General features: G+C 42.5%; 3 protein-coding genes across 4 annotated transcripts in view; 2 read left to right on the top strand and 1 right to left on the bottom strand.

Moving 5' to 3' along the window:
• Positions 1-18,887: 18,887 nt before the first annotated feature.
• LOC129708298 (tetraspanin-10) lies at positions 18,888-33,242 on the bottom strand. The gene is made up of 3 exons (XM_055653971.1): positions 32,746-33,242; positions 24,344-24,951; positions 18,888-19,834 (listed from the first exon to the last, which is right to left on the bottom strand). The coding sequence occupies exons 1-3, from the start codon at positions 32,818-32,820 to the stop codon at positions 19,474-19,476; spliced, it is 1,044 nt and encodes a 347-aa protein (XP_055509946.1). The 5' UTR covers positions 32,821-33,242; the 3' UTR covers positions 18,888-19,473.
• Positions 33,243-51,962: 18,720 nt separating this feature from the next.
• Positions 51,963-97,452, top strand: nploc4 (NPL4 homolog, ubiquitin recognition factor). Of its 2 annotated transcripts, none has more exons than XM_055653973.1 (17): positions 51,963-52,163; positions 60,923-61,003; positions 62,262-62,374; positions 64,201-64,392; positions 65,778-65,826; positions 70,693-70,787; positions 74,255-74,378; positions 78,268-78,447; positions 81,313-81,399; positions 83,255-83,326; positions 85,672-85,798; positions 86,238-86,398; positions 88,630-88,701; positions 91,949-92,044; positions 92,144-92,260; positions 96,218-96,320; positions 97,113-97,452. In XM_055653973.1, exons 1-17 carry the CDS (start codon positions 52,149-52,151, stop codon positions 97,268-97,270), a joined length of 1,842 nt encoding a protein of 613 aa, XP_055509948.1. In that variant the 5' UTR covers positions 51,963-52,148; the 3' UTR covers positions 97,271-97,452. The 2 variants fall into 2 exon arrangements, with proteins under 2 accessions (XP_055509948.1, XP_055509949.1); XM_055653974.1 differs by lacking the exon at positions 51,963-52,163 and adding an exon at positions 52,782-52,802.
• Positions 97,453-132,880: 35,428 nt separating this feature from the next.
• Positions 132,881-144,179, top strand: part of faap100 (FA core complex associated protein 100) — a 21,748-nt gene continuing 10,449 nt past the window's right edge. The window contains exons 1-5 of the mRNA XM_055653972.1: positions 132,881-133,383; positions 134,931-135,049; positions 139,693-140,654; positions 141,051-141,207; positions 142,043-142,836. Of these exons, the coding sequence (XP_055509947.1) occupies positions 133,210-133,383; positions 134,931-135,049; positions 139,693-140,654; positions 141,051-141,207; positions 142,043-142,836 (2,206 nt within the window). The 5' untranslated portion in view covers positions 132,881-133,209. The remainder of the gene's footprint in view (positions 133,384-134,930; positions 135,050-139,692; positions 140,655-141,050; positions 141,208-142,042; positions 142,837-144,179) is intronic.

Here is a 144,179-nt window from a genome sequence, read left to right on the forward strand (position 1 = left end):
AGCCTTACCCACAAATTGCAAGACCATGGAATGTGTTGGTTCAGGCGGTGTCTTTATTAAACTCATTTTATTAGACGTAAGAAACACGGGGAGACGTGTTCTATAACAATAATATTTCATTTCCGCTGGAGCTCTTCAGTGTAACTTAAATGTCATTTTGAAAGGACATATTAAAATAAATTAGGTCACTCAGGTTTCAGTTGGACAACTGAAAATGAGTTGTTTAACCTTGATTTTTGGCCATTATTAGCTGCACTGTTAAACTGGACACAGTGAGCTATAATAGAGCAATTATTTAATTACAATAGAGAATCAGGAGTGCCTAACAGCACCAGAGACCCAGTTTCAATCCTGATTATGGGTGCTGTCGGTACGCAGTTCGTACATCCTCCCGTGACCGCATAGGTTTTTTCTAGGTGCTCCGGTTTCCTCCCACAATGCAAAGTACAGGTTTGTAGTTAATTGAAATCAGTAGAGATTGTAAATTGTCCCTAGTGTGTAGGATAGTGCTAGTGTACGGGGTGATCACTGTGAACACTGTGAAAGTGTGTGGACTCGGTGGGCAGAAGGGCCTGTTTCCGTGCTGTATCTCTAACACTAAATTAAACTAGACTAAAGTGAAAAGAAAAGTCATTTACGATACTTGCAGAGGCCCATGGAAGATTTTGCTTTCGTCATCTTGTGAGTTTCAAATTCCAAGGGCATTTCAGCCTCATTTTCCCAGCTATACAAATAACAGATGGTCCAGGAGTTCATCTCAGGAAGTGAGCATAAAAATACATCAATTCTGCTTGCAAAGAATGAATAAGGCGGCACAGTGGCACAGCTGGTCTCTGCTGCTGCCTCATGGTACCAGTGATCCATGTTTGATTCTAACCTTGAGTGCTGCCTGTGAGGAGTTTGCATGTTCTCCCTGTGACCACATAGATTTCCTCCGGGTACTCCAGTTTTCTTCCACGTCCCAAAGATATGCGGGTTTTTAGGTTAATTGGCCTCTGAACATTGGGAGTGGATGAGCAAGTGGGATAATATAGAACTAGTGTGATCAGGTGATGGATAATTAGTGTGGACTCGTCAGGCCAAAGGGCCTGTTTCCATGCTGGATTTCTAAACTAAACCGAAACAGAAAGTGTCAGCAGAGAGGACAGTATCTGGGGAGAGAGAAACTAAATCAACCTATTGGATGAATGACTCTTTGTCAAGATGGAAACATAATTAACTGCAGATGCTGGAATCTTCATCAAAACTCAATGGGTCAGGCAGCACCTGTGGAGGGAAATGGGCAGATGATGTTTTGGATCGGACAATTTTTTTTCAGACAGAGTCCCGAACCAAAATATTGTCTGCCTATTACACTCCACAGAATTAGCTGCCTTGCCTGCTGAGTTTCTCCAGCTGCTTGTTTTGTTTTCAACATTTGTCAAAACCTTTCCTCACTACTGAGTATCGTCAGCAGCTTGGGTTTCTGTTTTGCAGTTCCAGTATCTGTAGTTTTACTTTACTCCACTTTTGTGCCTTCTTTTATGCAGCAATGATTAATGTATAAATAGACTGAGGAAGTGTCTTGACCCAAAACGTCACCTCTTCTGCCTGACCAGCTGTTACTCCAGCGCTTTGTGTCTTTCCCCACGCCCGTGACGCAGCCCAAAAGCTTCATAGAGCATTTACTTTGACTACAAATGCATTGGATTGCATCCGATGCCCAGCATCACTGTTCGAGATACTTGCATTGTCCTTGGATTGGTGTGTCTAGGTTTATTTTAGTCACGTGTACGGTGATTCAGTGAAACTCTTTGATTTCCAAAGCAATGAGATAATACTATACATAAATACAATTAAGCCAAGATCAAATATAATAAGTAGAGCAAAGAAAACAATAGAGTGCAGGATATAGTTCTCAGCATTATAGCACAACAGTTCTAGACACAGAGTACAATGTCCACAATGAGATAGAGGAGAATCGGGCTATACTCCAGCTTATGAAAAGCCATTCAGAAGCCTTGTAATGGAATTAAAGAAGCTGTTTCCAAGTCTGGTGGTGCGTGCTTTCACTGTCTTCTGCCTGGCAGTGAGAAGAAGGAATGAGCAGTGGGAAATATCTCTGAATCAAAACAATTCCTTATTTCATCCTAATCTGCAGACCTGGAATCCACTGAAATGACTGGGGTTTTGGATACTGCATGAAATGTGACTGGTATGAAACTTTTATAGCCTTCTATAAAACTGGGCCCTGCCTTTAGACTTAGACTTTAGGGATAAAACACAGAAATAGGGCCTTCGGCTCACCGAGTCCAGTGATCATCTTGTATACTAACACTATCCCACACACTCGGGACAATTTACAATCTTACCAAAACTAATCAACCTACAAACCGGCACGTCTTTGGAATGTGGGAAGAAATCAGAGCACCCGGAGAAAACCTTCGCGGTCACAGGGAGAATGTACAAATTCCGTTCAGAAAGCACCTGTAATCAGGATCAAATCAGGAGTTATCAGAATCATTGGCGCCCCATTACCGCTTTGCCATAATGCCACCCACTTCCAGCCTCATGATTTGTCCGTGGGTTGCAGACTTTCAGCGCTTGTGTATAAATTCAGGACTTGCTTCAGTTTAAATGGCTGAATGCTAGCATTGCCTTTTGGAATTATAAGCCACCAGCAGCAAGATTTGGCTTAGTTTAGTGATACTGCATGGTAACTGAATCTGTGCCAACCAACCAATACATTAGTTCTATCAAGCCCATTAGGGGCAATTTACAAAAGCCAATTAACCTACAAACCTGCACATCTATAGAATGAGGGAAACACCCATAGTAAAGATTGAATCTGGGTCTCTGGTGTTGTAAGGCAGCAACTCTACCATGGCACAGCCCCTATTTCCTATGTCTGGCCATGAGTCTTCAGATTCATCATTCCTTGTTACTGTGAGGTTTCATCTCTGGCTATATCATGGCAATTTGGGCCATAATCTTGTCTTGCTCAATAGGTGGTCATTACACACTGTAGCCTGGTTGAACTGCAGTCTGAAGAAGGGTCTTGACCCGAAATGTCACCTATTCCATTTCTCTTGGACTACACTCGAGTCCAAGTTCACCCCGTTGAGCTTGGGGTATCTCGGATTTACCTTAGCTTAAGGATAGAAACCAAAATAGTCACAACTAAAGATGTTGACAGCTGCAGATGTGCTGAACATTCACTTTTAGCCTCGGTTCTGAATTTTCCTCCACAATTAATAGGTTTCTGTGATTAAGCCATACTTGAATAAATATATGCTGATTAGAAGTGTGTTAATTAGTTTCACATCTAGATGCTTAGTAGGTTAACATGTGACTCAGAAGTCTGTTCACAACCAAGCATTTGGCAGATTATATGGCAGCTGTTTCTGAAGGTTAGGTGCTGGTTATTTTACAAGATTTTACAAGATTTAATAGTGTTCAATAACACTAGCGCCAGATATCTCTCACCTTTCTGGTTTCAGTATCGATTAAAATCTGGGGTGAATGTTTAATCTTAACGAGACATGGAAATTTGCTAGGAAACATACTCTGCTCTAAAAGGACTAATTGTGGCTTCATTTCAAAATGATCTGAGTTGTGGTGTATTTTGTGAATGAGAATTGAGTTTAATTGCTGAAACAATACAGGCTGATATGACATGCTGCGATCTGCTTCTTTTGGTAGAATACCATCGTAGAAGTGGCTGCCAAAGATAAATAAGAGGTACAAATCAGGAAGTGAACAATTTTGCAAAATAATCGTGAACTGAGAGACTATCTATTTAGTTTACTGTTGGCATGGGGTCATTTATAGGTTCGTCTCTACAATTCACCAATGGATGCAGTCTGATTTTTCGGACAGTTATGTTTAGTATTTAAGAGCATCATTCTGTTACAGATTCACCAACCCCCTCAAATAAGCCCAGAGGGGCATTCATGTACAGGAGCAATAGTGACCGTGGCCTGGCCTTCTGCCTTTCAACTTCCTCCAAGTAACACATTTTGGGGAGTTTACAGAGAAACCCAGTTTCTCACATTAAATACACTAACTGAAAATGACGCTGTCAATACAAGAGTTGATAGTTACTGTGCCCCTGTCCCACTTAGGAAACCTGAACGGAAACCTCTGGAGACTTTGCGCCCCACCCAAGGTTTCCGTGCGGTTCCCGGAGGTTTTCGTCAGTCTCCCTAATGGTCGAAAGTGGTTTCCGCTTCTTCTATGTTCCGGCGATTATTTAAAAAAATTCAAAACCGACCGCGACTAAATAGATGTTGCCGTTTTAAAAATCGGTAATTTTTTAGTCGAAGCCGGTTGCGATGCTAGTTGAAGGTGATTGCTGGAGGTTGAAGGTCTTACCTTCCACTACCTGCAACCTCTGGCAACCACCTTCCACTACCTCAACTCTGGCAACCACCTTCAACTAGCATTGCATGTCTTTACATTGCATGCTCATTGTAGACTTCAGGAAGTCCAGAGGCGGCACGCACACCCCCATCCACATTAACGGGACGGAGGTGGAACGTGTTTCTAGCTTCAGGTTCCTGGGAGTCAACATCTCCGATGACCTCTCTTGGACCCACAATACCTCTACTCTGATCAAGAAGGCTCATCAGCGTCTCTTCTTCCTGAGGAGACTGAAGAAGGCCATCTGTCTCCTCAGATCCTGGTGAACTTCTACCGCTGCACCATCGAGAGCATCCTTACCACCTGCATCACAGTATGGTATGGCAACTACTCTGTATCCGACCGGAAGGCATTGCAGAGGGTGGTGAAAATTGCCCAACGCATCACCGGTTCCTCGCTCCCCTCCATTGAGTCTGTCCAAAGCAAGTGCTGTCTGCGGAGGGCGCTCCTCCGGGAGGCGCTACAGGTCTTTCCGTTGCCGAACCAGCAGGTCGAGGAACAGCTTCTTTCTGGCGGCTGTCACTCTACTCAACAACGTACCTCAGTGACTGCCAATCACCACCCCCCCCCCCGGACACTTATTATTATTTATTCAAATCGTTTGCTATGTTGCTCTTCCAGGGAGATGCTAAATGCATTTCGTTGTCTCTGTACTGTACACTGACAATGACAATTAAAATTGAATCTGAATCTGAATCTGAATCTGAATCATGTTGGGTTCCTGGTAACAGCAACTGAAATTCATGGTGTGCTCGTTTTGATTTACTAGCTCAATTGTCCTGTCACATATGCAGGCAGCTCAACGCCTCTACTTCCTTAGAAGGCTTAGGAGGTTTGGCACGTCCCCAACAACTCTCGTCGACTTCTACAGATACGCCATAAAATGCATTTTATCGGGATGCATCACAACATGGTTTGGGAACAGCTCCCTCCAAGACTGCAAGAAATTGCAGAAAATTGTGGACGTAGCCCTGACCATCAAGTTCAAGTTCAAGTTCAAGTGAGTTTATTGTCATGTGTCCCTGTATAGAACAATGACATTCTTGCTTTGCTTCAGCACACAGAAAAATAGTAGGCATTTACTACAAAACAGATAAACGTGTCCATATACCATGATATAAATATATACACACATGAATAAATAAACTGATAAAGTAGCAGAAAGTGGTTATTAATAATCAGAGTTTTGTCCGAGCCAGGTTTAATAGCCTGATGGCTGTGGGGAAGTAGCTATTCCTGAACCTGATTGTTGCAGTCTTCAGGCTCCTGTACCTTCTACCTGAAGGTAGCAGGGATATGAATGTGTGGCCAGGATGGTGTGGGTCTTTGATGATACTGCCAGCCCTTTTGAGGCAGCGACTGCGATAAATCCCCTCGATGGAAGGAAGGTCAGAGCCGATGATGGACTGGGCAGTGTTTACTACTTTTTGTAGTCTTTTCCTCTCCAGGGCGCTCAAGTTGCCGAACCAAGCCACGATGCAACCGGTCAGCATGCTCTCCACTGTGCACCTGTAGAAGTTAGAGAGAGTCTTCCTTGACAAACCGACTCTCCGAAATCTTCTCAGGAAGTAGAGGCGCTGATGAGCTTTTTTGATAATTGCGTTAGTGTTCTCGGACCAGGAAAGTCAGGTGAAAGCCACATCACGCAGCCTCGGCAAGTCCTCCAGCATAACCAAGGATGAACCCAGTCACTCCCTCTTCTCCCCTCTCCCATCAGGCAAGAGGTACAGAAGTGTGAAAACACACACCGACAGATTCAGAGACAGTTTTTTTCCCAGCTGTTAACAGACAACGGAACCATCCTGTCACCAACTAGGGAGCAGTCCTGAGCTACTGTCTACCTCATCGGAGACCCTCGGACTACCTTTAATCAGAATTTTCTGAGCTTTATCTTGCACTAAATGTTATTCCCTTTATCCTGTATTTGTACACTGAGGGGGGCTTGATTGTAATCATGTATAGTCTTTCCACTGGCTGGAGAGCATGCAACAAAAATCTTTTCACTGTATCTTGTCACATGTAACAGTAATAAAATAAACTAAACATCAAGCTCAAAGGAGAGTCATTATCTGCTAAGTAGAGACCCATTGCGTTCACCTTTGTTTATCAGCATAAGGCATCTGCCAGACGATGTGTATCGATTCTTAGTCAGACAGTTAGGTAAATTAATTGCTAGGTTATTAAATGATATCAGTGTTGGGTGATGTGTACCAGAGCTGACTGGAGCAGAGCGAATCATCATTGTCAACTTCCTGAATAAGTAGCACTGATTCACTGATCAATTAACTCTTTCCAAAATAAAACAAAGGTTCTTGGGTTCAATTCTGTTGAACTAAAAGTGAGTTTTAAAATTGGAAAAATGCAGCAAATCATCAGCGATCGGGACAGAGAACTAAAGTTTCATTTTATTCCCTGATGCAGCCTGACCGGGTGAGTCATAGAGTCACAGTGAGGAAACTGCCCCTTCGGCCCAACTTGCCCAAACCGGCCAACATGTCCCAGCTACATTAATCTCACCTGCCTGCGTTTGGCCCATATCCCTCCAAACCTGTCCTATCATGTAATGCCCCTGTCCCACTTAGGAAACCTGAACGGAAACCTCTGGAGACTTTGCGCCCCACCCAAGGTTCCCATGCGGTTCCCGGAGGTTGCAGGTGGTTGCCAGAGGTTGCAGGTAGTGGAAGCAGGTAGGGAGACTGACAAAAACCTCCGGGAACCGCACAGAAACCTTGGGTGGGGCGCAAAGTCTCCAGAGGTTCCCGTTCAGGTTTCCTAAGTGGGACAGGGGCATATCTGTCTAATTGTTTCTTAAACATTGGGACAGTCCCTGCTTCAACTACCTCCTCTGGCAGCTTATTCCATACACTCACCACCCTTTTTGTGTGAAAAAGTTACCCCTCAGATTCCTATTAAATCTTTTCCCCTTCATCTTAAACCCATGTCCTCTGGTCCTCGATTCACCTGCTCTGGGCAAGAGACTATGTGCATCTACCTGATCTATTCCTCTCATGATTTTATGATCTCCCCTCATCCTCCTGCACTCCAAAGAATAGAGTCCCAGCCCACTCAACCTCTCCCTAAAGCTCAGACCCTCTAGTCCTGGCAACATACTCGTAAATCTTCTTTGTACCCTCTCCAGCTTGACAATATCTTTCCTGTAACACGGTGCCCAGAAATAAAGTATTTCCAAAATTGTTGGTTCTATATTCTCATTCACGGCCAGTGAAGCGCACATTCTGAAGAAAAGAATTTCAATTATTCTTTAAAGTTTGTTCCCGAAACCCTGGAGTAATGCTTTGACTCTTCACTGATTTTCAAAATCTTGGGCAACTTTCTTTTGATTGATGGATTATCAAAAGAAGTAATGAAAGTTTCAGTCGAGATACGGGACGCAATTTTTGAAGGGATGTCAATGGTCTTTGTATTGGATTCTTCATTTGGTTGAATGCGATTTTAAGAGCTTGATAAATTGCAATGTAGCATCAGTACATTCAGTTCAAAATGGTGTTTTGTTTAAACCAGGTTAAGGAGGCTTGAGGCCTATGATATTTGGCAATGATTTGGAAAATTGAAAAGATCCCCTGCACTACAAATTTCCTCATTACCTGTAGTGTTTCAATTCTTTTTCCATCTGTTGTAGGTCAGTGGGGACTTCTTCGATGTTGCCTGTGCCTTGACTGAATGTCATTGCCTTTAATGCAAATCATTATTTCATTCCATCCACTCTACCCTTGCCTATGTCCAAATGCGAGTGTCTCTCACACATTATTACTCTGTATCTGCCTGTTTCTGAATATTTTGGAGCAGAAAGATTTATTATTGTGCAGGAGTAAAATATCACTGTGTTTAATACGTGGGCTGGATCAGTTGCCCTGAGAAAATGTTGAAACTGGTCAAATCCAAGAGGTTGTTTTGCACATTGATGGAATAAAATGCCACCTATATATCGACTGAAATCTATTTAGTCTAGCAGCCCGCACATTGTTGAGCAAAAATAACAAGCAATGGCCCTTAGAGGCACATTTTCCATGAAAGCTAGGTGACACACTTTATAGCTGGGCGGCACAGTGGTGCAGTGCTAGAGTTGCTGCCTCACAGTGCCAGAGACCCGGGTTCGATCCTGAATACGGGTGCTCTCTGTACGCAGTTTGTACATTCTCCCTGTGACTGCGTGGGTTTTCTCCAAGTGCTCCAGTTTCCTCCCACACGCCAAAGACGTACAGGTTTGTATGTTAATTGTCTTCAGTAACATTGTAAATTGTTCCTGGTGTGTAGGATAGCGCTAGTGAACGGGGATGGCTGGTTGGCGTGGACTCAGTGGGCAGTAGGGCCTGTTTCCACGCCGTATCTCTAAAGTCTAAAGATTAACTCAACTCTCCAAAAGTCAATCTATTAACTGCTCCTTATAATATTTCTCCCTTCCATTAACATCCCTACTACCGCTGGCTTGTAAGCTGGAGTTTGAAGCTCTGCCTCATGTTGTTACAGGTTGAAACATGCAGTCTACAAATATCTACATCATTACAGAATCTTATGTTGGCAAGATGTTGGGAGCGCTCGGATGGATACCGACTGGAAGTGTCTTGTTCACTTTCAAAATCATCACAATTCTACCCAGAAATGATTACTGACCTGATTAAATTGATTTTAAAAGCACCATATGACCCCAGCCGTGATTTCGATAGGTAAAGGGAATATGTAACCTTATTCAATTCAATTCAATTCAATTCAACTTTAATGTCATCGCACAAATACAAGTATCAGTACAACGAAATGCAGTTTTGCGTCAGTCCGTAGTAGTTGTACATAAAGAAAAAACAAAACAAAAAAAAAAAAAAATAGGAAGAGAGAAGATACAGAATAATCAGGAAATACAGAATAATTAAACAATGGGAGACGGAGGGACCAGAGAAATCTATCGTCGGGACTCCGAGTTCAGCAATGTGATTGTGTTGTTGTAGAAGCTTTTCCTCATCCTACTAGTACGTGACCTGAGGCTCCTGTACCGCCTCCCTGATGGGAGGAGGGCAAACAGTCCATGGTTGGGGTGTGAGGGGTCTTTGATGATCTTCCCAGCCCGTCTCAGACACCGTTTTCGGTGGAGGGCATCCATGGCAGGGAGCGGGGCACCGATGATGTGCTGCGCGGTTTTCACCACCCGTTGTAGTGCCTTCCTGTCCGCAGCAGTGCAGCTGCTGTACCATACCGTGAAGCGGGTGGTCAGGATACTCTCTATGGTACAGCGGTAAAAGTTGGTCAGGATCCGGGGGGACAGGTGGGCTTTCTTGAGCTTCCTCAGGAAGTAAAGGCGCTGCTGTGCCTCTTTGATCAGCTTGGAGGTGTTGAGGGACCAGGACAAGTCCTCCGAGATATGTACTCCGAGGAATTTATAGCTGGAGACGCGCTCCACCTCAGTCCCGTTTATATGGATGGCGGTATGACTGCCTCCTCTGGTCTGCCTGAAGTCGACAATAATCTCCTTCGTCTTTTTGGAGTTGAGGACGAGGTTATTGTTGGCACACCAGGCTGTCAGGTGCTGGATCTCATCCCTGTAGGCTTACTCATCGTTGTCGCTGATCACTCCTACTACCGTGGTATCGTCAGCAAACTTAATAATGGCGTTGGATCCGTACTTTGGGATGCAGTCATGGGTGAAGAGGGAGTAGAGGAGAGGGCTGAGCACACAGCCCTGTGGCACTCCGGTGTTCAGTGTTATAGTGGAGGATATAGTATAGCCTCACTTGCTTTAATACTTAATTCTTTCTTTTTTGTAGTTTAAGTTCATGTTACTCGGTGCAGAATTTTAAAAAAGCTGATTGTCTTGTTTTTCATTTTACCCAATTTCATTGTGCAAATGGTTTCATAAGGTCAGATGTACTCGGAGCAGAATTAGGCCATTCGGCCCATCGAGTCTACTCCGCCATTCAATCGCGGCTATTCTATCTTTCCCTTTCAATCCCATTCTCCTGCCTCCTCATCATCAACCCTGATACCCTTACTAATCAAGAATCTGTCAATCTCCACCATAAATATCCACTGACTTGGCCTCCACAGCTGTCCATGGCAATGAATTCCACAGATTCGCCACCCTCTAGTTTGCCTTCAACCATTTGAATTTGTTTTCTTCCAATTTTTTTCTGATCTTTCTGTGATTACTTCAGTTTCCCAGTAATGCCGCTTCTAATTTCCACTTGAATTCAGAAGTTCATAAGTTCATAAATAATAGGAGCAGAATTAGGTCATTCAGCCTACCAAATCTACTCCGCCATTCAATCGTGGCTTATCTGTCTCTCTCTCTCTCTCTCTCTCAACCCCATTCTCCTACCTTCTCTCCATAACCCTGAAACCCGTACTAATCAAGAATCTGTCAATCTCCCATAAATGTACTTTCTTTGTTGTAATTACCTAAAGCCGATTCAGTAGTTCATCATCAGGGCAGGAGGAGATATGAGTATGGAGACAGAGAATAATCAAAGTAGTCATCTTAGCCTTCAGTGGGAGTGAAAGATTATATGGGCCAGCCAGACAGGATTGAATTGTGAAGCTCCTCGGAAGGGAGGGACAGAGAGAGTGAAAGAGCAAGAATAGAGAAGGGGTTTGGACCAGCAAGGGCAAATTCACAGTTCAGATTGGGAGGTCAGAGAGGGAAAGAAATAAGAATATTCAGATTACTGAAAAACAGTGACATTAAAATGAAATGCCGATGCAGATAGAGTCGTGAGCAAAACAGAAAGTGCTGGAGTAACTCTGCGTGTCAGGAACCCAGTAACCCTAGATCGATCCTGAACTGTCTATGTGGAGTTCATTCATAGAAACATAGAAACATAGAAATTAGGTGCAGGAGTAGGCCATTCGGCCCTTCGAGCCTGCACCGCCATTCAATATGATCATGGCTGATCATCCAACTCAGTATCCCGTACCTGCCTTCTCTCCATACCCCCTGATCCCCTTAGCCACAAGGGCCACATCTAACTCCCTCTTAAATATAGCCAATGAACTGGCCTCAACTACCCTCTGTGGCAGAGAGTTCCAGAGATTCACCACTCTCTGTGTGAAAAAAGTTCTTCTCATCTCGGTTTTAAAGGATTTCCCCCTTATCCTTAAGCTGTGACCCCTTGTCCTGGACTTCCCTAACATCGGGAACAATCTTCCTACATCTAGCCTGTCCAACCCCTTAAGAATTTTGTAAGTTTCTATAAGATCCCCTCTCAATCTCCTAAATTCTAGAGAGTATAAACCAAGTCTATCCAGTCTTTCTTCATAAGACAGTCCTGACATCCCAGGAATCAGTCTGGTGAACCGTCTCTGCACTCCCTCTATGGCAATAATGTCCTTCCTCAGATTTGGAGACCAAAACTGTACGCAATACTCCAGGTGTGGTCTCACCAAGACCCTGTACAACTGCAGTAGAACCCTGCTCCTATACTCAAATCCTTTTGCAATGAAAGCTAACATACCATTCGCTTTCTTTACTGCCTGCTGCACCTGCATGCCTACCTTCAATGACTGGTGTACCATGACACCCAGGTCTCGCTGCATCTCCCCCTTTCCCAATCGGCCACCAATTAGATAATTCTATCTGTGCTCGCAGGGCTTTCTTCCAGGTGCTACCGTTTCCCCCCACAGCCCAAAGATATGCATTTATTTTAGGTTAATTGACCTCTCCGAAGAAAAATATTACCCCTAGTGCGTGGGGAATGGATGTGAATGTGGGATAACATAGATCTAGTGTGAGTGGGTGATCGATAGTCAGCATTGAGGACCGATTTCCACACTGTGTCTCTAAACTAAACCAAACGTGAAACTAAACTAAACATGGCTAGAATGTTAAGAAGTATTACCCATTCACTCTTTGAGAGTAAAAGTCACTGTAGTGGAGGTTTAAAGGAGTATAATTACCACATGGATGCATGAAGCAACATTTATCAATCTGAACAAAAAGAACAAAAGAATCCTCCCACTGAAGATTTTTTAGCTTTGATTCTTTACCCGGCAAAACTATCCTCAGGATGTGTGGGTGACTGCTCTTTGTCCCTGATAACTGCTTTTGAAACTGGCTGTGTAGGGGCATTGAAGATCAGCCTGAATCATAGAAAATACGCCATGGTTCTTTTCTTCATCTTTAGCTGTTACCCTTTTATTTCCCTCTTTACAGGAGAGGGAGATACCGCAACTGAGACACGGGGAATGCTGAGATGGAGAATAAAAGAAGGTTTGCGAGAGCTTTTGCAAACAGGTAAGGATAAGAAGGGTCTGAAGATGGGTTCCAATCCAAAATGACATCCAGCATCCTTTTCTCCAGAGATGCTGCCTGACCCACTGAGTTACTCCAGCACTTTATGTCCATCTAAGGATAAAAGGGACTGAGTTCAATGGGAGGTGAAGAGACACATTTTACTGTGTGCATGGAGGTGCATTTAACCTGCAAACTCAATCCTATCGATTCCCAACAATAATGACCCGCAATGTATTTTGAGTAATGTTTATATGAAGTGACAAACATGTTGTGACTTTTTGCCATCTGCTTTTGCCGCCTGTTCCTTTCATTTACTGCCAGCTCTCTTTGTTGATGGTTTGGCAAACTAACCTTCTTCCAAAGGGTTCAGTTGGCCACAAGGGATGTGATGCCAACCTCCCGCCAGTCTTGCCTTCAGTTTGATTTCTCCCTCTTGACAGGAAATGGGATGATCTGCTTCATGACGTGGTTCATCTAGATCTGTTTTGATGTTTAGTTTAGTTTAAAGATACAGCACGGAAACAGGCCTTTCGGCCCATTGAGTTCACGCTGACCAGCGATCCCTGTGCATTAAGGCCATCCTACACACACCAGGGACAATTTTACATTCATACCAAGCCAATTAACCTACAAACATTTACGTCTTTGGAGTGTGGGAGGAAACCGTAGTTCTCTGAGAAAGTGTCAAAGAAATGTCAGGGGTTATGGGGAGAAGACAGGAGAATGGAGTTAGGAGGGAGAGATAGATCAACCATGATTGAATGGCAGAGTAGACTTGATGGACCAAAAGAGGCCCGGATTCGAACCTGGCTACAGATGCTGCCAATACAGAGTTTGTACTTTCTCCCCGTGACTCTGTTCAGATAGCACCTGTAGGTGGGATAGAACCCTGGTCTCTAGCGCTGTAAAATGTGGTATTCTTTATTCTTTATCTGTAACCTGTGGGTGACTTGACTGTTCATGTATGGTCTTTTCTTTGACTGGATGGCATGCACTGTATTTTCAATTTTTTTCACTGTACCTCGGTACACTTGACAGTAATAAAGTAAACCACATTTATCTCACAGACTTGCTATTTTCCTGCAACAGAAGCAGAATATAAGCTGTATGGGCCTACAAGAGAGCAGTTATTTATCCAACAAAGTCTCCCATGTGTAAATATTCTGGCTTATTAGTTAACAATGAGGGATAGGTATTGTCAGTTTGGCATTGTGTTGGCTGTGAGATACCAACAGCAGTGGGATGGGCTGAATGGCCACTTTTCCTGCTGCAACCTTTCATGTGAATCTACCATCAATGAGCCTGAATCAGTTTACTGCTAACTTGATATCTGATTTTAAAGTCATTAGAAGTGTTGTTAAATTCAGAGTAGACTTGATGGGCCGAATGGCCTAATTCTACTAGAATTAATTAAATCAATTTGCTAACTGATGGAACTTGTAGGGCTCAACCTGACACCGCTGCTAGAATTCAACCCGATTTTCAGTATATTCAGTTAGCCTTGCATGCCAAAGCTGATATGCTTTTTGTGGGGCAAAAGAGATCTCCGGTTAGTAAGCCTGCTTTAATGAGTTCGAAATCTCCTTCCGAGACCTTTAGCAAGATGTGCCTTGCTAAATCACTGTCAACCTTCCTGTGCTGAGTTAATTGGAGAGGATGCTCCCTGGGGAGAGAAGTATACTTATCATTCGAATGGAATGTGTACAGATATGGATTTCCCAGTTCTATTTGTAAACTGTTGAGGAAGGATGTGTTGGCGTTAGAGAGGGTCCAGAGGAGTTTTACAAGAATTATCCTAGGAATGATTGAGTTAACATATGATTAGCGTTTGACAGCACTGGGCCTGTACTCACTGGAATTTAGAAGGATGAAGGAGAACCTCATAAGTGATGGGAGCAGAATTAGGCCATTTGGTCCATCAAGTCTATTCTACCATTCAATCGTGGTTGATCTATCTCTCCATCCTAACTCCATTTTCCTGCCTTCTCCCCATAACTCCTGACACTTCTTTGAAACTTACTGAATAATGAAAGTCCTGGATAGAGTGGATGTGACGAGAATGTTTCCACTAGTGGGAGAGTCTGGGTCCAGAGGCCAAAGTCGCAGAATAAAAGGAGGTACTTTAGAAAGGAAATGAAGAGAGATTTCTTTAGTCAGAGTTTGGTGATTCTGTGCAATTCATTGCCACAGAAGGCTGTGGAGGCTAAGTTGATGCATATTTTTAAAACAGAGATTAACAGATTCTTGATTAGTGAGGGTGTCAGGGCTTATGGGGAGAAGGCAGGAGAATGGGGTTGAGAGGGAAAGATATATCAGCCATGATTGAATGGTGGAGTAGACTTGATGGGCCGAATGTCCTAATTCTGCTCCTATAACCTATGAACATGAACTTATGAACAAGATAACGGTGTATAGAAAGAACTGCAGATGCTGGTTTATACTGAAAATATATGCACAAGTGCAGGAGTAACTCAGCGGGTCAGGCAGCATCCCTGGAGAAAAAGGATCGGTGATGCTTCGGGTCGGAACCCTTCTTCAGACTGAAAGTAGAGGGATGGGAACAGGAGGTAAGTAATGGCCCAAACAAAACAGGTCCAGCAACAGGTGTTCTGTGTTCTGTAGATGTCCAACACCACTGAACATTTTAAACAATGCGTTCTGCTGCATGAAGCTGATTGAAAAAAAGTTATTAGTGTAGATGCACTAGTATAGTTCTGGTAACTCCTGTAAATCTCTGACCAGTGGACATGCCAGCTGTTAACATTTGGAAGCAATTTATTTATCTGCCTTGGGAAACACACCCGATGTGTTAATCCAGGCTTGGATCTTCTGATTGGGCCTTGTATGCTGTAATCAAGCCAAGGTAAATAAGATGATCCTCTAAAGGACACAAAGTGCTGGAATAACTCAGTTGGTCTGAGCGAGTAGGAAGCTGAGAGAAGAGGTGGATGGGGGAGGGAGGGAGCAAGCTGAGAGAGGGGTGAAGGAGGGAGGAAATTGAGACGTGCAGGTTGGTAGGTAAATTGGGTTTGGTAACATTGTAAATCGTCCCTAGGGTGTAGGATAGTGTAAGTTTGTGGGGATCGCTGGTTGTCGCGGACTCAGTGGCCGAAGGGCCTTTTTCCACAGTGTATCTCTAAACTAAACTAGACTAAATTAATGTATTGAATGGATGTGATTTGAGCATTTCCTTTGTACTGCATTCAGTTTCGTTATTGAAGCTATACTTATCACAGCTTGACTTGAGATGGCAGAGATTCAGTCACTGGAAAATTCTCATTTTCTGACTGCACATGATCAGTGTTAGCAGAAAAACTGACATTCTGTTGTTAACCATGAAGTTGCTCCATTGCATACATTTGATTTCAGGGCCATGAAGCATCACTAATTATTAATACTCTCCAGTTTGGTTTAAAACTTGCAAATGTCATCCACATCCTATGAATGACTAGAGTAAATACACTATCTGCTGCATCAGAATTGCAGAAGGGCTGCAGCGGTAGAGTTGCTGCCTTACAGCACCAGAGCTCCGGGTTTGGTTCTGACTATGGGTGCTGTCTGCACAGAGTTTGCACGTTCACCCCGTGACTGTGTGGGTTTTCTCCGGTTTCCTCCCACATTCCAGAAACGTGGAGGTTTGTAGATCAATTGGCTTTGGTAAAAATTATAAATTGTCCCTAGTGTGTAGGATTGTGCTAGTATATGGGGATCGCTGGTCGGTGTTTCCCAGCTGTCTCTCTAATATAACTAAAAAAAAAAATTCTACTCGAGTCAAACATTTGCATTTATGCAGTGACTTGCAGTCCCTAAAGACATTCCAAAGCAGACCACAAGGAACTAAGTACTTTTAGAGTGTATTCCAGAGATATGGAAAACAGATTTTTATGCATGGTGAACTCCTATAAACATCAATGAGTTAATGACCGATCTGCGTTTCTCAGTAATGCTATTTGAGGGATAAATAGCGTCAAAAGCACCAGGGAGAACTCCAAAGATTGTTTATGTACATCAGGGATTTCTCCTTATGTCTGATCATTTACTCACAAACAAAATCTTTGGTCAGACATTTTAATTCATCACTTGGGACAACTCCGACTGAAAGCAGCACATTCCAGCAGTGAGGTTGCTGTTGCTTAGTTCAATGCTTTCATAGAAGGACAACATCTGTGCTGCTCCAGATGTGCTTTAAAACATCTCATTCAGTGTGCTCATAAACAAGCTTATTAAAAAGTCAGAGTTTTCTGCCAAGTTTAACTCTCCGACTGTAATGTTGTCATTGTCCAAAGAGAACATTGCTTAAAAAGAATCAATGCGATGCTGTAAATCATCAGGCCTTGAATGTTCTCCAGGATTTGGCTGAAACTCCAACAAAAACCGAATGAAACAGACTGGAAAAAGCCAGTGCTCTTGTTCAGCCAGATTTGCACTGACTCCCGAGGGTCTCATCACCTTGCCAGGCGGGGAACCACTATCTAACATATAAAAAATCTCTGCTTCACTGTAATCTTCAAGCGGGATAATGTTTATCTCCAATTTACCTGGTTATTGATCTAAAACTGGTGTTTGTGGCATCTCACAAGAAACAAATTGCCCATCATGTTATTTACATTATCTAGATTCCAATACCGATCGCTGAAATAATTAATTGTGCCTTTGGGATGTCTTGACATTGCAAGAACTGTTATGTAGTTTAGTTTAGTTTAGAGATACGGCACAAAAACAGGCCCTTCGGCCCGTCAAGTCCACGCCGACCAGCGATCCCCGCACACGAACATTATCCTACACACACACACACACAAGACAAAGGCAATTAACTTGCAAACCTGTACATCTTTGGAATGTGGGAGGAAACCGGAGATTCCTGAGAAAACCCACACAGGTTAAGGGGAGAACGTACAAACTCCGTCCGGACAAGAAGTTGTAGGATGGAACCCGGGTCTCTGGCGCTGTGAGGCAGCAACTCTACTGCTGTGCCACTATACCGCCCCCTGCTGGAAATGTAATATTCATATCTCAAACTTTGTTCACGCTGGCAATTATTCAAACATGCCTTCCAATCCAGTTGGTCATGAACAATGGCGGCTGCCAGCTGTTATACATTTTCATAAGTTATGAGAGCAGAATTCGGCCAATCGTCTACTCCACCATTTAATCATGGCTGATCAATCTTTCCCTCCCAACCCCATTCTCTTGTCTTCTCCCCATAACCTCTGACACCTGTACTAATCAAAAATCTATCAATCTCTGCCTTAAAAATATCCATTGATTTGGCCTTCTCAGCCTTCTGCGCCAATGAATGCCACCGATTCACCACCCCCTGACTAAAGAAATTCCTCATCTCCTTTCTAAAGGTATGTTCTTTTATTCTGTGGCTATAGCCCCTGGTCCTAGACTCTCCCATTAGTGGAAACATCCTCTTTACATTCCACTCTATCCAGACCTTTCAGTAAGTCTCAATGAGGTCCCCCCTCATCGTCCTAAACTCCAATGAGTACAGGCCTAGTGTCGTCAAAGACTTATCACACATTAACCCAATCATTCCTGGGATCATTCTCGTAAACCTCCTCTGGATCCTCCCCAATGCCAGCATATCCTTCCTCGGATATGGGGCCTAAAACTGCTCACACTATTCCAAATTATGTCTGGCTAATCAACAACGTGATTCACTCTGACCAGAGGCTGAGGTTGTTGTGCTAACTTGTCAGCAGCATAGCAGCCTGGTATGGGAATGGCAACAAAGGATCGCATGCAAATCACATAGCACAATCATTCTGTCTGCTTGAAGGGCCGCTGTATTTAGCTCTGATGCATTTCAACATATACGTCACCAGCTAATTAAGACTGATTGGAGAAAATCTTACCAGATGTTCATTAGTCTTAATCTGATTAGTGGAATTTTATATAGACTGTGAATTTAAATTACTTTTTACAATTATTAGTAGGTTCATTTCACCCCTTCATTTCACATGTATCAGTAGCTGTTCTTAAAATGGTCTCCTATTAATAGGCATTTTTATTGGACATGGGCAGCACAATATTATTCTAAAGCAATTGGTCAGCATGGTGACACAGTGGTAGTTGCTGCCTTACAGTGCCAGGGACCCGGGCTACTGACTATGGGTGCTGTCTGTATGGAGTGCGTACGTTCTCCCATGACCACACGAGTTTCTCTGGGTGCTCTGGTTTCCTCACACACTCCAAAGACGTACAGGTTTGTAGGTTAATTGGTTTTGGTCAAAATTGCAAATTGTCCCTAGTGTGTAGGTTAGTGCTAGTGTACGGGGATCGCTGGTGGGTGCGGACTCGGTTGGCCGAAGATCCTGTTTCCTCCCTGAATCTCTAAACTGAACTAAACTGGCTTTATCTCTCCACATCATTGTCAATATCTCTCGTTTCTCTTATCCCAAACCTGTCTGAAGAAGGGTCTTGACCCAAAACGTCACCCATTCCTTCTCTCCAGAAATGCTGCCAGTCCTGCTGAGTTACTCCAGCTTTTTGTCTGTCTAAACTAAACAATAAGCTGTATAAATCAAATTTGTAACAAAACGTGGTCTTTTTATTAAAAAACGTGAGTAAAACTATTGTTTATACACAAAGAAAAAGCATAATAATTGGGAAGATGTTCAATATGTGTAATTTCTCTTAATTTTCAATGTGCATAATTCTCCATAACACACTAGTATTCCACTTACAACAATCATTCATTAGACAAAAACGTAGCAAACATAGAATGGATTTCAGAGACAGGCGCAGCCAAGGGCAATAATATCCCAAGTATATATGTGAGTGCCATCCACGGTGCATGCTAACAAAGATAGAAGAGGTAGGCCATGTTCTCATCTGGTTTCTCCCTCTGTTGTTGGCAGTCTGATAGCATTTCTATCTCTCCGCTTCCAATGTGCTTTGATTAGTTCAATGTCACTCAGTATCTTTTTTGCAAAAATGAGCCCAAGTACTTGAACAATCATGAGAATGACACCTAAAGCAGTAATTGAACCTGCGTGTTTAGTAAGCCAGCTGGTGAGATGAGGCATACACCCGCGGAGATAGATGTAATTCTGGGCTGTCACTTCCTCCATATGCAACGTGCCAAAGCCACACTGGGAGTTCATCACCGTGCCATTCTCCTGTGGATTGATGCAACATGAGGCGGGAGCTCCACAAGCATGGATGCCCGGGGAGCTGCAGTTAAAATACCTGCAAAGCAAAACATCAGTGGCTTAGAAACACTTTACAAGGTCTTTTTAAACCAAGAAATGGCACGGAGGCACAGTGGCGCAGCGGTAGAGTTGCTGCCTTACAGCGCCAGAGGCCCGGGTTCGATCCTGACTACGTCTGGGCTTCTGGGTATTTGAATCCCATATCTGCAGTGTAACAGGCGAGAAAACCCAATTCTTTTGAATGCTTTCATTAAGTATCACCTAATAAATCACTTTTTAAGTGAATACTTTTCTAAAAATGGCTAATTCCATCCAACAACAAATGGCATGGTGGCGCAACAGTAGAGTTGCTGCCTTGCAGCACCAGAGACCCGGGTTCGAAACCTTGACTATGGGTGCTGTCTGTACGGAGTTTGCATGTTCTCCCCGTGGGTTTTCTCCGGGTGGTCCGGTTTCCTCCCACATTCCAAAGACGCACAATCTTGTAGGTTAATTGGCTTCGGTAAAATTGTTAATTGACTCTAGTGTGTAGATAGTCTACGGGGATTGCTGATTGGTGTGGGTTCGGTGGGCCGAAGAGCGCTGTATCTCTAAACTAAACTAAATGGAATTCCTTTCCAATTTCAACAAAAGATCATTTGTCCCCATCTGTCTCTTTCAAAGGAGCACTACATGGGCCCAATGTGTCAGACTGCTCTGCAGCTGCTGTCAATGGTGATATGCAGTAGATTAACAAACAGAAAACCTCCTGTGCTTTGAGACGATCTACGTCAATGGAACTGTCTGTTCTTGTGAAATATGCCAGTGACTTGCAGATATAGAAAATGGTCGAAGCTATTACCACGAGCACTGTGGATGTGAGTCACAGGCAATCAAAGTGAATCAAACGAATGACCATGAATTCGGAGAAATGTATTGTCACAACGTGTTGCAAACTTAAAAAATTATTTTAAGAGTCATTGAATTATACACATGGAAACACACCCTTCGGCCCAACTTGCCCTTGCCGACAACCATGGCCCGTCTACACTGGTCCCACCAGCCTGCGTTTGGCACATATCCCTCTAAACCTATCCTATTGTACCTGTCTAAATGTTTCTTAAACACTGTGATAGTACCTGCTTAAACACTGTGATCGTGTCTGCTTTAAGTCAATGCATCATTTTTGAATTGTGTCATTGTGTATTTTAACTTGCCAGTTTCAAGTTAATCTGTTCATTTTAAATTCATGAAGGCAGTTGGCATAAGTATCTAATTTTGTATTGTAAGGATTTGCTCTCCATCAACTTGCAAACTGGTATTTATATATACATAATTATGTATTTAAGCCAGAAACAATCATGAAACAAATACAATGCTACAGACCCCTGACTAATGTCTGTCTGTACCACTTGCTCAAATGCCACTTCTATCACCTATTGGTTTCCTTCCCCCTGCTCCAGAGTTCCTCGTAATTCAGACAAATATATACTAAAGCTCATAGCGAACTACAGATGCTGGAATATTGAGCAAAATACAGTACTTTGTACTGAAGTGTGTTTTAATCAAGATTCCAGCATCCACAGTTCCTTGTGTCTCCATTTTACTGCTCCATTGCAAACTGTCCCCAACGTACCAGTACTTTGAAAAGGTTCTCCTCACTCCTCTCTCACTACTCCCCTTCTTTGATTCCTGCTGTTCTCCTGCTCTTCAACCATGTTCTGATCAAGTCCAAAGTTGCTGCCTGACCCAGTGAGTTACTCCAGCTCTTTATGTTCTGCTATCATTTGCAGTGCTGGTGGAGGAGGTGTGTGTGTGCTTGTGAGAGAGTGGGCAGGGAGATATGTTTATAAGTTATTGGAGCAGAATTAGGTCATTCGGCCCATCAAGTCTACTCCACCATTCAATCATTGCTGATCTATCTCTCCCTCTCAACCCCATTCTCCTACCTTCTCCCCATTACCCCTGACACCCGTACTAAGCAAATATCAATCTCCACCTTAAAGATATACATTTACTTGGCCTCTGCAGCCTTCTGTGGCAATGAATGAGGCAGGATTCAAATTTCAAAATATATTTCAAAATCAACAGTACTGTAGGCATAAAATTAGAAATTGACGAAACTCAGTGCCCGAACCTTAACCACTAACTCATAATATCATAAGGTCAATTACTGGGAATTCTTATCCAACTCTTGATGGAGTTGCTGCCACCCTAAGACTGATGCCAAGGGAACCACAAAGTGTCTTTGGAAATGTACTTAAAAGGTTACAAAAGTTATATTGTTAATGGACTGTTAAACACTAAGTAAATAAGCGAAGCATATCTCCAAACAGGGTGGATAATGTAAATAGTAATGGGGGTTCTTTGATTCTGTCTACTCATATCCATTAAAAAATCTATTATGTTACCAATCGACCATCGGATATGAAAGGTTTCAAGGGATGTGGGCAAAATGCAGGCAAATGTGAATAGATCATATAGGTCGGCATGAACGAGTTAGGCCGAAGGACCTGCTTCCGGGCAGTATGACTATGACTCTATGACCTTAAGAAGGGTCCAGACCCGAAACATCACCTAACCTTTTTCTCCAGAGATGCTACCTGACCCACCGAGTCACTCTGGCATTTGTGTCTATCTTTGGTATAAACCATCATCTGCAGGTCTTTGTTTCTTCCTTAATAGAACTATTGTTTTTTTTTAAGGTAGACAAAAAATGCTGGAGTAACTCAGTGGGACAGGCAGCATCTCTGGAGAGAAGGAATGGGTGACGTTTCAGGTCGAGACCCTGCTTGGTTTTTTTAGACTTGGCACAACATACTGGTGGACCAACACTTGTTGTTTCGACACTTAATAAAAAGTAATCAAAATAATTGTTTTTCTGGCAGGTTACACTGGGGATGTGGGATCCAAATGCCAGGAAGCCTAGACTAGCTTAAGGTTTATAATGTACAGTGGCTTGCGAAAGTATTCATATCCCTTGAACCTTTCCACATTGTCGTCACGTTACAACCACAAACGTAAATGTATTTTATTGGGATTTTATGTGATAGACCAACGCAAAGTGGCACATAATTGTGAAATGGAAGGAAAATGATACCTGGTTTTCAACTTTTTTTACAAATAAAAAACTGAAAAGTGTGGCGTGCAAAAGTATTCAGCCCCCCTGAGTCAATACTTTGTAGAACCACCTTTCGCTGCAATTACAGCTGCAAGTCTTTTGGGGTATGTCTCTACCAGCTTTGCACATCTAGAGACTGAAATGTTTGCCCATTCTTCTTTGCAAAATAGCTCAAGCTCAAGATTGGATGGAGAGCGTCTGTGAACAGCAATTTTCAAGTCTTGCCAGAGATTCTCAATTGGATTTAGGTCTGGACTTTGACTGGGCCATTCTAACACATGAATATGCTTTGATCTAAACCATTCCATTGTAGCTCTGGCTGTATGTTTAGGGTCGTTGTCCTGCTGGAAGGTGAACCTCCGCCCCAGTCTCAAGTCTTTTGCAGACTCTAACAGGTTTTCTTCCAAGATTGCCCTGTATTTGGCTCCATCCATCTTCCCATCAACTCTGACCAGCTTCCCTGTCCCTGCTGAAGAAAAACATCCCCACAGCATGATGCTGCCACCACCATGTTTCACAGTGGGGATGGTGTGTTCAGGGTGATGTGCAGTGTTAGTTTTCCGCCACACATAGCGTTTTGCATTTAGGCCAAAAACTTCAATTTTGGTCTATCTGACCAGAGCACCTTCCTCCAAATGTTTGCTGTCCCCCACATGGCTTGTGGCAAACTGCAAACGGGACTTCTTATGGCTTTTTTTCAACAATGGCTTTCTTCTTGCCACTCTTCCATAAAGGCCCAATTTGTGGAGTGCACGACCAATAGTTGTCCTGTGGACAGATTCTCCCACCTGAGCTGTGGATCTCTGCAGCTCCTCCAGTTACCATGGGCCTTTTGGCTGCTTCTCTGATCAATGCTCTCCTTGCCCGGCCTGTCAGTTTAGGTGGACGGCCATGTCTTGGTAGGATTGGAGTTGTGCCATACTCTTTCCATTTTCGGATGATGGATCAAAGCTTGGGATATTTATTTATAACCTAACTCTGCTTTAAACTTCTCCATAACTTTATCCTTGACCTGTCTGGTGTGTTCCTTGGGCTTCGTGATGCTGTTTGTTCACTAATGTTCTCTAACAAACCTCTGAGGCCTTCACAGAACAGCTGTATTTATACTGAGATTAGATTACACACAAGTGGACTCTATTTACTAATTAGGTGACTTCTGCAGGCAATTGGTTGCACTGGATTTTATTTAGGGGTATCAGAGTAAAGGGGGCTGAATACTTTTGCACGCCACACTTTTCAGGTTTTTATTTGTAAATAAATTTGAAAACCATGTATCATTGTCCTTCCACTTCACAATTATGCGCCACTTTGTGTTGGTCTATCACATAAAATCCCAATAAAATACATTTACGTTTGTGGTTGTAACGTGACAAAATGTGGAAAAGTTCAAGGGGTATGAATACTTTTGCAAGCCACTGTACATCAGAATATTTAACAGACACTTACAGGTTGAGCTCCCAATCGTGGTAGGACTCCACTCCGCAACACTCTAGTCCTCTTTGGATTTCGTTTATAATAAAACGAAGGTCTAGGTCATCCTGATATCTCTTGACACCCAGGATCATTCCATTCTCCACGTATTGTTCTAAACGGTCTCTCAGGAAATAAACCGTGATCCCACCGACTACCTGCACTGTCAACAATATCAGGATCCCGACAGTGAAGAATTTCAGCAAGCATTGGTTCTCTCTCAGCGCCCCCACACACCCCGAGAAGGACATGCTGCTGACCAGAAGGCCCACGACGACAAAGGCCAGCATGGGGTCCGTGCTGAGATTGTTGATGTTGTCCACGTCTAGAGATTCCTTGTCAATGAGTCCCCAGATCCCGACCCCCAGTATCAGAGAGCCCAGGACGGTGAACATGAAGTTGAACACTATCATTGTGTACTTGATGTAGACGTTGACTTTGGTGACCGCATGGTGTCGATGGTAGAGGCGGGCCAATTCTTCCTGGCGCTCGGTCCCCAACCCGCTCCCCGTTTCAGCACCGTCCGCCGGAGGACAGCGACCACCACTCGCGGGCTCCATCCTGCCATTGTCTCGCCGACCCTCCTGCAAGAGTGAATGAAGACAGGAGGGGAATGTCAAAAGTGGGACACTGAAAGATCAGACACACCATGAGGCAACACTCGGGTTTAGTTTTGTCGTCGGGTCGGAGGCCGTCAGAAAGCAACGTCCCAAAGCCATTCAACCCAGGCGATCATTGGGATGAACCTATCACTGATCACATCCAACAAACTAAGTTAATTTAAAAAAAGCTTTGCAGAATTTGATTATCTGGAAGCAATCCTGGGTTTTGAGAGATAGTGGCCGGACCACACTGCTGTGCCCATTGAATCAAGTAAAATGCACTCTGTGACTTTTTTTTTGGTAAACCAACACTTGCAGTTCCTTGTGTCCCGCGCTTACACACACAATCTTACTTTGGCAACAATACATTCCTGTCTTCACGCACTTGTACAGTTATACATTCCATTTGGCTTCATCCAAAACAGACATACCCGCCACCACACACTGAAAAGGAACAACACAGTATCACGTTCTAGTGAATCATACGTCGGCCTCAGTGAGAAACTTAATTACACTCCAACAGTTACTCCGTGTGAATTAAAGACATTCAAATAGGCGTTGTGTGACTTCGGTCCAATGTGCGTTCTTCAAAGCTTAGAGGGCTGGGTTTGCAGATCAACTAATTAGACTAATTGAATCTGAAAATTTGTTTTTTTTTAAAGGATCGGACTCGAGCTTTTAATCTCCGGAAATCAAACAAGTGGGTCCCTTTTTTGCGGGTCTTTCTGTTTATCTGCCAACTCGTATTTTATCGCTGAGTCTAAAGCTCGGAACGTCGCCTATCCATGTCCTCCATAGAAGGATGACTCGCAGGTAACCTCATCTTCCGGCATTAGATCGTGGAAAACATCCTGCGATGTGTTGAAGAGTTCTGGTTGGGGGCTCTCAACAGATTCCAAATGAAGTTGAATGAGTTGTGTCAGTCAACCGCAGCAGGTCGGTGCAACTCCCCAGAACGTACATTTAAGATTTGTACACCTCGGGTGAAGATAAAATAATAATAATATTCTCTTTAACGTACTAACATACCACTCGGCTAAAATATCCAATTAATCAAATGGAAGTTAAATCACTTCCAAGCGGAATTAAGGTCAGCGCTATAAATCCATTCAAACTGCTAATTTCTCTTCAAATGCAACTAAAATGCTCAAAAATCAGATTCCATCAGCTGCCAATTTCCTTCTTTATTCATTTCAGTTTACTTCAACACTTGCGCTGAAAAAGGACACAAGTGCTGGAGTAACTCTGCAGGTCAGGCAGCATCTCTGGAGAACATGGATAGTCGACATTTCAGGTCAAGATCTTCTTCCGTTTCTTGATCTCGACCCAAAACGTCACATATCCATGTTCTCCAGAGATGCTGCCCGACCTGCTGTTTCTTTAGCACTTTCTATCCTTTTCTGTATCAACCAGCATCTGCCGTTCCTTGTTTCTACATCTCGAAATTATGTGTTGTCCTTGTCAAGGGTTAAATCTAAAACAGCTGCAGAAACATTGAAAATGCCTTCCCCATGAAAGATCAAAACAAGACAATAGTCTCCAGACTGCATGAATGGCTTCAGGCTTAGATGGTACCCAATACAAATGGAATGATGGACAACAATTAATGTGGAGGAAGGATATTCGGTTGGCTTATTCTCAGACACGCACGGATTAATTTGATTCCATGAAATTCATTCCATCCCTATTAATGAAAAATACAAGCCTGTCTGAGCTACTGTGTGTGCCTTCAGGGTTACTTCCTATCATGGCAACCTTCCATCTTTCTGGCAGGACCAGACACTAAAGTGTACCGAATCAACCTGCCCTATATCCGGAGGATATATAATCTGCTAACCCAAAGTCGTCATATTTTGAGGAACTTCTCAGCATTGGGCCTTGGAAATGTTGTTAACATTTTATTTTGTTAACATTTTAGCATGAGTTTGTTTGATTATCCAATTAATGGTCAATGATCAATGATGATAGACATCAGGTGCTAGAGTAACCCAATCTCTGGAGAAAAAGAATGGGTGACGTTTCGGGTCAGGACCCTTCTTCACACTGGAGACTGGAGTCTGAAGAAGGGTCCTGACCCAAAATGTCACTCCATACTTTTTCTCCAGAGATGCTGCCTGATCCGCTGAGTTACTTTAGCACTGTGTCTATCTTCGGTATAAGCCAGCGCACTGCAGTTCCTTTCTACACGTCAATGATCAATGATTCTCTATTATCACATGTACAGACGTACAGTGAAACTGTTTTTTTAAATACAGTTCAGTAAAGTATCGCCATACCTAAGCAAAATTCACAATTAGTACAAAGTTTATAGAAATAGTCCACTGGGACCGCATGCAAGAGTTGGCAGGTTTTGGCACCATTTTAAAAATAGCCCTCGGTCTTGTGGAGTGGCGTCCAATCCAGGCAAGCCCCAGGCTGCTGCAGGGCCTTCATCCTGATTGTTGTTCTTCTCCCAATTTGAATGAGTTTAAATTCTTCATTAATTCCACTCTGTATTTATGTACTTTGATGCCCACACCAGCTATCAGGAGGCAGCTCCCACAACAGTTTTAAATAATCTCATATTCTCTAACTTTCATTTTATCTCTCTCTTTATTGAAGTAATTTCATCTTTAATCATTTAGGCCATCTCTACTCCTCTACCGGATTCTGTATATTTTGCAGTCTGACATATTCATTTACCATCAATGATGTGAAATCTTTGCAACATGTGTTGCACTTTAACCAGTTCCTTGACTGTCACATCGGGAAAGCAGCCAGTAACATTCATTATTACAGCAGGTCATTTAGTTTCCACAAAGTGATTTTAAAAGAATATATTTGACATCTCTTCACTACCGAATTCTAAGACTCCACGATCAGGTTCAATGTGAAATGCATTTATCAGTTGGCCTGTTCATTGTTGAGTCAGAGTAAGATGTAGATTGAATGTGCAGCAGAATGCACTGCAGAATCTCCCCAGAACACAACCCTGCTGCACTGACACACAGAAAAGCTGGAGAAACTCAGCGGGTGCAGCAGCATCTATGGAGCGAAGGAAATAGGCAACGTTTCGGGCCGAAACCCTTCTTGGGTTTCAGCCCGAAACGTTGCCTATTTCCTTCGCTCCATAGATGCTGCTGCACCCGCTGAGTTTCTCCAGCTTTTCTGTGTAACCTTCGATTCTCCAGCATCTGCAGTTCCCTCTTAAACACTGCTGCACTGACAGTGTGCAAAGCTATTGCCATATGACAGTTCTCTCCACTTTTGATAATTTCTCTTTAAAACAAATATTGTGGTACGTTGAAACTAGATCGTGTTGATGAATGGTATAGTGTTGTATTGTTCCACTGTACAATCGTTATGTCTGTTCTAAACAAATACTGTGCTAGTTATTTCCATGAAATACCTTGCAGGCAGATCACATGATCTGATCTGTAGAAAAGAGGAGAAAAAAAAGAGGGCTGTCCATTCAGAGGGTGTGAGATTGGAGTGGGTGAAGAGAGTAGAGAGGTCAAGGCAGTTGATGTTGTGCTGACAGTTGAAAATAAGATAAGGGTCCCAACCAGATTCACCGATTCATATTCTCCAGGAATGCTGCCTGACACGCTCAGTTCCTTCATCACTTGGTGTCTTTTTTTTTTACAGGATCTCATCTCATGGATCTCATCTCATTAGTACTCTCATGTTTAATGGCATTTGCATAATGATAAACTGAAAATCTGTTGTAGGATGGAATATTCAAAACACTACTGTTACCACCAAGGCCCAATCGTAACATGGAAAACCTGTCTGTTGTTGCCAGCATTAAATTACATTTGTAAGTGTCAGCTGCAGCTTGTACTCAAACAACTCTGACATGTTGGCCTTGATGGACGTGAATGTGTGTGGTAAACACCATCAGCAATTGAAACTTGGGACATTTTTCCATCAGTCACATTTCATCTCTAGTGGGCCCAATCATCTTGGACCCAGCCTACTTTCCAAGCTGGACTTAAGTTCTGGATTTGGGCCACATGGTGGCGCAGCGGTAAAGTTGCTGCCTTACAGCGCCAGAGACACAAGTTCGATCCTGACTACGGGAGTTGTCTGTATGGAGTGTGTACGCTCTCCCCGTGACCTGTGTGGGTTGCCTCCCATACTCCAAAAATTGTCCCTTGTGTGTGCAGGATAGCGTCAGTGTGTGGGGATTGCTGGTCGACGAGGACTCGGTGGGCAGAAAGGCCTGTTTCCGTGCTATATCTCTAAACTAAATTAAACTAAATCTGGAATAGACAACCTGAGTGTCCTGAAGAAGGGTTTCGGCCCGAAACGTTGCCTATTTCCTTCGCTCCATAGATGCTGCTGCACCCGCTGAGTTTCTCCAGCTTTTTTGTGTAACCCGAGTGTCCTCCCTTGGTAAGTTTCACTTGTACTACAAACGCTCTCCCTGGAAATCCCTGAGGTTGCCGCCATGAACTGTAGTTAATTGATTCCATTTACTCAAATGAAGATAATTAATAGCAAAAGTCAAAACAAATAAAATCTTTAGAAAATACATTTAAATCATTCCAAAATAATAACAAATAAGTAAAAACATGCAAACAGGCCACCTATCTATGTCATCTATCCTTGTCGTCTAGAGATGCTGCCTGGCCCACAGAGTTACTCCAGCACTTTGTGTCTGTCTTTACATAGGCCAAGGTTTTACCTGAAATTATGCAAACCAATGGGTTCATTGATACAATGCCAGTTCTCCCATTGTAAAGCTGAGGGGTAAGATCCAGAATGCATCCCCAGCTCCTCCCCTCTCCTTGCCCAATAGTCGGTCCAGATATGGAGCAGAAAGATTAAGTCTATTGGCATCTGATCTTCGGGATGGTTCTGGCTAAAATGCTTCAATGTGAATGCATGAACTTCTGAGACAGCCTGAACATCAAAGAGCTGACAGCTGGGAGGAACAAGAAACTGCAGATGCTGGTTTACAAAAAAAAATAGACGCAAAGTGCTGGAGAAACTCAGAAGGTCAGGCAGCATCCCTGGAGAACACAGGTGAGTGACGTTTCAGGTTGGAACCCCTCTTCTTCCCAATGGGAAGGCAGCTGTAGATAAGTATGATTTATCCCACATATTATTGTATGTTTGTCTTTCTGCTGACTGGATAGCGTGTAACATAAGCTTTTCACAGTGCCTCGCTACAGGTGACAAACTAACTAAACTGAATATTTTCTTTTGATTATTTGCCTGATGGCTTCACCTCTTTCTAGTTTTTTGCAACTTGCAAGACTCCTCTCTTCTTACTTTTTCTTGAATAAAGTCTGACATATACTCTATTACTTGCATTTGTGCCAAACATTCATAGAATGTAAAGCGCTAGAGTCTTCTTCTTGTGTATGGCGTGCACAGCCTAAAGTTGTAAGACAACCTGTTCTGTTTGATCTTCTGTTTGTGCACGACAGGTTGATTGCATTCGTTGAAACAGGGTGGACCACGTGAAGGTTTCAATCTCCCACCCTAGTGCTGGAGTAACGCAGCAGGTCAGGTAGCGCCTCTGGTGGACATGGATAAGCGATATTTTGAGTCTCGACCCTACCACAGACTGATTGCAATCACTTTCCTCCCACTCCCCCACCCTGTCCTGTTCTTTGATGGAGGAACTCCAGAGAGTGGTGAATCTCTGGAACTCTCTGCCACAGAGGGTAGTCGAGGCCAGTTCATTGGCTATATTTAAGAGGGAGTTAGATGTGGCCCTTGTTGCTAAGGGGATCAGAGGGTATGGAGAGAAGGCAGGTACGGGATACTGAGTTGGATGATCAGCCATGATCATATTGAATGGCGGTGCAGGCTCGAAGGGCCGAATGGCCTACTCCAGCACCTAATTTCTATGTTTCTATGTTTCAACATTAGACATCAGATAAAGATGATACATTTACTCTTCATATTATAAATAAAATATATTTTTGAATAAAATCTAAGTGCATATTGGTTCAAAAAGGCCTACCCTATTGATGCCTCTCATATATTATATTCAGATTTGAATCTGAATCTGAAATCTGAATATATATAACGGCAAACAAAATTGACAACAAGCTACAAACATAAAGAATAAATCAAACAATTTAAATATAATTTCATTGTAAAACTCAAAAATATATTAAACTCTTCCACGTCAATTAATTACTTTGAAGCATGGCGACTATTTTCAGAGGCATATGTTAGAATTAATTATCACCTGCACCATTGAACTCTCTTTGTGATGTGCCGCAGCTCAGTCCAGTGAATGTTTTTGAGTATTTAAAAGAGTTTAAATTCCCTGACTTTTGACTCATTTGACTTACAGCAGGTGAAGAAAAGGTTAAGATTATATTTTCACTTCACTTGAGTCTATTTATTTGTCAAATCTGCATTTCATTTAAATATACTGAACAAAATTCTCCCCTTCTTCAATTCATGTAATTATAGAAAAAACTATTTTAAGTTCTGAAATGACCTCTGTGCAGTTAGTCTTCAACTGTGTGGTCACTGCTGTGTGGAGACAAGGGTTGTTTTGCAAAATATTGTAATCAAATTTCAGTTACGTTTAAGAAGGAACTGCAGATACTGGAAAATCGAAGGTACAAAAGAAAATTGGAGAAACTCAGCGGGTGCAGCAGCATCTATGGAGCGAAGGAAATAGGCAACGTTTCGGGCTGAAACGTTGCCTATTTCCTTCGCTCCATAGATGCTGCTGCACCCGCTGAGTTTCTCCAGTTTTTTTGTGTACTTTCAGTTACGTTTAGTTTAGTTGATAGATACAGAGCGGAAACAGGCCCTTCAGCCCACCGAGTCTGCAACGACCAGCGATCCCCGCACATCAACACTATCCTAAACACACTAGGGACAATTTACAATTAACCAACAATCCTGTATGGCTTTGGAGTGTGGGAGGAAACCGAAGATCTCGGAGAAAACCCAAGTGGTCACGGGGAGAACGTACGAACTCTGTACTTTAACCACCTGCAGTCAGGGTCGAACCCAGGTCTCCGGCGTTGCAAGCGCTGTAAGGCAGCAACTGTACCACTGCGCTACCGTGCAGCCCAACTTGTGGCTGTCGAGATGAACATACTATATGGATTACAATATTTTGTGTTCATAACAGATTTCATACTTAAAATATAGTAGATTTAATATTAAATTGAAAACTTGATGTCATTAATCATTAATTCAAAAATTCTGCACACCATACATGGACAAGCAACACTGGATTTTGCAATCGGCCATGTTTAATATATTTATTTCAAATCACAAAATGGCAATACCGCTACCAGAACAAATTTTGATTACAAAATCTAAGACACAGTGCGAGAACTATTTTTGGAACAGTGGTCGGTTTAATTCATTGATACTTAATAAGCAGCTAATTCCTAATACACTGTTATTTCATTCAAAGTCAAGTTAGACTACAAGGTATTAATCTCAGTTCTTGATGTCTGCTACTCAGCTGTACGCAGACAATTGAAAGGATGAACAGAGCATACCTATCTGAGTCAGTTCAATGTAACATGTCTTTTCTCAGGAGATTATTCCTTTGTCCCACTTACCTAAAAATATTGGTCACCATATATTTCCTTTGCCGAGCAAAAATGGGACATATTTTGAACATAAGGTACTGTAATTTTTATCCCTGAAAGCTTTGTGTCCTTGCTCTTTACTTAACTGGTTATTATATGAGAATTTGTTATTATCTTTGTGTAAAGCAATACTGTGGAACCACACAGAGGAAAAATACATTTATTAAAGCCATTTTTTTCACATAGTAATTCTAACTTAAATATTTACCTTGAATATCAAAGGACTGAGTTCATCTGCTTCTCTCCTTTTCTTGATGAAGGAGAAATATTGCGACATTTTCATTGTCTGCTTCTTCCAAGATGACCTCAAATTATGAATTAAATGAATGTTAGCACAAAGTATTCACAACGGGAATATTCAGTGTTCCATTTTTCCTCCCGCAGACACGAGAAAGAGAAAGTTCAATCTTTGCCCACGTGTTTCTGGATCACATGAGAGTCATCACAAGGATTATAGAAGAATCTTTTGTCCTGAAACCTATGCCCGACTTTTCTACTTGTCCTAGCAACTCAGCAAGGCATTCATTTCCTAAGTGAGATGCTTCTCAAAAAAACATACTTCTTTTCCAGAAGCATTTTGTAAATTTGATTCAACAACAGGAAGAGTGTGGAAGGAAGGCAGATAGTAAAATGTACAGCACTTTTTTAGATACAATGTGGAAACATGCCCTTCTGCTCACCGAGTCCACGACGATCAGTGATCACCAGTGCACTAGTTCTATCCTACAAGCTAGGGACAATTTATAGAAACCAATGAACCTACAAATCTGTATGTCTTTGGAATGTGGGAGAACTGCGCTGTAAGGCAGCAACTGTAGCACACTGGCACTGTGCTGACAATTTTTATATTTTTAATATTTTTAAATATTGCATATTTTAAATTTATGTTTTAGAACTTGGTATCAAAATGTTAACTGATAGCAACGTTACTATGAACTCACATGAACAAGTGGGTTTAACCTTGTGTTAAATAATATTGATGGGAAAATCTATGTTTGTTTTTATGTGGTGTGCAGAATCAATGAATTAAAAGTATCGCTGATACAAATTCTTAATTTTACATTACACTCCCACACATGATTAAAATGTAGAACTCGACACTTATTGTCATTAAAATGCTGCACAAAGATTGGTGCATGATGAAAGAAAGACATCCATCACATTTATATTTACAGCGTTAAAGTATACAGAAATTGAAATATTCAGCATGTCAGGCAGCACCGATGGCAAGGGAGATTAATAATCTTTCAGGATTCTAAATATATGACATAGAAACATAGAAACATAGAAAAATCTTGCTTTTTCCCACTATCCATTGGTTCCATTTAGCTCTTTAGCTCGAAGAGCTAAATTTAACCTGAAACATGAAGTCGGTTTCTGTTCACGGTAAGTCCCTGGCTTGCTGCATGTTTCCACTACATTCTGGTTTTATTACTTCTTGTTGTCAGATGCAGAGACAAGCTGGGGATAATTATCTTCCTCAGTTCACTGGCACATCGAACAAACATATACTTGCATGCCGCATTTTAAATCATGAAAGCTTCACATTGAAGCAGTATCCATTCATCTAAGAAAGGGGCCCAAATTCTCTCTCCAAAATTAGGACACAATTAGGGCATAAATTGGAGGAACAGAACATCATATCTCGCTTGGGCAGCTTACAACCCAGTGGTATGAACATTGATTTCTCTACTTTCAACTAACTCCTGCATTCCCTCTCCTCCCTCCTCCCCCCCCCCACACCCCACCATTATCTTAACAGTTCCACTGTTCGCATCCTCGCAATCCTGAGGTCATCTGTTGCCGGCTCTGATTTATTTTGGCCTTTTCAAGCTTCCAGTTTCCCCCGCCCCGACCTACTATCAGCCTGAAGAAGGGTTCCGACCCAAAACATCACCAATTCTTTTTCTCCAGAGATGCTGCCTGACCCGCTGAGTTACACCAGCATTTTTGTGTCTATCCTCAGTATGACCCAGCATCTGCAGGTCCTTCCTGCACACAATTACTCCTGCCATTTATCGGGGACATAAGCTGGGGTAGGTACCACGTAAATGGAGTGTGGTATTTCGGGTGAGATGTTATAGAAAACCCTTCTGTCCTCTCAGATGAACCTAAAAGATCCTATGTGCTATCTTGAAAAAGAGCAGGTGATTTATTCCCAGCATCCTGCCAAGCATTTATCCCACAGTTTAAAGCACAATATTGGATTGTCTGGCTTTAATGCATTGCTTACAGTGTGTGTGTGTGTGTGTGTGTGGTGTACAAATAAGCTCCTGCTTTTTGAACAATATAATGCTGACTACTTTGCTGGCTGTAAAGTGCTCTGGGTGAATTGAGGTGCTGAAAAGCAGTACAAAAATGCAAAGATTTATTTTGACACTTTGTTATTATGACATGGATCAAAGGTATCCCATCAGTTCCAATTCCATTGTCCCTGGTGAAACAGCAAAGCAAGTTGCCATGGAACCAACATTATCTATGCATTTATGAAATGCAACACTATCAAAAATGTGTGGGAAGGAACTGCAGATGCTGCTTTACACCGAAGATCGACACAACATGCTGGAGTAACTCAGCAGGACAGGAGCTTCCCTGGAGAGAAGGAATGGGTGACGTTTTGGGTCAAGACCCTTCTTCAGACTAAAAGCATGTCCAGACTAGAGATATGGAAGGATAAGGTGTGGAAATAAATGACAGAACAAAACAGACGGGGCATGATCAAGGAAATGTGGAATGGTTCATTGTTGGCTGAGGGGAAGGTGACGACGAGGCATACAATCAGTAAAATTTATCATTTATCAGGACATTGAAACTAGTCAGAGAATTTGGGTGGGGTGGGGATGGGATGGAGAGAGAGAGGCAAAGCCAGGGTTATTTGAAATTAGAGAAATCAACAGTCATACCGCTGCCCAAGCAAAATATGAGGTGCTGTTCCTCCAATCTGTGTGTGACCTCACTCTGAGAGTGGAGGAGACCCAGGAAAGAAAGATCGGTATGGGAATGGGAGGGGGAGTTAAAGTCCTTCGCAACCGGGAGATCCCATAGGCCTAGGCGGACAGAGCAGAGGTGTTCAGCGAACCAAGACTGTGTTTGGTCTCCCCGATATATCTAAAATGTTCCTTTTACCAAAGCAATGCACTACAGACTGACCAATGAAGAGAACATTTGTCATGGCTTCTCTTAAAAGTTCTTCATCTGATGCCATTTTCTCTTTTATTGCATGAAGGCATAGTATTTGACATTGTTGCTATGGCAATGAATTTAATAAACCCTTCACATTACAAAACTGCAACATGTTATTCATGAAGCATTTCCTTTCCCATTAACACCATCAGCCCTATCCTTATGGAATGAAACCGTCTATTGTTTTCTTGCAGCTGCAGTTAAATTTGCACCATCTTCCTGTTAAGTTTGAGGCATAGATAGGATAAATAGTCAGAATCTTTATCTCAGGATGGAAAATTTAAATGCTGGAGGACATAGTTTTAACGTGAGAGGGGCAAAGTTTAAAGAAGATGTGTGGGGCAAGTTTTTTTACGCAGAGTGTGGTGGGTTCCTGGGATGTGCTGCCGTGAATGGTGGTTAGTGGCATTTAAAAAGCCTTTTGGATTGGCATATGAATATGAAGGGAATGGAAGGATATGGGTTATGTATTATGTGCAGGTAGATAGGTGATGGTCTTGACATTATGTTCAGCACAAACATTGTGGGCCAAAGATCATGTTCTTGTGCTGTACTGTTATATGTTCTAATTACTATGTTCTATTTTCTCTGTTCTATGAATGTTCTGAGAGGTTCTAAACTATTAAAAAAAAAAGTAGCGTATACATTTATTTTCTGAACTCTCAGAGGAGAAGAATTTGGATTAGGGCCAACATTCATGTCCCACAGATTTACCCTGATTTCATTGTAAACCACTGAATAGCTCGTATAGTCAGTGGCCAGATTTGGCCTCAGAACAGGATGGAGCCATTACTCAAGCGGTTAAAGACCAGTCATTCCATGTAACCACCAGGCTTTACTGAAGCTGAATTAAATAATTAACCATCAGTCAGCAATGAATGGAACACAATTGTGGAAAATTAAGGAAACATATCTTTCAATAGGAAAGGAAAGATGGATAGAGTGATGAAGCCACTTGCCGTTGTGTTCAGATCACAGAGTGGATTTTCCTGCTTGGTACTTTTGGAAATTGTCATTCTTCAAGAAGCATTTTTTTGAGCGGCACAGTGGTGCAGCAGTAGAGCTGCTGCCTTACAGCGCCAGAGACCCGGGTTCGATCCTGACAACGGCCGCTTGTCTGTACTGAGTTTGAATGTTCTCCCTGTGACCGCGCGGGTTTTCCCCGGGTGCTTTGGTTTCCTCCCACACTCCAAAGACGTGCAGGTTTGTAGTTTAATTTGGCTTTGGTCAAAATTGTAAATTGTCCCTATTCTGTAGGATAGTGCTAGTGTATGGGGATTGCTGGTCAGTGCAGATTCAGTGGGCCGAAGGGCCTGATTCTCCCCTGTATCTCTAAACACTAAACTGTGAAAAAAAACTTAAGTTCTGTTTTCTGCACATTTGGATTCTGCCAGTTATAACAAGATATAACAGTGTAAGGCTAGTAAACTTCAACATGGTTTCAGAGTTGCCTAGAGGGCTTTTTGGATTTTATGGACGGTATTCAATTCATTTGGAGTCAACTATTATGTTTAGACAGTCCTGGTAGTGTAACTGCTCCCGTTAAATATTGAACATCAGCTGATGAGAGCTCCCTATGCATTCATGAAACACAACAAAGGGAAAGCTGGTGATCAGTCTTAAGACGGGACCTGACACGAAATGTCACGTCTCCACTCCAGGTGCTGCCTGACCCATTAAGTTGCCCCAGCACTTTGCATTATAAAACAGAAAGCTGTTTAGCACAAGAGTCAAGATCGGATTGAGAGATATGCTGCCTGGATGTTGGGGACAAGAAATTGCAACTTTCCATTTTAATCCAAAATATGACACAGTCTTATTATGGAAATAAAACAAAGATATAACTTAAAACTGAGGTGACTGATCCTTGTGGCTTTGAACAAAAGGGTCATTAAATAAAATATAGAACATGGAACAGTACAGTACTGGAACAAACCCAATGTTGTGTGATGAATGTGATGCCAAGGTAAACTAATCTCACCGCCTGCACATGATCCATATCCTTCTATTCCCTTCATATCCACATGCCTATTGAAAAGCCCCTTAAATGCCACTACTGTACCTGCCTCCACCACCACTACCCCTACAGCGTGTTCAAGGCACTTACCACCCTCTCTATAAAAAACACCCCACATCTCCTTTAAACCTTGCCCCTTTCATCTTAAAGCTATGCCTTGTGTCTTAGAAAAAATATCTGTTCTACTTTTTCTACATTGTGAATAGATATTTTAAACTGGTGATACATTAAAAAAAAAAAGCTGATTTTCTGAATCACCGTGGGATTCCATTAGATATAATTAATGAATAACTGTTTATGTTCTTCAACTGGTAAAATTTCATGCAAATGTAGAACCACGAGAGTCAATGTTAAGACATGGACAAGCAGGAAAATACTATGAAATATACCCAGGAATGATTGCATCTACTATTGTATGCTGTAATATTAAGAATATATACTGTCGCATTCATACTTCACCAAAAATATTCAAGATGCATCCAGCATCTAGCACGGAGTATTCACTGAAGGCTGTTGAGATAGAAATGACTTGGTCCACAAAACTTAGGTAGCATTATACTGACCCAGAGTGGCAAGGAAGGGGAACTGCAATTTTCCATCACAGGCTCAAAGGTTTGGAAGATCATTTGCTTTTTAATTTAAGAAATACAAACAATATTACAACTTCTTCATCTGGCCTCATGCAAAATGAATCTTATCACTAAAGATTGAAAAGGTATATTACAAGAGAATAATGATGTGTGAATTAAAAGGAAGATACGCAATTTTAGACTTTAGACCTTAGAGATACAGTGCAGACACAGGCCCTTCGGCCCACGGAGTCAGTGCCGACCCGCGATTACACCGTGCACTTACATTATCCGACACACTGGGGAACAATTTTACAATTTTACCGAAGCCAATTAACCTGCCAACCTGTACGTCTTTGAAGTGTGGAAGGGAACCAGAGCACCCAGAGAAAACCCTCAAGGTCACAGCGGAAAAGTGCAAACTCCATACAGACAACACCCATAGTCAGGATTGAACCCACGTCTCTGATGCTGTAAGGCAGCAACTCTCCCGCTGTGCCACTGTGCTGCCTCTTTTCAATGGGAAGAATTGAGGAATGTTCACAATTATGCTTAGGAGGTCAAAATACAATGGCAGTGTTTGAGGGGGGTCACCTGTTTATGAGGGCTTAAGTTGTTTTGTGACTTAATGATAAATTATCAGAGTGGATTGCTTGTCACATATAAAACCCAAATACCAATAAACTGCAAATGCTGTAAAGGCACAGTGCTAGGTCACAGTGCCAAAGACCCAGGATCAATCCTGACCTCGTGTGCTATCTGCGTGGAGTTTGCACATACTCCCTGTGACCGCGTGGGTTTCCCCCGGGTGCTCCGGTTTCCTCCCACACCCCAAAGACATGTAGATTTGTAGGTAGACACATAATGTTGGAGTAACTCAGCAGAACAGGCAGCATCTCTGGAGAGAAGGAATGGGTGACGTTTGGGGTCAAGACCCTTCTTCAGACTGAAACCAAACAGAAACCAAACAGATTTGTAGTTTAATTGGCTTCTCTAATTTGACCCAAGTGAGTAGGATAGAACTGGTGTACGGGTGATTACTGATGGGCTGAAGGGCCTGTTTCAACGCTGTATCTCTAAACTAAAACTAAATCTGAAATAAGAACAGAAAATGCTGGACACATTCAGGAGATCAGGCAGCATCTGTGGACAGAGAAATTGAATTAATGTTTCAGATAATAGTGTTTTGGACCCTGAGGAAGGGTTTTCAACCCGAACCAGTAACACTGTTTCTCCTTATCTTGCTGTTCTGCATTTCATAACTCCCACAATCTTTTGCCCATGTCCTCACCACTCTTACTGCTCCTATTCACTTATTGAATAGATACATATAAAGGAGATGTGCGGGACAGGTTTTATATGCAGAGGGCGGTGAATGCCTGGACCAAGCTGCTGGAGGTGATGGTTGAAGCAGATACGATAGTGGCATTAAAAGACAATTTGAGAGGCATGTTACTGTGTAGAGATATGGGTCATGTACTTACATATAAGTGTTGGTCTTGGTATTGTGTTTGGCAAAGACATTGTAGGCCAATGGGACTGTTCCTCTGTGTTATGTTCTAGGTTCTGTAACCTTGTTTACACCTTCATAGGTTAGTAGAGCAGATTTAGGCCATTTGGCCCATCATGTCTACTCTGCCGTTCAATGATGGATGATCTATTTTTCCCTTACAACCCCATTCTCCAGCCTTCATCCCATAACCCCTGACAGCCTTGCTAGTCAAGAATCTGGCAATCTCCACCTTAAAAATATCAATTGACTCCTCAGTAGCCTGTGACAGCGAATTCCACAGATTCACCACCTTCTAAATAAATTCCTCCGCATCTCCTTTCTAAAGGTACATCCTTTTATTCTGAAGCTTGGCAACAGTCCCAGACTCTCCCACTCGTGGAAACATTCGCCCCACATCCACTCTATCCAGGCCGTTCACTGTTCGGTAAGTTTCAATGAGGTGCCCCCTCATCCTTCTAAACTCCAGCGAGTACAGGCCCAGTCCTTATCTCCCCAGATTCATTGTATCAGAAACACCCACCCACCTTCTTCACTCTCTCCTGCAGCTTCTTTTCAGTTCAGATGAAGGATCTCTGTCCTGAAACATTGACTCTGTTTCTGTGCAAAGGTCGTAATAATATTCTGGAATGGGTTGATCAGCCTCAATCAAACCAGCAACCCCACATGCTGTTAACTATAAACAAGTAAATAAATGGACATACGGCACAAATGGAGGCCAGACTGCCCCAATAATTCATGCCAGCTCTCTGTGGAGAAACCAAGTCTGTTGCCCCACTATGTCCCCACAGCCCTCCAAGTTTATTTGTCTCAAGTGTCTTTAAAATTTATTTTGGAAATCATTATCACTTCCTACACTCTCTAGATTGTTGCCATTCATTGTTTTTATATACGTCCTTTCTCATATCCCCTCTACCTCTTGCTTAAAACACTTAAATCTGCATACCATAGTACTTCTATCTAAACCTGGCATAACCTTGCACACCTTGCCACAACTCCCTTCTTTGACCCCAAGGGGAAAAAAACAGCTTCTCTATAATCGAGAATCAAAGAAACAAAATGGTGGAAATCTTTAATATCTTTTGATTTTTACACCTTAGCCATAGCTCTTACCTGCATTTCACTTACTTTTCCATGTTCCTTTTGTTTGTTTACTCAATCTCCAACTTCCCACATTATCAACCAGATATCACTGGCAATAGCAAAATTATCACTAGCCCTTGCTTCACCCTATCTATGTAATTTTATTTTTCTTACCCTTCCCTTCATCGGCATCTCTGCTGTTTAAAAATAACCTCTCTCTCTGAAATCTGATGGCCTTCACCCTGAAACCTTAAACTCTGTTTCTTTTCCCAGTTTTTGCTTGAACTAGTGAACATTTCCAGAATTGTATTCGAGCTTCTCCAATCAAAGGCACAGATCATTTGTATCACTAATTAGTGACTTTCCTTTGTCAATGTAAAATTGTATGTTTATACACATTACTAATTCTACACTCAAGCAACCCCTGAGAGAATAATTGAGAATCCATTTGCAATAATACCCCTAATACGTTAGTGGATTGTGTTTCTAGTTTGCAAGTAAAAGCAGAATGATTTGTATAAGATGTTATCTATTACTATAAACACTGAACAGTAATATAATGGTGCAGTAATACTAATGTAACTACTAGTCTGAGACTATGTCATATGTCTGTAGTAATTGGTAATTCTCAAAATATATAGAATGAGGTAAGAACAAATTAAAATAATAATAATAATAATAAATTTTATTTATGGGCGCCTTTCAAGAGTCTCAAGGACACCTTACAAAAATTTAGCAGGTAGAGGAAAAACATGTAAGGGGAATGAAATAAATAGTAGAGACATGACTAGTACACAAAGTAAATACAGAATTCAATACAAAACACAGTATGAGGCAATTAATGCACAGATGAAAAGGGACGGCACGTGGGGCTAAGGATAGGCAGAGGTGAAGAGATGGGTCTTGAGGCGGGACTGGAAGATGGTGAGGGACACGGAATTGCGGATCAGTTGGGGGAGGGAGTTCCAGAGCCTGGGAGCTGCCCTGGAGAAGGCTCTGTCCCCAAAACTGCGGAGGTTGGACTTGTGGATGGAGAGGAGACCAGCTGATGTGGATCTGAGGGACCCTGAGGGTTGGTAGGGGGAGAGGAGGTCAGTGAGATATGGGGGGGGCCAGATGGTGGAGGGCTTTGTAGGTGAGGATCAGGGTTTTGTAGGTGATCCGGTGGGAGATGGGAAGCCAGTGAAGTTGTTTGAGGACTGGAGTGATGTGATGCCAGGATTTTCTGTGGGTGATGAGTCGGGCGGCTGCGTTCTGGACCAGTTGGAGTCGGTTGATGTAGGTGGAGCTGATCCCAAGGAGAAGTGAGTTGCAATAGTCCAATCGGGAGGAGATGTATCTAAGAAATCTAACAGTCACTCTAAGCATTTTCTAAACCTAATCTTTTTTAATTTTTTTAACCTTTTTCTATGGTTTGTATGGAAACTTATTATTTATTTTATGTAAATTGGTGTCAATGCGAGTTGACTTAAAACTTATTTGGTGTCAATGCGAGTTGACTTAAAACGTGCTATATAAATAAAACTTACTTACTGACTACTTACTAATCTAGCACTACTAGATTTAAACTATACTCAATGTCAAATGAAGACTCCAAGCATAAACACAAAGTGCTGGAGAAACTTAAGCCCCTGTCACACTTTCACAACCTAATTGATGACCTCTGCCTAGTTTGCCCTTGACTCATACTCACAGCATGGTTGGCACAAGGTCGTAGGAGGCCGGAGGAGGTCTCCGTAACTCATCCCCATCCTCGTGAGTGGTCTCCGCGTACTCGTGGCCTCAAGTAGGTCGTGGCGTTTTTTCCAGCCTGATAAAAAATGGCCACAAGTTAAAAAAAAAAGGTCGGCATGGAAAAATTGATACTTTTTACTCGTAGGTAGGTCGTAGGTAGGTTGTAGTAGGTCGTCATGGTGGTCGTAGATAATCGTAGGTAGTCGTAGTTTCAGTAACTGGCCCGAGAAAAAAAAATGCGAACATGACATCATTTTATCATGTGATCATTTTCCACTCGTAGCTTGTTGTAGTTGGTCTTAGGTGTGGAAGACTGAGGTCGAGGGGGGTCATAGGAGGTCGTAGACACAGTCGTAGGAGGTCATAGACATAGTCGTAGGAGGTCATAGACATAGTCGTAGGAGGTCGTAGACATAGTCGTAGGAGGTCGTAGACATAATAATAATAATAATAATAATAATAATAATAATAATAATAATAATAATAATCTTATTTATATAGCACATTTTTAGTCAACTTGCATTGACCCCAAAGTGCTTCACATAATTACATTACATTTACACACAGGCAAAGGTGGGTGAAGTGTCTTGCCCCAAGGACACAACGACAGTATGCACTCCAAGCGGGATTCGAACCGGCTGCCTTCCGGTCGCCAGCCGAACACTTAGCCCATTGCGCCATCTGTCGCCACCTGCCGTCATAGTCGTAGGAGGTCATAGACATAGTCGTAGGAGGTCGTAGACATAGTCGTAGGAGGCCGCAGGAGGTCTTTTACTTTGGCGCGTCAACACGACCTTGACATCTTTTTCAACTGGTCTAGGGTCTTCTAAACTCGTGGATTAAGTCGTCCAAGTGGTGCAGGCACTCAAGTGAATCAGGTAGCAAATCTGGAGAAAAAGGATAGGTGACATTTCGGGCCAGACCTTTCTCCAGTCATTAGGTCCAGGCATCTCCAGATATGCTGCCTGACTCAGTTATTCCAGCACTTTCTGTATATCTTTGGTGTAAACCAGCATCCGCATTTTTTTTTTGACATTAGGACCCCAAGTACCTTGGTTCCCTTTCTTAGTAAATTAAAACATTTTAAAAACAACTGAAGTTGCTGGAAACCTGAAATATAAACAGAAAATGTTGGGAATGTCCAACAGGTCAAGAAGGATCTGTGGAAAGTTGACATTTCAGGTCAGAGAGGAGCTACTTCCACCATTTTGTGATTTTATTGACTCTTTTTTAGTTCAATTTGACATTTAGATTTAGGTTTATTGTATTGTTATGTGTACCGGGGTACGGTGAAAAGCTTTGAGAGGGAGAACAGACCTGACACTAGAAATTTGCATATTTCATTTTGAAGCTATAGATTTGTGCACTAACAGTGACTTTATGAAGACTTTTCCAAATGACTGGTCCTGTCATTATCTGAAAGATTGTTGATTCTTTACTGGTTCCTGTGTGGCTGTTAGAATTTTTCAAGCACAGATTTATGAAGTGTGACAAAAGGAACTTGGGTAAGTTCAGTGGCGTACCCATCAACTTGCTATCCTCTTACTTCTGGATGGCAATGGTTTAGAGCTTGGGAAGTGCTATTGCAGAAGGATTGGCGATGGCTACAGCATATTTTATAGATGGCTTGCACTGTAGTCCTTGTGCGTCATGGTAAGGAGATGGATGGAGTCCCGATCAAGTGGATTGCTTTTGATGATGTTGAACTTCTTGGATGTTACTAGAGCTGCACTCCACTTGCCAAATTGATAGTATTCCATCTCACTCCTGCTTTGTGTCTTGAGGATGTTTAAAGGGGTTTAGGAGAAAGAAAAGCTGTCTTGGGGTGTTAGACTATAGAAACAAAGAACTACGGATGCTGTTAATACAAAAAAGGGCACAAAGTCCTGGAGTTACTCAGCAAGTCAGGCAGCATCTCTGGAGAACGTGGATAGGACATGTTTCATGTCCAGACTGTTGCCTTGGGGTGTTACCCACCATAAGATAGTAAGTCTTTGACTTGCTCTTATCTATCTATATTACTAAAAGTCTGATCTTGACCACTTTTGGCCCACTGTGCTGCGATTTCCGAGAGAACGCCGCCACCAACGGCCGTCATTTTTGGCCACCTCGCTCAGAGCCCCCGTCTGCCTTCTGGGACCAGAGGGTTTTTTCCATCGATGAAAAATCAGAGAGATATTAATGTTTCAAAAAAATTCCCCATTCTCTCTGCTGCCCCCGCTGGCGGCAGGGGAGGGACTATAAAACCAGGAAGTGTAGTGCCTCACTCAGTCTCTGCCAGACCCAGGAAGCGAGAGGGTTATGGCTCTCTGAGCTGCGAATAACACTGAATGCACGTCTACTCCACGGTGAGTCCCCTCGATGTGGTTCTAAAGTGGCTACAGCCCAATTGTTTGCCTCGCCTTTTTAACAAGTTTGTGTTCACAAAATGAATTTTGGTTGTCAGGTGGCTCCAGCCCAATTGTTTGCCTCGCCTTTTTAAAAGGTTTGTGTTCACAAAATGAATTTTGGTTGTCAGGTGGCTGCAGCCCAATTGTTTCCCTTGGCTGGGCTTTTAAAATCATTGCAACGGTCGGATGCCAGCCTAAGAATCCATTCAGCCCACAATGTTTATACTGGCCCTCTGGAAACCAGTACCTTCAGCCCGCAACACCCATACTAGCGCAACAGACAACTGGCGAGCAATATTGGAATTGGTGGAGAGGTGGAATATTGCGTTGGTGACCAGCCCTCCTTAGTAATCACTACATTTACGTGGCTGGCCTACCTATGCCTAGTCAATGGTGACCACCCCTTACTTCCCAATCCTGCTTCCCACTCCATGGCAGAAGATTGGTGATAGGTTCAAATAACTGCAGATGCTGGAATCTTGAGTAAAAAACAAAGAGCTGGAGTAACTCAATTGGGCAGACACGGAAAGGCGCCACTTTGAATCCTTCTTCAGAATCAATAATGGTAGGCATTCAGCAATTCCTTGATTGAAATGTTCATCACTGCCTGTGTTCTCAGTTCTCATTAGGGGCAGCACAGTTGTACAGAGGCAGTACTGCCTTACAGTGCCAGAGACCCGGGTTCAATCCTGATTACAGTTGCTGTCTGTATGGGGTTTGTACATTCTCCCTGTTTCCTCTGGGTGCTCCGATTTCCTCCCACAATACAAAGACATACAGGTTTGTAGGTTAATTGGCTTCCGTTAATTGTAAATTGCCCCTAGTGCGTAGGATAGTGCTAGTGTACGGGGTGTTCGCTGGTCGGCGCAGACTTGGTGGGCAGAAGGGCCTGTTTCCATGCTGTATTTCTGAAGTCTCAGGTCTAAAGTCAAGAAAGCTTCATGCCATATCAGTCCACACTTGAATGTTGTTCCAGATTTAGCTGCATTTAGGGTAGGATAATCCTCTGTGGGGCTCGTGCAGCAAGTTTGTGGAGTTATTATGATGAATGATTTTAAACAATCATGACGTGTTTAAGGTAAGGTTTGACAGGACCTCCAACAACCAGAGCTTTGCAGCATTTTTGGCCATTTTTATCCTCTCTCATTCCCCATCAAGCTTTCTGGAAATATTGTAGTTCATAACTCATTGTTGACAATAAGATGTGGAGCCAAGACTTCCCAGAACACTTTTGGCAAGCCAAAGTGAATGACAGAAGCAATGTGCAAATTGTACAGAAAACATAATGGAAAACAGAGGTATTTACCCTAACCAGCATTTATCTTTCTACCATATTGGTGTCTGTGGGAGTATGGACCCAGAGGGCTGAAGGGCCTATTTCTCAGCTGTATCTCTAAACTAAACACTTTATTCTGCTTCTCTATTTACATTAGATTTTCAGCAACTCACCCTTAACCCCCATGTTATTTTTGAGAAATTGCTAGACTTGCTCACAAATTGACTAATGGCATAATATGTAATGTGAGGCTATTATGTGGATTTAAGGCAAAATCTTTGGAATTGGCCATTATAAAGATGGTAAACCAACTGTGGAAATTGGGTGGATAATTGACAGTGGATATGGGCCAAATGCACAAAATGCCAGTGTTTACTATCATACTGGTAGGAATGGTGTTTTCTTTTCTGAGAGGCAGATGTGAGCGATATGCGATATGATATGTGCGTTTAAAGTGTGGTGGAAGGATTCAATAAATAACTCCAATGGCTAAACTGCCAAAAGGGATGATATATTTGAACCTTAATAAGCATGGATACCATGGATGTGTTACCCCTGCTTTAAATAATGAGGTTTGGTTGTCTCAGTATGTATTTGATGTCGGTAGCAACGGATCAGACTGAAGTTCTGCAGTCCTACCACAACCACTCATAAATGGCTATGGGTAAGCAAGCAGCTAAAAGGAGGAGGAGGCTTCAAGAACATCCTTGTTTTCAATGGATGGCAGAACTCATGTGTAAATGCATGTACAGCCAGCTTCAGACAGAATTGTCAAATAGTTGACCCCTCTCTGCTTCTTCCTGAGTTCATCCTGAGATCCCCGTCATCACAGAAAACAATTTCTAGCCAATTCAGTTTATTCCAAGTGATACTGAGACAGACAATGGGATCAGACAACATCCTAGCTACACTGAAGACTGAGCTCTAGAAATATTTACATCTCTGGTCAAGCTGTTCCAATTCAGTTAAACACTGACTGCAACCTGGAAAACTGTCCTAAAATATAGTATTCATAAACATTTTTTGAATTCTAATTTGGTTAATTACTTCCAATCATTCTGCTCTCAATCATCAAAAATTGTTATCAGTGCTATTATCAAATGGCACCGCCAAGCCAATAGCTTGCTTACCAAGTGCTGGAGTCACTCAAGGGCCTGTCCCACTTTCACGACCTAATTCACGACCTTTTTTACTCGTGGACATGTTTCATCAGGCTAGAAAAACGCCCCGACCTATTTGATGCCACGAGTACCTACGACTAGCATCACGGCCTGCTACGGCCTACCTACGAGCTCCTACGACCTCGTGACGACCATGCTGTGAGTATGAGTCAATGGCAAACTCGGCAGAGGTCATGAATTAGGTCGTGAAAGTGGGACAGGCCCTTCAGAGAGTCAGGTAGCATCTTTGGAGAAAAGGATCGATTGGTTTTGTTTGGATGGTATATTTATGTAATTTGCAATCTCACACCTTCTCAATCTGTAAATGAGATCAGTTAAGAAGAAAATAATTTGATTCTGTCTTTCACTAAGGTTCCAGTTGTACCAGTAACAATGTCATTTCCAGTAAGTTACACCGCAAATTAGACTTGGATTTCTAGTAAGTGGATATGAACAATGATTGCTACTTTAAGACTGGTACTTTATTAGGGATTGTGCCGTGTAACTGCTCTCTGGGTTACAACAATATTTTCTGGAACTTCAAGAGAGATAGTCTGTGAAAAGCACCCTCAAGGAAATATGCAAACTCACTTTGAGCTCCTCATAAGTATTTAATATGGCAGTCCGCCATCATCCCTCTCTAAGTTCATCAGCACCACTTCCCCCTTATCCATGCAAGGTTTTCCATGTTATTCTTAATTCCTTTCAGATTTGTAGTCGGTTTCTGCTTTGCTCTAGGTGTTAATTTTTAGCATATTTTATTTTTACGTTTCTTTCTTAATTATTTTTCAATTGTATACTGCACAACTTTTCAGGTGATTCTCTTAAATTCTTCCTTAAATATGGGAGTACATCAAACCATGCCCTTTACCAGGACAAACTAGAGAAATGTCAAATATATATATGAAAGACGGTAAGAAGTTTGGATGGTTCACCAAGCATTATGCTTGATTCAAATTCTATCAAATCTTCTTGACCCTCAATGTGTCATCTCCTTTGATAGGGGAAAAGATGGTCTGAAGAAGGGTCAAGACCCGAATCGTCACCTACCCATTTTCTCCAGGGATGCTGCTGAGTTACTCCAGCACTTTCTACAATCTATCTTTGGTATAAACATTCCATTGTTTAACATTCTATTAGGTGTCACTAAATTTCCTCAGCACTTTATAATCTTTAAAGACAAAAAATCTGTTGGTCTCAATTAAATTTGTTAACCACCATGTATGTTATACACACATTAGGAGTTAGCCCTAACCATTTATATGGGACTACATTCAACCACAATGAATTCAAATTCTACTGGATCTCTCGGTTCCTAACCAGCTTAACTCCACCTCCCATTCCCAAACTTGCCTTTCTGTTCTGGGCTTCCTCGATTGCCAGAGTGAGGCCGCACACAAATGGGAGGAGTAGCTTGGGTAGCTTACAACCCAGTGGTGTGAACCTCCTGCTGAACATTTAATTCTCTAATTTTAGGTAACTTCCACAAACACTTAACTCCCCCTAATCCCCTCTTCCCTCTCCTTTCCCTCATTCCTCCACCTAAGGTTGGTTAACTAGTTCCACAGTTTGCAACTATGTACTTACTGTATGGCTCACACCTGTCTCTAACCAACAGACAACCTATAAGGGAACCTCCTTGCCTGAGGTCATCTGTGTCGGTACCGACTGTTCTGTTTTTTTTCCACTTTCAGTTTTTCCCCCACTCTCCTTACTTCAATTCAATTCAATTCAATTCAACTTTAATGTCATCGCACAAATACAAGTATGAGTACAACGAAATGCAGTTTTGCGTCAGTCCGTAGTAGTTTTGCATAAAGAAATTTTGAAAAATAGAAAGAGAGAAGATACAGAATAATCAAAAAATGCAGAATAATTAAACAATGGGGACGGAGGGACTGGAGAAATCTATCGTCGGGACTCCGAGTTCAGCAATGTGATTGTATTGTTGTTACTATAATCAGTCTGAAGAAGATTTCTGACCCGAAAGGTCACCTACCCATTTTCCCCAGCAATGCTGCCACTGAGTTACTCCAGTATTTTGTGAATATCTTAGGTATAAACCAGCATCTGCAGTTCCTTTTTTATTACATCCAACCACATCAAATGTTGTATTTGTCTTATGAAGAAAGACTGGATAGACTTGGTTTATACGCTCTAGAATTTAGGAGATTGAGAGGGGATCTTATAGATACTTACAAAATTCTTAAGGGGTTGGACAGGCTAGATGCAGGAAGATTGTTCCCCATGTTAGGGAAGTCCAGGACAAGGGGTCACAGCTTAAGGATAAGGGGGAAATCCTTTAAAACCGCGATGAGAAGAACTTTTTTCACACAGAGAGTGGTGAATCTCTGGAACTCTCTGCCACAGAGGGTAGTTGAGGCCAGTTCATTGGCTATATTTAAGAGGGAGTTAGATGTGGCCCTTGTGGCTAAGGGGATCAGGGGGTATGGAGAGAAGGCAGGTACGGGATACTGAGTTTGGATGATCAGCCATGATCATATTGAATGGCGGTGCAGGCTCGAAGGGCCGAATGGCCTACTCCTGCACCTAATTTCTATGTTTCTATGTTTCTATGTTGTGGGTCCATGATGTGGGTCCATTCTTCCATCAAATCTAGGTCCAGTGAAATTTTTGAAATCATCAAGAGTTCCAACTCCAAATTCTCTGGATATTTATATATGTAGAAATACATATAATCATTTCTAAATGATTATATTGATGGTAGGTACTGATAATTCTCAGACTCGATCTGATATTTCTATTTTGGAGAAGGTGCTGGGGTTATTTAGTGGATCGGACAACATTTGTGGAGAGTGTAGAAGTAATGCTTCAAGTCAAGGAGCTTTCATTAATACTGAAAAATTAGAAAACAATTAGGTTTAGAGTTGCAGGGAAAGGGAGGGCAAGGGAAAGGAAATGCCTGAATGGTGAGTAGACAAAGGTTGCTCAGATAAGGGTCTTTGATATCATCTAAGCGAGGGAAAATTAATGTTTGTTAATAGCAGCTGAGGGTGAAAAAGGCAAAAATGAAAATTGTTCAACCTGAAACATTAACTCTGTTTAGTTTAGTTTGGTTTTAGTCTAGTTAGTTTAGAGATACAGCGTGGAAACAGGCCCTTCGGCCCAGCTAGTCCATGCCAACCAATGATCACCCGTAGACTTGTTCTATACACTAGAGACAATTTACAAAAGCCAATTAAACAACACACCTTTCGAATGTGGGAGGACACAGGAACACCCAGAGGAAACCCATGCGGTCACAGGGAGAACGTGCAAACTCCATACAGACAGCATTTGTAGTCAGGATATGCGAGTTCGGTATTCTGAAAAATGCAAGGAATCATGGGATTTGTGAAAGGTCACTCGTTATAAAGAAAAAGCGAACAAAGCGCTGGCTGTATAAATTTTTTATCTTTATTCATGATTTATGTGTAAAAATATATTTAGTCTGAGGAACAGGGGTGCCAGGTAGTGGGAGAGCAGGGTGTAACAATGAGAGAGAGGGGGAAAATGCGAGTGGGAGACAGGGGGAGAGACTGAACCAGCAGAGAGATATTCTCAGCAGCTGCGCGCGCACAGACCAGCGCCTCATCCGCAGCCAGGATTGAAGCCGTGTCGCCGGCGCCACAAGCGGTGCCGAACCGCCACTAGACCATCCCCGTCCCCCCCAGAGCAGACCCAAGCCGGAGCCAGCGCCCACCCTTCACACCGGCTGCAAGTCCGAGGACACCAGGGCCACCCCGACACCTCCGGCCACCCCCGGACAGGGACAGGACACCTGGGAGGGGACGGGGATGGCCCAGCAGCAACTCAACAGCGCCCGCAATGCCGGACACCCGGGCCCGACTCCGACCACAGACGAAACGCAAGCCTGCACACAACGCAGCACCACAGTTGCCGAGAATGTTTATAGCAAGTGACCTATGACCTGGGCATGCGCAGTCGGAATACCAAACTTGCTTATTGAACCCGGTCTCTGGCGCCACTGTGCCACCCTGAAATTTGTTTCTCTTTCCACAGATGCTGCCTGGCCTGTTGGCTATTGCTAGCATTTCCTGTTATTTTCTATTATTCTGATATTATGATAAAAAACAATTATCACCTGGAGTGTTCCAGAATTTTCTATTTGTATTTAACCTGCTGCTTTGTTATGCTTTTCAATTCCTATTTCCAAATATTTTCGATTAAAATAACTTTTTGACCACATCAATTTGGCAGAAATGTATCATTTTCATTGCTGCAATATCCCTAGGTTTACTCTAACTCTATATGACACACAGAAAACAGAGACGTCAAACGTTAGCTTCCTCGTTGGTGTTATTTGGAACTGTGAATGAATTGTGGAGACGATCAAAATCAAATATTAATTATGTTTAAATCATGTAAATCAATGCAAATATAAACATGAAGTGTTCCGGACAATCTGCATAAACATCATTAATATTATGTAGGTGCAACGTGCAGTAAGTAGTTTGTCATTGCACTGTGCCGAGAGCTCAGCGCGACTTGCATTGTGCGTTGCGATGAGTTGCAGCGTTCTGGTGCGGAGAGGACCAGACGAGCGGCGGATCTGTTTACCACGCACTGGACGCGGCGGCGGTTGCTTTTTCTGGTGACACTCGGAGTGACGGTGAAATTTGAAGCTAATTTTTTTTTCAAAGGAAAAGGGCCAGGAGGAGAAGCGCAATGGCGGATAATATAGTGAGTAGACGCTGCGACTTTGGGGGAGAGTGTTCTGTCCTGACTGACTCTTGGTTGTCAGGCTGCCTGCCCGCCCGGGCCCGGCTGAGGGGAAAGGCCCGGCCCGGCCCGGCCCGGCTACCGCGTCCACAGCAGTGAGGCAGCACTTTAAAGGCACAAACCACGGGCCTTGAAACACACCTAGCAGACGCGGGCCAGAAGATGCGAGAATCACCTCCACCCTTTGCCAATAAACCCCACAACCTTCCTCTGAACATCACCGAGATTCCCCAATATCATTCGATTAGTCAGAGTCCAATCTCTAAGGACCCTACTTGTCGAGTTGTTTTGTTTCTGCCCTTTGACCATTATTTTTACTCTCACAGTTCTTCTGTCCTGTGGAAAGGAGTGCTGGAGATACGCAAGAATTGGACGTCTGTGTGCATTCTGCCTACGTTATTTCTTTGGGGGATTTGACCCAAAATGCAGTGAAACTGCTAGATGTTATTTCCAGATCCACCACACAGATTAGTCATTTGTAACCAATTCTGTAGCTTTCAGATTCATTCTTCAGGCTCTTTTTGTTAAAAAGGCTTAATAATATTCAACTGCTTTCATTGATCCCTTTTTATAATTCAAGTTTTCACAGCTTGAATGGAGGTGAGTGTGAAGAATGGTGTGAATTAATTAGTTGGCGTTGCTAGTATCTCCTGTGGGGTCAAATTCAGCATGAGTTTGTAATTTTGGGCAGGGACAAAGGTTTAATATGCCATTGTAGTTTGAACAAGTAAACCAAAGGAAGGATAACAGGGTTTTAGTTAGAAACAATGGTCTGATGGCATCCTATGCATTTGGAACGCAGACTGAAAAGAAGTTGAGGAAGTATAGAAAATTGTGCTCACCAACTTGAACATAAAATTAATTATCCAGCATATAAAATACTTCACAGCATATTTGTAGCCAAGAATATAATTTTGTATAAATTATTAATCTGAGAGATTAAGTTTAAAAAATCATTGTTTTTTTTAAAGAAAAGGGCAAATATGAACTTGCGAAAATCGACTTTGTAATATGCTCCTAGCGTATGGAAGCTGTTGTATCTTTGTCGGTGTATCCTTGCAGGCTAAGACAAACAGATGTTAAAGTGGTTTAAGGAATTAAAATTTTAAAGTAAAACTGGTTTGTAGTTGAAGTTGGATGATGTCATAAGACCAAGGGAGTTAGATGGAAGTCGGCTTCAAAAAAGGGATGGTGTAAACATTCAGTAGATTGGTTCACATCTGTAAACCAACAGACAAATTTAACGTTTCAAGTGTGAACTCTGCATTGGGATATAAATTGGTTCCCTATTTAAAATTATACTTTTTGGTTCAAACTGAAATTTAGAAAGCAATGAAAGAAAAATGTTTATTGGACTGTAGGTTTCAGAAGGGAAGCTGGCTAATGTAAAACTGGGGCATTCCAACTCTACGACAGACATAATTAGTATAATAGCAAATGTAGTTTCCATTAATCTGCACTGTCAGGTATTCTAGGGGAGAAATAAAACTATTGTCACAAGAGTCAGTCAAGCCATTTGTGCTTGGCAATAATGTAGAAGCAGGCCCTTATTGCACAAGTGGAAAACTGCTCCACAGGGATTACAGGTCCATTTGCCCAACAGAGGTTGGAGTGCACACTATTTCCTGACTTGCATGTAGATCACTCTTTGCAGTGACTACACCAGTTTTGATCCAACTTCTCTATTGTTAATGGACATGGGTTTACCCAGTTATCAGTGGAAATAGATTACCATGAAAAAGAATACTGACCTGAAACATCACCTATCCATGTTCTCTGGAGATGCTGCTTGACCTGCTGAGTTACTCCAGCACTTTCATCCGATCTGTGGAAATACTTTCTTATGGTGTTGCTTGGAGGTTTGAGCTTCCTCTGAGGTAACTTTTGAGTTAGCAACTCTGCGTAGCAATTTTAGATAGAGAATTATGATAATTCTACTACATAGGTCTTGACTTTTCTCCTCATAGTGATACCAACTGGCCAATCTCCTTTCAAAAGATGATGTCCAATCTATAGACCTATTGAACTTCAATACCCAAAACCCTCATCCCATTATTTGAGATGTGCTACAACTGGATGTCTAATTTACTTGGATACAAGGCTCAAAATTACATACTAGTCTTTTCCAAATGCAGTATTCTAACACGACCTAACAATAAAGCCCAACATATTATTTGCTTCCCTAGTTGATTCTTTCACCTGTTTATCACTATCCGTCACAAAAGAAGATACCCAGGCACCTAGAGTATGTATCTTCTGTTAGTGTTTTGCGATTGCTGCCTGGATACACAAACAACAGGTTATTCTGTGACATGAATGACTGCATTGAGTGACCTCTAATTCAATTCAATTTTAATGTCATTGCACAGATACAATTATGGGTACAACGAAATGCAGTTTAGCATCAGTCCGTAGTAATAGTGCAATATAGAAATAAAAATACAGAATAAGCAAACAATGTGGACGGAGAGACTGGAGAAATCTATCGGCGGGACGCCGAGTTCAGCAATGTGATAGTGTTGTTGTAGAAGCTGTTGCTCATCCTACTAGTACGAGACCTGAGGCTCCTGTACCGCCTCCCTGATGGGAGGAGGGCAAACAGCCATGGTTGGGATGGGAGGGGTCTTTGATGATCTTCCCGGTCCGTCTCAGAAACCGTTTTTGGTGGAGGGCATCCATGGCAGGGAGCGGGGCACCGATGATGTACTGAGCGGTTTTCACCACCCGTTGTAGTGCCTTCCTGTCCGCTATGGTGCAACTGCTGTACCATACCGTGAAGCAGGTGGTCAGGATGCTTTCGATGGTACAGTGGTAAAAGTTGGTCAGGATCTGGGGGGACAGGTGAGCTTTCTTGAGCCTCCTCAGGAAGTAAAGGCGCTGCTGCGCCTTTTTGATCAGCTTGGAGGTGTTGAGGGACCAGGACAGATCCTCCGAGATGTGTACCCCGAGGAATTTGTAGTCGGAGACGCGCTCCACCTCAGTCCCGTTTATATGGATGGGGGTAAGTCTGCCCCCATAATGATATGATAAGACCTGAGATGGCATCCAATGTCTTCCCTGATCACATTATGGAGGCTTCAATCAAATCGCCATAAACATTCATCTATTTTCCTCAATGGTATTGATCAGAATGCCCCACACCCGATGGTTTTAACAGCCTTAAAATATCTGTACAGTTTAACTTGTGAACATGTTTTTTCCATTTCGAAGATTGCTTCTTATTTTAATAAACATCCCCTAACCAGATAATTCTATAAACTTCTGAATTCTTCAACAGACTGTCCCTCCAAACTTTTTGCCAATGTGTCCTACTTAAGAAAAAATTAAGTTCCACACAAGTATTGTTTTACCTTTGTAACAGTTTATTTTTTATTTGATTGTGGTCTTATCAACAGACCAAGTTGCTTTAGTATGCCTGTAATTTACTACCATAGAACTTTCTGTTCCTTGTTGTATGTATCCCATGTACCGATTCTCTAATGTTTTCCACCTGATCCTCCGAACCAAATATAAAGTTTTTTGGATTGCGAGGAAAGATTTAATAGGGTCCTGACAGGCAAATTTTTACCCAGAGGGTGGTCGGTATATGAAATAAGTTGCCAGAGGAGGTAGTTGAGGCATGTATAACAACAACATTTAAAAGACACTTGGACAAGTACATGGGGATAGAAAAGGCTTTGCGGAGTGGCGATCAAATGGGACTAACTTAGATGCGGCATCTTAGTTGGCATGGACGAGTTGGACTGAAGGGTCTGTCTCCGTGCTGTATGACTATGATTGTGCTTATCTGTTTGGATCTTCCTTTTTCATGTACCCACATCCATTAGTGTCTCAGAAATACTGTGTATCTGCACTTTAATATTGATGAGGAGATTGTATCCTTTAATAGAAATATAGTGCAATGTGTGATTTGAATTGCACTGATGCTCTTAACTGCTTGTCAGTGTGGTTGTCAGACATTTAGTATTAACAATTCTGACATTGGGGAAAATTGACTCTTTAAGTTGGCCAAAAATCAAAAAAAAAATATTGGGTTTTGTCTTAGTTGTTTTGTCATATATATTTTAGTACTGCGACATACAAGACAGAAACAGGCCCTTCTGTCCAACTTGTTCATGTAATTCAAGGTGTTTCATCCAAGCTTGTCCCAGGTACTCACGCCTGACCCATATCCCTCTTTAAATGTCTTTTAAATGTTGTTAATGTTCCTGCCTCAACTACTTCATTTGGCAGCTTGTTCCATATACACGGCATCCTCTGTGTGAAAAGGTTGCCCCATTGGGTTTCTATTAAATCTTTCCCCTCTCACTTTAAACCAAATGCCCTCAAGTTTTTGTTGTCTCTATCCAGATTCTGTACATTCACCACATTATTCCCCTCATTTTTTATACACCTGCATAAGATCACGCCTCAGCCACTTTCACTGCAAGGAATAAAACTCCAGCCTGCTCAACCTCTCCCTGTAGCTCGCACCCTGTCAAATCTTTCATTCCAGCTTCATGGCATCTTTCCTATAGCAGAGTGACTAAAACTGAACACAATCTGCCAATGCAGCCTCACCAATGTCATGAACAAATGTATGATAATGTCCCAACTTTTATAATACCCTGACTAATGAAAGGCAGCAGGTTCAAACCCCTTCGTTATCATCCTATTTCCCAGCAATGCTACTTTCAGGGAACTATGTACTAGTTAGTACTCATGGATGCCTCAGCTCTTCGACACTCGCCAGGGCCCTACTATTCACATTGAAGGTTCTGCCCTGGTTTGACTTCCCAAAATGCAACACCTATACTTATCTGAGTTAAACTAAATGTTGTATTTCTCAGCCTACTTGCCCAGCTGATGAAGATCCCACTGTAGTTTTTGATAAACACATTCCCTGTCTACGATGCCACCTATTTTAGTGTCATCTACAAACTTACTATTTATGCCTTGTGAATTCTTAACCAAATAATTGATTTGGATGACAAACAGCACTGGGCCAGCACCAATCCCTCAGGCCCACCATTAGTCACAGGCCTCCGGCCTGAGAAACAGCCTACCACAACCACCCTCTGTTTCCTCTGTTTAAGCCAATTCTGTATCCAGTTAGCTAGCTCTCCTTGGATCACATACAATCTAACCTTTAGAGTAGTCTACCGTGTGGAACTTTATCGAGGGCCTTGGTAAATGCCATGTAGATTATATCTGTGGTCCTACACTAGCTTCTTAAAAAAAACAATCACATTTGTGAAACACAATCCCTCATGCACAAAACGATCCTTTACTACTTCTGTTCTTGGTTACATGGCTGGTTAGGATCAGCCACATTTCAAAAATGGAACAAGCAATCCTCTATTGATTAGACAGTCTTCATGTGTCTTTATGAGCTTCCTGAGTTCAGAGAGTAGACAGCTGCCTACATTTGCCACTACCTGCATACACTTGCATGCATCTCGATCTGTTGCAGAATGCCCTTTTCCCCAACCATCTTTACAGTGGAGCCCAGGGGCCTGACTGACTAACTGATGGGCTGTAGGTGACATGTTGTATAGGTCCTGCCTTTGCCGCACCTGGGGCCAGAGCGTTGTCTGTCGTGATTCGTGAAAGCTGTAAACAACATCAAAAGCTTTTGAATATCTCTGACATACAGAGCATTTAAACATAAGTAATAATGATTTCAATTATTTTCTATTTTAAATATATTTAGAAAATGAAGTTCTTGAGTAAGACGCAGCTACTTATCCAGATAAATATATTGCTGTACTGTGGTCTGAAAAATAAGGAGCATGAATAAAGACTTTTGTTCCAAAAGAGGTGCAATCACACAGGAACCTGAGAACATGTCTGCATAAAACGTTGCAAGTGACACAAGAGGTTGAGAACGCAGTCAAAAGCCAGACATTATTCTGAGTTTAATCAATAGAGGTAAAATGTGTTACAACAAGCAGGTTGTGCTGAATCTTTAAAACATTTGTACTGCGTCAACTGGAGTGTTTTGTGCAATTCTAGTTGGTATATTGTAGAAATATTATTCAGAGTGGGTTCACAAAATAATTTTGGAGCATAGTTCTTGCCATGAGGAACTTCAGGAATAGAATAGAGAGTCTGGGACAGCTTACTCTGGAAATGAGGCTGCTGTGAGATTTGATGGAAATGTGTAAAATGAGTTTCATCCAGTCGTTCAGACGGCATCTCCAGATTCCAACCCATGGAGCATTAAATGGTTTCTCTAATATCACTCTTAATTCTTTTTCCTGTGACTTTGTGTCCTTGACCCCTCCAAAGAGAGGTCATATTCTCCATGGATTGTCACCTTGTCGTGGTGGAGTAGCTTGTGTGGTCCTGAGATCCTGAGAGCGATGCCGTGTGGAGCTTTACTCCTGGTAGGGCCACCCATGGCGGTAAGGTCGAGGGGGAGGTCCCTGACAAAGAGCAATCCAACCAAGACCTCAATGGTGGAACAGGCGGAGGATGATGGCTGACTTTAGTGGAGCGTCACAACGGCTGGGAAAGGCGGATGAAGGCTGCAGCAGAAAATGGTCCCCGGTCGTCTTGGACGCCATGCCACTGGATCCTGACCCAGATCTGTCAAGGACCGTGTGGTGGCTGTCTGTACCAGTCTCCCCACGATAAACAAAGTCACGCACAGGCATCATCACAATGCTATGGAGAGGAGAGGACAGTCATACTCGTTTCGAGTGATTGCCAATGATAAGGAATAAGAGTAGAATTTGGCCATTTGGCTCGTATAGTCTACTCCGCCATTCAATAATGGCTGATCTACCTCTCCCTCCTAACCCCATTTTCCTGCCTTCTCCCCATAACCTCTGATGCCTGTACTAATCAAGAATCTATCTTTGCCTTAAAAATATCCACTGACTTGGCCGCCACAGCTTTCTGTGGCAAAGAATTCCACAGATACACCACCCTCTGACTAAAGAAATGGATCATTCTTGTAAACCTCCTGCTGGACCCTCTCCAGAGCCACCACATCCTTCCTCAGATATGGTGCCCAAAGTTGCTCACAATATTCCAAATGCAGCTCACTATCCATTCTGTCTTCATCCCACATCATTTTACACATATTTTAAAAATCTTAAATAAGCAATGTCATTTCTTTCAGGTTTCATATCTGTAGACCTCAAATACATGATGACATAATTTGAGGCTCATGATCTGGCATATCTGACTGTGCTGCATCTGCGAGACTATATTTCCAGTGCAATGCCTAGGAATTCCCATAACGCTGGACATGGGGATGAAGCTTATGAAAAACTATGGTGCTATCTGCATTTGCATCCCAGGCTTCTGTGCTTGAAAGTGCATGTGCAAAGTCCAATTGGAATTGCCACCAAAAAATCAGTGGGATCCATTCCATTAAACAATGAAATAAAGCAAAAGACGTACAGGTTTGTAGCTTAATTGGCTTGGTATAAGTGTAAATGGTCCCAGTGTGTGCAGGATAGTGGTAGTGTGGGGATCGCTGGTCGGTGGTGGGCCGAAAAGCTTGTTTCTACGCTGTATCTCTACACTAAACTAAAACAAAAAAATATTGTGACAGCATAGCTATATTTGTGAGATAGATTAACTGAACAGTAACTGTAGAATGAAAAGTAACAAGTAATGTCTGCTGAAATAAACTGTAATGTGCATCTTGTGAATGTTTTTCCTCGCCATTTATGGAGTAATCTGACGATCACTTCTCATCAAATTGGTAAGCATGCTCTAACTAGAAAACAACTGGGGCCAAGTAAATTTCTGTACAACCAAAGAAATTCAGCTAATTAAATATTGAACATATCATCATGGCGTGATCCTGCTACTGTTACTACTGTCATGGGAATAACTGAAGACGGGGGAACAAAAAGAACCAACATGATATTTGTAGATTTTATAGCAAATTGGAATTCCTAAGATTGAAGGTGATATTTTTTTTTCCTTTCATATCAGGAAGCCTATACTTTAAACATCATTAATTCTACTTTTCCTTTTGTATAAGGAAGTCTATACTTTAAACATAATTAATTTATATAAGGGAGCCTATAATTTAAGCATTAGGTAGCAGGATAAACACGTCACAAATGCACGTGGCTGTTTTATGATGATTTTGAGTTAGTAAGTCGGGGAATTCATTTTACACTTTGTCTTTAAAAATTGTATGCTGAAAAAGCATAAGACAACAGCAAGTCATAAAGCTCATGTGCCCTACGTTTTATTAAAGCAAAACTGAATTTCACAGACTCTGCTAAATGGCATCCATCTGCTTGTGGTTTCTGTGGTATTAATAGTTAACCTACAGTTTTGGTTGTAGTTATACTGCTTATCTTGCAGCACTGCAAACTAGACTCTACGCTGCGGCAAATTAATTTCTGGCCCCACAAGGGTTGAAGCCACCAGCAATCTCCTGCGGCAAGAACCTGTGTATCTTCTCCTCCCCCCCCCCCCCCCCCCCCCCCTTCGCCCTCTATGCTTGCTGTTGTCATATATAAGAAACACCCAACAGTATGATGTCAATTCAGCTGTAGTTACTTTAACTGTCAGGCCTTTATTAAGCTATCTTAAATCTCAACTGAAAATAATTTTTATATAAAGTCATCTGTAATACTGTATTGAATGGCTATAATTGCTGTTTAATCACGGATGTCATGGAGGATCCCATGTCATTCCAGTAAAAATCTTAATGTCTAGTCATTTTTGTATGTATTATGCATAATGTATTAATTTGTTTTTTGTAGATTGTCCGTATCCAGTCACCGCATGGCATGAAACGGATTAATGTGGGGAAACGAGAAACTGGAGCCCAATTATTGAAGAAGGTAATCAGCTGTTTTGGCATTTTCATAATTATCAGTTAATGAAAATGTTAGTTTTTTTATTTGCTTTATACAAGTATTTATTGATGTTGTCAATTGAATGATCGATTGATCTGAATCCTGTTTCTTCAGTCTGTCCAACATAAAACTCCGTAATCTCGGAGAGAGGCTTAAAAACAATTTGTATTTGGTGGGTTAGGGGGAAGGTAGGTGAATTTTTTCCTGCTCATCTAGTTTCCCGAAACTAATACGGTGACCTGAATTCTCTTAAATATCTATCTTTTGTTAGAGTGGATGTTGGCTCCCATCAAAAGAACCTTCAGTTTTTGCATGAAGGAATATGGCAAATCAACTTCTACTTGATGTCCACAGTTCTGTGGGAGAGGAACCACCAGTAATCAAACCTAGATCTGGCCTTGCACAAAAAATGGTAACCTTGGATGTTACCTGGCCCGCTGAGTAACACCAGCAGTTTTATTAGGCTTAAAATGGTAACCGACAGTCTTCTCCAATTTATTTAAGTAAAACTTCAACTGGTAAATAGTCACTTCTAAAGCCTGTAAAGGGCTCAGCTTTGAGTGCCAGGGCAGACCATGAACTAGGGAGAGAGCCAGTCAGTGGCTGCAAGAAGGAACATTTAAAGTCCTTCAGAAAGCCCTCTTCACCCGTATTATCATATTACCTGCTAGGCTTTGTCCTTCTCTCTTCCAGCTTTCTTCTCTTTCCTGCCCCCTCCACAATCATTCTAAGGAAGGGTCTCGACCCGAAATGTCACCTATCCATGTTTTCTAGAGATGCAGCCTGACCTGCTAAGTTACTCCAGCACTTGTCATCATCTTCAAGTCCTTATTGACCATGACTTTGTCCTTGATGTAAGTACTCTATCTGATAGCAGCTTTCCGGCCACCGATCCTGTTTTGTGTTTCATATTTTAAAATAATGGAAATTGCCATATTTTGAATCCTGAACTGTAGGCCCTGGTGAGGGGGAGTGGGAGGGAGAAACTACTAATGCTGTAGTTAGTCAGCTGAGTTGGAGGCAGTTTTGGCCTAGGTGTGCATTTACTTACTATGAAGTTTGAGTGTTTCAGCTGGGGAGAAAAGGGTGAGATTGATTGAGAGAGTGCTGAAGATATTTGCTAATTTTGTTATCGAAGTGGCAGAAAGATAAATGTTGGTCAGTAGCTGAGTATTTAATCAGAATATGATTTTTTTTTTTTTTGCTTTGGAATTGTGATTTAATTCTGTTATTTTGTTTTCAGGTTGCAAAGGAATTTGGCTGTTCCAACAATGGCTTTTCTGTATATCTTAACAGAAATAAAACAGGAGAAATCTCCCCCACAATGAATAAATCGATGTCCTTGCTTAAAATCAAGTGCGTATTGGTTTTTGCTCATTTTTCCTCTAGCACTTTTCAGACAATCAAGATCATGGAAAGAAATGTATGATTAAGTGACACTTTAAAACATATTTATTACTAATGATGAAAATACAGCAGTGTTAAAATGGACATGTTACTCCTGATCAATTTATCCCTTAGATTTATTGCAATTTACAAACACTTTACAAGCATGATTTTGAGAAAGTGTTCCAAATGGGTTGCTTATTCAGGAAACATTGTACAAAAAGTAATTTGTTGGCAATTTTACAGATAATGGAAATAATTCTGTATATTGTTTCCATAATTTCAGTAAAATCAATGCTTTATGTATTTATTTTTTTATTTTTTTAAGTGCCTGCATTATTGATTTGATGGAAGTTAAATTACTTTGGCATTGGGGAAGAGACATTTGCATGGGTTTGTAATAACAAGGAACTGCAGATGCTGGTTTATACCAAAGATAGATCTAAAATGCTGGAGTAACTCGGGCACCATCCCTGGAGAACATGAAAAGGCGAGGTTTTGGGTCGCAACACTTCTTCAGACTTAAGAATTTTGAATTCTTGATACAATAATTCTGAAGAAGGGCTCCAACCCAAAATTATCACCTATCCATGTTCTCCAGTGATGCTGCCTGACCCGCTGAGTTACATCAGCATTTTGTGTCTACACTTGCACAGATTTTCCTTCACTGAAGTTGCCTTAATGGAATAGGTGAATAGTTTTTTCCATGTCTATCCTCGTATGGGAAATATCTACTATTTTATTGTATGAAGAAATTGATTGTAGGCTACTTATTTACTTATAATAGGAGTGAGTGCAGTTGATATTTAGTTAGTACAAAATTTATTGCTATTTTCTGGGACAATGCAATAAAATCAATATCCATTTCATTTGTGGGGAAATGAAAATCGAACATTAGGGTTGTAGTATTTTGACTTCATGTGAATAATTATTATGGTTATGGAGTCATACAGCACGGAAGTAGGCTCTTCAGCCCAGCACATCCATGCCGACCAATAGGCCCCAATTAACCTAGTCCCATTTGGCCCGTATCCCTATTAACCTTTCCTATCCATTATGCAACAATTATTTGTCATTTAAACCATTGTTGCATTAGTTAGGACTCTTTACCATTTGGGAAGCCATTACATCAAGCTGGCTTGATGTTTGACCCCCGATATAAACAATTCCATTGGATAATCATGCCACTGGATAATGATCAGATGAAGTGACCCTGATCAACTGTATTTTAAAAGTACATGAACACAAACATTTCAAATTAACTATGCATACTAATAAAAGTAGATCCAAAGCATAAGTCTGATTAAGTTTTTTGTTCATGTGTTCTGAACCATATTTCTTTTACTGATAAATAAAAAATTGCATGCTGTGCATGGGCATCTCGCAGGTGAATCAAGAACCAGAGGGTGTAGGTTTAAGAGGAGAGGGGAAAGATTTAATAGGAATCTGTGGGTCAACTTTTTCACATGGAACGAGCTGCCAGAGGAGGTGATTGAACCAGATATTATAACAGCATTTAAAAGACATTTGGACAGGTACATGGATAGGAAAGGCTTGGAGGGATACAGGCCAAACGCGGGCAGGTAAGACTAGTGCAGATGAGGCATCTTGGACGGCATGAGCAAGTTGGGCCGAAGAATCTGTTTCCATGCTGTATGACTCTCTTTGAAGGGAAGTTCGGGTTTACTAAAGTATCATAAAGTTTTTCTTTGTCAATAGGAATGTTTTTAAAAGTGCAGTTGTAATGTGAATATCTGTGCCTGATTTCATTAATTATTATAATATTTTTTCCTTAGACATGGCGACTTGCTGTACCTTTTTCCATCAAATGATGCTGGGACTTCTACTCAGGTCATGGAGACTTTGTCTCAGGCTCATGGAGGGCAACGGGTTTTAACCCCATCTACAATCAATATTGTGGAGGATGAAATTGACCAGTATTTAAACAAGCAAGATGGAAAGATTTATAGAAACAGGGACCATCAACAGTAAGATTTTTTGAACAGCAATCTATTGAATAGCATTAATTTAAAAATACTAACAGGATATAATAAATTTTGATTTTAACTTTTTAAATTTCATAAGCTGGAAGTGCTCTAGCAACAATGAATAGCTTCTGTACCCAAGACTTAAGCAGCTGGGATTTATGTGCTCTCTTTTTAAATTATTCTCTCCCTTTCCTCCTTGAACAATATTCACACTACGAAGAATTGGCTAACTTCTGCAAGGAAATTACTAAGTGTTTTAAATCCGTCCTTGAAACGAGGATTTTGCACAAATCTTCTTGCTTCATCCTGCATTTCTTATTCTTTGCCACTGACTAATCAGTACTCAATGTTTTGGCACAATAACAGAGCATAAGCTTGTTTTTTGTTAAATGTCAAACAGCATGGAAGCAGGACTTTTGGCCCAACTTGTCCATGCTGACCAAGATCCCCTATCTAAGTTAATCCCATTTGGCCCTTATCCCTCTAATCATTTCCTATCCATTTGGTAAACATGTGTTGAAAGCTCTGTGAGATCACCATGTTCTGCTTGCAACCCCCTAACTTTAAAAAATATTAGATTAGTTTGTTTAAATTGCATTGTTGGAAAAACATCAAAAGTGTGTGATATGAAATATAAACTAGGTTTAGTAGCACTGCTGCTAAGTCCAGTTTATATTTCATGTCCTGCACTTTCATTTTTTTCCGTCTAACCATTGACTAAGGCAAAATAAGTTGAAGACTGAGGTATTAATTTATTCAATTAGGGGGATGTTGGCATCTGTCATGTTTTAAAGCTTATAATTTTTGAGGAATTGAATATCTTTGTCTTTTTTTACTTATTTGTTTATGGAATGTGGATGTTATAGACAATGTCAGTATTTCTGGACCAGCAATAATTGCTCCTGAATTGAGGAGCCTGTTGAGTTTGAAGTCGTATATTCAAAGTAGATGAGGGTGGCAGGTTTGCATCCTTTTAAAGACTTTAATGACAGTCTAGTTATTACAATTAACTTATGATTTCCTGATTTAATTGCTTGAATTTATCTTTCACATTTTACCATTTTGTTTGATCCAAGGTTATGCTCGATGGTCCAAGACTCTGAATGCGAGTCCAGTATTATGAACTTTGCTAATCTATCCCCTGCACCTGGTTATAGAAGGATTTTCTTGATTGATTAACTCTGTAAAAGTTAGCCAATTTAATTAATCTGCCTTATTTACTGTTTTACCCCAGATAATTAAGTCTCTGCAAAAGAAAGAAAGCCAGTACTTGTGTTAAAATCCTAAAGTCAAATTGTAAAATGATAGCAGTAATGTTATGTTTCTTGCACAAATCAAATTGTGCCTTATAAGTTTTGTTAAATTTCTAATTTATGCTTCTTTAGGTGTCGGCATGGTGCACTGGGTAAATGTGTTCATTGTGTACCATTAGAGGTAAGAAGAAAAGTTATCAGTAATTCTATTTGGGGAGCAGTGTATCTTTTTCAGAATATTTAAGCATCTTAAAATATTGATCAGGACTTTTGCAATTGCAACACGGCAGGAGCATTTCAGACTTAATATAGTACTTTTAACTGTGCTAATAACGTTTGTGAAATTCAATTTTTGTATAAAAATCTTTAAGCAAACAGTTGAGGGAAATATCCTCATGAACTTTCGTTGTCTCTGTACTGTACACTGACAATGACAATTAAATTGAATCTGAATCTGAATGAAAGCCATGACCATCATTCCTCTGAAGTTGATTACCTCAATAATTCTTGGTCAAAAAGGACATTAATTAATCTATGCAATACAGATTTGAACATTTTCAGTTCAATTTTGCCCTATAATGCTTAAATGTTCATTCTCTGAGCATTTTCCAATAAATACCATTGAGAGACTTTACTTAACAACCTAACTAATTCTTCTTCAACTGTGCAGGAAGTATAATGAGTCCTGAATTGGTATTGAAATCCACAGCAGAAGTTATAAAATTTTAAATGTGGCATTTTGTAGAACACTTTCTGCTAATAAAATTAGCATTTTGATTTGGCTATTTTCGGTGGTGGCTTAAAGATTAATTGATATTATGACCTGGGTTGTCTGGGACCTGGGTGAACACTTACCTGAGGTCTATGTTTTCCTTTAGAAAGGAGAGTGGGGATTTTATTAGTTTTATTCTGCAGACTTGCCTTTTATCCTGTGATTTTTATGCTAGCTAAACAACTGTAAAACACTTTTGAGTGGTGTGCGTTTTGTGCTTTTGGTTCTCAGTTATCATACACTTAACTGTCTCCTTTTCCAATCGATTTCTTGTGTTTCTGGGAGAGTAGCAGACAGACTAATGCTGTCAGTTTAGAACAAAAATCAATCTCTCTTAAGGTTGTTGATGCCATCATATTAGTCTTGTAGTTTGTGATAATGGAATTTGGAGAACAATTGATTTTGATGTATAATTCAGTAAGCTGTTAATGCAGTCTTTGCTACTGTGCCTGCCAATGATGTAGCTTGCAATTTACATTGTTTCCAAGATACTTTAAGCAAAATTCCATTTACCACTTGTATTGTTAACATCTCCTGGTGTAACATTTCAGCTTTCCATTTGTTTTCAATGCAGATAAGAGCAATGTATAATAAGTTGTTAACCCATTCTTTAACTTTAGTCCATGTAATATGCTGCCTGGTTTCGACCAGAAAATGGTTTGTAATTGCTTCTAAATATCTTTACTGTGGACCCTACCAATCTTTTTGAAAATGGCTTCGACAAGAAAGTAGGACAGAAAAGGGGAAAATGGGTGAAATTTACCAAAAGAGACCCCTGTAAAGGGAAAGAAAATGAGAAAATGATACAATTGAATAGAAATCATGTCATTGTCTAAACTCAATAATGGCTTTAATGTATCTAGTCCAAAAATTAACAAAAGAAGCTCTGTGGGAAGATACCGGAAGATGAGGAGGGCAGTTATGGATGAAGAAGTATCTACTGATACAAAAACCTGTAGATAATTAAAAGGCATGGGATGGGCAGAAGAATGTTTAATAGAAACAAGAATTCTGAGGGCAGATTCAGGCTAATGGTTTGCAGGATAAATGCTAAGTGTCGAATGTTGTAACAAGAAATACTGGCAGCACACAGTCGGCCCAGGGTTGAAAAGGGAAAAAAAAACCTTCCATCATAAGCACCCGACCCATTGATGTTCAGTTATTCCAGAGATATATATCCCGTATGTAAACATTTTAGAGACTAAAGCTTGAATTAAAACATGCACTTAAATTGAAGTGGAAGCTGACATGTCGCATTTTTTAATAAAAAGAAAATGCATTATACGTTGAAATATTTAGATTTTACAATCAACACTTATACATTTTAGAGTCAGCGATAGTTATGACAGAATACTTTAAAATTTTACTAAACATGCGATCTAATGCAATTCGATTTTTTGAATTGGCGAAGGTGTCAATTGTGAACTTGAACAGAGGCATACTTCAGCCAGTGTGGAATATCATTTTGTTGGTGCAACTAAGGAATGGGAGAATATATTCATTGCAAATGTAGTCATTGTGCATAAGCAGAGGCATCTAGCTGTTCCAAATCGTATGCCTTTGAAAAGGTAGGTAGGAAAGGACATAATTAAAATGAGTAGATGTACAAGCAATTATTTGGGCATGTTTGCAGCTTTGCTAGCCAATTTGTAGGAAGGGAGATAAACCCAAAGAGAGTACCATGAAGATTTGCTAAGACGTTGCCAACAATGGGGAAATATAGTTACGTTTCTGCGTCTCTTTATTTTCATTGGGGCAGAAAGGCCAAAAGGAATTGTAATGGAGTGTTTTCCATTTATAAAGGATGTTGATGGATTAACTTGGAAAATATTTTTTTTCTCTTGGGGTTGTTGAAAGATTGTGATTTGAAATTGTCATGAGATGAAATGTTTTTTTTGATGCAGTCACATACTGTCCCATTCATTGTTTTGCATGTAAAACAAGTGAGGCAGATCATTGCAAGTTCCCAAAAAACGATGAACGTTTTGAGCACAAATTGCTTGTAACTGTTTTGCAAAAGTCCCCATTAAGTTCCCCCTGCATATGTGAATGGCTGTGTTTGTTTACAGCTGCATTGTTAGATCATACTTGACCCTGATGGAGAAAGACTAGATTTTCATAGGCATATCGGCTATCAAAGCTTTTCTGTGAATGAGCTTGTATGGTTTCTACCACGTGATGTTATTGGCGTTGAAAAATGCCACAATGTCTCCGATTTGGCCCCATTAGGAAGCTGCTGTTTTTTGGGAGATCTTTTCCTGGATCTGAGCAGTGCTAAAAAGGTGAGCATCCCTGATTCCATTTGAGTAGGTGCTGGTGAGCTACTACTTTGAACATGTGAGCTTCTGATGAAGGTGCTCTCAATGCTTTTGGGAAATGGGTTTCATGATCGTTTCTCAACCTTTTTACCTTTAGGGAACCCTTGAAATCATTTTCATGTCTCGGGGAACCCCTACATAAAAATTATTATATATCTTTATTAATCTCTTTCTTTCTCTTTTATATACTTAAAGTTCATAAGGCAAACATAATATATTTTTCTGATAACTGGTTTAAGCAAAAAATAACGCGTTTTTCTCAAGTTTATTGACAATGCAAAAAAAAAATTGAAATCAAACTGCTTGTTCAAAATGAAACAAATAAAGGCAAACAGAACTCACCTTGAAAAAGAGAGAGAGTGAGAGAAAACAACACACTAACTTTTCCTAAACTAACAAAAACATACATAAATAAACTTTTGATAAACTAACAAAAAAAAACATAAACATACTTAAATTCTTAAAATTCATGTAACATCCCTAAATGATGGGTAAAAATTACTAAATAACGTGGGTGAATGAGGGACTGTACCTGCACGCCAGGAAGCACAGACAGGACTGATGGAGGCCGTGCATGCGTCTGTACTTGAGTGAGTCACTTGATGATACACACATCCATCACGTACAGATCCTGTCCACTGACCACTAAAGGCCGTTTCACACTGGCGCCATATAGATGTCGCTAAATACCCAAGAATTTTCCAAGAATATGCCCTACGTGTATAATAAAATGACGAATATGAAATTAAACACAAATTACTCAAAAATGCATTTACATATGATTAGCCTATTTATCACTATTTCTCTCGGAACCCCTGGCGACCTCTTGCAGACCCCTAGCATTCTGGGGAACCCCGGTTGAGAAACGCTGATCTAGACCCAGCAATTATCAATTTGTTGCACAAAATCCTGTTTGGTAATGTGGAGGGCAAGCTTCCCATGTGCTTCTTGGCTTGATATGTGCCATATCCTTCTTAGTACAATTGTAGTGCCCCTAGCACAACGGATGGTGTACTTGGTGTGCAGTAGTTTTATATCCATGAGGACTGTACAATAGGCACTTCGAATGCTCTCAGAAAAATGAATGTGCCAAAGATGGTAGAGTGGCAAGACAAGGCCAAGTAGATTTATCTCTCGTATCAATTAACTGTACTCGCCACCCATCTGGCATTTGTATCTGGAGTTACCAACCTAGTTTAGATAATGGCCATTGAAGTCCTCCACCCAATGTACATTCACTGCCCTTTCTACTTTCGGTGCATCTTCCAGATGTTATTCAAGCATGGAGGGGCACTGATTGATCAGTTTTGGTGGGAGGGTAGATAGTAACAGGAGGCAGCTTTCTGCCTTGGTATTAGTGAGGTGTCATCTCTAGTGGGTCTATCCTGCTGATGGAGTTGGTTGTATTGACTGCAAGTTTTAATTGTGAGCATGATCTTGCCAAGCTGTTGCATACTAGTCTTTGGGACAACTTTCCCAATTTACAAGCCATCCCCAGAAGTTTGTGATTGTATTTACCAGGTAATCTGCGTAGCGAGCAACTCTGCTGGTTTGGTTTAATAATATAGGTTAATGGAGGGGTATCGGTCTGGATTATAATTCAAGGGATATCTTACGATATTTTCTTTATATTAATTTTGAGTTGGTTACTTTTGAAATGCCAAATAGCAAGCAATGGGAATTTGGAACGCTAAGAATCCGGATTATTCCATTAAACCCAAAAGTTGTATTTTACTGGATGAGCAGTAAATAGTTGCACACTTACTATTTAGTGAGTACCTAACACAAGAAATAGTGTTAACTAATATTAATAACAATATTAGTAATTAATCTGTTCATTCAACATCACGCCACGTATTAATCACTTTATTAGAGTTCATGTACTGATTTATTATGTTTACACAAATAATGCAAAAGGTAATCTCTAGTTATGCTTGTCAATTTTATATTATTTTAGCCTTTTGATGAAGACTATCTCAATCACTTGGACCCACCAGTTAAACACATGTCATTTCATGCATACATCCGGAAACTGACTGGTGGTGCTGATAAGTAAGTATTCTTTGGAGAAGTGTCTATTAGAAATCTGACTAGTTATTAATTTTACTTTGTCCGCTCCATCTCATAGGATCTGTTAAGGTTTTGTTAGTTACTATACTGTACAGTAATCTTTTTGTACAAATTGGGTTATGATCAGATAGATGGTGGCCATATTAAATGGTGGAGCAGATAAGAGGAACTGGGTAGCCTTCTGCTTCTAGTCTATATGACCATTTAAGCAACCGTAAAAAACTGTACAAATTCTCTAATTTCCGTGTATATTTAAAGAAGATTCTAAAATTTTAATATCACACATTTTCACATTTGAATCGTACTGTGGCGCTAGCCAAAAACTTACTTCTGTTTGCTTCTTTCTTCCTCTGAAAATGTAGTTTCATTTGAGACAGTTTATTGTGTCTCTACCACACCCTTCGATTAGCAAATCCACTACAGACTGCTTTGTGTGAATCAGCTGCTGCCTGGTTAAACCCCCACCTTACACTTACATTTTATTTTAGTGTATTTCATTTCTTTGCATCCTCAAACACGAGACATTCCCAGTAAAGCCACTGAACAAAATGAATACATGGGCTTGCCCATCATATGTGCTAGCTCCAGAAGCACCTTGACAACCAAGTCCTAAAATATTAATTTGTAGCAATTTTTAAAGTAACCAGGTACTTTTTAGTTTAGAGATACAGCACAGAAACGGACCCTTCAGCCACCGAGTCCACACTGACTAGCGATCCCCGCACATTAATAAAAGCCGACACACTATGTGACATTTTTACACATACTAAGTATACAAACCCAAGCCAATCAACCTACAAACCTGTACATCTTTGGAGTGTGGGAGGAAACAGAAAATCTAGGAGAAAACCAATGCGGTCATGGGGGGGAATGTACAAATTCCATACACACAGCACGCCTAGTCGGGATCAAACCCAGGTCTCTGGCGCTGCAGGTTCTGTAAGGCAGCAACTCTACTGCTGTGCCACTGTGCCACCCACGTTTCTTTGTTTATTACATTGGATTTTCTGATGACTTGACAAGATTTATATTCAGATAATTAAAAAAAAATCCAATCTTTAAAATAATTTCTTATTTGCAGCACCATAGAGTTAATACAGGACACTAGAAAATAGGAGCAGGAGTAGGAGTAGGCCACTAGCCTTTCAAGCCTCCCCTGTCATTCAATATGATCATGGCTTCAATTCCTCTACAGTTCCCCATAACCTTCAAATTCTCCATCTTCCTTTCAAATATATATCAATCTCCACCTTCAATGCATCTGACGATCTGGTCTCCACCACCCTTGGAATTCCAAACTCACAACCCTCAGAAAAAAAAATTATGCACCTCTGGTTTGCTATTGAGGGAGTGCAGCGTAGGTTCACAAGGTTAATTCATGGGATGGCGGGACTGTCATATGCTGAGAGAATGAAGTGGCTGGGCTTGTATACTCCGGAATTTAGAAGGATGAGAGGGAATCTTATTGAAACATATAAGATTATTAAGGGTTTGGACACGCTTGAGGCACGCCTGATGCTGGGGGAGTCCAGGGCCACAGTTTAAGAATAAGGGGTAAGCCATTTAAAACGGAGACGGGGAAACACTTTTCACACAGAGAGTTGTGAGTCTGTGGAGTTCCCTGCCTCAGAGGGTGGTGGAGGCCAGTTCTCTGGATACTTTCAAGAGAGAGCTTGATAGGGCTCTTAAAGATAGCGGACTCGGGGGATATGGGGAGAAGGCAGGAACGGGGTACTGATTGTGGATGATCAGACATGATCACATTGAATGGCTGTGCTGGCTCGAATGGCCTACTCTTGCACCTATTTGTCTATTGTCTATTGGTTTAAATAATAGGCTCCTTATTTTGTAGCCTTGTCCCTTGTTCGTGAATTTCGCACTCGTGGAAACCTTCCAATGTTTACCCTATCAATCACCCTTGTGATCATAAACGTTTCAATTAAGTTGCTCCTCAATCTTCTAAATTCCAATGATCAGAAACCCAAACTGCCTTACCTTTCTTGATAAAAAAACACTCTCATTCCAGAAATAATCCCAGTGAATCTATTTTGGAGTGCTTCCAATACAACTACAGTGCCCCCCATAATGTTTGGGACAAACATTTATTTATTTACCTCTGTACTCCACAATTTAAGATTTGTAATAGAAAAACATTGTATGTGGTTAAAGTGCACATTGTCAGATTTTATTAAAGGTCAATTTATACATAGTCCCCCCCCCCATTTCAGGGCACCGTAATGTTTGGGACGCACAGGCGTTTGTAATTGCTCAGGTGTGTTTAATTGCCTCCTTAATGCAGGTATAAGAGAGGTCTCAGCACCTAGTCTTTCCTCCAGTCTTTCCATCACCTTTGGAAACTTTTATTGCTGTTTATGAACATGAGGACCAAGTTGTGCCAATGAAAGTCTAAGAAACCTTTATCAGAATGAGAAACAAGAATAAAACTGTTGGAGATATTGGCCAAACATTAGGCTTACCAAAATCAACTGTTTGGAACATCATTGAGAAAAAAGGGAGGTTGGTGTTCAACCTCCAAACTGGAGGACCAGTGGATCGCTCTTCATCTCGCCTCTACCCTTCAACCTGTCCAGCATGGGAGACCCTAACAGGAGATGAATCTCCTGCTGGCATAGCTCCAGGGGTCACTGAGACGCACAAGCTCCTGACCACGACAAGGTTGCAATCCAGTGGGGAGAATTTCAATGTATGCCTACGCAATTCCTCCAGTATCTCTGGGTTATTAATCTACGAGGCACCTAATCAAAAGCCTTTTGAAAATCTAAATCCACTACATCAATATGTTCCCCTCCATAAATTCTACCTGTTACATCCTCAGAGGATTGGAGCCAATTTGTCAAACATTATTTAACTTTATTCAATCCATGCTAACCAGGTTTCATTATATTCTGCTTTCCTAAATAATTAGTTATTTCCTATTTGATTGTTGACTCTAGCATCTGGCCAACATTAGATGTTAAACCAACTGGCCTGTAGTATCCTGCCATCCATCTTCCTACCACTTAGAGCTATTGAGTCACATTGGTCGTTTTCCAATTGTTTTGATACAGTTCCTGTATTTTGCAAGTCCTGAAAAAATTGAATCAAGAATTGAATCACTTATCTTTGCAGCCATTTCCTTTGCATCACTTGTGTGCAAGCCATTTTGTTCACCTTTTAGTTCTGAGTGTCTTTAATACGTTGTGCCTTGCGGTCGGGATTACTGGTTCTTCTGTAATTTGAAGTGAGCCTCACTGTTTTAGTATTTGCATCATTCTCCTCTGAAGATTGATGTAAAAAGAAAAAGGTTTAATCATTACTAAGTATGATTTGCATTGCTAATAGTTCTGCTTCAATTAATATTCAATGTTCCACCAGGATTTGCATTTCTGGATTTACCCAGCCTTGCAAAAAAAATTGAAAGGTTTAATTTGGTTTCTTCTTCTACCCAGAGGCAAGTTTGTTGCTTTGGAAAATATAAGTTGCAAAATCAAATCTGGTTGTGAAGGGCATCCTCCATGGCCTGATGGAATTTGTACAAAGTGCCAACCAAGTGCCATAACACTTAACAGACAGGCAAGTATGGATTGATAAATATGTTGAATATTTTGGAGTGGGTTGAAAGCGCATTTAGAAACCATGTTGATTTGGGTGTGTTGAATAGTTAAGTGTATAATGAATGATGTGTTAAAAAATAAAATGGCATGATGCTGAGGCAGTACCAGACTTTTAGAATATTCTTCTGACTGATTTCAATCCAAGTACGACAAGACTTTTGCCATCCTGCTTAACAGGTGTGTGGCTTGTTTATAAAGGAAATGTCTAAATACTTTTCATATACAGTTGCCTGTTTCCAATTAGAGTAAAATACTGGGTAAACAATTGGATAATTTGCATTTTCAAACTAAGATTAATTGAAGAAACGAGGAACTGCAGATGCTTGTTTACCAAGGAAAGACGCTAAATTTTCTTCAGGGATGCCTCCTGACTCGCTGAGACTCCAGCATTTTGTGTCTTTTGTAAAATTTATTTAAAATTAATTAACAAGAGTACAATCTATTTCGATTCTCTTTAGTCTTTACTATATATTTTTTTTGAGCGAAATTTTGTTCAAACTTTTATTTGTTTGAATGACAATTCAATTTTTTTTAATTTTTTTTTTTAAAGGCATTCTATTTGTTCACAAGAAAAAATAACAAATCCTCTTGTTGCAGATTTATCTTGGGCCTCTGTTTTTGGTGGCTTGCCTTCAGTTATCTATATCCTAGTTTATGGAATTCCCTCCCACATCTATTTGTCTTATCTTGTAGTCACTTTCAGAATGCTCATTAAAACCCATCTCTTTGATTGCAGATTACTTATCTGGTAGTTCTATGGCTTGTCAAATTGTGTTTGATATCTGCAATACTTTAAATAACACCTGGGAATTATGCACCAACTTCAACATGTGAATGGAACCCAAGTCCATCAAAGTCTGGGGATATTGGGACAAATAGTTTGGTTGAAGTGATATATGTAAAGTTATGTCCCTGAATGATGTCGCGAGATGGAAACAGAGTGAATGTTGGGCACTATGGAAATAAAAGCATTATTGCAGTGGTTAAAATCAAGGCAGATTGGGAGGAGGCCAAGACCTCATGGTTGAGGGGCCAGAGGAGGTGATAGGGATAAGATACAGCGTACTCCACCAGGAACCAAAGCAAATATATGAATATGGCAATGATTTTATCGGTATGGAGGTGAATTAAACTATTGCTGAGGAATCATAGCTGAGCCCATATCTATTGGGTTTTTTTCTCCTTGTGGCACTGTTACATAGAACAGTACAGCACAAGAACAGGCCCTTTGGCCCACAATGACCCTGCCGAACATGATGCCAAGACCACCTCTCATCTACCTGCGCATCATCCACAACTCCATTCCCTGCATATCTATATGCGTATCCAAAGGCCTCTTGGATGCCACTATCACTAACCCAGCCAGCATAATCTAGGCATCTCACCAAATTCTGTGTAGTAAAGTGTAAAATGAATTGCCCCACAAATCTCCTTTGAAACGTTGCCCCTCTCAACACAGCTATGCCCCTAGTATTTGATTTTTTTTTTTTGCCATCCTGGGAAAGATGTTCTGACACGACCCAATCTATGCTTCTTGTAATTTTGTATACTTACTAGACTAAGTGGGACCCGTTGGGTCCCAGCATCACACGGGAGGGCTGGTCACCAACGCAATATTCCGCCTCTCCACCAATTCCAATATTTCTCGCCAGTGGGGGAGCCGTCTGCTACGCTAGTATGGGCGTTGCGGGCCGAAGGTACTGGTTTCCAGAGGGCTAGTATGGACATTGTGGGCCAAATGGATTCTTGGGCTGGCAGCCAACTGTTGCAACAATTTTAAAAGCCAAGGCAAACAATTTGGCTGCAGCCACCCGACAACCAAAATTCATTTTGTGAACACAAACCTTTTTAAAAAGGCGAGGCAAACAATTGGGCAGCAGCCACCTGACAACCAAAATTCATTTTGTGAACACAAACTTTAAAAATAAAATGGCAAACAATTTGGCAGCAGCCACTTCGAGGGGACTCACCGTGGAGTAGATGTGCGTTCAGTGTTATTCACAGCTCGGAGAGCCGTGACCCTCTCGCTTCCTGGGTCTGGCAGAGATTGAGTGAGGCACGACACTTCAGGGTTTTATAGTCCCTCCCCCTTGCCGCCAGCGGGAGCAGCAGAGAGAGAATGGGGATTTTTTTTAAAACATTAATATATCTCTGATTTTTCATCGATGGGAAAAATCCTCTGGTCCCGGAAGACGGTGGGGGGCTTTGAGCGAGTGGGCCAAAAATGGCGTTAAAAAGTGGCGGCGTTATCTCGGAAATCGCAGCACAGTGGGCCAAAAGCGGTCAAAATCAGACTTTTAGTAATATAAATTAGATCTCCCCGTAACCTCCAGTTACGTTCGGGGTCCCTTAGCTTATTGCAGCCCTAGTGAAGATCTGCTATAAAACTTGCTGTAATTGGAATGAACATAAGCACTGGAAAAAGCCAAATAAATCCTAGCCTGCTCAATCACTCAATTTGGTCATGATATTATAACACAACGCCTTTTTCAAATCCACGTTCTTTAATGCCTTTGCTGCAAAAGTTCAAAAAACATCACTTTGCTCGAATTTTAACTGATCCTGGATCAAATTTTGCTGAATTGAGTTCCATCTTTCCAGTTTGTATGTGTTTTTTCTCATTTCATTACTACCTGACCTAAATCTGCTCTTAAGATCCATGTCCACTTTAAATGAGTTTCCAACCAAGAAAAATAGCTTGCTTTTTTCAGTCTTTTGATACCACATTCAGATCACTATTGGCTTACACAAAGCAATATAATTCTATGATCAAAATATTTTTTGTGAAAAATTACCTTTGCTGTTGTGGAAAATTGTGATTAAAATGATTGAAGGTCATAGAAGCAGAATCAAATACACAGGACTAGATGTTAAAAGTCCCTTGTGCCAATAGGTGGGGAGCATTTCACGACATCCGTTGATTGTTGAGAGTGGTAGACGCTCAACATCGGTGGGGGGCGGGGGGGTGATACACATATCTTGGCCTGTGTAACCTTTAGGATAGTTGGGCACAGGACACATCATCAGTAGTGTACCCTTGCATCACTGGGTGTTTCGGCCTTTTAACACTATACACCCTCCGCAAGGGCGGCCCGCTGCAGGATGATCAGCCCTCAGCGCGTGTCCCGTGTCAAACCATCCCAAAGATTCACCCTGACGTACTTGGGGCCCAGCATGGGTCTTTCCGCTTGAGCCAAATCCACCGGCTGCTTCTTTCAGCCGCCTCTGAGAGTGATCTTATGGTCTTCCGCAGAGCCTGACCGTGGATTCCAAGCTCCTTCAGCAGTCTGATTGTAGATGACGCAACAAATCCTCTGCATCCCACTTCAACTGGATAGACTTTGGTGTTCCAGCCACGCTGCGTTGCCTCTGCTGCAAGCTCTCCGTAGCGCAGCTTCTTACGCTCATAGGCCTCCTCAACACAGTTCTCCCATGGAACTGTGAGCTCTATGATGTAAGCAGTCTTCTGTGAAGGGGACCAGAACACCAAGTCTGGCCTGAGGTTGGTGGAAGCAATTTCAGGTGGAAAAACTAGTTGTCGGCCGATGTCCGCCAGCATCCTCCAGTCACGGGCCCTGCATAGGTTTCCTTCTTCTGATCTGGTGGAAGGATGTTTAGATGTTTTCTGTCCTCGGACAAAGGTTGTTGCCCTAAGGAGGGGGGGGGGGGGTTGCTTGCTCTCGGAGGCAAGGAGTTGGTCGCACACCGCCTGTTCTCAAGGGCTGATGCCAGGCTTTTTATCAATTATTATCAATTTCTAAAGCATATTTGTACATTTTGAAATGAGCATCAACTTTGATTGCTAACGGTCTTAACCAATTAGAAAATGTATTTGTTTTTTTGAACAGAAATACAGGCATGTGGATAACATAATGTTTGAGAACCATACCATCGCTGACCGATTCCTCAACTTTTGGCGTCAGACAGGGAACCAGCGGCTTGGATTCCTTTATGGTCGATATACTGAACACACGGACATTCCTCTAGGTATCCGAGCCGAGGTTGCTGCCATTTATGAACCCCCACAGGTCAGAAATATATCTTTGCACGTTAATAATAGAGGTGACGTATTTGGAACTTTTTGTACCAACTTTTTGTACCAACTTTTAGTTTAGTTTAGAGAGGTACAGCGTGGAACTAGGTCCTTCAGCCCACAGAGTCCATGCCGACCCGCGATCTCCGTGCACCAGCACTATCCCTCACACTAGGTTGTAATACATACAAGGAATGGAAAAAATATGCACTTTTCTGGTGGAATGATCATTAAAGATGCAGAAAAAAGATGGCAAATTCCTGTAATTTGGAAAATATAAATTAATAAGAATGTCGATTGTCCACTTTATATAGGCTGAGTCTGAGAATCAGGCACACATTTCCTGATAGACACAAAATGCTGGAGTAACTCAGCCGGCTCGGCAGCATCTCTGGAGAGAAGGAACAGGTGATGTCACCCATTCCTTTTCTCCAGAGATGTTGCCTGTCCCGCTGAGTTACTCCAGCATTTTGTGTCTGCCTTCGATTTAAACCAGAATCTGCAGTTCTTTCTTACACACATTTCCTGATAATATGTCTGATTATTTAGTTTGTGTTTACTTCCATTGAGCTTTTATGGTAGGAAGCTTGAGAAGATTTGAACGCATGTATTTTTTTGTAGAATGCTATAATGTTAATTTATGTTGAAAACAACTATATGAAGTCATACACCATGAAAATGTTCCCTTCAACCCAATTTACCCATGCTGACCAAGATGCCCCATCTACACTGGTCCCATCTGTCTGTGTTTGCCCCATAACGATCTCTAAACGTCTCCTGACAATGTACCTATCTAAATATCTTTTAAGTGTTGTCATAGTACCTGCCTCTGGTAGCTCGTTCCATATACCCATATACCTGTGTGGAAAAAGTTGCCCCTCGGGTTCCCACCAAATCTTGCTCCTCTCATCCTAAACTTATGTCCTCTGGTTCGGACTACTCTAGGAAAAAAAACTCTGCATGTTATGAATTCTGAACTGCTGCAAATCACTACTGCGTCGGACCTGTAACCTGGTATTTTAAGTAACATAACTAAAATCAAATTTCCTCATGGCACTACTGCTACCAATAAAAATATATATATATTATTCTTTCCAATTGTTCAATAAATCCACTAGATGGCCCCATATCATCTTTTCTAATTGTTGAATTGTGATTTGTAAGATTGTTATGTTAATGTCAAACAGTAAATGTATTCCTCAGTAGATAGTATATTGAATATTACTTTATCATGCAAGTTCATAACACGTGGAATTCAGTCTATTTTAGCGTACACGCGATTCATTTTATATACGTACATACATATACGTGCACAGAAACATATCTCTAAACCTTTCTTATCCATGTATCTGTCCAAATAGCTTTCAAATGTTGCGATTGTACCTGCCTCAACTAGCAGCTCGTTCCATATACCCACCGCTAATTTGTGCACTCTAATCCACTAGAATTACATTATTAGTTGTGCACTTATTTATTTGATTCAGTTTATTTAATCAATTGAACATTTAATATGCATATTTTTGTGAGATGTTATTTTTAACAAGATATTTGTTTATGGAGATGCTATTAAGATGTTATTAAGCTTTTCTGAGCTAAACGTATCACATAAGCGAGAAAATCTGAACCTGCTTTTTAATTCATTGACAAAATGATTGTGAATATAATCTTCGAACAAAATAGATATTTGTTTTGCACCGGTCTATCACTTACAACCGATAATATCAGTGTCACACTTGCTGTTTAGCTGTAGATCAAGAGGAATAAAACCTCTCGGTTATCTGGGTAAACTATTGTACTTCCTGGATAGGGATAAAATCTCATGTCAACAGGAAAAACTTGTGCTATTCCATGTAGAAACGACACAATTAGCACCTTGGTGTTAAAGTTAAGGACTAATTCTGCTTGCCACAAGTTGACCAGAAAGGAGCGTGCAGTTTTCAAAAGTTTTAGATCTATTTGCTTAAATTAAATGTAGACACAAAATGCTGGAGCAACTCAGCGGGTGAGGCAGCATCTCTGGAGTGAAGGAATGGATGCTGTTTCGGGTCAAGATCCTTCATCAGTCAGGGGAGGGGACGGGACAAAGATAGAATGTAGGCGTAGACAGTGACCTGTGGGAGAACTGGGAAGAGGGAGGGGATGGAGAGAGAAAACAAGGGCGATCTGAAGTTAGAGAAGTCAATGTTCATGCCGCTGGGGTGTAAACTACCCAAGTGAAATATGAGGTGTTGTTCCTCCGATTTGTGCTGGGCCTCACTCTGACAATGGAGGAGGCCCAGGACAGAAAGGTCAGTGTGGGAATGGGAGCGGGAGTTGAAGTGCTGAGCAACCGGGAGATCAGCCAGGTTAAGACGGACTGAATGGAGATGTTCAGCGAAACGATCGCCAAGCCTGCGCTGGGTCTTGCCGATGTAGAGAAGATGACACCTGGAACCTGAAATCTGTTTTCTAATTTAAAAGAGAATCTTTACAGCGTGACTTGGCTGCCGCATATTGATATTTAAAAGACTTTTCTCTATGTTTAGAATGGTGTTTATCAATGATGTTTGGGTCATCCCTCTGCAGGGTGACCTTGATTTTACTGCTCTTAAAGGCTAGTTTGCAGTTGATTCGGTATCCTTACTAAGGAAAGCAGATGAAAGTGACATTTGAACTGTGTCTTTACTCTTGGATGTAAATTGTAGAATATTAGCTAAAAATTATCGTTTGAATAAATATTTGATAGAATCATAGAAAGGCAGCTACTCTGCCCTTTGTCTGTGCTAGAAGTACTTGTCTTCAACTCGGTTTAATGTTTTCATTTTCCACAACTCACAAGCTTATGTCTGAGTCTAGTTTGCTTTTTTTTTTTTTAATGTAGATTGGTACAGCAAACAGCCTAGAACTTCTGGAGGACCCCAAAGCTGAAGTTGTAGAGGAAATTGCTTCTAAACTTGGATTGAGGAAGGTGAGTCAAGTCTGACCTCTGCTACAGGGCTACCAATGAAGCTGTCATCGCTTGCCGTTAGCGAGGAGAAAATCGAATTGTGGCATCTGATCTCCACTTGTGAGAGTTAAATGTAGGAGTTAGTGGGTGGATGTTGCCCTCAGAATTTTGCTGCTGCTCCTCCAGCATCACCGTGCTGCACACCTCACTGAGAAATTCCACAATCAAATCTGACCATCAAATGTGTAAGGGAAAACTTTAAATTAAATGTATTTATCCCCAAGTCAAAATTAACCTAAAAAGGCATAACATATCTTGATAACACCACGGGTCTTCCCTTACACCATTCAATAAACTGCCAAGTGGGTTTCTTCAGTCTGAAGAAGGGTCTTGACCCGAAACATCACCTATTTTTCTCCAGAGATGCAGTCTGGCCCGCTGAGTTACTCCAACTTTTTGTATCTATCTTTGGTTTAAACCAGCATCTGCCTCCACAAATGGGTTTGAGATCGTAAATTAAAACAATTGCACCTTTTTTTTTTTTAAATGCCACCTCGGCATTGAAGAAGTATTTTAAAATGAGGGCTTTTTCCCAGTGTTTGAAGTCTATATTGTTTTACTTTTATTAACACACAGCAGATGTGGAGCACTGCTTTACACTAAATTGAAGTAATCTTTCACAGCTGTTTTGGACAGCACAATGTCAGACTTTTGGATGACTGGAAAATAAAGTTTATTTAACTTCCAGGCCTTTGTGAATAGAACAAATACTCTTTAAGTTTAGGCACAGCTGTGTTCTTGAATTTAAGCAGAAACATTTCTGAATAATAATCATTCAGTGATGCATCAAATATTAACCTGTATATAAGATTGTGTAATAATTTAGGAGTGTTACATGACACTCTTATGTGGTATGTGGCAAAGGAGAATATCTGGTTGAACCGCGTGAGCTTATTGAGTAGGAGGTTGAACAATTAAAATAAGCAAAATTAAGTAGAAAATATAAACAATCCAAATGAATGGTACATATGGCAAATCTGTTCTTGCTTTTGTTGTTCACTTTGGGCAAGCTTTAGCTGTTCTGGTCTACGTGACTCAATAATGATTGAATGCTGTAATTAAGTATCTTGAGAAGTTTTACTGTATTGAAGCTGCTTAATAAACAACTCGTCACAAAGAACTGTAGATGCTGGATTACAAAAAAAGACACAGTGCTAGAGTAACTCAGCAGCTCATGCAGCATCACTGGACAGGCGACACTTTGGGTCTGGACCCTTCAGACTGATTATAGTTGAAGAGAGAGCCAGAAGAGAGGGGGGGTGGGACAAAACTTGACAAATGATAGGTGGATACAGATGAGTGGGGTTTGATTGGCAGATGGGTGGAGAAAGACCAAAAGGATAAATTGTTGCTACCATTTTCTTTGCCCTCATTATAGGTTCTATATTTCTGATTACTCCATAGTGTGGCAACGCATTATTAAATACTGTCTCATTGATGGTTAGAAATACTGGAAACTGCCAATCAAATTGAACGAAAAACAGTTTCTGACATTTTCAGAAGTTTAGGCCGAAAGGTCGTCTTCACGGGACATGCAAACCGTAGAAGCCATATTTGTTGTAAGATTGAGCAGTTTGGCTTTTAGCGCTGATCTTGGGAATTGGGAGATGAATAAGTAAAAGCTGGCACTAATAGCTTTCCTATGTTTACAAGAACATCTGTTGACTGAGTACCAAAGGGGATTGGAGAGAACGCTAAGCAATTCAAATAAGTTTTTCCTGGGCTTCAACCAAAAGCATTGTCAAGGAAACAACACAACACAACACTCTAATGATTTGGGTACAATTGACGTTCTTTCTGCACCATTTTGTTTCAGGTTGGTTGGATATTCACAGACCTTCTATCCGAGGACACAAGGAAAGGCACAGTCAAGTTCATCAGGAATAAAGTAAGCTACTTCATACTTTCTGAAAAGGATCTTTGGGGTTGTGAAAACATTCGTATTTAGAAACATAATATTCTGCAGCGTGATCGGGTGCAACACAGTTTAAAATAATGTTTCTTGCCTTTAGGGAATGTTGAACATTTGTTTCATTTTCGTACTTTAATGTGTTGTTTTATTTTTCCTTCTGGTACTGGGATTTTGTGTTTTCCTTGGGTTAAAGGTGCATATTGTTGGCATATCATTTCTAATCTCAGATTATTTTGTATTGTTCTTTCTTAGTTTTCTTTTCCATAATTTAAAAAATTGTGTCACTTAAACTATAATTGGAAGCACCATTTCTCTGTTTAACATGTCAAGTGTCTTTTAAATATATTCATCATACATGCTTACCTTTGATACTTCCTGATTTTGAAGTACAAAACCAAAATAATTTCTCAGTAGCATTAAAAATGAAATATAAAGCAACTGTGAAGGTCACAATGACATAAAACAGTGAATTATTTTTTCTTACTCAAAGAATTTTGCACTATTTTCATATACAAAAACAGTCCTTAAATTGTAGTCCTTAATTGTACACGATATATTGATAATCTTTGGGAGTTTTCATCCCCACGTACAATATTGACAATTGTTGCTTTTCCAAAATCTTAGTTTCATGTTTGTAATAATAACCATGTAGTCATAAAAGGAAATGTGCATCTTCATCCCATCCACAACCCAGTTGCACCTTTTCTTCCTTGTAGCACATGTTATTTATCATCAGCAGAGTTGAATATTTTACATTAGATTACCTCACTGAAATCTTTAAATATAGGTTATAGACAAATGGTGCCCAGACCCAATCTCTACTACATCCCATTTGTCACAGGTTCTCAACCTAAATACGACTTGCTTATTCCTACTCTAGGGCTTTGATCCATTAAGTGGTCCTGAGTTCACACCAGTATGTTGCCCCACCCCTAATACTGTAACAATCTCCCAGCATGGCATCTCCCAGAGGTCTAGATGCGCCACGTGGTTTGTCTGTCCCATTATATGAATAACAGTCACGGATAAATTTCAACAGACTTGTTAAACATTTTTTCCTTTCATTTTGGCTCTGTCCAATCTTATTGTTAATTTCTAAGTGCCCTGTTACCACTTCCTTCCTAATACGTTCCAGCAATTTCCTATTAATGAAAAGCAGCATTAAAAACTGCAGAAATTGAATATAAAAACAGAAAAAGCTGCAAAACATGTCAAAAAAACAAAAGAGAGAGAAACTATCAACATTTTAGGTCTGTGTCCTTTGTCAGAACTGGGAAAGAGAGATGTGAGTTGGTTCTCAGGAGGAGAGAAGATGCGGGATGTAATGTGTTGGGGATTGTGTTCATGTTAACTCGTTTTTTCTTGTCCGTGTATAATTCTGGCCTGCTGGCAAGGTCTCACATCATTGCCATTAACAACATATTACATAGACCAAGAATGTTATTAGGCTGGACAAAGTCCAGAGATGATTTAAGAGGATGTTGCCAGGATTCGAGGGCTTGCGGTACAGAGAAATATTGGGCTAGGACTTTATTCCTTGGACCACAGGAGGCTGAGGGGTGATCTTACAGAGGAGTATAAAATAATTAAATGAATAGGCAGGATGAATGTGCAGAGTCTTTCACCCAGGGCAGGAGAATCAAGAATCAAAGGAGCCATGAGGAACTGCCAGATGCTGGTTAATGAAAAAAAGACATGAAGCACAAGTAACTTGGTGGGTCAGGTAGTATCTCTGGACACAGTGGAAGGTGACTTTTTTGGATTGGGACCTTTCTTCAGAACCAGAGGACAAAGGTGTAGAACAGAGGGGCAATATTTAATAGGAATCTAAGCGGCAACTTTGTCACTCTGGTGAGGAAATGAAACAAGCTGCCAGAGGAGGTGGTTGAAGCAGGTACTGCAACATCATCTAAAATAAGCTTCTATAGGTACATTGATAGGAAAGGTTTAGAGGGATATGGGCCAAACAGGGCATGTGGGTCTAATTTAGATGGGGCATCTTGGTCGGCATGGACAAGTTGGCCCGAGGAGATCTGTTTCCATGCTGCTATATAAAGCTTCCTCTATGACTAAGTTGCATATTCTGGTAAATGTCAGGATTGTAATTTTGGCAAGCCTTATTGCAGATATTCCCTGTGTTCTTCACATCCCTCTCCCACCTTCCCTCCTACTGATAACTAAATTGTATATCTCTCTTTTCTAGTCCTGTTGAAGGATCCCAGACCTGAAACATTTTTCTTTAAAGCTGCCTGACCAGTACGTGTGTGTGGTCTGTAATTAGTCATTTCAAATACTTCTGTTTTATTTTATTATTCTGTCAGGATGCACATTTTCTAAGTGCAGAGGAGTGCATCACAGCAGGAGATTTCCAGAACAAACACCCCAATGCTTGCCGACTATCTCCTGATGGTCATTTTGGATCCAAGTTTGTTACCGTCTTGGCAACAGGTATGTGTTGATTCAGACCGCGGTCTAATCATGATCTCAGTGAAGTGTTACAAAATAAGAAATCGAGTCTGCACCACTTAGTGGGCTATTTACACAAACTCAATTTGCCGCAGCAAACAACGGCCATGAGATTCCTAATAAGGTTGTATTTTCTGTGTCTGTAATGAACCACCTGCAATTTTTATGCTGTTCAGTGGAAACTGATCAGTTGTTATACAAAAGCTTTGTGTCTGCAGTGACTGAATATGTCCTGATGGGAAAAAAAATGTAAAAATGGCAACCTCATGTTATCAAATGTTTGTTTTTGCAAAGTTGATAATTTTGGGTCAGCTGTGGAACTTGAAGAAGGGAGCGCATCTTCAAACAAAGCAAATATCTCTGCCTTTCCACACTCACTCATTTGCTCAACGTTTCAAATTGGTGTTCTTCATCTCTTTAGGTGGCCCAGATAATCAGGTTCATTTTGAAGGCTACCAGGTCTCCAATCAGTGTATGGCCTTAGTGGGTGATGACTGCTTTGTGCCATGTAGAGATGCACCAGAACTGGGATACGTAAAAGAGTCTTCCAGTGAACAGTATGTTCCTGATGTTTTCTATAAGGTACCTAACCAACTCTTTGTGCTGTTGTGCATAATAAAATACATGGTAAATACACTAGCTATTATTGTTTAAGAAGGAACTGCAGATGCTGGAAAATCGAAGGTAGACAAAAATGCTGGAGAAACTCAGCGGGTGAGGCAGCATCTGTGGAGCGAAGGAAATAGGCGATGTTTCGGGTCGAGACCCATCTTCAGACTGATGTGAGGGTGGGGTGTGCGAGAAGAAGGAAGGAAGAGGTGGAGACAGTGGGCTGAGGGAGAGCTGGGAAGGGGCTATTATTGTTTGTTACAAAACTAAACAGACATAGTTATTGTATTTACCTCTTACGTGTGTGTGTGTGTGTGTGTGTGTATATATATATATATATGTGTATATATATATATCTATATATATATATATATATACACACACACATATATATATATATATATATATATATATACACATATATATATACACATATATATACACACACATATATATATATATATATATATACACACACACACACATATATATATATAGACACACACACACACACACACACATGTAAGAGGTATATAGTTTGTTTTTGTTTACTATGATTTTTACTATGTTACATATCTGTTCTGCAAGTAAGAATTTCATTGTTCTGTTTCGGGGAATGTGGGAAACATTTGTCTGGCTATGTAGAGGGCCTTTACACTCAAAATATCCTTGACTTTTTCTTTGAGGCTTTCTGGTTGACAATAAGCTACCAATCACATATCCTCTCCTTCAAGCATATTTGTACCTCCGTAGTGTTGCCTTTATCCACCGTTGTTCATCCAGCCCCTGCTGAAACCCTTATCCTTGGTTTGATTATCTCTAGACTATTTATTCCAATGCTTTCCAGACCAACATATGGAAATCTGTTTTATGGAAGAGAGCATTCATTTCTTGAAGGAGACAAACAACCAACAATCCAAAAAAACAAAGCATTTGTGGAATCTGGGATCAGACAGCATTGGTAGTGGGGAATGGAAAGATGATGTTTCTAGTTAGGATTCTTCAGACTAACCCACCTGAAATATCGTCGTGTGTGTTTCCTTCACAGATGTTCTTGCCCACTGTGTTCCTCCAGCACTTTATTTTGCTTAAGATTCCAGCATCTGCAGTCTCTTGTGTCTCCAAGAACCTATCTAATTCCTTTTTGATAACAACTGGTATATTTTAATCCATTGCCCATCTTTCTGCCTGCTATCTATAGTTGAACTCTTAACAGTAATGTGTAGGAAAAACTGCAGATGCTGGTTTAAAGCGAATATAAACTGGAGTAACTCAGCGGGGCAGACAGCATCTCTGGAGAGAAGGAATGGGTGATGTTTCGGGTCGAGACCCTTCTTCAGACCAGAGTCTGGGGAAATGGAAACAGGAGGTATAGACGGTGATGTAGAGAGATATACAACAAATTATTCCTGCTGTCAAGCCTGCAACTTTAGAATCTCTTCCCTAAACAGCTCTATTTGTCTAGTGAAGAAGGTCCCGATTCGAGATATTGCCTATCCATCTCCCCCCCACCCCCACAGATGCTATCTGACTTGCTGAGTTCCTCCATGACTTTTGTGTTTTTTCTCAAAATTCCAGCATCTGCAGTTCCTTTAATTTGCTTCTCTGCCAATTGTTTTGGTTTTAAGGAATGTTTTAAAGCATATTTCTCTGTCCAAGCATTATTGGTCCCATTGTCTCCTTGAGTGGCTTAGCTTCACATTCTGGTGACATACACTATGATGTGTCACTAAGTCACCAACCTGGTCACAGAATTCTATGCAAGACTTGAGCTGTGACGTAATCAGTAATTTAAAAAAATGTTTAGCATTATCTTCTGCTCATATACTTTGCTTCTTTTGATGAAGCCAGATATTTGCTTTCCTTTAAAGTTTTATTGACTTTCCTACCCTGATTATTGGTTTGTAAATCTGAAATCATAGATCTCCTTCAAGTGTAAACTTAAAAGCTTCTTTATCATTCCTTCCAAGTATCTCATTACATACTTTGCATTCAATTTAATCTGCCACATATCTAACCATTTTACCACTGCCCTGCTCAAAGCTGCTGCAAAACGTGTCAGATTAATACATGATTGACTTTGCAGATAACTTTGCATTGATTTTAATTATTTGAACAATATGTAAATGTATACATAAACGATAATTTGTTGCATGTTCCAATAAATGAATTGACAGAGTGAATTGTTATTTTTTCTCTCACAGGACATAGACAAGTTTGGCAATGAAATTACACAGTTGGCACGGCCATTGCCAGTTGAGTACCTCATCATAGATGTAAGTGCGAGCTAAGGTACATTTCTAACTCTGAATTTGCTTGGTGCGGTACATCTGTTTGCCTGGGATTCAGCAAGAAATGTAGAGACATGGCTTACGTTTACTAATGTTCATTTTGCCTCTACAGTCTACACTACTGCAACTGCATAAAGTAGTTAAAAGCTGATGGGCCTATATGTATGAGTCATGTCCCAAAAATATATCTAATTCTATTAAAGACACATGATTTCTTTTAACAGTAATGGTTAAGGTTATATTGGCACAAGATGTGTAGATGTTGAACATCATCCCACCTCTTCCCCTCATTTATGTCAGTAGCTGCAATACAAACTGGATACAGGCCAAATACATGGAAGTAATCTATCTAAATCTTTTTTCACACGTGAAAGTATGTTCATGTAATTATTAAAAAAGACTAAATTTATTTTAATTCGAACTGGTATATTTTTCTTTTGCAATGCTCTTGTCAAACCATTTGAAAAATGGGTATATGTTTTTCTTTCAAAGAAAGCTAAATATATCAGGCATGAGTTTCCGAGTGCAGATAAACTCTGGCATTCCTAGTGACAAGGGAGATTAAGTTAGTGTGTTACTGAGTCATAAGACTAGGACAACAGTACTTTCAGTTCCACGTGGTGCTTGATTAGATATGTTTTGGAGGTGGACTGTTGCAATGCACATTGCTTTCTAGGATTACTTTTATCAGGGAAGGAAAATAAAATTAGTCAATTTACCCACACCTGGTGCCATTTCAGTGGCCATGTGAATGCAAGACATGTTTAAGCTTAACAGAAGAGCTTTCTATGATTGATTAGCCTGACAGTCTCCACAGTAAAAGGTAAAGATGGGTTGCAGAGTAACTGCCATTTGTGTGTTCTTGTTCCAAAAATGCATCAATGCTTCTGGGAAAGATTAAAAAGGGGTGGGGGGAAGTATTTGCTGGTCCAGCAGAAGCTACTGGTGAACCTCCAGAAAGAGAGGACTTGGTGATGGTAATACCATTGAACATCAAGGGGAAGTCGTTGGGTGGGAAAGGTTAGGGGAAGTCATTGGGGCAGGTCCATGGACAGTAGCTTTGAACTTCCCAAAGTTTTTTTGAAGGAGGTTTCTGTGCATTTGACGCTGGAGGAAGGGCACGTAAATAAATAGTGGAAGGCTCAAGTTATATCATAGTGAGATAGAGCGAGGTATTGTCATCTTCGATTTAGCACTTGTTTCGATCCTGTTTTATCAACTCCAGTTATTCAGCCGTTATCGAAAAATTAGTCTCGTTTTTAACTCTGCATTCTAATAAATTTTGAGCTTGGTACCTAACAAATAATGTTTGTTAAGCAAATGTAATGTCATAGCAGATGAACCTTAGAAAGTTTGCCACAGTTTGGCTGTGGGTAATTATTGTTGTTCATTGAAAATGATCATTTCCCATTTAACATATTGGGTGCTGCATTGCAAAGTAGTAACCATTCCATCGCTCTTCTTAAAGGCTTCTCTTCCCTGTGTTGCTCATTTATCACATTTATTTGCATTGAACATGAATTGTGCTCTGTCGATGTGCTTTCACTTGAAGTTGCAGATGAAAAGGATTATGGCATGACAGCAGGGTTATTTAAAACGGTAGCCATTGCAAGGAACTACATAGAAATCTGAATTAAACTTGAGGCAGCCCAGTATCTGCTAGTACATTGAAATGTTTAGGTTATAAGGTTACCATTCAGGGGTAGAAAGTGCTATTTTGTATAACCAACAATTGTCCCAATAAATGTTATAGTTCTATTTCCTGCATCATGTTTTAAAACCATGGCACCTTTTTAAGTACATTTGGTTGTAAAACTGGACATTAATTATGTTTAATTATATAAATTAAATTATAGTAATTGATTGTTTTTCTTCTTGGTTAGTGTGTGTATCAGGAAATGCCATTGCCATTTTGTGCATTTTTTTTAGTGTGCGCCGAATCTCACCATCCTTGCTCCCCAATGGTGCAGACTTTGATTTATAAAAGTGTTCCTCCATCCAAATTACTGAAAATGATAACTTGACCATTGCTAGATTCTACTCCAGAACATTATTAAATAGAAGTGACTCCAAAGGGACAGGTGAACCACTGCTTGATCCTCAGAGGGAAATTAGAAAGTGTCTTTAAAGGGGAAATGTTATTTCTTAGAATGTAGTCGTCTGGAAAAAAATAACTTCAGGGCAGAATTTTGATGAATACCACATCACATCCTGACAAATGTCGCTCAATCATCTCTTCTGGTGTTATCCTCCAGCAGCTAAATCTATTACTCTCCTAACCACTACATTGTTTTGTTGTCACACTGCTTGTTTGATATCCAGTGGTGCAAGAGCTTCAGTTTCCTCCATTTAATTATTGGAACGACTGATCATTCTCTTAGGCCTCTATCCCAGTTTGTCACATTTTACAGTTTTGATAAAAAAAGTTATGGATCTGAAAAGTCAACTCCTTCCTTCTCTGCACATGGTGTTTGACTTGCTTTGTATCTGTTTTTATTTCATACTTTGCATTCTGCTGTTTTGCATAACTAAGAATTTAACTGCCGACCCCAAATCTGCCAAAAGACCAAATAATCCCTCCACTAAGCTTTGCCTGATTCAACCAGCCTGGGGGAACTGTCTCATGCAAGTGAACTAATGTTTTCCTCTACTGTACTGGTACTGTAATCATTTCTCAAAAATCGTCATCACTGCCAACGATGGCTTTAATAACTATAGCCTTCCATTTCATCCATTGTTAGCTATCATGTCTTCAGCTGAACTGCTCTACAACTCTAGAATTCCTTCCTAAACCACTTCCGTTAACATGTTTCCAATTATTCTCAAAACTAACGTTGGTCAAAGCTTTTGGTCGCTTTTTAATATTTACGATGTCTCGTTTTTCTGAAATACCTTGGGAGATTTTTCAATGTCATGAACATTATATTCACGCCATATTATAGAAAGTATAGTTTATCCAAACCACTTAAAGGTTCACATAAGATGATTAATAAGCGGAAGTGTTCTCAAAGGAAAAATATATAACTATAAGTGCTGCACTCTGATGTTAAAATATAATTCATCTATCAAATTCAGCAACGAAAAAGGATAGAATGAACAATTATAAGAACTAATAAACAAAATATTCTGACTAATGGCCATAATTAATATTAATGCCTTTCCTCTTAACAGATGATTTAAATACCGTGTTTGTTCATTTTAACTGATTGTGTAACCCTTCTTTTGAACATAGATTCCCACAACTTTTCCAAAGGATCCTGTTTACACTTTTGCTTCATCTCCACAACCTTTCCCTGTTGTGAACAGGGATGTTGTCGGAGAGACGCAGGTAAATGTTCCCTCCAATTGTTAAAATGAATGTTTCAGCAACGGTTTCTCTCTGATCCTTTTTATTGCCTTGCACTAAATGTTCATTTGTTTTCGGTAGGATTTTCACACCCTGGCCTCCTACTTGGCACAGAGTCAATCATCGGTTTTTCTTGATGTCATCTCAGATTTCCACCTGCTTCTCTTCCTGGTTACCAATGATGTTATGCCACTCAGGGTGAGTATCGTTGAAGAGGGCTGTATTAGGCATTGATATAAGAGCAACAAAATTACACTGTTTAAAAGCATCAGATAGTTGTTTAAGTTCCTTGCATCGAGTACCAATGGCCACACCAAATCATTTTTTTAAAGTTTGAAATAATAACAAAAAATGCTGGAAACGTCAGACAGGCAGCATCTATGTAAAGAGAAACTAAGTTAATGTTTTAATCTGCAGACCCTTCGTCAAAACTATTCAGTTTCCCTAGCATTTTCTGTTGTTATTTCAGATTTTCTGCTGTTTTTAATTTTTCACAAATATTTTGTGAGGAACTGGCCTCTAATAAGGAAAATGAACAATGAGCAAATATGTCAAAATATTTAGGATAAGGTAAGGGCACAACAATTATTTGTGCTTATTCTGGTACATTAGGTAGATTTTTATAAAATATTTGCATAATTTTACAGAGACACCCACAAGCAAATTTGATGCCAGTAAACATCAAAAATAAATATTGTATATACGCAGTATTTTTCATAATTAGGGGTGGGTCGAGTAACGGTCAAATATTTTTTTATAACAATAAATAACAATTCATTCATATGTTGGTTTTTTTTGTGTTCATATTTAAATTTTATATTACTGGAATGGTTTGCACTTGGATGAGAAACGGTATAGAAAGAGTATTGAGAGCAAACATATTGTTGAAAAGCCACCAATCCCAGAGTGTATTCGGAGACCGAAGTAGTCATCTACCTTGGAATATTCGCAGCAAGTGTGTCCAGATCTTTTCCAGCACTTACCTTTTTAATTCAGAGCGGCAAGTATATGTGTGTTTGTGGGATAGCCTGGGTGATCAACTGGAGATCTGGATCATCCAAATTTTGAACTGCTTTTTTTTGCGTGTTGTGCATTAGTTTTCGTGCTCATGACAGCTTTTCTGCAGGACAAGGCCAATGTTCTTCTGTACAAGCTCCGTTCCCTTTGTGTGTGGATGTTCCCAAGCATACTAGCTGAGCAGAGAAACTGGTTTCTGCAGTGTCACCAATGATGAAACTTGCTGAAATTCCCTGGCATTCAAGGCAGAGATTCTACTCTATGATCATAAATAATTTTTGAATGCTTTGAGCTTCAGATGTTCAGGGACATTGAAAATCTTTCACAGACAGCAGACCTGGGAATGGGGGTTTGTCATCAATCGAAGACGCCCAAGACAGGGTTTCTTTTGGCTTGCCTGCTTATTATCCCATTGTATTCCTGGAGACCTTGCTACCACTGGCAGCCTCACTGCCACTTACAGCCTCAGCAAGATAAGCTTTCTATATCAGGCTTGTTTCGGGAGAGAACCTAGGTGGTGGCTCTGCATCAGTGAAATCCGTGCTGTGGTCACACTTGCTTTCTGCTTAATTAAAAACATTACAATTAACAATAATGATTCCACTTATCTATGCTTGTTCACATGTATTTGATTTATTTTTATGTGTACTAATATATTCATAAATACTACTCTGCAAATGGTTATCAGATCAGCAAATTCATTGGAAAATCATTTGGAATTAAACCATTTTAAGTCATAATTTGCTGAACCTAATGTAATACTGCTTTTGCAAAGATGCCAGTGATTTTGGATATTTTTAAGATTCACTTCTTGTATGATGGGCATTAATCATTCAAATCTGGTAAAATGGTGCTGGTCCACCAGGATTACCCAGATAAAGGAAAAGGCATATTAAGTAATTGATGTGAGACTGAGAGAATATTTCTGCCCAAGTATAATGTGTTCATGTATTTATTTGCCATTCAAACTGTTCCTATATAGAATGACCCTGGAATACTGCCCTTTAAATATTAAAAATTATGTTCAAGTTTATTTGCAGGCCAGTTTTCACATCGAATGGTTTGTTGAAGGTGAAGTGAGTTTTCTGTTTGAAAGAAGACAATGTGGAAGAATATGTTATGATTAAGTACATTTTGTAATCATTGGTGTTAGGCATTCCAAATGTATTATTTCCAGATATTTTATAACTGAGTGCACGTGTATTCTTTAAACAATAAGTAAAACTCGCTCATTGTGGAATAGACTTCAGTTGTGTGTTGATATAATCAAGGGCTCTGGTCAGAATGATTTGATACTGTACATCTGCCTGCCACAAGTCAGTTTTCTGAAAGGAAGTAATAAACTCATTGAACATCCATCCCATCCCAAGAAGAAAGAAAATCATGCTTTATGCAAAAATTTCTCTAAACTTATCTGTTGTAGATTTAGATTTAGCTCCTTTAGAACCAATGGATTAACTTTTGGGGGCACAACAGGTGACATGCCTTTTTTTTTTTTTTTTTAAACCATTGGCATAATTCCACAAAACACCACCTGAGCCAAAATATCTTAAATGGTTCATGAAATCCTGAGCAGCTGAATTCTGTGAGGTATGTTAAGCAAAACACCATGGATGCCATTGGCACATTCACTTATGCATCATTTAGTCACAGATTTGTACACCACAGAAATAGGCCCTTTGGCCCACCTTGACCTTGCCGAGCAAGTTGCTGAATGGATTGGTTGCATTTGACCCTCTAAATCCTTCCTATCCAAATATATCTATCCAACTGTCTTATAGAATGACGAGCACTGAAAAGATGACCAATTATTGCTCACAATCCATTTGCACTTACAAAAGCTGCTATTTTCTGCTTTATCGTCCTTCTGCATCTTTAGCTTGACTATTTCAACAACACACCATTTCCTACTTGAGTTTATTGTAAAGTCTCATCTACTTTGGGGTTTTTTTAAATCCACCATTTAGAGCAGCAGATTTGAATGCAAGTCAGTTTGGTAGTAAAACTTGCCATCAAATGGTTATTTAAAATTATTTATGAGCCAACTGCATTCAATTGATGGTACAGGTGCACAACCTTTTATCCGGTGTTCCGGAAACCGAAAAACTCCGAAAACCGGCCATTTTTTCCAGGATGTGGTCTGCACACCAAAGCTCGCGTTTGGCGCCAAACTTGACCCGTAACGACCCACGGTCAACCCAGGTCTGTACTACTATAGCGGCTGCCTCCTCCCCGGAGACCGGGAGACGCTTAAACATCTGTAAATCATTGCTTAAATGTTAGTCAGTTAGTTTGGAGGGCTTTTATGTGAAGGGGGAGAGAAGGGGTAAACTTTAATTCTTAGTCCCCTACCTGGTCGGAGAGGCGGGGAGCGGTCAATGCCTTACCGGATCGCCGTGCAGTAAGCTCCGCAGCGCTGTGGCCGGTGGGGCTGCGGGCGGCGCCGGTTGTAGCTCCGACCCCGGCAACTCTACCCCTGGCTGCGAGGCGCTCCAAATCCAGCGCGGCCCGCGGCCGGACGCCACAGCTCCGAGAATGTTGGGAGTCGGCGGCATCGCAGCGCTGGGATACCAGCGGGGAGCGGGCAATGCCTTACCGGGTCGCCGTGCGGCAAGCTCCGGAGCGCTGTGGCCGCCGACTCCCCAACGTTCGCGGAGCGTCGCTGGATTTGGAGCCGCGCAGCCAGGGGTAGAGTTGCCGGGGTCGGAGCTCCAACCGGCGCCGCCCGCGGCCGGACGGAGCCCCCAGCTCCGCGAGGTTGGGAGTCGCCGACCAGGTAGGGGACTAAGAATTAAAGTTTCCCCCTTCACCCCTACTCCACCACCACCACCACATAAAATCCTTCCAAACTAACTGACTAACATTTATGCAATGATTCTCCCGGTCTCCAGGGAGGAGGCAGCTGCTCCAGACTTTTCAAGCCGCCCGCGCTACCTACCTAATCTACGCTAAAAATCTTCCATTCGGAAATCCGAAAATGTCCGAAATCCGACAAGTGTCTGGTCCCAAGGCTTTCGGATAAAAGGTTGTGCACCTGTATTATAAATGTCCCGTTTCACCGTGTGTCCAACAGCATTTACTAAAGTATGCATCAAATATTTTTGGGCCTGCATAATCTCTGTTTTGTATCCTTAACAGGATAGTATCAACTTGCTGTTGGAAGCAGTGAAAACACGGAATGAGGAACTTGCCCAGACCTGGAAGAGATCAGAACAGTGGGCTACTATTGAACAGCTCTGCAGTAAGACAGATAAAGGGGATGGGTAGATTAAACAGTAATTGCAGAAATGCGTAAATTGTTGAACAATTCTGTTGAACAATTCTGCCTTAACTTCCTCCACCGGCAGCTCGTTTCATACACCCACCACCCTTTGTGGGGGGAAAAAAAAGTTATTCCCTCGGGTTCATATTAAATCCTTCCCCCCCCCTCACCAAGTCCTCTGGTTCTTGATTCCTCTGTACATTTACCCAATATATGCCTCTCATGAGTCTGTACACCAACAAACGATCACCCCTCACCCTCCTGCGCTCCAAGGAAGAATATCCTTGCCTGCTCAACCTCTCTCTATATTTCAGACCCTCGAGTCCTGGCAACATCCTCGTATATCTTCTCTGCCCCCTTTCCAGCTCGGCAATATCTTTCCTATAACATGGTGACCAGAACTGAACACAATACTCTAAATGAGGCCTACCAATGTCTTGTATAACTGTAGCATGACCTCCCAACTTCTATACTCAATATGTGTAGGAAGGAACTGCAGATGCTGGTTTGAAGAAGTTGTCTCAACCTGAAACATCACCTATTCCTTTTCTCCAGAGATGCTGCATGACCCACTGAGTTACTCCAACATTTTGTGTCTATCTTCAATACCCAACACTGCGAATAATGAAGGCCAATGTGCCAAAAGCCTTTTTGACCACCCTATCTTCCTGTGACACCACTTTCAAGGAACTATGTACCTGCAATTTTATATGCATTGTTCTTTTTCTCTTCTGTGGTCCACTTGCTAATAGGTTTTCTCTCTGTTTGCAGGTACAGTGGGTGTACAAGCGCCCAGTGCTTCTGAATTTGATGCATTGGGAGGATCCCAGCAGTCTACTCCCACGGCTATGTGGTCCTGTAGACACTGCACCTTTATGAACCAGCCAGGCACTGATCAATGTGAAATGTGCAACCTCCCCAGAATCTAACTAGCAGCAAATAAAGCCTAATCTTGCCCTACCATTTGACCCTTTTCCAATATGGTAAGACAACAAGCTGGCTGCCAGGACACTTTGGATCCAGCAAGGAAACTCTACAAGCGAAATTGTACTTTTGAGATCTGCCTGGACTTCATTAATAGATATTAAAAGGAAATGATTGCTAAATACAACTTTCACTTATTTTCTTCTGCGTTTTCGTTGAATGGTTTCTAAAGCTGTCACTTTGTACAAAAAAAAAAAATCTTTAAAGGGATAAATGAAAGACACTTGTCAAGTTCATTACATGAAGTTTGGAGCTTAAATCTTAAACCCCGGCCTGGGGGGGTGTCAGCTGGTAAATGTTAGATTCACTAAAAAAATTCCAAAGCAGTCAAAATCACGTCATTTTCCAAATTGCAAACTTAACATGGAAAATTCCAAATTTATTTTTGCTTTTTGCTATGTCCAATGTCGATGGTGATACATTATTGCCGACTGAAGATACAGACCCATGAATGACTGACTGCAGTAATTATTTGGAGGGATTTAAACACATGAGAGCTGTTACTTATTTAGCTAATCCACGACACAGCCTTGAAAACAGTATCACCTCATTGATGGTCTTAAAACTGTTGAATTGAATGTTAACATTTTGGCACTGAGGTAATATCTGTTTAGTGTGTGCATGAAAAGTTAGGTCAACCTGTAATCTATTATTAATTAATATCTTTCCCCCTCTCAACAAATGAACCTTGATCTGAATATATGTATGGAGTTAAATGTAATTCAGTGGATTAGAGCCTAGCGAGGGGAGTTATTTATAGATGGCAAAACATTATATAATGTACAAAACATTATATGGATTTAAACGTTTCTCCAATTGACTATTGTACTACCACTATTATTCCGTGTTGGGGAAATATCCTGAGGAATTGTTGGGATGTAATTAAAGGTTTAAAAAAAGAACTACAAACATCATTTGTCATTAGTATGTGGATTAGAAACTGGTACAGATGGATCATTACAGGTGTAAAAAATATTTGCATGATTCATTTGCCAAGACTGGCTTTATAAATGATCATCGACGCTTGCTTTGTTTTAACAAATGGGTTGACTAAGGAGACTGCAGTTCTTTTAAAACTGTGCTGTGAGCCAACACTTCATTTCATTTATTCTCTGAGCTGTGAACATAGAACAGTATTGCACGAACACGCCCACAATGTTTGTGCTGAACATAATGCCAACTTATTCTCCTTTGCCTGCATGTGATCCCTATCCCTCCTTTCCCTGCATATCCATGTGCCTATCTTAAAGCTGCTGAATGCCATTATTGTATCTACTTTTATCACCACCCTAAGAGTGGATCGAGGCACCCATTACTCTGTTTATACATTAAATTTTGCCTTGCGCATCTCCTTTTAAACTTTCCCCCTCTGACCATAAAGATGTGTCTTCTAGTCTTTGCCATTTCCACCCAGGAGAAAAAATGTGACTTTCTATTCATGCCCCTCTTTAATTTTATGTAGTTCTGTTGGCTCTCCTCTAAACCTCAAACCATGTTTGTCCACCTCTGCATATTGCTAACACCCTCTAATGTAGGCAGCATTCTGGTAAAGAAATATAAAAACAATTCCCAAAATGTTCTGTTTGGTCTGCTAGCTTCAGTGCTTATACCGTATACACTAATCTGGAAGTTTTTGTTTAATTTCCAAGTCTGAAGAAGGCCCCCGACCTGAAACGTCACCTGTCCATGATGCTGAGATTTCCGAGATGCTGCCTGATTAGTTGAGTTGCCCTGTATCTTTGAGTCTATTTAAAGTGGGGCATATCATATTATCCACCCCAGTTAGGGTGGAATGATGAATATAACTTGATTTCTGGCAAAATATATTGTTTACTCTGAAGTTTACAACAGTTGGTGTGTCCCTGGCAGACTTAATAGTGCAATGTAGTTTAAAATACATCAACATTTGCTTCTAGATATTTTGGCTGCCTCAAGTTCCACTCTAATGCTGATTGGAATTCCTTCTGTACTTCCCAATGTTAGCTCAGACCTGTGAGAAGACGCAATGTAGTTTTTTACAGTATATTGGGAAACAATCTGGGCTGTGCTGCCACAGAGATGGAAAATTTAATGTGAGGAAAGATTTTACAAGAATTGAGATGAGTTCTGTGAGAATTTCTTACTTGTGAGCAGAGGAAGCATTTGAAGTTGGGGGTCAGTAGTTTGCATATCCTGATAGCAATAACTTCAAACAAGTTAAGCTCATTTGCTGAAGATGCACACAAAGTGCTGGAGTAACTCAGCGTGTTAGGCAGCGTCACTGGAGAAAAAGGATGGGTGACGTTTTAACCCTTCGCCAGACTGAGACTGTAGTCATTGGGAAGATGTTGCCCATGATTCTGATCTCAAAATACATAGAATGAGGTAAGAAAAAATTAAAATGTATCTAGAAAATGTAGCAATCATTATAAGCATTTTCTAAACCAAATCTGATGCTACTAGGTTTAAACTATACACAATGTCAAATTAAGACTCCAAGCAGAGAAATAAAGTGCTGGAGTAACTCAGTGGGTCAAGTACTCTGAAGGGTCCTGACTTGAAATGTCACCTATCCATTTTCTCCAGAGATGCTGCCTGACCTGCTGAGTTACTCCAACACTTTGTGTCGATCTTTGGTATAAACCAGCATCTGCAGATCCTTTCTGCACATAAGCTCACTTGCTTACGGGAATAACAATTAGAAAAAACTGCAAAAGAAAAAAAACTCTTTAAAACAAACAAGTTAAAGACCAGGTAGGTGGGCTGGAGGTGTGCTTGCACCTCATGTTTTAATGTTTGCCTTGTTCAGATATCTTAGAGAGAAATGTGGGGTTCTGTCTTCACAGGTTCCACTTAGTGAGAAGATAAAGCTCTCATTTAGCATTGTAATAAGGAAATGCTTATTCTGTTTAGTGAAACTGAAGTGTTTCAATCCTTTCCATGGTAGGTTGAACTGTACAGCACAGGAATGGCTCTGACCTACATTGTCCATTCTGAACATGATGCCAAGTTAGACTAGTCTGCTCGACCTGCACGTGGTCCAAATTCTTCCATCGTGCATACCTGAAAGCCTCTTAAATGCCACTTTCATATCTGCCTTCACCACCACCCCGAGCATTACTTTCCAGGGACTCATCTCAGTTATTTCAAAGCATCCACTTGCTGTTAGCTTCATGGATCTCTTATTTACTCCAATCTTATAAATGTACATAATTAGAAAATAAGATTTTATTGCACGTCCATATATTAACAAGCTTTACATTGCACCTCAAATATCTCTGCAGGCCCGAAATACATTGTACTTATGGCTAGCTCATAAAAATTGATTTATTTGAACATAGATATGTAGGAAAAGTTTCCAGAGGGCATGTTGCTCATCCCCTTCATTATGTTTTATTATTTCTCCACTTTACTATTCTTTTATATTATATTTTATGCATTATTCAGTTGAACAATTAATGTAATTTTATTCAACCTTGCTGGGGGTCAATATTAATAGATTTAAACCAACTTTGGAATGAAAAGGAATAGAGAACACATCCCTATATCTAACATTTGTGACAAATCATACAAAATGTACATTCTGCAAAAGCTGCCTATTTCATTCTGAAGAAGGGTCTCGACCCAAAATATCACCTATTCATTTTCTCAGGAGATGCTGCCTGACCCACTGAGTTTCTCCAGCCTTTTGTGTCTACCTATTATATGATACCTTAATTAATTTACTTTCTTAAAATTTTGCAAAAGCTTTCGCCTAGTGGTCCAGGTGACTCACTTCCCCTTGGATTTTTTTCTTTCCCTTTCCTTGTATTCATTGCATAACTCTATCATAGGTTGGCATTGCCAACATATTTGTTACTGAATAACTTTGATAGATAGATATATGCCATTTATTGTCACTATACATGTACAGTGAAACTGAAAGCTGCTCGTACTCAGTGCATACATACAATTTGGCACAAAAAACAAGAAACAGAAAAAAACAAAACAGAAGGGAGGGGGGGGGGGGGGGGGGGGGGGTAGGTGCACAATTCTGCGGCGCTACATACATATATACATATATACAGATGGAAGTCCGGGTGTTGGGCTGTGAAGTCAGTGCATGTGTGAATTTGAATTCAGAGTAGTTATAGTTTTCGGAAAGCAACTATTTCTGAGTCTATTTGTCCTGGATTTGATGCACCTATAGCGCCTTCCAGAGGGCAGCAGGTCGAACAGTCCAAACGCAGGATGGGAGCTGTCTTTGATGATCTTCTTTGCCCTGCTAAGGCAGCGGGAGGTGTAGATATCCATCAGGGAGGGGAGAGGGCAACCAATGATCTTCTGCGCTGTCCTAGTTACCCTCTGAAGCCTCTCCCTGTCTGCCATGGTGCAGCTGCCATACCATGCTGTAATGCAGTATGTCAGCAGGCTCTCGATGGACGAGTGGTAGAAGGTCAGCAGCAGGTTAGAGTCCAGGTTGTGCTTCCTGAGGACCCTCAGGAAGTGCAGCCGCTGCTGAGCCTTCTTGATGACCGCTGTCGTGTTGTCTGTCCAGGAGATATCAGCAGCGATATGGACGCCGAGAAACCGGAAGGTGTTGACCCTCTCCACGCACTCGCCGGTGATGTGTAGGGGGACTAAGTCGGTGCTGTGCCTCCTGAAGTCGACAATGAGCTCTTGTTTTCCTGGTGTTCAGAGCCAGATTGTTTTCTGAGCACCAGGTTGTCAACTCCAGGACTTCCTCTCTGTAGGCTGCCTCGTCTCCCTTCGAAATAAGTCCGACCACAGTAGTGTCGTCAGCAAATTTGACGATGCGGTTGTTGTTGTGGGCCGGACTACAGTCGTAGGTGTAGAGACAGTATAAGAGGGGGCTTAGCACACAGCCCTGTGGGGAACCGGTACTCAACCTGCGAGTGGAGGAGAGGTGGGGGCCGAGTCTCACAGTCTGGGGCCGGTTGGTGAGGAAATCCTTTATCCAGGCACATGTGAGAGTGGGGAGGCCGAGAGTGACCAGTTTACCAATGAGAATGTCCGGAATGATTGTATTAAAAGCTGAGCTATAATCCACAAAGAGCATCCGGACGTAGCTCTGCCCCTGCTCCAGATGGCTCAGCACAGAGTGGAGAGCTACGGTAATGGCGTCTTCTGTGGATCTGTTTTGGCGATAGGCGAATTGGTGGGGGTCGAAGTCTGGTGGTAGATAGTCCTTGATGTGCTGGAGGACCAATCTCTCGAAGCACTTTGTGATTACCGGAAGGGCCACAGGACGGTAGTCATTACATGGTGATGGGAGACTTCTTCGGCACTGGGACGATTGTGGCTGATTTTAGGCAGGACGGATAACTGCCTGGTCCAGGGAGAGGTTGAAAATTCTGGTGAAGATGGCAATGAGCTGGTGGGCGCACGCTTTGAGCACCTTACCAGGTACTCCATCTGGGCCAAAGCCTTCTATTCACTGCCAGGAGCACCCGTCTGACATCGTGTTCCCTGACAGTGAGCACAACAAAAAACAACCACACAAAACACATGGAGTAGTACAGGAGCTAGGTGAGGGTGGGAACAGGGCTGTAGCAGGTGAGTGCTGCTGTTGTGATGTTTCAAAGCGGGAGAAGAAGCAATTTAGCTTTTCTGCCAGCGGCGCACTCAGGTCTTCTGACTTTGTGGCACAGCCTCTGTAGTTGGTAATGTCTTGTATGCCCCACCATACCTCCCGTGTATTATTGCTGGACAAGTGGGACTCTATGCTCCTCTTATGGTCCGCCTTGGCTTTTTTAATACCACTTTTCAGATCGACTCGAGCAGCCCTGTACTGAGCTCTGTCACCTGACCTGAAGGCAGCATCGCGGGCTCTGAGGAGTGTGCGGACCTGGCTGGACATCCAGGGTTTCCCGTTGTTTTTGTCCACAGTCACATTTCCGATGCAGAACTTGATATAGTTCAGCACCGATTCTGTGAGAGTTTCCAGATCCTGGTGTTTGAATATGTCCCAGTTTGTCTGTGTAAAGCAGCCCTGTAGATTGGAGAGTGCATTTTCAGGCCAGGTTGTAACAGATCTTATGGTGGGCCTGGCACTGCGTCTGAGGGGGGTGTAGGCTGGAGAGAGCAGGAGGGAGAGATGATCTGACTGGCCGAGTTGGGGGAGGGGGATGGCTCTATACGCGTGCTTGATATTGGTGTAGACATGATCCAGCGTGTTCACCCCTCTAGTAGAACACTTGACATGTTGATAGAATTTCGGCAGTACAGTCTTCAAGTTGGCCTTATTAAAGCCTAGTTTTATGAATTGAACACAATATTACAGCACTGATTGTACAACGCAGGCTTAAATACTTATTTTCACATCGCAAGTATGGCATGTTTGACCCAAAAATACCTTGAGAAGCTCTTGCCTGGAAGATTGGTCTTGAAAGGATACACATGGATAATTTGTTAAATATGTTAATTTACCATCAACTCCTGAAGGATTATCTGTCCAATCCTCCCACTGAAAGGCATTTGCATGGAGGTGAGAACTTTCAAGCCAAGAGTACAAGATGGGGTTTTTGCCATTAGGAATACTAAACAGTGTAAGAGCTAACAACTTCTTAACTCCATTTACACACACGACTGCAGCCAAGTGCAAAACCAATTCAATCTACAAATTGTGGACACATCCCAGACAAGCCAACCTCCCTTCCATTGACTCCATTTACACCTCACGCTACCTAAGCAAGGTTACCAGCATAATCAAGGATGAGTCTCACCCCAGTCGCTCCCTCTTCTTCCCTCTTCTCCATTGGACAAGAGGTATAGAAGTTGGAAAACGCACACCTCCAGATTCAGGGATAGTTTCTTCCCAGCTGTTATCAGGCAACTGAACCATCCTACCAACAGCTTGAGAGCGCTCGTGAGCTGCTATCTACCTCATTGGAGACCCTTGGACTATCTTTAATTGGACTTTACTGCACTTTATCTTGCACTTCACGTTATTCCCTTTATCGTATGGATATCGTACACTGGATGGCTCGATTGTATCACGTATTGTCTTTCTGCTGACTGGATAGCACACAACAAAAGCTTTTCACTGTACCTCAGTGCAAGTGACAATAAACTAAACTTTTTTTTTCAGGAGATAGTTAAAGATAATGGAGTCAAGGGATATGGGGCGAAGGCAGGAATGGGGTACTGATTGTGGATGATCAACCATGATCACAGTGAATGACGGTGCTGGCTCGAAGGGCTGAATGGCCTACTCCTGCACCTATCGGGTGCAGTGATTCAACCTGAACTGAATCAACAATTCAGTTGAGGTTACTCTGAATTGCTCTATTGTCTATTCAGAGCAACCTCAACAAGGTTGGATTGCAGAGAGTTAGGTATTTAAAATTTTGAAGATGCAAAATAAAATGTTAAGTAACTTAATTTGAAGCATAAAATCCTCTGACGTTGAACACTGAAGTGAATGTTGGCTCAGTCTGACTTTGATTCCAGGCACAGTCAAATTGTTGCCTGAAGTTGTTTGTGACTTTTGCAGTGGATGAATGAAAACATTAAAGGATAGATCCTATGATGTTGCCCTGTTTTTATTAAGCCTTTTAAGACTAACAAAAGGTCAAAGAAAGAAATAATTTGGAAAAACATATTTCTCAGAACATCCGAGGCAGTTAGTTTACTATCTATGAAGGACATTTTAAGTGTGGACATCCATTGGAGATCCTACAAACAATAATGACCAAGTAAATTACTTTTACATTAGTTTTTATCCAATAAAGGGTTATTGCAACGTTGGTGAGAATCCTCTGACATTCATCCACAACACATTGTAAACAGAAGAAGGAAATTAATATATGATTTTTGTTTAAACTCATGATACTGATAATTGGCAGCATTTTATCTGGAAATTATGAAAATGCAGTGCAGAGAGTAACGTCGAGGTAGTGCCATCTGATTTTAGTCTTGAAGCTTGATCAGCTGCATAGCGCAGCAGTAGAGACCCAGGATCGATCCTGATTACAGGGGCTGTCTGTACAGAGTTTTACGTTCTCCCTGTGACCATGTGGGTTTTTGCTCTGGGTATTCCACACTCCAATACGTACAGGTTGGTAGGTTAATTGGCTCGGGTAAAATTGTAAGACTGGATGCTGGAATCTTGAGTGAAATAAAAACAGACTGCTTAGGGGGACAAATGGTGGATGAAGCTTCATATCAAGATGTGTCTTCAGGCTGATAGAGGAGAGGCGGGAAATTGGTCAAAGGCGTTGAAGGAAAGTGCGCATGGCAAGAGTGGGCAAATCATGGGTGGGTCCAGGTGAGGTGGGTTTGTTTGGCAATCAAGGGAGACGCAGGAGATGGTAAGTAGAGAAGTCTAAAGGGTCCAAATGGTGGAATCAAATAAATGAAGATGGGGAATGAAATATGGAACTAGAGGGGAAATGTGGACAGCATGTGGTGGGGGATGAGAAATGGGTGACCTGCAGTAGGGTGATGAGCAGATAGAGGATGTAGAAAAGGGGAAAGGAACTGGGTGACGAGTCCAGAAGGAATGAAAGGGAAGGCGTGTGTCAAGGATGGGAGTTGCTCAATGGTTGAGAGGGGATTTTTAATCTGAATTTTGAGAATTCAATGCTCATGTTGTTAGTTGTAAGCTAGTCACACAGAATATGACTTGCTGTTCTTCGAGTTTGCATGTGCCCTCACTTGGTAGTGGAAATTGCCAAGGACAAAAGGGTCGGTGTGGGAATGGGCAGAGCAATGGAAGTGGCTGGCAACCAGGAACTCCAGCAGCCCTAGAGCACAAAGCAATGTCTTCAAGAAGGCAGTTGCCTGCGCTTGGTCTCACTGATGTGGAGGAGGCCAAGGGTGTTCTTCTTTATGTTCCAGTGCATATAAAACATCAAGGGTGATGTTTTATATCAACTGAAGGATGAAAATCTTTCATTCTTGAGATCAAATTCAAAATGGCTGCATCATGAGCCTCAAACCAGACCCAGTGCCTCATCAAGTAATGACTAGTTAATTTGATGTGAAAGGATTTACAATGTCCTGAGTGAACTGATGATGTGTGCTAAGTACAAACACATTTCGACAGCCCTTGCAGAACCATCCTCTCACTTTTCACCATGTTATTCCAACAGCTGTCTCAGAGCTTTTAGATGCTGATATAACAAAGCAGACTTTATTCAGAGCAAGAGAATGTTTTAATATAAACACATGCATCTGTATTGTTCTCAATCCAATTTTATGAGATCTTACATTAAAATAAATCTTTTGAAGGTTGGGAAAAAAATCTATTTGTTGCAAGTATGTCTGATTAATGAGTATTTATTCTCCACCTATTACATGGCACTTATTAGCTGTGTTGATGGTTCTGCTTATTGTTCATGTGGTTTCACTTTTTTTAGACTTGCAATTTAATAAGCTCCACCTCAAAGTATGTTTTTGCCTCTCCAAAGAGAAACATCTGGTAGACAGCTATGTGCTTCTATGAAAGAAGTGGAAATGTGGGTTTTTCTCATCCAAGATACTTTACACAACAAACATTGGCCTGGATAGAATGAATGTGTAGAGGATGTTTCCATTAGTGGGGGAGTCTAGGACCAGAATAAAAGGACGTAGCTTTAGAAAGGAGATGAGAAGGGAATGTCTTCAGTCAGAGGGTGGTGAATCTGAGGATTTCATTGCTACAGCCAGGCCAAGTCAATGGATATTTTTAAGGCAGAGATTGACAGATTCTTGATTAGTAAGGGTGTCTGTTTGGGGGGAAGGCGAGAGAATGCGGTTGAGAGGGGAAAATCGACCAGCCACGACTGTATGGTGGAGCAGGCTTGATTGGCCGAATGGCCTAATTCTGCTCCTGGAACTTTTGAACTTATGAAATGTTTCTATAGACGGATTAAAGTTTTGTGCACGTCAGGATTTCATGAATGAGGATAAGATGAATTACTTTCAAACCCATTTAGAGTAATGTCTTGGGGTTACTCCGAAAGCAATGGGAATTTGCCTTGGTTTGCTCTGAAGGGTTTCATCCAAGACAATGTCAGTCTTCCAATTAGTATTGCATCAAAGTAGCTTATTGCTCAACAGCTGGGGTGGGGCTTGAAGATAACATTGGCAGCTCATGAAGTGAATGCTTTTTAATGAGTCAATGCAGTGTCCTCTTCTCTGATGTCCAATGATGTGGAGTTCATGCAGAAACCAGATGGGCAGAAGTTCATGATGATTGAACTTAAGAATCTATTTTCTACATATGAAACAGATGCATGACATTACGATAGGGTGTATAAACTCTATTTTTAAACCTCTATGGTTTGTGAAATTTTCCTCAATAGCCAACATCTTGATTTAATTTTGAAATAACCCTAACACACTGCAGCTTTGCTAATCTCCGCACCAGGGTCAACAATGTTCAAGTACAAAAAGAAATATGGTCGGTATGAGCGTATGAAATCTTCAGAAAGAATGAAAGTTTGACTTTAGAAAGTGTTCAGTTATTTCATAAGATTAAACGTCCCTCCTATCCAGTGCTTGCTGTCCATTGAGCATGAAATCTACAGATATTTCCATGTTCTTGATGCCTTCCACTGAATCTAAGAGGAGTTGTGAAGCTGTGAGCCTGTGGCTAGGACAGAGTGAACATTGGGCGGGCGGTGGGGGGGTCACAACTTTGTAGGGCACAGAGGTGCAGCGGTAGAGTTGCTGCCTTACTGCGCCCGTGACCCTGATTCGATCCTGACTGTGGGTGCTGACTGTACGTTCTCCCTGTGACCTGCGTGGGTTTTCTCTGGGTGCTCCGGTTTCCACCCACACTCCAAAGACGTGCAGATCTGTAGGTTAATTGGCTTCTGTAAATTGTCCCTAGTGTGCAGGATAGTGTCAGTGTACGGGGTGATCGCTGGTCGGCACGGACTTGGTGGGCCGAAGGGCCTGCTTCCACGCTGTATCTCTGAAGTCTAAATGAAAACTCCTACTTGCCATTCAGTAATCCCAGCCCCACACAGTCCAGTCTGTGATGTAAAATTCATTGTATAGAGATTCAGTGAGCAGAGAGAGGATGGGGTTGAGCTCTGAGGGTAAGTGCAGCTTTTGGAAATGCTCTGCCTACCCTCTGAAGTTGTAAAGTAGGCACACGGAAAGTATGTGTTGGCAGAAGATGGCACAAAGTGCTGGAATAACTCAGCAGGGCAGGCGGCATCCCGGGAGATCATGGATAGGTGAGGTTTCAGGTTGAGACCCTTCATCCCACCAGGGCTTTTGCTAAGTTCGAGGAGAATTAGGCCGTTCAGCCCATCAGGTCTACTCTGCCATTCAATCATGGCTGATCTATCTTTCCCTCTCAAACCCAATTCTCCTGCCTTCTCTTACCCTGTCACCCTTACTAATCAAGAATCTATCTATCTCTGCTTTAAAAATATTCATTGACTTGGCCCCACAGTCGTCTGTGGCAATGAATTCCTCAGATTCGCCACCCTCTGCCTAAAGAAATTCCTTCTCATCTCCTTTCTAGACTCTCTTCCCCCTAGCGGAAACATCCTCTCTACATTCACTCTATGCAGGCCTTTCACTATTCCCCTCTATTTCCTTGAGTAAAGTTCCTCTACTTTATCCTTTGCCTCTGATTTCATTTTGACTTGCCGAAGAGGGATGGGCTCAGCACTGAGGTTGATACTTCTGCCAAAGATGACGAATAGTTACTGGCAGCACTGAATGGTTCCAATGCTTGGTTGTCCTGGCTGCAATATGTGACAAGCAGCGTGCTACATTTTGGTTTTATTCCCAATTGTTTGCGTGGAACTGTCTTGAGTTTTTCCTGCTTCGGATGCTAAATGTGCGCTCAGCTTTATACTATTTCCTGAACTCCCTTTGCGTGAGCTTTTTATGGTCTACTCTGAGAGGAGGTTTCCATCTGGCCTGGATCCAAAGGTCTTGTTCCTCATTGTCTCTGATCCCTGTATTAACCCTCTTCTGTTCCCTACTTGCCACTTCTGCCATTTGAGATTTGAACTTTTTCCCCGAGTTTACTTTCCAAGTTTGTTGTTGCTCCTTTTCTGCTACAAATATTTGCATTTTACTGGGTTCAAATATGAAAAAAAGATCATCGATTCTGTCTCCCTAAGGGGATGACAGGTGGTAGAGTTGCTGCCTCACAGCGCCAGAGACCTGGGTTCAATTCTGAATACGGGTGTTGTCTGTACGCAGTTTGTACATTCTCCCCGTGACCGCGTGGGTTTTCTCCGGGTCTCCATTTGTTTTTCACATTCTAAAGGTGAGCAGGTCTGTGGGTTAATTAACTTCTGTTAACTTGTAAATTGTGTGGGATTCTGTTAGTGTACAGGGCTATCGCTGGTCGGCGTGGACTCAATGGGCCGAAGGGCTTGTATCTGCGCTGTGTCCCTAAAGCCTAAAGTAAATGTGAACTAGATCATCACCAGGAACAGGTGTAGTGCTCAGGGCAATGAATAATAACGGCAGCATGGGAAGGCAAGGATGGTGATGGTCAGAGTTGTGTGATTTTCTGATGTACCAAAGGGAAGGACTGAGGGTTGACCTGATGGTCATTAATGTAATGATAGAGTTTGAATGGGGAGACATGGAAATGCCTCCAGGGAACACAGAAGATCACAATTAAACCAAATTCAGGTTCTCTTTTCAAGAAAGACTGGTTCAAATATGGTTGAATCATACAGCAGAGAAACAGGGCCTTCGGCTCACCAAGTCTACGACGGCCATCGATCACCCATTCACACTATTAACTCCCCCTCCCATTCCGTATCCGACCTCTCTGTCCTGGGCCTCCTCCACGGCCAGAGTGAGCAACACCGGAAATTGGAGGAGCAGCACCTCATATTCCGCTTGGGGAGTCTGCATCCTGGTGGCATGAACATTGAATTCTCACAATTCTGTTAACCCTGGCTGTCTCCTCCCCTTCCTACCTCAGCCCTCTAGCTCCTCCTCCCCCCTTTTCCTTTCTTCTCGCCGCCTCCCCCCCACCCCCTATCAGTCTGAGGAAGGGTTTCGGCCCGAAACGTTACCTATCTCCTTTGTTCCATAGATGCTGCTGCACCCGGTGAGTTTCTCCAGCAAATTTGTGTACCTTCGATCTTCCAGCATCTGCAGTTCCTTCTTGAACACTATTGCTATGTTATCTCACTTTGCATCCACTCCCTACACACTAGGGGCCATTTATAAAGGCCAATTAATCTAGAAACCCATGTGTAACTTTGAAATGTGGGAGGGAACCAGAGCATCTGGAGGAAAGGCACGCTGGTCATAGGGAGAACGTGCAAACTCCACAAGGGCAGCATTCAAGGTCGGGATCGAACCCGGTTCTCTGACGCTGTGAGGTGGCAGCATTACCAGCCGTGCCACTGTTCATTGAATGTGATCAAAGAGCCATGAAGGTGAATAGCTTAGATCCATTTTGGGGGAAGCTAAATAAGCAAATGGAGGAGAAATGAATTGGATGAAGAAGAGTCTTGCACTGAGTCCATTCATCAATAGTCCTGTTGTACAATTTCTGTGTTGTACGCCCTACACATACTCCATTGCTGAGTTGCCTAGATAACAAATGTGATTTCTTGATTAGTACAAGTGTCAGAGGTTATGGGGAAAGGCAGGAGAATGGGGTTAGGAGGGAGATAGATCAGCCATGATTGAATGGCGTAGTGGGTTGAATGGCCTAATTCCGCCCCTATTCCTTATGATCTTATGATTTTGTACTGTCCATGGTTTGTGAGTGCATTGAGTAGGTTGATTTGATTGATGCAAAAATGGCCTTTGAATCCTCAAAATGTGCTGAGATTTTAAGTGAATCTATTTGGCACAATTTTGACTGGGTCAAGTGAGTCCCACTAGTTCATTAAAATGGCCAGACTTTGGGTGAAATTTCAACATTATTGGGGGAAATTTACATCTACTATGATGATCCTATTCCTTCAATAGGGAGATGCAGAACAGAAACTGTGGCACAGTGGTGCAGCGGTAGAGTTGCTGCCTTACAGCACCAGAGACCCAGGTTCGATCCTGACTATGGGTGCTGTCTGTATGGAGTTTGTGACCACGTGGGTTTTCTCTGGGGGCTCCGGTTTCCTCCCACACTCCAAAGATGTACAAATTTGTAGGTTAATCGGCTTTGGTAAAAATTGTAAATTGTCCTTAGCGTGTAGGACAGTGCTAGTGATAGTGCAAGGGTGATTGCTGGTTGGTGCGGACTCGGTGGGCCGATAGCCTTGTTTCTGTGCTGTATCTGTGAACTCTAAAGATTTTGTACTGTCTCTCACACCTCAGCGTTAATCTTGTGCCTTTGATCCAATCATTGCCTTATCAACCTCCTCTCACCCCCCCCCCCCCCCCCCACCTCACACTCGTCTGTCCGCCTATTCCCATCTCCCCTTCTCTCCCTTCTCCCCCTTCCCTCACCCTAGTCATCCTTCCAGTTCCCCTGTTTGCATCCTTGCATCCCTCTCCTTAGCACACCGTCTCCTGCCATCAACGGGCCATTGTGGACTCCTCAGGTCATACCCTCACCTCTATCTTTCAGTCTGAAGAAAAGTCTCGACCCGAAACATCACCTATTCCTTTTCTCCAGAGATGCTGCCTGACCCACGGAGTTACTCTGGCATTTGGTGTCTATCTTAGATTCATAGTCACAGAGTGATGCAGTGTGGAAGCAGGCCCTTCAGCCCACACGGGCCAACATGTCCCAGCTACACTAGTCCCACCTGCCCACGTTTGGTCCATATCTCTCCAAACCTGTTCTATCCATGTACCTGTAACCGTTTCTTAAACGGTGGGATAGTCCCAGCCTCAATTACCTCCCCTGGCAGCTTGTTCCATAAACCCACCACCCTTGGTGTGAAAAAGTTACCTCTTGGATTCCTTTTAAATCTTTTCCCCTTCACCTTGAACCTATGTCCTCTGGTCCTCGATTCCCCCACTCTAGGCAAGAGACTCTGCATCTACCCGACCTATTCCTCTCATGATTTCGGTATAAACCAGCATCTGCAGTTCTGCCCTACACATTTCCTCCACCCAGTACCTGCTAGTACCCCCCCATCATCCTATCCATGTCCTCGAGAAATGCTGCTGCTGAGTTCCTCCAGCACCTTGAATCGTTTTATGTCTCAGCCGTCAGCGAGCTTTACAGGAAGCGTTTATTAATGTTGCAATTCATCCCTGAGGAACTGAAAGAAACGCTGTCCGTATGTTCACTGCGTGGTCCTCTGCAGACACGTGTTCCTCTTAATAGAAGCCAGCACTTGCCAAGGCTGCACTCACATTGGTGACCCTCCGTCTGTCGGAAGGAGACGGGAGCTGGGAACAACTTGGGCTGAGAGAAGCTGGGAGACAACGGTTTCCAAATAACCTCCCATCCTTAACCCCATCCGAACAAGAAAGGTTGGGAAGCGGGTTGTAATTATTTGAAAGTTATTTCGGTAAGTGGTTTTGAAGAAGTAGAGTGTGAATTTTTGGCATCAAAGGTGAATTGATTGCAAGGCAGAGAGAGGTTCGGGGGAGTGGAGGGTGTGGGGTGTATTTAAGGTGAAGGTAGGAACCAAAGATCCTTTAGCTCGATAGAGGATCTTTGGTGGGAACGGTTCACACTTGCTCCTGTAAAGGGACAGGGACGGGCGGTCGGGGCAGCCAGCGGTGAGCTGTGTGTGAATGTGTATATCTGTGTGTGTGTGAGAGAGAGATGTGTGTCTGTATGTGTGTGCGTGTGATAGTGTGTGTGGGAGTGCGTATGTGTACATGTGTTTGAAAGAGAGTGTATGTATGTGTGTGTGAGTGTGCCTGTATGTGTGTGAGTGTGTGTGTAAGAGTATGTGTGCCTGTATGTGTGCAAGTGTGTGTCTGTATGTGTGCGTGTGTGTGCATGTTTGAGAGTGTTTATGTGTGTACATGTGTGTGTTTGTGCATGTTTGAAAGTGCACGCCAGGTCGATTGCATTGGTTGAAACAGAGCGGACCACGTGAAGGTTGTAATCTGAAAGTGTGTTTGTGAAAGAGTGGGTGTGCATGAGTGTGCGTGTATGTGAGAGGGTGAGCGTGCGCATGAGAGTGTGTATGAGAGAGTGTGTGTGTGTGTGTGTGTCTGTGTGTGTGTCTGTGTGTGTCTGTGTGTGTGTGGGTGTGTGTGTGAATGTGTGTTGCGGGGTGAGCTCAGATTTAATGCGCGACATTGCCTCTTGCAGAGCCAGATGGATAAGCTGGTGTTTGTGCTGATCTTGGCCGCCTTCGCTTCGGCAGAAAGGAACCGAGGATGGGACCACAGATCAGACGGTAAAGACATTTAAAGACTAAACTATCGGCGTTCACGGTCCGCTGTGAGTGAGCAAAGCTGTGTGTTTTGGCGAGGTGCAGTGTTGTGGTGTTTGCCCACGTTAGTCCCAGAACACAGACCCACAAAGTGCCGGAGTAACTCAGCGGGTCAGACAGCATCTCCGGAGAAAAATAATGGGTGACGTTTCGGGTTATAATACCCCGTCGCCCATCGTTTTTCTCCAGAGATGCTGCCTGGTCTACTGAGTTACTCCAGCACTTTGTGTCTACCTTCGTTATAGACCAGCATCTGCAGTTCCTTTCTGCACACTTATCACAAAGCAAATGTGACTACTTCACCCGCTCTGTTGTAAGAAAGACTCTTGCTCTCCAAGAGCTGACTGCTCGCATTGTACTCCACATTGAAAACTGATCATAGTCTAATATATCAGAAAAGGGGTGGAGAATGCTAGACATCTTGTTCAGCTATAGGAACTGGATCCCCCTGATTGCAAAGTTCTATTACATGTGGGGATTAAAAATAACTTCTATAACTTTTTCCACCTCAGTATCCAGCTCAAATATTCCCAAGACTTCTGTTCCTTTAAAATAGAATGGAATTCACATTTTGAAAATAATATGCTGTGGACAGGTTTAAGGTGAGAGGGGAAAGATTAAATAGGAACCTGAGGGGCAACCTTTTCACACAGTGTATGGAATGATGTAGTTGAGGCTTTTTCAGACTTTTCGACTAGAGATACAGCATGGAAACAGGCCCTTCGGCCCACCAAGTACGCACCAACCAGCAATCCCCAACCACCAGCTCTATCCTACTAGGATTAATTTACAACTTTACTGAAGCTAATTAGCCTACAATCCTGTACTTCTTTGGGAGTGTGGGATGAAACCGGGGCACCCAGAGAAAAGCCACGCGGGTTACGGGCAGAACGTACAAACTCCGGACGAACCGAACCCGGGTAAAACAGTCCCACTACCACTGCGTCACTGTGCCCCCAAAGCCGGGCATGTATTATAACAAAATTTGAAGGACATTTGGACAGGTCCAAGAATAGGAAAGGTTTATAGGGATATGGGCCAGTTGTGAGTAGATGGGGCGTCTAGGTGGGCAAGGAAAAGTTGGGCTGAAGGGCCTGTTTCCCACCTGTATGACTTTGACTCAATGACTAATATTTGCTCACGTATTCCTGATGAGGTTAATGCTAATCCTTTGACAGTCGTTCTTCTAAATGCAAGTGAATTATCATTTAACATTCCAACTTCCTCGATGTTTGTGAAGCAATGGGACATGCCCAATGGTCTACTCTTAAGTATTGCTGCATTCTGTCCTGTGGTGAATGTTGCCACGTTGGGGGTTCTTCTCAATAATTGTCCATGAGGTGAAATTTATATATTTTTGAGGTCTGTGGGAGAAACCAAATAGAGGCGAGGATAGACACAAGATACTGGAGTAACTCAGCGGGTCAGGCAGCACCTCTGGAGAAAAGGAAGCGGTGGTGTTTCGGGTCGAAACCCTTCTTGAGACTGGTGAGGTGAGGATATCCTTACCATCTGCATAGATGTGGACGAGATCTTTCAGCGAGTGGAGAAGAGAATTAAGAGTATTTTGTTAGGGGTATATAATTCTAGTTATATCTTTTGTGCAGATCCTGTTGTTATGTTAAATTCTCCACTTCAGGTGGCAGGTGTGATAATACTATTTTACAGTTATTTTAATCCTGAGCTAATCTTTACAATATGTTGATATTAATCCCCATTGCCACCAATGGGATTGTAATCAATGTTGATGTTTTGAAATAAATAGCATAGCAGGAAGGTTGGATTCACAACGGGAGTGAAAGTTGTTTATTGGATAAGAGGTAGGTCTATTGTGGACGTCTCTATTGATTGGCACTAGAATCATTGTTTTTCTTAATATACATCAGTGATTTGTACTTGGGTTTCAGGTCCAAGGGTGCAGATTATGTTTGGGTTTTGTTATTGTCACATGCACTGAGGTACAGTAAAATAGCTTGGTTTTGCATGACATCCTTTAATATATACAATCAAGTCAAATTCAAGTACAATAGGTAGAGCAAAGGGAAAGATACAGAGTGCAGAATATAATTCTCAGCATTTTGTGTCAGTGGCACAGCTGATAGAGTTGCTGCCTCACAGCATCAGAGACGCAGGTTCGATCCTGACCCCAGATGCTGTCTGGGTGGAGTTTGCACATTCTCCCTGTGACCGCGTGGGTTTCCTCCAGGTGCTCCGGTTTCATCCCACATCCCAAAGACAGCGGGTTCGAAAGATCATTTGTTTCTATAAAATTGCCCCAAGTGTGTGAATGAAAATGTGGGATAACATAGAACTAGTGTGGATGACTCGGGGTAGACTCGATGGGCTGAAGGGCCTGTTTTCTGTGCTGTGACTTTCAATCTCTGAAGATCACTTAAAATAGAAAAATGAAAATGCAAATCGTTCGTATCATTGTCTACATTCGACTATATTTGTATATATTGTGTCTATCTTCTTGTTTTAAAACTTACACTAGGTACATGTTGACCAAATGTAATTAATTATTGCACCAATATTGTCATCTCAAGAACCTCCAGATTACATAAATTTGCCAGCAATGATGAATGAAGCTATTTAAAAATCATTTATGAGACAAAAAAACAGACAATACAAAGTACATCCTTGATATTTTCCTAATAAATGAGTGACATGGCTTAACAAGGAAGCAAGAAACAAGTTTCCTTGTAGTATTTTGGCACCTATCCAGATTATTTTCCATCTATAAGGCATGCAACACAAATTCTGTGCCAACAACACAGACACTGATTAAAATGTGATCACGATAAATTGTGGGCGACTGCCAAAGCTCTGAGGGCTTATTTTCACTACTTAGGAAATGGGAATGATTAGCATGTTTGTGTGTGAGATTGTCTGCAGTGTTGGACTACCATTCCTGCTTCAAATATGTTTTTAAGGAGTTTATTATACATGATAAGTCATGATAAGATATACTCCCCTTCCCATTTCCCTGCTGACCTTTCTGACCTAGACCTCCTCCACTGCCAGAGTGAGGCCACAGGCAAATTGGAGAAACAGCACCTCATATTTTGCATACATCCCAACAATATGAACTTTGAAGGTAGACAAAAGTGCTGGAGACACTCAGCTGGTGCGGCAGCATCTATGGATCGAAGGAAACGGGCAACGTTTCGGGCCGAAACCCTTCTTCAAACTGATGTGGGGGGGGGGGGGGGTGGGGGGGGGGGGGGGGGGGGAAAGGAGCCAGAGGGCTGAGGGAGAGCTGAGAAGGGGAGAAGACAGTGAGGGCTAGCTGAAATTGGAGAAGTCAATGTTCATGCCGCTAGGGTGCAGACTGCCCAAGCGAAATATGAGGTGCTCCACCTCCAATTTTCCGGTTGTCCTCACTCGGCCATGAGGAGTCCCCAGAAAGGTCGGATTCGGAATGGGAGGGGGATTTGAAGTGTTGAGCCATAGATCAGGTTTAATTGCGGACCCACAGGTGTTCGGCAAAGGGATCGCCAAGCCTATGCTTGGTCTCACCCGATGTAGATCGGCCTTTGAATTCTAGAATTGAAGTTATTTCTACGACATCCCCCCCTTCCCGAATCAACAATTAGCCCCCGCTGCCCCCCGCAACCTGACTCCACCATAGAGGTTATCAGTTCCACAGTTCATCACCACGTATCTCTGATTTCTCCCCGAATCAACTGGCCTGCCAGGGCACTTTCTCACCTGCCAGCTTTGTCCCCCTTTTCCACCAGCCCCACCCCAGCACCCCAACCCCAACCCCAACCCCAACCCCACCCCCACCCCAACCCTTACTTTCAATCTAAAGAAGGGTCCTGACCTGAAATGTCACCTATTCATTTTCTCCAGAGATGCTGCTTGACCTGTTGAGTTACTTACTCCAGCACTTTCTGTCTATCTTTGTTATAAACCAGCATCTGCAGTTCATTGTTATTACACTATGTCTGCTCCAGTTATTGGTTTACTCACTCAACCTCAAGCCATAGCCACGTCTCCCCATCCCTACCTCAATGACCAAAGCTCTGTTAGTGAAAGGGCAGCACAGTGGACCAGCGGTAGAGTTGCTGCCTTGCAGCGCTTGAGATCTGGGTTTCGACCCTGACTACGGGTGTGATGAGTATGGAGTTTGTACATTCTCCCTGTGACCACATGGGTTTTCTCCAGGTGCTCCGGTTTCTTCCAAAGACGTACAGGTTTGTAGGTTAATTTCCTTTGGTAAAATTGTACATTGTCCTGAGTGTGTAAGATAGTGCTAGTGTACGGGTTGATCGCTGGTCGGTGCGGATTTGGTGGGCAGAAATGTCTGTTTCCACACTGTATCTCCAAAGTCTACATGAAATCTTGCAACCCCAATGAACACAGTTATCATCACTTGGTGGTATGCGACACAGATTAACATTGTGGCTATTAAAGGCTATTGCGGGATGTACACCAGCCTGTTTGACCACGTGAAACATCCATAAGCTGTCGAGTGGTTATGACCAAATAATATATTTTTAGTAAAGGTGTGTGAGGGATTAATAATGGGCAGGACAAGGTGGATAACTCCTTTGCCTATTATTAAATAGCGCCGAACAAATTATTTTTATTCAACATGTCAGAGCAGATGGAACCTTGGTTGAAACGAAAGCCATCCCCTCCAACACTGTATCATCACTCGCTCACTACTTCACTAAAACAATTGCTTCAATATTGTGTTCAAGTCTCTGGTGTGGGACTCAAACTCTTTTGGCTTGGAGCTGAGGTTTACCAACCGAGCCATAGCTGACACTGAAGAGATAACGGCTGCCAAGAAAAATACTTTGAATGTACACAGTGGGCCAGATGTTGCGGCTGAGAACTCATGCCATCAGTTCCTTCCCAACTTGCTCTCAAGGTTTGTAATTCTTTCCTTGCATGCATAGCTATTGAGAGTGTGGACTGATGATTCACAGATCCCCAGCGATCCTTCCTCTGGGGATGATGGAGGTGAACTGCTGCCAACCCACAGTGTTTTCCTGTATCACAATCAGATTGTGAAATAAACAGCATGAGGTCTGAGTGCAAAATGGTAATTGCTGTCTGTGAGCTCCGTCTCTGATCTGGAATGGTGAAGGATGGATGGAAGGGGGAATTGGATCTAAATGGGGGGAAGAAGCTTATGTTGGAGGACAGGGGGGGTCACAGATAGGGGGCAGTTAGAGAGGAGGTTGTGAAACTGTCTCCGAAGAGAGGAGGAGATTTTGCAGTGGAGTAGACAAAGTGTTTAAGAAGGAACTGCAGATGCTGGAAAATCGAAGGTACCCAAAAATGCTGGAGAAACTCAACAGGTGCAGCAGCATCTATGGAGCGAAGGAAATAGGCAACATTTCGGGCTGATAATCCCTTCTTCAGACTGGGGGGGGGGGGATGGACGGGGACTGATGCAAGTCCAAAATGAACAAGCGGGGCTATGCAGATGCGGCAGACACAGAATATGAATGTGGAACATCTGTACAATCCATGACACGTCCACTAAGATGCCCACTTCTTGGTGAACAATGCTGCCTGGATGATCTAGCGGTAGCAAATGGAAAGGCTGTCCACTGTGCAAGAGCCTGGCCGAACATCTGAAACATAGATGATGGGCATGGAAGAAGAAGAAGGCGCTCAGGAGTTTGATAATATTTGAGGTTGTGTGTACTGATCCATCTCTGCATTCAGTGCCGAATAGCACCAAGCAAGACCCCTCTGTTTTTAATATTCCACAGCAGACAGATTATGATCAGCAGCCGAGATAAACGTTAACATCTGTAAAAGAACAAAAAAAAGTTGAATCCTTGAATCCGGCTTGTCCCATTCTCTGCACCTGCACACAAATAGTGCTTCCTAATCACCTCCAACTGTCATTCCAGCATTCCAACGGAAACCCAGGAGGCGAAATATCCCATTTGATTCGAGTTCTGTCCTGCAGAGAAAAAAAAACGTTCTTTTTCATCTTGAAAGTCCGTTTGGTCTCGTGTTTATTTGACCAGGTGGGCGGCAGATGAGATATTTTATCATCGTACTATTTAATGGAGAGGATGGCTGGCGGGTGAACAGTTTAATGCAAAGGGAAAAATCAGCCAAGAGCTTATTTTAGTTCACTTTAAACCAATAAAGTGTTTATCGTGATCTTTATGCAGTCAGTGGTTTTCAACTTTCCCACCTGCCTGACAAATGCCAATGTGCTTCCGACTTGTAAAACGATTGATCTATTCTGCTGTTTACGCACTCCAACGCCATCCTTTAATTGTTATACTCTGCTAATAGTTTAACAAGTAAAACATTGTAAATTGTCCCTAGTCCCTCACCCCAACCATGGACTGTTTACCCTCCTACCATCCGGGAGGCGCTACAGGTCTCTACGTTGCCGAACCAGCAGGTCGAGGAACAGCTTCTTTCCGGCGGCTGTCACTCTACTAAACAACGTACCTCAGTGACTGCCAATCACCACCCCCCCCCCCCCCCCCCCGCCCCATTATTATTATTTATTCAAATCGTTTGCTATGTCGCTCTTCCAGGGAGATGCTAAATGCATTTTGTTGTCTCTGTACTGTACACTGACAATGACAATTAAAATTGAATCTGAATCTGAATCTGATCTAGTGTGTGGGATAGTGCTAGTGCACGAGGTGATCACTGGTCGGTGCAGATTCGATGGGCCGAAGGGCTTGTTTCTATGCTGTATCTCGAAAATTACAAGTAGAATCAGATGCCGATTTCTAAGCCTCGATGTTTTTATACTGAAATAAACAAAAAAGTGCTGGAAATTCTTACGTTTGTCAAGTGGAGCTCTGGAGAACGCAAACAGAGCTGTGTCTGATATTAGATGGGCATAGAGTCATCTAGCCCCACCAACACTAGTCCCACCTGCCTGCATTTGGCCCATATCTCTCTCAACCTAGTTAGCCCTCAGAATCCTATTAAATCTTTTCCCTCTCGCCTTAAACATATGCCCTCTGGTTCTTGACTCTTCAACTCTGGGCAAAAGTGTGTTTTGTCAATCCATTCCTACAAGATCACCTCCTAATCCCCCTGTGCACCAAGGAATAAAGTCCGAGCCTGCTCAACCTCTCTCTATATAGCTCAGGCCCTCGAGCCCTGGCAATATCCTCATAAATCTTCTCTGCACCTTTCCAGCTTGACACCATTTTTCCTCTTGGTGGCTCTATGAGAAATATTTGTTTGTTTTACAATGTAATTGTGTTGTGCCATTGCTTTCCAGCTAAGAAAGTGAGCATGCGAGGATGTGCGAACCTGACCAACGTGCTGGACAACTGGAAATTTGCCATCATGACCCAGATTAAGGACCTGCTCCTATATGACCACCACACGGTCCTCCCAGACTATGGCCGGTAGGTGTTCAGCAGAAGAAGAAGAAGAAGAAGAAGAAGAAGAAGAAGATTGCATTTTTGTAACACTTTTCAACATTCCGGCTATATCGGATTTCCTCAAAATTTGGGGCATCGCAGTAGCACAGCGGTAGAGTTGTTGCCTTACAGCGTCAGACACCCGGGTTTGAACCGGACTACAGGTGCTGTCTGTATGGAGTTTGTCCGTTTTCCCGAGACCATGTGGGTTTTCTCTAGGTGCTCCAGTTTCCTCTGACACTCCAAAGGCGTACAGGTTTGTAGGTTAATTGGCTTCAATAAACATTGTAAATTGTCCCTGGTGGGTAGGATAGTGCTAGCGTATGGGGAGCGCTGGTTGGTACGGACTCGGTGGGCCGAAGGGCCTGTTTCTGTGCTGTATCTCTAAACTAAACTAAAATGAAACCAATAAAATCTAGTTACTGTCTCAATCCAAGGAGACACAGCAGCCAATGTTTGGAATGCAGACTTTTGAGTTGCTGGTACAGCTGAGATTATCCTCCGAGCTCAGGAAAATGGAAGCCCCTTGTGCCTGCTCTACCATTCAGTAAGATCAACACTCCCCCATGGACATTAATATAATGAACATTATTGAAATCTCCAGTGGGGCGTTGAGGTTACCATTGGGCAGAAGCATGACTGGGGCAACCACACAAAGACTGTGGCCTGCACAGTTTACCAGAAGCTAGCTGCCATAACACGATGTGACATGATGAGATCCATTTAGCTTGGTATTATGTTCAGCACAGGCACTGTGGACCAAAGGACCTGTTCATGTGCTGTACTCTTCTATGTGAAGGAAGGAACTGCAGATCTGTTTTATCCATAGATAGACACAAAATGCTGGTAGAACTCAGGCAGCATCTCTAGAGAAAAGGAATAGGTGACGTTTTCTTATGTTCTTCTGTGGGTGGTACAGTGACGCAGCAGTAGAGTTGCTGCCTCACAGAGTCAGAGACCAGGGTTCAATCCTGGCTACGGGTGACAATGGATGGAGAGAGTAACATTGATGAGTTGTGAAGGCTGGCTCCTGAGAACTTATGCCCCTGTCCCACTTAGGAAACCTGAACGGAAACCTCTGGAGACTTTGCGCCCCACCCAAGGTTTCCGTTCGGTTCCCGGAGGTTCCCTGAGGTTTTTGTCACTCCCTACCTGCTTCCACTACCTGCAACCTCCGGGAACTGCACGGAAACCTTGGGTGGGGCGCAAAGTCTCCAGAGGTTTCCGTTCAGGTTTCCTAAGTGGGACAGGGGCATTAAAGTATGTCCTTTTGAGTTTCACGGCATCAGCTTATCTCCCTCACCAGAGATACCGGGGGAATATAATTTAAATTAAGAGACAGAAGGATTTAAGGCAAGTGAAAAAAAAATAGTCTAAGCTTGAAACCTGAAAGATTGGTTCAGGCAAAAAATCTTCATCACGTTGAAAAAATGGACGGATGGACTCGTGATGTAGGTGAACCAACGGAGCTATGGACCAAAACATAGGAGTAGTTAGGGTGGACGCACAGAGTCTTTTACCCAGAGTAGAGGAATCAAGAACCAGTAGATCTGGAGATCAGGTTTGGAGAACAGTCCCAACCCGAAACGTTACCCTTCCTTTTTCTCCAGAGATGCTGCCTGACCCGCAGAGTTACTCCAGCACTTTGTGTCTATCTTTGGCAAGGACCAGAAGATATAAGTTTAAGGTGAGAGGAGAAAGATTAAATAAGAACCTGATGGGGAACTTTGTCACATAGAGGGTGTGTGGAATAAGCGGCCAGGTTCTTGATTAATACGGGTGTCAGGGGGAGAAAGCAGGAGAATGCTGTTAGGAGGGAGAGATAGATCAGCCATGATTGAATGGCGGAGTAGACTTGATGGGCCGAATGGCCTAATTCTACTATTACTTATGACCTTATGAAGTAGCTGAGGTAGATACTATGATGTCAAGTATTACATGAACAGGTACATAGATAGGTTTAGAAGTAAACGAGCTAAACATGGGCAATGGGGCTAGTTTAGACGCGGCACCTGGGTCAGCATGGATGAGTTGGGCCGAAGGACCTGTTTCTATGCTGTGTGACGCTGTGACACCAAGAGTTGAGAAGCGGGATTGATCAGGATTGTTCCTTTTCAGTCAGTATGGACCTTGGTGGTAAGTGCCAACCTAAATGCAAATGTATGGGGTTAATGGAGTCTGTCTGTCAGAGCTGAGCCAAGTGGTGGGTGGAAGAAAGCTTGGGTTCCTGGAAAAAAACAACTTCCTATGTAATATTCATTGTCTGGCAGTGAGGGGATAGCCTGTGTAACGTGGTATCTAACTGTTATAGTTGGACACTGTTCAATATGACACAGCAACCTCCAACAAAATATCAATGTTCAATGTAGTGATCCAAATTAATTTTCTAACGTTTAGACTCACAGATTATTGACGGCATGTTTTGATTGTCTCAATTGCCTTGTTTATTCCAACCAGTGTAAAGCCAAGGTTTTGACTTTCCGGTTTGCTCCCACGTTCCAAAGGTTAATTGGCTTCTGTAAGTTGTCCCTAGAGGGTAGGATAGAACTCGTGTACGGGTGATACTGTACCTGGTCGGTGGGCCGAATGGCCTGTCTCCACGCTGTATCTCGAAAAACTCAAATCTTCCTTTGTTCCCCTGCAGGATTCACACACTCTCCGGAGCACTTGATGATCTCTACAAAGAGTTCAATGCCTTGAAAGAGAGAATGATTGAGTTGACCAACAAGTTTGAGGGAGTGGAATTATTTGTGGACGAGCTGAAGGCGGCTCGGCACTGGACACGGCCTGGAGAGAGGCGGGTCCAGTCCACCCACGACAAGCTGGGAAACGAAGCTCCCCGTAGAACACGCTACGTGGTGCGCAAAGTGAAGAAGCAAGTCGTCCAACCTCGAACCTAGACTTGGCCGGGCAGAAACCACAGGCCGCTGCTTCTATTACAACAGTGTCTCATGGGGCTTCTGAACTTCCTTAGTGAGCTCTATAAAGTGCCAGTGCGGTCAATGTATTTTAAAGGACCCAAAAACCTGGAGTAATTCAGCGGGCCAGCCAGCAACTCTGGAGAAAAGTCTCTACCCGAATCGTCATCTATTCCTTTTCTCCAGAGATGCTGTCTGACTCGCTGAGTTACTCCAGCTTTTTTGTGTCTATCTTCGGTTTAAACCAGCATCTGCAGTTCCTTGTACACATTTTAAACTGTACATGATTAATGGAAGCTTTACTCCAAGTCGGGCAACTACTCATTTAATTAATACACTCAGACCTTCATTAGTAAGTTTTATTTAAGGGTTTGCTTCTATTTCTTCCTAAGTACCCTAATATAAAATGATTCACCTGTATTTACTTATACACAATATGCCTCTTACACTCCAAGAAATATTGTTTTTCTCTGCCAATGTTAATCCTACCATCATACTTTCATTGTTTTGTGTAGAGTCAATAAATCTGCTATCATTGCTGTTCAATAGACATCAGCTGTGGTTTGCCTGTATCCCCCACCTGCTACTCATTTCACTGTCTTTGCACTGTGAATGGCCAATTTGAACAGAATAGGTGGATTTCTCTACTCTCCGGATAGCTCCAGCCGTAGGTTTTCAAAAATCAAAGATCCACTTTTTAAAGAACGTTAATCACTTGCTTGGGCTTGGATTTCAACAACCGCCATTAAAGCGTTCTTCACTGAAATATTGAGACCTGATGTTCAAAATTCATCTACTGGATGGAAAATATACCTGGGGTAAATTATCTCCTGTGCCTCGCTTAAGTTACGTGTGGATAGACACAAAGTGCTGGAGTAACTCAGCGGATCAGGCAGTATCTCTGGAGTAAAAGCAGGGGTGACATTTCGGGTCGGGACCCTTCTTCAGACTGAAAGTAGACGGGAGGGAACTGGGGGCACCCGTCTGAAGAAGGGTCTCGACCCGAAATGTCACCCGTTCCTTCTCTCCAAAGATACTGCCTGTCTCGCTGAGTTACTCTAGACTATCTTTGGAGATAAGAAAAGGCCAGAACAAAGCAGGGTTGGCAACAGATGACCAAGGAAGGGTGGAGTTATTCTTGTATTACAAAGGTTATACAAGAATGGAGCTAGGCCTGGAATCCAGGTGAGTAGATGGCCCCGGTCTGTTGACGGCTGGGGGAGAGGCGAGGATCGGCGGACTTATTGGTCATGGCCCGCGGGCGGCTGAAGTCCAGGTGAGGGGCGGCAGTAGGCGTGGCCAAGGAAGCTGGGTGGGCATGAGAGGGGAGCAACTTGCAGGGCTGTACGCGGCCAAGGGGTGGCATAGGCCACTGCTGTTGGGTCAATCCGCTATAATGAAAATCTGTTATAAAGAGGTCCACTAAATCAAGGGTTTGCTGTACGTTTTTGCATCAGTCTATCATATTTATCTGCCTCTGGTAAGTGGCAAGGTGAATCAATTTGCACGATTCCACATGCAAAGCTTTGTTACTTTTTCTAACAGTAAAAACCAATACACAAAGGAAAAACCACTGTACGTATTAAATAACAAACCAAATATCCATCCACAGCATGTCATGAAAACTAATATCGTAGCATTCCATCCTGCATGCTTGGTAACAGCCGTGAATGTTTTCTTGTATCTAAATTACAATTAAAATATACCATTGTGTGTTTACATAATATTTTAATTTTTAAACATGTATATCAATCCTAAATGTATTTTAAAATATCTCTTCACGGTGGTATGTGGGCCCTAGTTTACACCAAAGATACTAGAGGAGCTAATCTTTGGTTTATACTGTGTGAGACACTGAGCGATCATCCATAATAGCATGCTGTTGTTTCAAAAAAATTGTGAGGAAAGGTCTTCGTTCTGAGCCGCTTGTTCAGTTTCTTTTTCCACGGATACATCCTGGCCTGTTCAGTAATGCCAGCAGTTTTAGCTGTTATTTCAAACTCCCGGCCTTAAACATTATTTCAAAGCCATAAACTACGAGTGTGTTGCACAGCCAGGAAAAGCTGATCCTCTCAGCCCCACACCGCTTGTCATTCAATAAGCTAGAAAACAGATGAGACAATGATTTGTACAGCTACGACAGGTCAAATAATTTTAATGGGGAAGAGGCTCTGTTCCAGGTTGATTCTGAGCCGTTCTATTGCAGATGTGACTGTTTCAGGCTCGGATATGGACCTCTGCGAATTCCTGTCTCATGGCCTCTGTTTCTTGATGTCACGAAACCCGGCCTCCTTCTCCCACATCCCCGCTCATTATCAGGCATATATTTTGCATCAGGACCTTTGTCCCTACCACATGCTGGTCCCTTCAGCTGCTGAATCCTCCATTTGTATTTTTTGTCACCGCAATGTTCTGTTTACTTGTCTTGAAGATTCCAGTTACTGCATACCCTTGTAACCCCCACCCTGCCGCAAGCAATCTTAACTCCTTGGCCTCTTTTCAGATTCAGATTCAATCTTTATTGTCATTGTGCAGTGTACAGTACAGAGACAACGAAATGCAGTTAGCATCTCCCCCAGAAGAGCGAACATAGAATAATGGAACAGTAAAATATATATATATATATACAGTAGCAGTAGTGCAATTTTTCTGTGTCCAGGGGGGATGGAGGTGGGGGTGGGGGGTGACTGGCAATCACCAAGGTGCAGAGTTAAGTTGTGTAACAGCCGCAGGGTAGAAGCTGTTCCTGAACCTGCAGGTCCGGCAACGGAGAGACCTGTAGTGCCTCCCGGATGGGAGGAGAGTAAACAGTCTGTGGCTGGGGTGAGAGCAGTCCTTGACAATGCTGCGCGCCCTTCGCAGACAACGTTTGCTCTGGACAGACTCAATGGAGGGGAGTGAGGAACCGGTGATGCGTTGGGCAGTTTTCACCACCCTCTGCAGTGCTTTCCGGTCGGAGACAGAGCAGTTGCCATACCATACTGTGATACAGTTGGTAAGGATGCTCTCGATGGTGGAAATTCACCAGAATCTGAGGATTTTCTGCTTGCATCATGTCATTGGATGGCACAATCCTACTCTCATCTCTTTCCCATTCTCTGGAGATACGTCCACAAATCGCTTTATGATCTACCTTGTGTGATTTGTGATTTGTGATTTTTACTCCTCCTGTCTTCTCGTTCTTCCAGCCCTCCTGGATAATTAAACTGCGCACACCTTTCCAAATGTTCCAAGTTGGTGTCTATTGCACAAGAAATATGCAAATGCAAATCACTGCAACAGAAAGTTATGACTAGCACCATTGCATTCAGTTGCCTTTCTGTGCCTTGTGGGGGAAAAAAAGACCCAGGTTTGATCCTGACCTCGGGTGCTGTCAGAGTGGTGTTTGCACGTTCTCCCTTTTACATTTCTAGGGCAGAAGGTCACATTTTCTTGTCTTCCAGTGATAACTCAATAAATGTGCACAATAAACTGAGCAACCTGACTTGTCTTTATTTTGTGATAAATGGAACAATATTTCAGCAGGTACAATTACTCAGACACCCAGGAGCATAGCAGTAACGTGCCGTGCACTGGATTAAGGCAGTCATGTTTTGGGTGGGTTTCCCCCGGGTCCTCTGCTTTTCCTTCAACATTCCAAAGGTGGGCCAGTTTGCAGGTTAATTGGCTTCTGTAACTTGTCCGATTGTGTGGGGATGACATAGAACTAGTGTGAACGGGTGATCGATGGTCGGCACAGACTCGATTGGCCAAAGGGCCTATTTCCAGCTATATCGCCAACCTAAACAAATCACATTGTGGATCAGGGCTATACAGTTTCTTAAAATATATATTCTTGATAAATAAGCTTTATAGACTTTCAGTGAAATCTTAGTACGGTGAGGAATAGGAAATGGGATACCAATAGGACTGGAGTTAATTAGGAAATATCGACATAATCCTACTGTAATATTGATCCATCCATCACAATGCGAGCAGGGTTCCTGCAGCACGTATTAATCATGGCTTCACTTCTGCATTACACTTGCTGTTTTTCTCAGAATGGATCACTTCCTTTATGTTTGCTGCTGAGCCCTTCAATTGCTCTATTCTGAACATTTCGAGCTGAACCTTTTGTTGATGCATGTCCTCCACGGATGCTGCCTGACCTGCCAAGTTCCTCCAGCTCTTTGTGCTTCACTCACGATTCCAGCATCTGCAGTTCCACATTTCATGTTGACTTCAGAGTCATAGTCACACAGCACGGAAACCTTTCGGCCCAGCTTGCCCAAAATGACCATGTTGCCCTTTCTACACTAGTCCTATCTGCCCACGTTTGGCCTATATCCCTCTAAAGCTTTCCTATCCACGTACCTGTCCCAATGTCTTTTAAATGTTGTTATGGTTCCTGCCTCAACTACCTCCTCCAAATACCCAAAAAGTTGCCCCCTCAGATTCCCATTAAATCTTTCCCCTCTTACCGAAAATTTCATCCTCCCACCCTCTACCCCCATTTCCAACAGCAGATCCTCTCTTTGTCATGTAACATCTTGGTGGTTCTGCCACTGGTGAGCAATGCCTGTGTGATGTCCACATCTACATGAGCAGATCCCATCTTTGGAATGTGTAATAAAGGCAAGTCTAGGATCAATTCACTTGATTCCATCTGGCAAGGAGGTTGCTTGTCCGCACTCTTCCACCAACTGAGTTCACTTCTTCAATAAGTAAATGGGCTCACAAAAATAGAGTAACGTTTACGTGCAAACTTTGTAAAATGAGATGCTGCAGGTGGAACTGCTGCCTCACAGCGCCAGAGACCTGATTCGATCCTGACCTCGGGTGCTGTCTGTGTGGAGTTTGCACATTCTCCTTGTGATCGCGTGGGTTTCCTCCCATATTTCAAACACATAAATTTGTAGATTAATTGACCTCTGAAAATTGCTCCTAGTGTGTATGGAGTAGATGCGAAAGTAGGATAACAGAACTAGTGTGGATGGGTGATCGATGGACGGCGTGGACTAGATGGGCCGAAGGATCTGTTTCCATGCTGAATCTCAAAAGAAAAAGTTCCGTCACAGCAATGTCCACAATATTCTCATCAAGGAAGCCTAGAATAGATACTGATATTATATATGCCCTTATTATAGAACTATATAACTATACATTTCATCTATACTCATTTCTTTTGCGAGGTTTATGATGTTATTTTTGTATTTTAAGGGCAGGAGGTCACATTTTCTTGTGTTCCAGTGATAACAAACTCAATAAATGTGCACAATAAACTGAGCATCCAAACTTGTCTTTATTTTGTGATAAACTGAACAATATTTTAGCAGGTACACAAAAATACTGGAGAAACTCAGCGGGTGCAGCAGTATCTATGGAGCGAAGGAAACATGCACAGTTTCGGCCCGAAACGTTGCCTATTTCCTTTGCTCCATATTTGTTGCTGCACCCGCTGAGTTTCTCCAGCATTTTTGTGTACCTTCAATTTTCCAGCATCTGCAGTTCATTCTTAACCAATATTTTAGCAGGTACAATTACCCTGATACCCAGTAGTGCAGCAAGACAGTGCAGAATTAAGACAGTCATTTTTTAATTACAGACTTTGTCTCACTCAGGTTAAAAATAAACGCATAAATGCTGAAAATCTGAAATAGGAGAGAAAAACAATGTTGGAACTGCAGTGGTCTAGATTTATTCTTGTCAAGCAATCTTTGGCAAAATTGTGTAATTTAAGACCCGAAATTCATTTTTCAGATGGTTCTGCTGCACAGTTATTGCTATCTGTTACTTAATTTTAAATCTGCTGGCTCTGCTTTCAAATCCACGCTGCATTTTCCACTTGCAGAGAAGAGAAACAGGATCCTGCTGGAAATCCCCCCGCGGAAACCCATTCATTTCAATCGCCTTTGTTTGCCAACTCTTGATAGATGCAGTGTCTCTTGCCCGGAGTGGGGGGAATCAAGAACCAGAGGACATAGGCTTAAGGTGAGGGGGGGAAAAGATTTAATAGGAACCTGAGGGAAAACATTTTCGCACAAAGGGTGGTGGGTGTATGGAACAAGCTGCCGGCAGAGGTAGTTGAAGCAGGTACTATTGCAATATTTAAGAAAAGCACGTGGATAGGATGGGTTTAGAGGGATATAGGCCAAACGCAGGCAGGTGGGACTAGTTATGTTAGCCAGTGTGGGCAAGTTGGGCCGAAAGGCCTGTTCCCACGCTGTAAAACTTTATGACTCGTAAAAAATGTTAAGGTCATTCTGTTCATTCAGATATGTCTTTCTTACCTTGAGTTTCATAAACCTAGTCATTGGTATAGATGAGAACCAGTAAGAAATAGTCAATAGAGTAGAGTGTTTCATTGTCAGTAACTTGACTCCTGATGATGCTGCACTTAACAAACGTATCTGAAACACTTTTTTCGACTGGAATAAAGAGTCAGGACATGATACACATTTGCCTAATTTGTCTGCAGCAGTAGACTTATTAGCTCTTGCCCCACCACTCTTCCCTCACCTCTCTATAGCTACCTACTTCCCTTCAAAAACTCAAGGCCCTAAAATAACTCAGTGGGTCTGGCAACATCTCTCCGGTGGGGGCGCTGTCCTGTACGGCTGCCTGTCCTGCAGCTGTCCGTTTTTTTCACTTCTTTTTTATTATTTTTAGTGCGTTAAAGTGTGTAGTCGGGGGGTCTAATCTTTTTATGTGTGGGGGGTGGTGGGGGGGGGAAGGGGGAAACTGCTTTTCAAGTCCCTACCTGGTCGGTGAGGCTGCCTTCCTCCGAGCAGCACCTTTGACCTGTCCTCGCGGCCTACCAGCGGGTCCTGGAGCGACGTTTTCTGAGGGGACCTGGCCAGAACCTCGGCTTTGGCGGCGGCGCAGCGCTGGGGCGCTGTCGCGGAGCGGGCAATGCCTTGCCTGGGTCGCCGCGCTGGAACTCCAGTATGCTGGGACCACCGCTAAAACATCGTGGAGCCGTGGTTCTGTGGAGCGGTCAGCTGCGGCGCTGAACTTTACATCTCGGAGCCTGGGATCTTTCGCCGAGATCGCCAGTGTGTGAAGCTTCGTCCAGCGCGGTCTGTTGGCCTGGAGGCCGCGGTCTCCGGTAAGAGGGCGGCCGTTCCTGGCACCCCAAGCCGCTGAGGGTTCTACCGACGCCGGAGTACCATCACCTGGTGAGAACGGCCAGGAACATCGGGCCCTGTAACGGCGACTGTGGAGGCCTCAATAGGCCCGACTCTGGGTGGACAAGAGGATGGGGACTGGACTTTGTGCCTTCCCCCACAGTGGGAACCTCTGTGGGGGGATGTTTTATGTTTTAATGTTAAACTTCTTGAATGCTATGTAGTATTTTTATTAGTGTGCTGCAAGGACATCTGAATTTCCCCTGAATAAGGGGATTAATAAAGTAATAATCTAAAACATCTCTGGAGAACATGGATATGTAAAGTTTCGGGTTGAGAGATGTTCTCCAGAGATGCTGCCTGACCTGCTGAGTTATTCCAGCACTTAGTGTCCTTTTTGTATTAACCAGCACCTGTGGGTCCATGTTTCTTGTGCGTGTGAATGTGTGAGATTTCAGGATTGCAGACTGGCTTCTGATTCAGTTATTTATTCCATTAGAAATACACAAAGTGCTGAAGTAACTCAGTGGGTCAGGCAGCATCTCAGGAAAATTCTTTCAGCACTTTGTATATATTTTTTGATTTACAATTCCTCGTGTCTTTTATTTATACTTTGGCTCTGCATTAAACTCCTGCTTGTTTACATTTGTAATATATATATATATATAGCCCAATGGTGTGAAAAGCCTGATCATGTTCAGAATATTGTCAGCAGCATGTTGTAGTTATGTGGTACCCATAATGGAACAAAGGTCCCAAGATTCAGAAGTTCATGTTATAGGAGAACAAGGCCATTCGGTCCATCAAGTCTAGATCATCATCGTTGAAAACATTAGCGACGCAGTGGTGCTGGTTTCCAATGGGAATGGTGGCAGACGCACCACACATCTCTGTCCTCCAGTTCCTGCGGACCTCTGACACTGGAAGTACCTGTATAGGATTTTGGTGTGTGTGCTTTATCATCATTCCTTACAAATCTATGTACGACAGTGATCTCAACTTCTACTGAAGTATGGACGGCCGTTGGCTCGCTAGAAGCTCATCTTCCCTTTGAGAGGCCTTGTTTTTGGTCCTGCTGGGAGTCCACAGCCCCCTCCTCACCTGGCAAACCAGGTGGGGGAGACGGTTTAGTCGCCGACTATCCGACCATGGAGCAGGTAGCACGGGATTACTGGTACCGAATTCCATGACATGATTCGCAGGATAGCATAACGGGTCTACTCCACCATTCACATGGTGACCAAGATTCAAGATGAGGTCCAAACGAAAATGGGCAGCCATACATTACAAACAAATCCTGACACAACATAATGACATAAACATCCATCGCTGGGATGGAAGGCAAAAAAACTATCAAGTCTACTCCCCCCCCCATGTCAACAAAGTCAAAGCCCCCGGCTGGCGATGGCGATTGTCCCCGCGGCCATTCCACTCTGGTGCGAGGTCGCACACCTTGATGTTAGAGCCCCCGGCGTGCGCTCGCAGAGTCCCGCGGCCATTCCAAGCCGCGCGGGGCGGTGATGTCAGGCCCCGCTCCAGGGGCCTGACATCACCCCATAACTCCTGACACCCGCACTAATCAAGCATCCATCAATATCTGCCTTAAAAATATCCACTGACTTGGCCTTCACAGCCTTCTGCGGCAATGAATTACAGGATTCACTGTGACTGAAGAAATTCTTCTTCATCTCCTTTCTTAAAGGTGCGCCCTTTTATACTGGGGCTGTGCCCGCTGGTCCTACACTCTCCCACTTGTGGAAACATCCTCTCCACACCCACTCTATCCAGACCTTTCAATATTCCCTGAGAAGAAGGATGATTCTTCACAATCTGTTGTCTCTCTACGCTGTATATAACAGGCACGCGTCGGCAGTCAGCAGTAGAAAAGAAAAAAAATGTCACCTTCATTTTTATGCTAAATGATTCATTTCTTCCCACACACTGAGCACTGGGTGTCTTGGCATTGACGTTGCATTTTGTATTGCATTTTGCAGAGCTGGTGCATTGGGCAGACCAAAGATTATAGAGGAGCTATATGATTATAGAGGAGCTATATGATTATAGAGGAGCTATAATCTTTGGGGCAGACTGGGACATGCATGTTTCGGAACGCTTTCTTTTGCAACTTTTATGTCCTTTCCGCCGAGTCGTAGGGGCCCAGGGAGAGGAGGCTTCTGCTCCTCTAGTATCTTTGCTTGTGCTCGGGGAGAGGAGGCGCCTGTCCCTCGGCCATGGCTGGAGCCCGGACCCGGCGCGTCCGCTACTGGGACCACGTTGCAGCGGTGAGACGGGGCGCTCGCTGCTCTGCGCTGCTGCTGCAGCCCCGCTCCCCGCCCCACACACGGCTCTGTGTGTGCAACCGCTCCCACTTTGTCTACATGTACCACCACCACGGCTCCCTGCAGGTGAGTGGCCGCTTTTGGGATGATTCAGATGGTTAAGCCCTCCCTTCACCACCTGCAGTTTAAATTCCATTTGGAATATTTTGGAGGACCAAGTAACCAAGAACCAAGATAGATCAGCCATGGACAACCCAGCGGCGTGGCACTTTAACACTCTCTGCCCCCACCCCCAAACCATCCCCTCTCCAGGACAGGTCTTCCCACCCAAACAACCCCCTGTCCAGGTACCTTCCCACCCAAACCATCCCCTCTCCAGGTACCTTCCCACCCAAACCATCTTCTGTCCAGGTACCTTCCCACCCAAACCATCCCCTCTCCAGGTACCTTCCCCTACAGCCGCAGGAGATGCCACAACTGCCCCTCTACCTCCTCCCTCTATTCTGCCCATGGACCCCGATAGTTCTTTCAGGTTAGGCAGAGGTTCACTTGCCCCTCTCCTCCAACCCCATCCACTGTATCCGTTGTTCAAGGTGTGGACTCGTACATCAGCGAGACCAAACGTAGACTGGGCGATCGATTCGTTGAACACTCTCGCTCAGTCCGCCTGGGCCTTTGCGATCTCCTGGTTGCTAAATACGTTTAACTCCCCCTCCCCCAATCCCATACTGACCTTTCTGTCCTGGGCGAAGATCTTATCGCTATAGGATATTTGGTCCTGGCTGGGCCTCCTCCATTGTCACTGTGAGGCCAAACACAAATTGGAGGATCACCACCTCATATTTTGCTTCAGCAGCTTACAACCCAGCGGTAATATTGCTTTCCCTAATTTCAAATAACCCTTGCATCCCCTCTCTCTCTCTCTCTCTCTCTCTGTTGCTCCCCATCCTGGTCGTTGTACTAGTTTCACTGTCGTCTTGATGAGTTTCATTATTTGTATAACTCGTTTTCACCTAGCTAGCTCACAACTAACAATGGACCCTTTCTTTGATCATCGTTACTTGTTTGCATATCTTTCATTTCTTTGTTCTATATCTCTCCATATCGCTCACTTCCCTTTCCCATGACTCTCAATCTGAAGAAGGCTCGACCCGAAATGTCACCCATTCCTTCTCTCGAGAGATGCTGCCTGGCCCGCTGAGTTACTGCAGCATTTTTTGTCTACCTTCAGCCATGATTGAATGGTGTAGAAGGGTTTCGGCCCGAAACGGTGCCTATTTCCAAAGTGCTGGCTGTTGGTGACGTCACCCGCCAGGGAGTGGCCCCCGCGGTCAAATCACTTAGCTCTGCGCCCACCTTAATGTCTCTGGCTGCTCTGCCAGTCACCACTCTCACACTATGACGTTACCGGTTTGGTTTAGTTTAGAACACCACAGAGGCAGCGGAGAAAGCCTCGAGATGGCTCTGGATCAGGAGAGGAGGTCCATGGGGAGGAGCGAATGCCACCTGAACACAAGTCGTGGTCTGATCAACCACGGCTGGGTCGCCTGGGTGAGGGTGTCTGATGTTGAAAGACCCGCAACACCCAATGACCCCAGGTTACACCACTGATGATGTGTTCAGGAGCATCTATCGATGTCTTTTTATCAATTCTTCCTGTTCTGTCTTGGTAGGTTGTGTACAGGTTACCCAGTGCTGTGTGGCAAGTGGAGGTGCACAGGAGTGGAGAGCGGCTGTTTGTGCTGTGTGATGATGGCGGAATATATAACATTCTGTTAAACCAGAAGAGCAGGTAACAACGTTTAAGTTATACGGTACCCATAATGGAACAAAGTTTCCAAGGTTCATAAGTTCGCAAGTTAGAGGAGCAGAATTAGGCCAATCGAGTCTACTCTGCCATTCAATCATGGTCGATCTATCCTTCCCTCTCAACCCCATTCCCCTGCCTTCTCCACATAACCCTCAACACCCTTACTAATCGAGATTCTGTCAATCTCCACCTTAAAAATATCCATTGACTTGGCCTCCGCAGCCGTCTGTGGCAATCAATTCCACAGAAGGAATGTGAAGGTGGTCTGGTTCCCAGAGGAGTAGGGGGCGGGGGAGACACTGAGCAATGGTCACCAAATAAACATGGGGATACCCCACAATATAAAATGCTCAAATATCTGGAGAAAGATCCCGATCCAAAGCGTGGCCTACCCATTCCCTCCACTCATTACTGCTCAATTCCCCCCTCCCCCCCTCGCCTGTATCCACCTTTCACTTGCCATGTCCCGCCTCCATCTATCCATTCCCTCCACAGATGCTGTTTGACCCGCAGAGAAATGAGACAGTACTAAAAGGAAAATCATTTGAGGCAGGATTGGTGGTTACACCACGGTTTGGCGCAGCAGTACTGTTGCTGCCTTACAGAACCAGAGACCTGGGTTCGATCCTGACTGCGAGTGCTTTCTGTATGGAGTTTGTACCTTCTCGCCGTGACCTACGTGGGTTTTCTCTGGGAAGCATCGGTTTCCTCCCACAATCCAAAGACATTCAGGTTTGTAGGATAATTGGCTTGGTATAAATGTAAATTGTCCCTAGTGTGTGTAGGATAGTATTGGTGTGTGGGGATCGCTGGTTGGCAAGGTCTCGGTGGGCCGATGGGCCTGTTTCCGTGCTGTGCCTCTAAACTAAACTAAAAAGTGTATGCTGAGGTGGCCTGATGAATATGGTCTTGGCTTTCACTCAATCTTTATTTATCAATATATGTAACCCTGAAATTAGTGTGAGATATGATACAAAGTTAGTGAGATGTAAAAACTCTGAATTCACAGTCGAATACTGAGTTGGATGATCAGCCATGATCATATTGAATGGCGGTGCAGGCTTGAAGGGCCGAATGGCCTACTCCTGCACCTATTTTCTATGTTTCTATGAAAATATCATGAAAAATTAAACTTCTGAGTTTTTAAATACATTGAGCATTTTTTTGAACAAAAATCCGAGTAGATTTTCTTACGAGGATTGTAAACGGGGAAAAGGGTGCAGTTGTTGATTCAGACAAAATGTCATCGATCCATGATCTCCGTAAATGCTGCCTGTCTTTCTGAATTACTCCCAACGCCTTGCGTCCTTTAGTGTATTAAATGCTATTTTGTACTCGGTTACTGCCTCAATTACATAATCTAGCAGCTCGTTCCATATACTCACCACCCAAGATGAGGGGTTAAATATTGCTCCTCGCGTTCCTATTAAATCTTTCTGCTTTTACAGCTTTACCCTCTAGTTCTTATTTCCACTGCCCTGCATTCACCCTATCTATTCACCTCATGATTTTATACACCTCTATCAGTTAACCATCAGCTCCTGTGCTGCACAGAATAAAGGCCTGGTCTGCCCAACCTCTCTCTGTTGCTCAGGCCCTCGTGTCCCAGCAGCATCCTCATAAATTTACTCTGTACTCTTTCCAGTTTAATGGCATTTCTCCTATAATAAGGTGACCAAAACTGAATGTACAGTAGCTGTCCAACTGTAAAAAAATATCTCAACTCCTCTACTCGATTCCGTTACTGATGCCAAAAGCCATATCACCTATCCTTTTTCACCAGAGATGCTGCCTGACCCACTGAGTTACTCCAGCACTTTGTGTCATTCTTTGTCCTTAACTCACTCTAACCAGGTTCAGGCCTCTGATCACATTTTCTTTGCATCACCCAAGGCAGTTTTGAAAGCTCCGACCCAAAAGAGCTTCTCATCAGCATCTCCAAAGTCAGATTTGTTTGACTATGGGACTGACCAGTAGGTGGGGCTGTAACTTCAGTGAAAGTTGTCCTCTTGCTGATGGTGATTTGTAATAAGTACACGTCGTAAGTAGTCAAGAAATTTGTCATTGCTCGGATGCTTGCAGTGTCTTTGCCCGTGAGAGTTGAATTTGTGTCTGTTTTGGCTGCTGCTCTGGAGCTCAGCTCATTACTTTTATTAATCATTTATCTCTCGGCCCCAGTGTCCCAGTCTCTTCCCTGTACAGGGGGGGATTGGTGTTGTGTTTCATTGTTCACGTGTTGCACATTGCTGACTCTATTCCCTCTCCTGACCCATCCTTACGTCTGTGCTTTACTGCTGTCCCTCTGCTGATGTGGACTCTCAGCCTCCCTTGGTATTCTGCGAGGTATTCATGAAGGAACCAGCCTATTCTTTCATATCAACAGCTGTGCCACCTTTCCCGCCCCCCTCTCTCGCTGACCTTCCCCTCCATTGCACCCGCGGGGATTAATCTCGCCAACCTCTTCATCCTGCCACTAACATCTCCTTGGACGTTAATGGTGGATCACTCTCCCTCCATCTGCACTTTCCTCAGTAAAGCTCCGACAATGAGGTCGGTACGGTGGCGCAGCGGTAGAGTTGCTGCCTTACAGCACTTGCAACGCCAGAGACCCAGGTTCGATCCCGACTTCGAGTGCCGTCTGTACAGAGTTTGTACGTTCTCCCCGTGACCGCGTGGGTTTTCTCCGAGATCTTCGGTTTCCTCCCCCACTCCAAAGACGTACAGGTTTGTCGGTTAATTGGCTTGGTATAAGTGTAAATTGTCCCCAGTGTGTGTATGATAGTTTTAATGTGCAGGATCGCTGGTCGGTAGGGACTCGGTGGGTCAAAGGGCCTGGACCTCTAAACTAAACTAAAAACTGAAAAAAATCCAGGACCTGAGTGTTTGAAAGCTTGATGGTTTGGCAGCTGTCTTGTTTGCAAGTCCATAACGTGAGGCAGGGTATCACAGTCCCGTCAAAGTCTATTCGAAATGAGCTGGTACACAGTTCATTTAGCTAACTCTTACCCAATTCCGCTACATTATTGTAAGTGCCGATGAGCTTCACACCTCCAAATGCATCCAATAGTGTCATCCAGGAGAACAAATGTAACGGAGACACAAGGAACTGCAGATGTTGGAATCTTAAAGCAAACAACAGTGCTGGAGGAGCTCAGCAGGTCAGGCAACATCTGTGGAGGAAATGGACAGATGACATTTGGGGATCAGGACCTTTCTTCAGGCAGATAGTAGTTGGGGGGGGGGTGTGAAATGCTGCAAAGGAGAGGTGGGTACAGGACAAACCCTGGCAAGCGATAGATGAATAATTCCTGAATATTTATCTCCATCTGCAATTTCCTTCTGTGGAGTTACTCCACCACAAAGTGCTGGAGTAACTCAGCAGTTCTGGCTCCATCCCTGAAGAACATGGGTAGGTGACGTTTCGGGTTGAGACCCTTCTTCAGACCACTTCTTTCCCATCTCCTCCTTTCCATTCCGCACACAAACCTTAATTTCCTGCTTACAGTGACCGAGATTCAGCTGTTTCTTCTGGCGCTCATTTGAACCGCGCTTAATTTGACCGACTGCAGTCTTACTAACAACGCTTGCAGCTGATTTGTTTTATCACAGTTTGTTTTGGACGGCTCTTTTGCCATCAAGAGTTTCAGTAAAGTACAAAGGGCAGTTTGTCTAATTAACCTGGAAACCAGCAATCAGACCATTGAAGCACAAATCCCTTTGTTATGGCTTGTGTCCAGTGCTAAAATAAAATCACAGGAAATATAAGCAGGTCAAACGAACATCTGTTTTAGGAACAAAAATAACAAAGTACAGATCCCGAATAACATTCACCTGGATCCTGTTTTAGTCAGTGAGACAAAATACATAATCCTCTTGGGACTGCTGCGCTTCCAGGAGTCCCCGGATATATTGTAGACTTTTGTCCACCTCCCTTGCTGCTACCCGCATCCAACCCATTCCGTGGTATCAGCGAATCTCTGAGTTTTCCAAGCGATTGTCCTGTTATCCTAAAAAACTTTGCAATGAAAAATGCATTTGAACCACTAATTGAGACGTTTTATGGATCTGACCGCTGCATTCATTTTGATCGGACGATCGTACATTGCAAATTTTGTTGCTAATTTTATTGGAATGCTACAGTCTATATTTCCTTGCAGAGGCGAACCAGGTCTGCCGCCGCACATGGTAGCAGGCGGCTCTCTCCCTGCCAAGTCACCCCTTCAATCTCGGCACCCCCCCCCCCCCCCCCCCCCCCCTCCCGTCTCCCTTCATTTCTTGGTATCAGTAAATCTCCTGCGATATTAGTATTATCCTTATAACGTTGCAATGGAAAATGCAATTGAACCACTAATTGAGATGTATTTTATGGATTTGACCCGCTGCATATCTTTCGATCGGATGATGGATTCAAGAGACAGTTAGATATAGCTCTTAGGGCTCTCAGAATCAAGGGATATGGGGAGAAAGCAGGAATGGGGCACTGATTTTGGATGATCAACCATGATCATAATGAATGGTGATTCTGCACCTATTTTCTATGTTTCAATATCGTGCATTGTACATTTTTTCTAATTTTATTGGAATGCCTCTCATTTAAAAATGTTCCCTTTCCTTTTTTGTTGCAGTGCTGTCAAGGCGGAATTGTCCTTGAATCCTTCCCAGTCAAGAGGTGACTCTGGTTGCTTTGTGCCTCCTGTCATTACGGTGGGTATCGAGCAATGCCTTGTCAGAGACTCTACAGTCTGCTCCTTCATTGCTGTGCACGAACAGGTTGTGATGGTGACGGAGGAGGAGAGGAAATGGAAGATTAAGATCTTCGGGCTGCCATCAGCAGACTGTCAGGGCCAGAAGTGTCAGAAGATTGAGGAGATAGAGTTGACTTCACATGCTAACTTACAGCTCGGTGAGAAATCCCCCAAACTGAGCCACCCACCTGTGTTGTGCTGTATTTATCCTCACGCTGAAAACGAGCAACAGGGCAGTGAAGATTACCCCTGTCTTCAGTCTTCGGTCTTCAGTCTCCTCTTCAACGTGGATGCCAGCTTGCTGCGGTCACCCGTGGTACTGTGTGGATTGCCGGACGGCCAGGTTTGCTTCTTGCCAGTGAAGTACACCCGACCTGAGGCCAAAGGTCACTCGTCTCGAACGACGGTCCTTCTGCACCTCGAACAGCCAGTGGCGTTTATTGGACCTTTGTCATTAAAATTGGAAACGGACGATGACCAGGATCGCCAGTCATCAAGGGCCAAGCCCCCGGTACCCAATAGCATTGTCGTGGTCGGGAGAGATGGCAAAGTGGTGATCGTCAAGTCCAGCCTTCAGATGGAGATGTGGGCTCCCAGTTTTGTTGAGTACCACCTTCAAGGCCCCATCGTCGGTGCTTGCTGTCACGCAGCTACCCTTTATTACAGCACTTGCTCGGACGTTTTTGGCGTTGAGTTCCAACGTGGCGAGAATTCATCTTCTGGGAGGACGGCAGATATGAGGAGCGGTCACCCTGTGGGAGACTTGCCCTCCATCCTCATCCCCGTCAGTCTCAACATCTGCGGGGTTGTAGCTGTTTCCAGGCCTTCACTAACAGCCGAAGGTAATCGGTCTGGGCCCTTGGCCTGGTTTAGAGAGTGTGTCGACAACCTGCAAAGTTAACTCTGTTTCTCTCTCCACAGATGTTGCCTGACGTTCACAATCAAAGAGACCAAAGTAAATTGCATCAGTACGGTAGCTCCGTCTCTTTCACATTGTCTCAATGTAGTTCACAAACATTGTAGACACAGGGAACTGTAGATACTGGTTTACAAAATATAGACACAAGGCGCTGGAGTAACTCAGCGGGTCAGGCAGCATCTCTGGAGAACGTGGATAGATGACGTTTCGGGTCGGGACTCCTTTACCTCCTTTATCCACCTATCACTTGCCAGCTCTGTCCCTCCCTCCCTCACTTGTGTTCTTAACCTCGAGTGCATGTTTACCTTGTTTGCATCAGGTGACATTCAGTTGGTAGCACTGACGGAGAAAGGTAAAGTGATGGCCTGCACCTTACCCCCCTCTCTACGTGAAGCCCCGACCACAAAACTCCACGCAGCCACTGCAGGACAACGCATTAAGGACCATCTCTCTGGGATTAGCAGCGTCTCGGACAGGTACGAGCATCATCCCGGCGCTGTTTGGGTTAACATATCAGCGTTTGACAATTTTGGGTCTGTATTCGCTGGAGTTTAGAAGGATGATGTTGCGGGGGGGTGTTGGGGGTGAGAATCTGTTTGAAACCTACCGAATAAAGAAGGGCCTATACAGAATGGATATGGAGACGATGTTTCCAGTAATGGGAGAGTCTAAGACCAGAGGGCACAGCGTCAGAATAAAAGGACGTACCTTTAGAATGGAGATGAGGGGAAATTCCTTCTTTAGCCAGAGGGTGGTGAATCTGTGGAATTCATTGCCACGGACGGTGGTGGAGCAAGACATTGGGTATTTTTTAAGCCGAGATTGATGGGTACTTGATTAGTAAGGGCAAAAAAGGTTACAGGGAAAAGGCAGGAAATTGGGATTGAGAGGGGAATGATCGAATGGTAGAGTAGGACAGAATGGCCTAATTCTGCTCCTATGACCTACGATTTTATGAAGTGCGAGGTTGATCCTCATGTTAAAGCTTCCAGTTCTGGTTTTCTCAGAAGCATTAAGAAGTGCATCAGTACTTGTGCAGAGAGAAGCCATTAGGTTTAATGTTTGCTTTGCTGAACTATTCAAAGACGTAGGCAACAGTGCCTCTAGCTTAAGGAGCTGTTCAACAGCGGTATGCCTGACCAACTTGAGCTGCAGAGTTAGGTAGCCTGTTGCCACTCTGCAGCTAGAGCTGTGGTGAAGACGGACTCCAGCTGTGGCAGAAATGCAGGAAGGGACGGGGGGAATTAAGACATGAAGTAACAACATAAATGAGGGCATAAATTCACTGCGTTCTCCTTCTCTCATTCACAGAATCGCTTCCTTGAAGGGCGTAATGCAGCAGAAAGACAAGGCCCTCAAAGGACTGAACCAGGTCTTCAACATCTGCTGTGCACTGCTGGCCGGTCAGGAGAAAGGAACGGAGCCTTCCGAGCAACCCTTCCGCTGCCAAATCGCTGCAAAATGGAACCGAGTTTTGCTCCAGGATTCGTTGGTCATCTCATGCATTTTGGAGAACCTCAGCAACTGGCCCCTGGAGCACGGGTGGTCTTTCTGCGTCCAGCTCGTCACCCAGTCCCTGGCTTTGGCCAAAGGATTGGACAGCACGGCCTACACCTCTGCCTTTGCCATTGGCGAGCTTCCACCCAGGGAGAAGATGGAGGTTGCAATCCCCTTGAACTCTGAGCATGACGGCTCTCTGCCGCTTCCTGTGGCCGTTCACTGCTTTCTCCATTACGACTTGAACCATCTCAGGGCGAGGACTGCTAGCAGCTTGCCCGCCTCACCTGGACCGTCACAGTCTCCTGTACCTGCAGGACATGACGACATCTGCTTGCCCCTAAACAGCCGCATCGTTGATTTGTTAGACTGCTTGCACATTCACAGTGGAGGAGCAAGTGAAACTAGGCCGCACCTGAATCACAGACCTGCCCCACCAGATCCGTTGGAGATTTTCTTGCATTCAGCTCTAAAAAGCAACAACGTGGTCAACGGCAACGGCTCTATGAGTGGCCTGTTCAAGGATAGGACTGGTGGGGGGCCGTTTACAGCTTCCATCAAGTTGTCCTCTCATCTGATGGATGTTGCTCTGAAAGATACTGGCACAGGTGAGGATCTTTTTTTCTCTTTTGAATGATGAGCTGCAATAGTTTAACTTTGGGCTTAATCCCAGAAACTTCCTTCCCACTCTGTGGGTTTCCATGGACTGCCAACCTATGGAATGGCTGCCTCAGTCTTCCACTGTTGAAGTGACCTCTGCATCCTCCACTTGGTTCATTGCAGTCAAAGTTCAGAAGTTGGGAGGTTCAGATATACATCGCGGAAACAGGCCCTTCGGCCCATTGAATCCACGCCGACCGCCATTCCCCGTACACTAGCACAATCCTATACACACTAGGAACAATTTACAATTTTCAAGAATAAGATCGTGAGAGGAATAGACAGGATAAATGCACATTCTTCTACCCAGAATAGGAGAATCGAGAAGCAGAAAACATAGATTTAAGGTGAGGGGGGAACGGTTTAATAGGAACCCAAAATGCAACGTTTTGTACATAAAGGGTGGTAGGTCTATATGGACTTTAGTAAGGCCTTTGACAAGGTTCCTCATGGAAGGTTGGTTAAGAAGATTCAACTGTTGGGTATAAATGCAGGAGTAGCAAGATGGATGGTATGCTAGCCTTTATAAATCAGAGCTTTGAGTATAGAAGCTGGGATGTAATGTTAAAATTGTACAAGGCATTGGTGAGACCAAATCTGGAGTATGGTGTACAATTTTGGTCGCCCAATTATAGGAAGGATGTCAACAAAATAGAGAGTACAGAGGAGATTTACTAGAATGTTGCCTGGGTTTCAACAACTAAGTTACAGAGAAAGGTTGAATAAGTTAGGTCTTTATTCTCTGGAGCGCAGAAGGTTAAGGGGGGACTTGATAGAGGTCTTTAAAATGATGAGAGGGATAGACAGAGTTGATGTGGACAAGCTTTTCCCTTTGAGAATAGGGAAGATTCAAACAAGAGGACATGACTTCAGAATTAAGGGACAGAAGTTTAGGGGTAACATGAGGGGGAACTTCTTTACTCATAGAGTGGTAGCGGTGTGGAATGAGCTTCCAGTGGAAGTGGTGGAGGCAGGTTCGTTGGTATAATTTAAAAATAAATTGGATAGGCATATGGATGAGAAGGGAATGGAGGGTTATGGTATGAGTGCAGGCAGGTGGGACTAAGGGAAAATAATTGTTCAGCACGGACTTGTAGGGCCGAGATGGCCTGTTTCCGTGCTGTAATTGTTTTGTATGGTTATATGGTATATGGGACATGCTGTCAGAGGAGGTAGTTGAAGAATGTACTATGACAGCATTTAAGAAACATTTAGACAGGTACATGGATAAGCTCATTCCATCTACCCACCACTCTTTGTGTGAACTACCATCTTTTAATGCATTAATGCC

Source organism: Leucoraja erinacea, chromosome 23 (assembly GCF_028641065.1).
Source record: "Leucoraja erinacea ecotype New England chromosome 23, Leri_hhj_1, whole genome shotgun sequence".
NCBI lineage: Eukaryota > Metazoa > Chordata > Chondrichthyes > Rajiformes > Rajidae > Leucoraja > Leucoraja erinaceus.

What these genes read in the sequence shown, in the direction of transcription:
- LOC129708298 (XM_055653971.1), bottom strand. Translation starts at nt 32,820, where the DNA reads ATGAAAATGTCGCAATATTTCTCCTTCATCAAGAAAAGGAGAGAAGCA. An exon ending in TCAGTCCTTTGATATTCAAG is followed by an intron (nt 24,952 to 32,745) that starts GTAAATATTTAA and finishes TCACTCTTGCAG; the next exon opens with GAGGGTCGGCGAGACAATGG. An exon ending in CACGATTGGGAGCTCAACCT is followed by an intron (nt 19,835 to 24,343) that starts GTAAGTGTCTGT and finishes TTTGCTTTGCAG; the next exon opens with GTATTTTAACTGCAGCTCCC.
- nploc4 (XM_055653973.1), top strand. An exon ending in CCATTTATGAACCCCCACAG is followed by an intron (nt 78,448 to 81,312) that starts GTCAGAAATATA and finishes TTTTTAATGTAG; the next exon opens with ATTGGTACAGCAAACAGCCT. An exon ending in ATGTTGTCGGAGAGACGCAG is followed by an intron (nt 92,045 to 92,143) that starts GTAAATGTTCCC and finishes TGTTTTCGGTAG; the next exon opens with GATTTTCACACCCTGGCCTC.